This window comes from Carcharodon carcharias, chromosome 1 (genome assembly GCF_017639515.1).
Source record: "Carcharodon carcharias isolate sCarCar2 chromosome 1, sCarCar2.pri, whole genome shotgun sequence".
Lineage (NCBI taxonomy): Eukaryota > Metazoa > Chordata > Chondrichthyes > Lamniformes > Lamnidae > Carcharodon > Carcharodon carcharias.
The window spans coordinates 44,122,029-44,266,207 of record NC_054467.1 but is presented as its reverse complement, the minus strand read 5'-3'; the positions used below and the strand labels follow the sequence as shown (position 1 = coordinate 44,266,207).

Here is a 144,179-nt window from a genome sequence, read left to right as displayed (position 1 = left end):
GGCACCTCATGTTTAGGTATACCTGGTGCTACAGGCAGGTTAGTGAGGATGAGGTCAAGTATGTTTTTCCCTCTTTTTGATCCCCTCACCACCTGCCACAGACCCAGTAAAGCAGCTGTGTCCTTTAGGATTTGGTCAGCTCAATCTGTAGTGGTGTTACTGAGCCACTCTTGGTGATGGACATTGAAGTCCCCCACCCAGAGTACATTCTGCGTCCTTGCCGCCCTCAGTGCTTCCTCTAAGTGATGTTCAACATGGAGGAGTGCTGATTCATCACCTGAAATGGGGGAGCTACATGGTAATCAGCAGGAGATTTCCTTGCTGATCTTCAACCTGACACCACAAGACTTCATGGGGTCCAGAGTCGATGTTGAGGACTCCCAGGGCAACTCCCTCCCAACGGTATACAATGGTGCCACCACCTCTGCTGGGTCTGTCTTATTGGTGAGACAGGGCATACCCAGGAATGGTGATGGTGATGCCTGGGACATTATCTGTAAGGCATGTGAGAATGTGAGACAGAAACTGAACTGGGCTAGCCTCACAAATACTGCGGCTACAAGAGCAGGTCAGAGGCTAGAAATCCTGCAGCGAATAACTCACCTCCTGACACCCCAAAGCCTGTCCACCATCTACAAGACACAAGACAGGAGTGTGATGGAATACTCCCCACTTGCCTGGGTGAGTGCAGCTCCCACAACACTCAAGAAGCTTGACACCATCCAGGAAAAAACAGCCTGCTTGATTGGTACCCCTTCCACAAACATTCAAGCTCTCCACCATCGACACACAGTGGCAGCAGTGTGTACCATCCACAAGATGCACTGCAGAAACTCACCGAGGCTCCTTTGGCAGCCCCTTCCAAACCCACGACTGCTACCATCTAGAAGGACAAGAGCTACAGATACATGGGAACACCACCACCTGCAAGTTCCCCTCCAAGCCACTCACCATCCTGACTTGAAAATATATTGCCGTTCATTCACTGTTGCTGGGTCAAAATCCTGGAACTCCTTCCCTAAAAGCACTGCAGGTGTACCTAAACCACATGGACTGCAGCGGTTCAAGAGGGCAGCTCACCACCGCCTTCTTAAGGGTAATAAGGGGCTGACAATGAATAGCCTTCTGGTAAATGAATGAAAAAACAAGCCCAGTTGTTGGTAAGGAGGACTTAGCGGGACGACAGGACTGAGTTTGCCTATGTTGTTCCCAATGCCTAGGTCGATGCCAGTTGGTCTGCCAGTTTCATTGCTTTTAGACTTTTTAGCAGTTTGATACAACTGAATGCTTTGCTAGGCCATTTAAGAGTGAACCACATTGCTGAGTCACGTGGAGGCCAGCCGATTTCCTTCCCTAAAGCACTTTAGATGGTTTTTTTTATGACAATCAACAACGGTTTCGTGTTCATTCTAATTCAAATTTCACTATCAGCTGTTTCAAACCTGGGTCCCCCAGGGCATTACCCTGGGTCTGTGGATTACTAGTCCAGTGACAATACCACTACACCACTGCCTCCCAATAAACCTACCTCCTAGGTTTGACTATATCATGGACTGTCCTCTTGAATTCACTACAAATGGATGTTAGTTACATGCAAAAGAGTTTCTAGTCATTTTGAACATGCTAACTGAATTGGAAAATTAATTATAAAGATATTCACCTTATTCTCTGAACATCTAATGACTTTCAGAAAGCAGTGCTATGTATTCAATGACAATTATATCTTTGTTAATATATCTTGTAGCTGCAAGAATTGCGCCCGAAAAGCATCTCCACAAGAACCTCAGTGCAACCCCAAACCTCCACCCATAGATGAATGTTACGCCCATGACAACAAGACATGCCTGGACTATCAAAGCCGCTTACGAGCTGCCATTCTGAAACCTGAACACCACCAACATAAAGAAAATCTCTGGGTTCAGAAACCTACACAGGCACCTGTTGAAACTACAAGAGATTTGTCATCGATATCTGATGCTCCGTAGATTGTTCTAAAAATCATACAAACAATTGCTCCTGTTTCTTTACAGCTTTTTAGCTTTGCCATTTAGCCATTCTGGCCTTTTGCCTTCATTGAGAAGAGAATAAAATGCTTCATAGCTTGTTTCATAATAAACACTGATTTCTATACTATGTATCATTTATAAATGTGTCATGTTTTGCATCACTTCACAGTGACAAAGAAAACCGAGACAATGGGAAAACATGGCATGCTAACATTCAATACTCATTTTCCACTAATGCACACTGGAACAAATATATAGATATAAAATAGCATGAAAAAGAATGAAACAGTATATAACACTTTTTGGCCCATCAAACCAGGTTCCTCCATGACCATATGCGATCCTTCCTTATCCAAACTGTCTAAAACTGCCTGTTGATGGGCGCTACATATTTTCTCTTATCTCTCTACCAATGTAATTCAATAATATAGTGGTCAGCACTATTATTTTCCTCACAGTATTAAATTTACACTAATTGCACTTATCCTTTGAAGTCTTAATCCTATTCCTGGATAAGATGAAGGTGGAGACAGATGTAATAAGATGGAAGGGTTTAAAATAAGAGAATTCAGGAATGTAGAGCCATGGTACCTGAAGATGATACAGAGAAGGGGAAGGTCAGAGTGAGAGAGAAAGGGATCACAAGCTGAGACATAGGACTAGAGGAGGTTGAAAAGATAGGTAAGGTAGGACACAAGATGGAGGAATTTATAAAGGATTTAGAAATGCATTGAGGGCAGGGAGCCATCAGTGATCAGCACAAACAGAAGTGATAGATGAATAGGAGTCGGTACAATTGGATGTGAGCGGCCAAATTTTTGACGAGTTAAGGTGAAGCACAGAGGAGTGAGAGGAGTGCTGAGGTAGCAGGCATGGTTGAGAATTTCAGTGCTGGTGGAAGTGTGATAGGAATCAAGGCTGGTAATGTTTAAGAGGTCAGAGATAGGTGACCTTGAAGACTGAGAGGATATCAGAATTGCAGTTCAGCTCATGATCAAACGGGTCTCTGCAGGTCAAAACAAGATAGTTGTTCTGATGTTGTATTGGAGAAAGCAATGGCTCATTTACAATTTGATATTAGGTAAGCATTCAAACAACACAGCAACAATTAAGGTTCATGACAGAGATAATATTGGGTCTTGTCAACATGCAAAGTTGGGGGAAAGATCTTAAGAGTTTTGAAAACAAGGGTTAGACTTTTAAAATAGAGACATTGTTGGAGCAAGAGCCAATGTAGGTCAGCAAGCAGGTGAGTAATGGATGAACCCTCCACTTCCTTGGGCCAATTCTCGTCCTCTCTGCCCTGTGGGTACTGTGGATCCAAGATTGGCCAGCTGAACCACCTGAGGACACACAAATCATGGAGTCTGGCAGACATCAGCCTCATTTCGAGGTGATGATGAGGATGCAAATCGTTAAAATATCATGAACAGGAATGGAAAATAATCAAAAAGGCTAGTGGATTGCTGGTCTTCATATCTAGAGGACTGAAATACTAGGGGGTAGAAGTTGTGCCACAGCAATGCCACAAACCACACCTGGATTCCTGTGAGCAGTTCTGAGCACCACATCTTAGGAAGGATTAGTTAACTTTGGAGGGAATGCAAAATAGGTGTACCATAAAATACCTGGACTCCACGGATTAAATTATTGGCTGAGATTACACAAACTAGTGTTATATTTCCAGAAATTTAGAACATTGAGGTGCAATTTGATCAAAGTTTACAAGATATTAAGGGGAGCAGATGGGGTAGATAGAGCGAAACTACGGCCTGAATTTTCCACCCTGGTTGGTGTCGGACATCATGGCGGGCATGAGTGGACGATAATGGTGAGAAGGTCAAAAATCGGTTTCACACCATCGTGAAACCAGTTTGTGATCGTCCACTCCACCCATCAATGGCTGGTCGCCTTTCCCGCCTTCCAAAGTTAGGAACCTAATTTCAAATCATTTGCATCTCATCATTTTGCCTGCCCACTGGAATCATCCCCCCCCATGCTGGAACATTCAGGCACTTGGGCATGATTGCACGCTGACATGTTTCACAACTGAACATAAGCAACATGCACCTGCAGAGATGCATTTCACTCAGGACATCGAGGTTTGTTTGCCTACCTTGGCTCAGCAGCATTTGTGGTCATCAGCGACTGGCTTCGCAGGCAGCACCACATCACCTTTAGGGAGGGCTCATGAGCGGGTCTCTGTCTACCAGACCATAAGGCAGGGGTGGCTTTTCAATGGCTGCAGTGAGAGAGTGCGTGGTGATGTCCCTTGAGGTGGCAGCGAGTCAGATGTCAATGAATGCGTGATAGCCTTCTGAGTTTGTGAGTTTAGAGTGATGAAATGGTTGCCTTACCCTGGTGGCACGGATGACATCATTCATCCTCTTTCTGCATTGAGTGGCGAACGTCTTTTGTGCAGCATTGGCACTGACCAACATTGGCACAATTAGAAGTAAATGAATATGATTTGATGGCTATTGCAGTTGCAGGGTGACCAAGACTGGAAACTCAAAATTCAAGGGTATTCAACGTTCCAGAAAAGTAAGCTAAAAGGAAAAGGAGGTGGGTTAACTTTGTTAATATAGGAAGATATCAGTGCAGTGAGGAGTAATGATATAGGTGTAATAGATCTTGATGGGGAATCACTTTGGGTGGAAATAAGGAATAGCAAGGGGAAGAAGTCACAGGTGGGAGTCGACTATTGGTCCCCAAAGATTTGCCTCATTGTAGGACAAAAATTCTAAATCAGGAAATAATGGAGGCATGTAAGAAGGGTGCTACAATTGTCAAGGGTGATTTTAATCTGTATATTGACTGGACAAATCAGACTGGCAGCGGTATGGTAACATGGAAGACTAATTTGTAGAGTGTATCAGGGATTGTTTCTTAGAGCAATACATTGTAGAACCTACCCAGGAACAGGCTATTTTAGGTTTAGTGATGTGTAATGAGGTGGGATTAATAAGTGATATCGTAGCTAAGAACTAATGGGTCTTTTTGGTGGAGTGCCAAAAGGATCAGTCCTGGGGCCTCAATTATTTATTATCTGTATTAGTGACTTGGAGGAGGGGCAGAGTGTAATGTATCCAAATTTGCTGATGATACAAAAATAGGTGAAAGGGCATGTTGTGATGAGGACATAAGGAATCTGCAAGGGGATATAGACAAATTGAGTGAGTGGGCAAAAACTTGGCAGATGGAGTTTATTGTAGGAAAGTGTGAGGCCATGCACTTTGATAGGAAAAATCAAAAGGCAGATTATTTTTTAAATGGAGAGAGACTCCAAAAAAAATGCAGCACAGAGGGATCTGGGTGTTCTTGTGCATAAAACACAATGTTAGCGTGCAGGTGCAGCAAGTATTTAAGAAAGCAAATGGAATTTTGGCCTGTATTGTTAGAGGGTTGGAATTTAAAAATAGGGAAGTCTTGTTACAACTGTACAGGGTGTTGGTGAGGTCACACCTGGAGTACTGTGTATAGTTTTGGTCCTCGTATTTAGGAAAGGATATACTGGTATTGGAGGCAGTTCAAAAGAGATTCACTAGGCTGGGATGAAGGAGTTGATTTATCAAAAATGGCTAAACAGGTTAGGCCTTTATTCATTAGAGTTTAGAAGAATGAGGGGTGATCTTATTGAAATGTACAAGATTCTGAGGGGGCTTGACAGGGTAGATGTTGAGAAGATGTTTCCATTAGTGGGGAAATCTCAAACTAGGGGACATAGTTACAGAATAAGGGGACACTCATTTAAATCTGAGATGCAAAGGAATTTCTTCTCTCAGAGGGTAGTGAACATCTGGAATTCTCTACCCCAGAGAGTTGTGGAGGCTAGATCACTGAAAGTATTTAAAAAGGAGGTAGACATATTTTTGAAATATCAGGGAGTTAAGAATTATGAGGAGCTGGCAATGAAAGAGGAGTTGAGGCCTGGGGCAGATCAGCCATGATCTTATTGAAATGGCCGGGCAGGCTTGAGAGGCAAAATGGCCCACTCCTGCTCCTATTCAAGCATTGAGAGCAATGCACGTGGCTGCAGTTCAAATATGGTGTCAGGCTTGAGGAAGCGGCGAGGTGACAGCATTGGGGGAGAATTTGGGGAAGCCCGCCAGCAAAATGGCGTGTTTCCCATGACTGCATAAATAATGAGGTGGTAAGGGGACGATATGGTATAAAAACCCGCCATTGCGGCCGGTGAGTAAAACATTGTTTTACATGCCAGCTACAACACTTAGTGCAATTCTGGGATGATTCTGCCCTACATCTGCTAGTTGAGTTGCCTAGTACAAGGGGCACATTCTAAAACTTAGAGCCAAGTCTTTCAGGAAGGAAGTTGGGAAACATTTCTACACACAAAGGGTAGTAGAAGTTTGGAACTCTCTTCTGCAAATGGTAATTTATGTTAAATCAATTCTAAATTTTATTTCTGAGATTGATAGATTTTTGTTAACTAAAGGTATTAAGGGATATGGGGCAGAGTTGGGTATCTGCAGTTAGGTTGCAGAGCAGCACAGTAATGAAATAGGCTCGAGAGGTTGAATGGCCTATTCTATCCGATCTTCCTAAAGTGCTGAGAAAATAAACTCAGGGCCAGAATCTTCAGCTCGGCGAGCGGGGGTGGGGGTGGGGGCAGGGGCGGGGGCAGGGGCGGGGGCAGGGGCGGGGGTGGGGCCCGCTTGCCGACACACAAAATGACGCACGGTGACATCGGGCGTGCACCCCGACATCACCACGTGTCATTCCAATTTTCAGTTCAGCTGCTGCACAGTCAGCTGCTCGCCTGGCGAACTGTCAAAGGCCCATTAAGGTCATTTAAAAATAATTAAACCATTTAACAGAGCTGCCCGTCCAATCTTCAGGTTGGTGGGCAGGCGAAGAGCCCAGGCGGCCTTTGCATTTTTCATGAGACCGGGTTTCATGAATGATTTACAAGTGAAATAAAGGTTTTCATCAAAATTCATAGACATGTCCTAGCTCATGACACTTTCACATGAGGGCACATGTCCTAATTTTTTTTTCTTCATTCAAATTTTTGAAACTCCATCTGATCTCCCTGAGGCAGCTCTGTGCCTCAAGGAGATTTCTGCACTTTTTTGCACACATGCGCGAAAAATCACAGGCCCCGGCTCAGCCTACTCCCCCTGCCAGCACAGGGAGCGCTCGGCACTTCCAGGTGCACGTCACACTGGGCAGACTTTAATTGGCCCGCCCACATAAAATGGCACCCACCCGCGCCCACTCCCGCCCAAACCCCCCTGATGGGCTCCCCCCGGGATACTTGACAAGGGCAACAACAACTTGCATTTATATAGTGTCTTTAATGTAGTAAAACATCCCAAGGCATTTCACAGGATATCAAATATTCATCTTAACTTAATTTTAACTTCTTAAATAGACAAATGTCACATATATGGTGGGTAATGATTCAATAGTATCCAAAAGGGGAATTGGATAAATCATTGAAAGAGAGTAACATGCAGGATTGTGGGTAAAGAGTGGGGAAATGGGATTAACTGGATTGTTCTTCGAAAGAGCCAGCACATCCTGATGGGCTGAATGCCCTCTCACTGTGCTGTGCTGTTCTATGATTCTATTCTATGATTCTAAAACAAAATTTGACAGTCCTGTGATAACATATTAGGGCAAATGACCAAAAGTTGGTCAAAGAGGAAGATGTTAAGGAGAGTCTTAAAGGAGGAAAGAGATTTAGGACAAGAATTCCAGAGTTTAGGGCCTTTGCAGCTGAAGGCAAGGCTGTTAATGCTGAAGTGATTAAAATAGGGGAACTCCAAAGGCCAGAATTGGAGGAGTGTAGATTTCTCGGAGGGTTGTTGGACTGAGGGAGATTACAAACATAAGGAGGGACAAAGCCATGGAGGGATTTCAAAATAAAAATGAGAACTTTAAGATCTAGACATTGCTTAACCGGAAATAAGTCAGCCAACATTGCAGGCAGACAGGAACACCCGCCCCCCCCAACCTTACCAGGAAGGGACTGAGGCTTTACCAGTGCAGCCCACCAATACTATTTTTTCCCACTTCTCCTGCTGCCTCGTGCAGATGAAAAATTGCAATTGGAGAAATGCTAAATAATTATAGCTCAAAAGCAAACTTAATTTTCAACAGATTTATCCATTTGGATAAAGAAAAAGAACTAGCAGGAAAGTGTCAAATTTCTCCATAAACAAAGCCGCAGTGGACCTTTCAGCTTTGCAGCACAGTATAGCTCGAGTAGTATTTACAGAACCCAAATCTGGGAATGATTTTCCAACAATAGCTCCATCTAGTGTTGTGTTAGTCCTTCATTTAATAGAGCACACATTTTACAGATTTTTGAGACTGAAACTGACCCTCACCTAATTAATTATTTTTGCCCTGGATTGCTCCTTTTCCTTTTCCATAGCTAACGTAAGCCTTATGATACTATGATCACTGTCCCCTAAATGTTCCCCTGTTAACACTTGATCCACTTAACCCACGTCACTCCCCAGAATCAAATCCAGCGATGCCTCCTCCCTGACTGGGTCAGAACTATACTGATCCACAAAATTCTCCTGGGACAGAACTTTTCATCCCACATGCCCGACCCAAATGGGAGTGAAATGGTACTCGATGGCATCAGGCGGGCGTCATTGACATCACGCACTCTCGCGATCTTTCAGTCGGCAGGTGTGCCCGAGCGGCAGCGTGCCCGCTGACAGTTAAGAGGCCAATAAGGCCCTTAAACAAGTAATTAATTTGTATTTTTCGCTGCCCGCTGAACCGCTCAGTTGGCAGGTGGGCAACTAGGCCAGGAGGCCTTTGCATTTTTTACGAAATCTCATCCACGGGTGGGGTGAGGTTTCCAACGGCTATTAAAAAGAGAATAAAAAATGTTCACAAGATTTTTAACATGCCCCTCTTCATGTGACTGAGTCACATCTGGGGACATGTTTATATCATTTGTTAAATGTTTATTTTTCATTTTAAAGTTCTTCAGCTCACTGAGGCAGCTCTGTGCCTTCAGGAAGCTGTCAGTGCGCGCTGCCCTGTGCATGCACAGATTTCAGCACTCACGCTCCTCCCGCCCCCCCATCCCGGCAGCACTGAGGCTCTTAGCGTGCGTTTCATGCTGGCTGGCGTTAATTGGTCAGCCAGCGTGAAATCACAGTTGGAGCCCAATCACGGCTGGCGGGTCGTCTCACAGCAGTCTTCGGGCCTGCCCGCTGTGCTTGCCTGACAAGGGGAAAATTCTGCCCCTGAACACAATTCAGAAACTGCTCCCTCTTACACTATTACTATTCCAGCCTATATTAAAATAATTAAAGTCTCCATATACTCTATAATTTTTGCACCATCTGTAATTCCCTTGCAAATTTGTTCACCATTATCTTTCCCACTAGTTGGGTGACCTATAGGATGCAGTGATGGAACGATAACTCTATTGTTTCTTAGCTCTAAACAAATAGATTCTGTGCTTGACTCCTCTAGGACATCCTTTCTCTGCATCATTGTAATATTCCCCCTAATTACGCATCTTCATTTCTTGCCTTACGTATCTTCTCTGAACACCTTGTATCCATCAATATTTAGCGTCCAGTCCTGTTGGCCAATATTGCCTAGATGTTCTGTGATGAAAGTATAAAATTTTCATAATATTTTTCTGGTTTATTGTAAAGTAGATTTATGGGGGGTTGTGTTTTTTCTGTCTGTGTGTGATTTAATTACATTTTGTGAGCTGAAGTTATCAAAAGAAGCAAGGTGTAGAAGTGTCTTTGAAATGCTAAGTAGATAAACATGGTTGGGGTCTTAGCATGTAAGGTGTGACAGGAATTTGCATTTTTAGTTAGACCAAGAGAGGTTTGAATTTCAAACAGGTTAATGAGAATATTGGCAACATGATAAGATTTATAGTCTGAGAAAGGTAAAGCTCCAAAGACATACGGAAACAATGGAATTTACATATTAAAAAGGGAGAAACATATATAAAGGAGAATGAGGCTATCTGTCAGGAGTAGGCATTGTGAGGTCTAACAGAAATGTGTGAAGTAGCCTTAATGAAGCCTCCAGCATTTGTGCATAAGCCTGCTGTCTACAGAAACTGAAGCTGGAGAAAGCCATTTTGAATTCCACTGTCCAGGGTATTGTGTTAATTTTCTGGATCTGTTTAAGTTTAAAAAATCTATTTTTGGCCGTTGCCTTAAAGGGGGTATAACTGGGAGTCAGATTAATCAGGATCTTAGGAGTTATTATAGTAGCAATTTGTAGTTCCATGTATGTGCATGAAATCTGCTCTTTTGTTAATAAATATTTTAATTTAGTTCTTTTAATAATCTCTAAAAGTATTGGTGGACTTATTACTTCTGAATTCAGTGCACGCATCTCAAAATAAATACAAATTGCAAAAATGTTGTGATAACACAATTAGGTTTCTCTCATGGATTTGATCCACCTGACACATGTCATCTGCCACGTCATAACAGTTCCCTTACATTTACTTCTCTTATCCACTTCCCGTCACTAGGTCAAATAGCGGATCTTCCCTTGTTGGTTTCATCCATATTGGGTTAGAATGTAGTCCTGTACATACTGTAGGAACTCCATTCTCCTTTTGCCCTTTATCTACCTCTTCTGTCCATGAAGAGAGTTGAAATCCCCCATGATTATTATTCTATGTATTTTACTCATTTCCCTAATTGGTCTGGTCTGCATTTTTCTTCCTCCAATGCCTCCCACCCCCTCCCCCACTCCCTCCCCCCCCCCCCCCCCCCCCACCCCCACCAAACCCCCCCCCCCCCCCCTCCCCCCACCACCACTACCACCCTTCCACTATTAGGTGGTCTATAGACTTCACCTAGTAGAGTAAGTGATCCTTTATTATCTTTTATCTCTATTTGTATGGATTCTAATCTTACCTTGCTGATAGCTGTGTGCCTTTTTTCTGCTGCAATTATCTTATCCCAAATAAATACAGCTACTCCATCTCCCCATTTTACCTCTCTAGTATTCCTAAATATGTTACATCTTGTAACACTTAATTCCCAGTCCTGATTTTCCTGTAGCCATGCTTCAGTAATCCCTAATATGTCTGGTTCCTCCCAATTCATGACTGGCTCCAGCTCCCGTTTTATTGTGGATACCGTGTTCATTGCCGTACAAACATCTTAACTCATGTTTAATCATATTTATGTTTAACCATCTTTTTAAAGTCCTGTTCCATAACTCTATTTATTCCCTTGCAAACCAATGTCCTCCTTTACTTTATTCTTCACTATGCTATCCTGCCTTATTTCATTTATAATTAAGCTGCTTACATTTCTTTATATCCCTCCCCATCACCTTACTAGTTTTTGGCTTATGTTACTTTCCTATTTACCTTTTCCTTTAGGACACGGGTCTTGTCCCTTTACAGTCAGGGCTCATCCCATCAACACAGTTTCTTCCTGCCCTTGAACTGGAGTAAGTGTTGTCAGGCTCATGCAACATGAATGTATGGACTATAAAAAATGAACTTATGAAGTATAAACCCAAAATGACACATTCCTGTAAAACAAAATGGAGCTGAGAGATCAGGTGATTTTTTTCCCCTGCTAATACTCAAGGAACTGCAAGAGCCCTGAGTTGTTTCCCATGTCTGGACAAGTAACTAAAATGCAAATAATGTTTCTAGATGTATGTTTGAGAAGTCATTAAAATGAAAATAACCTTCCTGTGGTTAATGGATACATTTCTCCAACTAATTAAAAGGACTGGTTTCACAATATTGTTGCAGACTCTTTGACTCCAAACTTGAAATCCAGAAATGGGTGTGAAGGACTCTATTTTATCAACATGTCATGAGGGTGAGCAATGGCCACACTCCTATGTCTGACAATGGCCTAGCCATCAGAAACTATTTATCACAACAATGGAAAGATATGTTCTGGTAACATGGCAGAAACTAGGGGTTTTAATTAGACATTTTTGGTTCAGACAGAAGCATCTATTCCAATGAAGAGAAAAAATCCCTGCCTAACACCATCAGCTTTAATCTACACATAGGGCAGAATTTTCCCCCATCAGGGAGGAAATTGAAGAGTGGGCGCGCGGAGGCGCACCTCCGATTGGCGCCCCCGATACGGGGCATACCACCATTTTACGTGGGCGGGCCAATTAAGGCCCATCAAACGTGACATCCGTACGGAAGCGCTATGCAATCCCTGTGTTGGGGGGGGGAGTCCCTAAAGCCGGGAGTACGCTCTTTCACACATGCGCGCGAAAGAGCGAATTCATCTATATCGGCTCTACTGTAAAAAAATATTAAAAATAGAAAATTTTAAAATCCCTGATATGTCCCCTCATGTGACACTGTCATATTAGTTAGGACATGTCCATAACTTTTAAAAACACTTTTTTAAAAACATCCGCCCGTGGATGAGGTTTCATGTTTTCTCTCGTTCCCGCCGGGGCTCCTGGCCTGCTCGCCAACCTTAAGGTTGGACGGGCAGGTCCATTAATTAGTTAAATGTCTCTGTCAATGGCCTCAATTGGCCATTGACAAGTCGGTGGGTGCACAGCTGATTTTGCTGAGCCCCCGCCTACCTGAAAATTTAAATGGGGCGCAATGATGTTGGGAGTTCCCCCCGACGTCGCCGTGTGTCATTTTATGCATCGGCGAGTGGGCCCCACCATCCACCCCCCTCCACCCCCCCGCTCGCCAACAGGGAAATCCTGGCCATAGGCAGAGACCCAAGTTTGCCTTGAACTCTCTACCTGAGGAACCAGACCAGGGCTTCACTACCATAACTTTATTCTTCAGTGGACGAGAAAGGGTAACAGGCCTGCATCATGTCAAGTCTTCACCCCGGGGAAAAGCAAGTGTAACAGAAACCTCTTGAAATTATAAGATCCAAATGCATGCTACTTTCATAATCGCAATCTTCTCTTGAATGTGTGTGTATCTGTATGAGTGTGAGAGTGGGTGTAGCTGCATATATATGAGTGTTGAACAATAAACATTTATCATTTTGTTAAAACTCACAAGGAAACCTGTCACTTGTCTTTTCCTGGCAGTTACACCACTCCAGAGGTTAAAACACATTTTTTAAAACTAGCTGTCATCGCTCAAGTGTTATGATCCCCAGCTGATCAGGCCAAGCCTGATCCCAGCTTGATAGATCCTAACTTTTATTTCTTTCTTTAGATACATGGAGAGGGACAACTGAACAGTCACCGGAGTAGGCAAATGAACTGTTAACAAAATAATAAAACATTTATTTATGAAGATAAGATTAACTATATTATAAAATTCCTTCACCCACAAGTATACCTTGACAGAGATATACAGATTTGTAAGGATAACACAAGTTACAAAAGCTATCTTATACTCACTCTAACGTTCATAGTAAGTACAATCCATGTAAATCAATTGACGGCCTGTGGCCAGACACACCGCACCCTGAAACCAAGGGACAGATGTCACCTCAATCAGATGTTATGGATTTCTCATCAACTCCCCCTCCACCCCACCCAGATGCTTGTCACGCCATGAGCCAACCAGTTTCACACGAGGATTTCCAAACACCACTTTCCAAGAACTGGCTTTGTAATCTTCTCCCAAACCGACACTTGGTCTCAGCTGCTTTCTACAAAGATTCACCTCCAGGGTTTCAAACTCTCCTTCTGATGTTCCTCTCTCCTGAGTCACCACATGCATTCCAGCTTTCTTCCTCACACTCTCTCTCACTGACTCAGCTGTCAACAGTACACCCCTGCGTCACATGCCCACAGCAAAAAGTAACAGACCTTCTGGCCTCTTGCAAGCTGTACTCGCTTTAAATCTTCTTTCTGTAGCTTTTGTCTCTTTAAATCTGAAGCTTGGACCCTTTCTCTCTGCCTCTCACTCTTAATTTCACTTAACAGGACATTTTCCAGGTTCCTGACCTTCCCTTTGACTAGAAGGTCTGCTTAGAACTTTCTCTTGTTCCTCTCCCTGGGATTTTGGGGGCTTTTCTTTGGATTGGAACTGGCTATCTATCTGTCCCCTTTACTCCAGTCTCTCCTGGCAGCTGTCTTCAAAACCAACTGAATTCAAGCAGCTTCCAAATCAAACTCAAAAACAGAATTACCTGGAAAAACTCAGCAGGTCTGGCAGCAGGTAATTCTGTTTTTGTTTTGGATTTCCAGCGTCCGCAGTTTTTTTCGTTTTTATCCAAATCAAACTGCTGTTTCTAGTTTCTCCTGTGTTTGCGTGGGAGGGACTTGCCTCTCTGGACCCCTGTTGCTAAGCAACAGCCAGTTTCTCTACTCTTGCTTGTTTAACTTACTGCATTAGTCATAAAACTCTCATTAGAAATACAGGCACATTTTAAAGTGAAACTAAAACTCAATTTGACCTTTTCTTAACACACAGATACAGAAATACTTCAAGCTTGAACATTAAAGCTAAAACACATTCCTAACAACCACAAATACAAATATAACTTACTTAAACTATCTCTACTTCCTAACACAGGTAGATAAAAAGGGTAACATCCCTATCATTTCTCCCCATGAAAAGGGACTCCTCCTTCCCATGCCAGCCCTTTAACCACATGTTAAATCTTCTGATCTGTCTGTTCCTATGCCAATTTGAATATGGCTTGGGCAATAACCCTCAATGTCCTGCTTTTCAATTAAGATCCTAAATCCTGACACACTTTCAGCAGATCCATTTCCCTGTTTCAACATGGACCACAACAATTGGATTTGGCCCCTCTCTTTTCAAGTTCCTCTCCACCTGCTGTGAGATATCGCTTACCCAGGCATTTGGTCGGCAACACACCCTTTGAGATTTTCAGTCTTCACTTTTATCTATGCTGCTATAATAGCTTCCTCTATTACTATCACATTTCTATTCTACTATTTCCCCACACCACCTCACCCGCCCCCCTTAGAAAGCCTCCTGAGCCACAGTGGGTTAGTCTGTATTGTAGGTGCCCTCGCTGCAATCTTCCTCCTCGTCCTCACAAGTAGCAGGTCAATCATGCTTGTTGGACAGGACTAGTGTCTGTGGGACCTCCTTCTTAACCTCTCCTAAATTCACTACACCCGGCATCCTACCCTGAGCCCCTATTTTCTCCTGGGGTGTGACTTATATTGTGTATAAAACTGTCCAGGAACTCCTTCCTCTCCTTTATCTGTTGGACTGTCTCCAATGCGCACTCTAGTTCAGTGACTCTGAGCTGGAGAGATTCGACATAGAGACATCTCCTGCAGATGTGTTTGTTCCAGGCAGTATAGCTGTCTGTAAACTCCCCCATTCTGCAGTCCAGACCCAGAAGCTGCTCTACCACATCTTAGATTAGCCTTATTCTATTAACTTAATGAATTAAAGTCTTCTAGTTAGCCACAGTTTTATCACATTTTCTGTGGCATTTTTGTGCCTTAAAGGAACTCATATTTCCTAGAAAATTTTGTTGCAAATTATATATTAATTCTTTAAAAATGCTGGCCATTGCCTGTCTACCATCATACCTCTTAATGTAGTTTCCCAATCTACCTTAGCTAATTTCCCCTTCATAACTGCATAATTTGCTTTGCTTAGATTTAAGACCCTAGTTTTGAACGTAACTAAATCACTTTCAAACTCAATATAAAATTCTATTGTATTATGGTCACTCTTCCCCAGAGGCCTCTTTGCTACAAGATTATTAATGAACTTTCTCATTGCACAATCCTAGATCAAAAATAGCCTGTATCCTAAAGTAAAAGAAAAATACTGTGGATGCTGGAAATCTAAAATAAAAACAGGAAATGATAGAAAAAGTCAGCAGGTCCGGCAGCATCTGTGGAGAGAGAAACAGAGTAAATGGACAGAATCTCCCCATCCTGCCCGTGGTGGGTTTTGTAGCCAGCGGGAGCGGAGAATCCAGTGACAGGTAAAAAGTTGGAAACCTGCTGGCGTAAAAGCAACTTGCAATTCTCCCGAGGGTGGGTTTATGGTGGGTAAGTTATCCCACCAACTAGTGGCATGAATTCCATTTGCATTCATTAACATCTCATGAATGCTCATTAATACAGCTGCTCGCCGGAATCTTGTCAGGCCTTCCAATCTTGCATCACGCCAGCAGGAAATCACATCGGCCTCAAACCCATTTGTAAAGGGGTGGTGTGCACAAGTCGGGCCTCAGTTCGCTGGTAACTTCGAGTGAGTGCAACATACATAGCCTACCCGCCATAGCGCTGTGCCGGTCTTGTTGCGATGAACGCCAAACTGCTGGGGCTGTAGGGTTGGGCTGCCTCTGCTCTTTGCCTACATTGTCCTGAAGAACATCACTGTGCTCATGCAGGCCTTCACTTTCAGAAACTAGCACTTCAACTGGGCTGTGAGGTGAGGGCGGGGTTGATGAACACAAGGTGGGCAATGGGGAAGGAAGGCTGATGAATGGCAGTGAAGGGGAAGGGCGAACGTGAGGGGGTCTTTCTGGGGTCGCCCTCTAACCTCTTGTTGCCACAGGAGTGAACAGGAGTCTGCTCAGAAAGAAAGGAGGAAGACCTTGCAATGAAAGCCACTAAAAGTCAATAGCTTCATTAGCATTGTTAAAGGGCTACTCAGAACTCAGTGGCTTCACATCACAGTCACTGCATCTCAAGAGTAACACATAGGAATGTAGAATTTGGGAATGCAGGCAATAGTGAAGGATGCTTAACTGCATCATATATGGCATTCCACCAATGAAGGCCTGTCACACATTCACCAGATTTGACACTCCTAACGGGCCAAAGGGCATCCACTGGTTGATCATGTTGTGATGGTTGGACATCAATCTTCTCAGCTCCAGGCCATCACTGCAGGAGTTCCTCAGGGTAGTGTCCTAGGCCCAACGATCTTCAGCTGCTTCGTCAATGATCTTCCTTCCATCACACGGTCAGAAGAGCTGATGAATGCACAATGTTCAGTACCATCTGTGACTCCTCAGATACTGAAGCAGTCCATGTCCAAATGCAGCAAGACCTGGACAATATCCAGGCTTGGGCTGACAAGTGGAAAATAACGTTCACGCTACACAAGTGCCAGGCAATGGCCACCTCCAACAAGAGAGAATCTAACCATTGCTCCTTGACATTCAATGGCATTACCATTGCTCAATCCCCCACTATCAACATTCTTGGGTTACCATTGACCAGAAACTGAACTGGACTAGCCATATAAATACTATATTTATTTGGACGAGCCAAATAAAGAGGTCAGAGGCTAGGAATCCTGTGGTGATTAACTCGCCTCCCAAAGCCTGTCCAGCATCTACAAGGTGCACATCAGGAGTGTGATGGTGTAGGAACATGGTCTGGGAGGCTTCTCAGTCAAACAAAGCAAACTTTATTTACACAAGAGCTTCCATGGTTGCCTGTGCCTAGCCAGGCCTTTATACAACCATTTCCTAGGAAACTTCTCCCCTAGGATTTATTTCCCTGCGCTAGCTAGACATTGGTTGAACAAATCATGTGACCCCTACTCAGTCAAACAGATCTTAAAGTGACAGTCATCACATTCCTTCCTCCTTAACTCTTTTGTACATCTTTTCAGTTAATGTTTGCATTATACAATTGAACAAAGAATTTTCTGAATTCTAGAAATAATTACATACGTCTTTAGCCCAGATTTCAACTGCACAATACATACAATAGACCATGTAGGTCTAATGAAGTCTTTGGGATGGTTTTCGAATATGCGTTGAGCGACATAGTTTGTCAGGTTGCAAGGCTTCTACTGGATCGACATTTTCCAGAACCGTACTAACGGGTACCTCCTTTGGTACAGACAATTCATTATCATTAACTTCCACAGGGATGTCCTTGACATTTGTTACAGGTTGACCAGAATCTTTGGTGCACAGGGATTCGCCAACACTCAGTGATAACACTACCTGTGGGAGTGCCTCTCTATCCTTCAAATGGTCAACGTGCTTTTGAACGATCCATCCCTCTATCCTTACTTGATACAAAAGAGGTCCGGTCTCAGAGACTACCCTTCTGGGAATCCACGTGCGATGACTACCAAAGTTTTTCACGTAACATTTTCATCAGTCAAGGACTTCCTAGCCGTACTGTGAGAAGCATGACTGGTCTTCTGGTTGCCCTGACTTGACTCTACCCTCCCCTGCAAATTTGGAAACACAGGACCTCATCCTGAGACAATGTTTTACTAACAGTTCAGCAGGAGGAAGACCTGTTGTTGGGTGTGGGGTGGTGCAATAACTCAGCAGCAAACATGAGACTCTTGTTGCTAAAGATCCACCTGATAGATTTTTCATGCCAGATTTAAAAGTTTGGACGGCTCTCTCGGCTAAGCTATGATCCAATGTTCTCAATGTGGGAGTAACCACACTCCTGAATCTTGTTGATTTAAGGAGGCTGAGAGGGGTCTGTGAGCAGCTGCACACCCTTGGGGTGTCCTGACAGGAGGCCTCCAAGATATCTATCTGAGGGTGCCCAAGGGCCCCACCCTGGCTCCTACAGGAGATGGTACACCTGGATGGGGGTTAAGGTGCCTCGTCCCCATGTCGCCTACATCCTGATGGTGCCCACCAGGGTGTGTGGCCTTGCAGTGCAGGGCCGAGCACAAATCCAGCAAGACCTGCTGGACCAAAGTCTCCATGGTGATTGCCAGCATTCCCATGATTACCTCGAGGCACTCGCATGTCAGAGTCATGACATCAGATGGAAAGTGGACTGACTCCTCCATCGTTCGCTCTAGTCTGCTGAGTGACTGCCAAATCTCTGCCAGATGTTCCACCACCTGTTGTTGCATCTCCAGCATAGATTTTGTGGCCACTTCCAGTGGTTCATCATCCGACTTGGACCGAGCAGGTGGCTGGTCTTCAGCTGTCCCCTCCTCCGTCTGCTGCAGGGACGTGTCAGTGAGGTGTTCCCCACAAAGTGAGCTCGAGCCTCATCTACGTCTGTGCCCCACCGACGTGTGTGTCTCTGAGCTGGTGGAGGCTGCGTGTGAGTGCAGGGACGGTTCTGCCTGAGCTTCCTCCTCAGATGAAATCTGGGAGCTCACATTGGTGGTGCTGGACTGGCTTGGGGACCTCAATCTGCTGGTGCCTAGAAAATAGAAAATAGAGTTTCAATTAATGAGCATGAGCTATATAAGGTGCACGTGACTCTGAGAATCTCAGGATTTGACGAGGTGATGGAGCTGTGATCCATACTGGGTTGGTGGGAGAAGCCGATCTCCCCTTCCCCACAGGAGAGATCCCTGTGCTCCCCGGCCAGCTCAGCTGCAGCTTCCTCAAACTCAGTGAGGGCGATGATGTCGGCCATCCCTCCCCGGTCTGTGATCTCTCGTGCCTGTTGTGTGCCAGCTTGGCCTGTATGAAGAAGAAAGAAAGGCATGTGGTGAGAAGGGATGGAGCAGGGGCTGGGTGAGCTGCATGTCCCCTGTGTGTGGTGAGCCCTCCCCAGAAGGGCCAGAGGATGGGGTGTGAGCAACATGATAGATGGGATGGTGGTGATGTGAAAGTCTCATTGAGAGAATGAGTATTGATATGTGTCCCCCGCTAATGGTTGTGTGAGTTGCCTGAAGAAAGTAGCTGTTTCAGTGCATGATGCCATGATGAGAGTTTGATATTGGAGGGAGTTGAAGGATGACTTACCCTAGTGGAGTTGATGAGGACATACATCTTCTCCCTGCACTGGATGGCTTCTTGCATCCATCGCTGGGATACAGGACTTGCCTGTGCAGCTGCACCCCTCTGATCAAGGCCTGAAGGGCCCAGTGGGTAAACTGGGGTGCTGCCTTGTTCTTGGGACTCTCGGCCTTTTTATTCGGGCTGCAAGACGTCTCTGCACGTGTCCAAGAGACAGGTGGGCTGGAGAGAGCAATGTTATGTATCGGGCTGCCTTTCAAATACGGCACCCGGACCTTCAACCCCACTAGATGATGCGGGCAGACAAATCAACTCCCAACCCGCCAGGCCATTCAGCCCGTTACTCGCCTGTGCATAATTTATGACCCTCCAAGTGTGAAATCAGGTGCGAGGTCCCACCATTCCTGCCAGTGGAGTGGGTTCCAGCAAAACCAACTGCACTTAGTCTCATAAATGGAAAATTCTGCCCAATGTTTTGAGCCCATATGACCTTTCTTCAGAAGAAGAGTCATGCGGACTCGAAATATTAACTCTGTTTCTCTATACACAGATGCTGTCAGAAAAGCTGTGTTTTTCCAGCATGTTCTATTATTACAGCCTGTATCCTAGCTAGTTCCTCAGCATACTAATCTGGAAAACTATCTACTGATACTTGTCGATTTTCTGAGCTAAGGAACTTTCTCTCTGTAGTAAGTCCCAGTTGACACACTTAACATCACGAATAAAGTTGCGTCATAATATCTGTTTAACATTGTCAGTTTCAATTTAAAGTTGTTTGCCACAAGCTTCCTTTCCTGTGGCCCTGCCTGCGCACAAAACCCTCCCCCCAGCGCTTCCGCTCCAGCCCTCAGTCCCTCTTCCCCCCACCCACTGCCGCCCTTGCCTCCCAGTGTTGCTCTCCGACCTGCCTCTACACCCCTGTTGTTACTCCCCAGCCTGTCTCCACCTCCCTTCGCCCACCCCCCACGGCATTACTCCCTGACCTGCCTCCCACCCTGACCGCGACCTGCCTCCCACCCTGACTTTGCCATTTTGAGCTGCTTTGCTCCAGACTTCAGTTCTGAACTGAAGCTCCTGGGCGCCACTTGGTGGCAGAGGCTAGTCACTGCAGGCATTCTCAGGATTCCAGCCACTTCCTGCACTGACTGACCTCTGCCACTAGATGGAGCCTGATCAGTCTAAAATTACTGTATTGAGGCGAGTGTAATTATTTAAAATTAAGTCATGTATTGCATGTATTTAATGAATTATTTTATTTTGCAAGTTAGTTCAGCTAGGAATTCACAGTGCCGCACATGTAAGGTACAGTATTTCAACTTTTACATTGGATTTTCCAGGTGACAGATGTCTGAAGGAGCCTAACTCTGGCTTTAACATTGATACCTATGGAAACCCATGATTCACTTAAAGTCGTTTCAGTTAAAGTTTCGATTTTCAGGAACACAACCACAACTTTAGGTGAGAACTCCCTGTACTGTCTTTATTCCATCCTGTATCACTACTACACCTCCGTTTCCATTTGTCTATCTCTTCTAAAGTTAAATATCCTAGAATATTTAGTTCCTAACCTTGGTCACTTTGTAACCATGTCTCTGTAATTATTAGATCAAACCTATGAATTTAAATCTGTGCTATTAATTCACCAAATCTGTTGTGAATGCTTCATGCATTCAGGTGTTGTGCCTTTAGCTTAGACTTTTTTTTTTCAATTTTCCCTGGTGTCACCTTAGTCCCTAATACTCAGTTACCTTTGGTACTCTCTGTGTCCCGTTCTGACCTACTCCATTTATTTTTACCCAAAACACTGCTCTCCTCTAGAACCTCAACATTTCCCTTGGTGTTTTTGAATTTACCCTTCACTGAGCCCCCTGACAACATCCTCACCCCCATTTTATTAGTTTAAAGGCCGGTCTATTACCCTAGTTATTCCATTTGCCAGAACACTGATCCCAGCTAGTTTAAGTCAAACCCGTCCAAACAGGACAACTTCCTCTTTCCCCAGTATCACTGCCTGCGATTCATAAAGCAAACCCCCTGTTTCCAATACCACTCCTTCAGTCATACAGTTAGCCTTCAAATCTGTTTATCTCTATGCCAATTAGCAAATGGATCAGGTAACAGTCCAGAGTTTATTACTTCTGAGTTTCTGCTTTTTTAATTTGGAGTATTAGTCCTCAGTTCAAGAACCTTCCTTCCCCCTTTCCCCAGTCCTTCCAAAGACAATCCTCAGTCTCCATTCCCATGTTCCCCATTCACCCATTCATGGAACCAATAATGTTCCCAGGTTTCACGCACCCTTTTACTGGCTGCTCCTCTCTCCCAACACTGCTCCTACTCACCACATTGCTGTACATACTATTCCCAGGCTGTTCCTTTACACCCACACCCACCCCATTCTCCCTTTATCCCACCCCCAGCTCATGCCCCAATCCCTGAAGCCACAGGCTCCATTCTCCTTCTCCCCTGAGGCCTGATCACCATGACCCTCAGCCTCCTTCACTTGCCCAATTCCCCCATTGCTGGCCTCAATCCCAGACTTCCTGAATCTCACAATCTCCCCTGCACAAGCCCATATCGCCCAAATCTATTCTTGACTCCTTGATCCTGCGGTCTCTACTTCCCAGTTTACTTCTCATCCACGATCCCCATTCCCTCTGTCTCCACCCCATAAAGCCAATCCCAGTCTCCCTTTCTCTCCCTAAGCAAGTCCAATTCACCCAACCTGAATATCCCCTTGTCTGCCTGTTCCAATTTCACAGCCACTCTCTCATCCCAAATCCCCCAATCCTCATGCTATCTCTCCACATTCACTGATTCCCAATCTCCCTCTCTATCCTATGCAACTTCTGTGACAGCAACCCTCTCCACACCACACAGTAACTATAACTCTTACACCCCCACCGCAACGCTCTCCCTCCACCCCCCACCCCAGACTACCAGACTACCTCTTCCCCAGCTCCTCCCTTCCAGATCCTCACACTGGGCTGTCTACAGAGCTGTGAAAGAAAGGCAGGCAATAGCTGCTGGGCTCCGATGGGCGATAATCCCAACTGTCAAAACCAACTCCAATTTTATACCATGGGTATTTAGCAGTGGCAGATGAAAGTTTAAAGGCATTTGCAAACAAATGTAACTAGTCAAATGCCTTTTGAGAAATTGGGCATCAGGCAAAGACAGCAAAATACTGAAGCTGCCAGCTGTATAACTGGAACTATCATGTTGAAGCAAGACAGAATTACTACCAAGGCTAAGCTCAAAACCACATCTTATAACCGTGATGGTCAACATCCAATCATCAAAGGTATAGTCAGTTGGACTGTCTGAACAGGTAATCATTTGTCAAGAGTTTGCAGATTCAAAGGAATCCAACCAAGGAAACATGCAAGACAAAGACAAAGATACATAGTCCAGCATCATGTAAACTCTGTCCAACCTAATGATGATGGTTTTCCAATTTAGCCTGCTTTTAGAATGGCAAATGTTAATTGTAAGAATAAACATTTGGGGCAGAATTTTACATTCAGTGTGCGGTGGTGGGCCCGACACGCTGGAACATAAAATGTCGCGCGATGATGTCAGGCGTGCGTATCAACATCACCGCCCTGTCTCACAATATTTCGTCCAGCGGGCAAGCGTCGGAGTCAGCTGCTCGCCCACCGATAATTGAAAAGCCTATTAAGGCCATTAACTAGGTAAGTAACCTGAATTTTACGCTGCCCGTCCAACCTTCTGGTTGGCAAAAAGGCCAAGCGGCCTTTATGATTTTTAGGAAACCTCATCCACGAGCGGAACGAGGCTTCCTAAAGCTTTTACAAATTAAATAAAACGTTTCTTTGAAAAATAAGAACATGTCCCACCTCATGTGACACAGTCGCCTGAGGGGACATGCGTCATTAAATTCTTAATGCTTTCATTTATTTTTTTGAAAAGTGCTTCAATCCCCCTGAGGTGGCTCTGTGCCTCAGAGAGATTGAAGTGCTCTTTCGTGCGCATGTGTGAAAGAGCACAGGCCCCTCTGACTCCCTCTCCTCTCCCCGCCCGCACAGGTAGCGCCTTAATTGGCCCGCCCATGTGAAATCGCAGTGTGGAGCTGATCGCAGGTAGCAGGCAGATCCGTGACTGTCCCCTCCCACTCCCACCGAGCCTGCCCGGCCAATGTAAAACCCTGACCTTTTCAGTAAACAACCTTTTCAGTCAGCTTTTGGCTCCACTTGTCTGGTCCTTTCTAAATTAAATGGGGAAGAATTCCTCAAGAATTGAGCTGCACTCTTAAAAATTCCTAAACCACTAATCTAGGGGTATATAAGAATTTTTTATGACCTTCATTTGACTAAGTTGAAATCAAGATATCACTCAAATTATTGGTTTGACTGCATCAAGGCATCAAATGTTCCTTAGCACTGATGCATGAACATTAGCCAACCAAAAAATGGAAAGGCTGAACGTTCAAAATATCAAAGAACATGACAAAAAAGGCCATGTGGTTCACTCAGGTTTCCTGGCTATTTCTCACCAACTCATGTAGCTGTGCTTTTGAGATCCCCTCTGCTGCCGAAATCTTACTCCCAACTGGGGTTTTCAAAATCACCACTAGATGGCAACAAGCATTTAGTAAACATTAAACAAAACCTCCTATAAAAATAGCAGTTGATAAACTTGGTCATATTTTAATGCCAGCTCAAGTATTACAATGAGTAATGGTTTGAAATACCTGAGTAATTCACTCTGTACTGGTTAAGGCATAAAGTCAAGCAAAGTAACACCCAATTTCCCCTCTCAATCCCCATGTTAGCTTAACATTTCTCTTTTTTCAGGTATTATCCCTCTCTCCTTTAAATTTGCCATCTTCACCAACTCCTCAAAAAAAAACAACTCTCATCCACTACCGTCCTTGCACCCCATCTCCAAAATTCTTTTCCTTTCCAAAGTCCTTAAACGTGTTATCGCCTTCCAAATCCATTCCCATCTTTCCCAAAAATCCATGTTTGAATCCCTCAAATCAGATTTTGACCCTTGGCTGAAATGGCTCTTATCAAACAGAAAATGGCATTCTATGCAACTGTGATAAAGGTAAACTATCCCTCCTCCTTCTTCCACAGCCTCTGACATGGTTGACCACACCATCCTCCTCCAGTGTCTTTCCATTGTCATCCACAATGGGTGGGACTGCAATCGGGGGATTTCATTCTTATCTATCGAACTGTATCCAGAGTATCATTTACAATGACTTCTCTTCCTGGTCCCATAAGCATTACCTCTGGTGTTCTCCAAGAATTTATCCTACTTCTCATACTGCACCTCAGAGACATCTGAAAACACAGTGTTAGCTGTGTTACACTGGCGACAACCAGCTCTACCTCACCCCTCCCCATAACTCGACCCCTCCGCTGCTGTTATATTATCAGACTGCTTCTCTAACATCCACTGCTGGATGAGCAGAAATTTCCTCTCATTAAGTTTTGGGAAAAATGAAGCCACTGTTTTCGGTCATTGTTCCAAACTCCATTCCCTAGCAACTGATTCCTCCTTCTCCTTGTCAACTGTTTGAGACTAAACCAGGCTGTTCGCAATATTGGCGACATATCTGATGATCTTCTGACCACATAGTCACACCATCACTAAGGCTGTCTATTTCTACCTCCTTCACATTGTTCAACTTCACCCCTACCTCAGCTCACCTGTGCTGGAATCCTCATTCATGTCTTCTTTACCTCTAGACTTGACTCTTCCAACTTCATCTATTACTCAATGCCAGAGAAGCAGCCTGATCCCAGGCTGGACTCCCACATTCTACCTTCCGTAAATGTAAGGTCATCCAAAACTCAGCTCTTGGTGTCCTAGCTCACACCAAGTCTGGTTCACCTGACGTCCTGACTTGGAAATATATTGCCATTCCCTCACTGTCGCTGGGTCAAAATCCTGGAACTCCCTCCCTAACAGCACTGTGGGAGTACCTACACCACAGGGGCTGCAGTGGTTCAAGAAGGCAGCTCACCACCGCCGTCTCGAGGGTAATTAGAGATGGGCAATAAATGCTGGCCTAGCCAGTGATGCCTACACCCCATAAATGAATTAAAAAAACATCCCTGTGCTCACTGAGCTACATTGGCTCCCGGTCAGACAATGTCTAAAAATTAAAACTTTCATTCCTGTTTTCAAATCTCTCCTGCCGCATTCTTATGTGTGTAATCTCCTTCAGTCCCGCAGCTCTCCAAAAGATCTGTGCTCATCTAATTCTGGCCTCTTGAGCATCCATAATTTTAATCACTCCACCGTTGGTGGTTGAGCTTACAGTTGTCTAGGCCCTAAGTTCTGGATTACCCTCCCAACACCTCTCCGCCTCTTTACCTTGCTTTCTTCCTTTAAGACATTCCTTAAAACCGAGCTCGCTAACCGAGTTTTTGGTCATCTGACCTAATATATCTAGGTGTTATAATTTGTTTCATAATGCTCCTGTGAAGTACTTTATGCTAAAAGTGCTACATAAATATAAGTTGTTGTTGGTGTAGTAACATATATATAATTCCTTCTTGAGTTCTTAAATAGTAGGTGACTCCTAAGGGCAATTTGATGCAGTTTTATAATAATCAATCAAATGTTAAATTGTCAGTTGTGTGGCACGGTATGATCACTCTTATGTAGACACTTCAGAAACAAGTATTTGACATAAATCATTTCAATGCCTGTTCAGCATGAATGTTATTGGATCATTTGATGAAATCAATAGTACCTTTATTGTTATCATAATTTGGTCTTGGACTGAGCTGACATTTTAGCCAAACGTTGGCATTTAACTATGAAGAATCGGCAGCACAGAATCTGAACCGGGGATGTCCAAATATTAAATTCAGTGCCAATACAGGATCATGAAGCAAAATTAAGATTAGATTGAGAATGATCAAATATATCGAAAGAAAAAATTTCAAGGACATTTAATTTTTCTCAAATCTCCAATAATCAAAATCTGAAGGAATGTGGTTCCACACTTGCTAATGTTAATTTTAAATGGCAGGGAGAGTGTTTGGTAGTAGTCAAGATTATCATGCTGTCAAAAGGGGACTTACACAGGAAACATTGAGAAGTTAAGGCATGGAAAGTGGTCATTCATCCCATTGTGTCTAGGCCGATAAAAAAGAGCATTCCAGCCTAAACCCACTTTCCAGCTCTTGGTATGTAGACCTGTAGGTTAACCCTTCCCCTCTAGGCTCTTCAAGTGCATATCCAAGCACTTATTTTTAAAAATGATGATCTGCCTCCTCCAACCTTTCAGACAACAAGTTCCAGACCCCACCACTGTGTGGATGAAAAAAATCTCTTCTGAACTCCCCTCTAATTCTTCTGCCAATAACTTTAAATCTATACCCTCAGGTTATTGACTTCTCTGTCAACAGAAGTAGCCCCTTCCTATCCACTGTTCTCAGCCCCCTCATAATTTTGGACATTTAACTAAATTTTCCTTCAGCACCCTCTATTCCAAAGAAAACAACCCGAGCCTATCAAATCTTTCCACATAGCTAAAATTCTCCATTCCTGGCAATATCCTTGTAAATCTTCCCTGTACCATGGCCAGCAAGAGAAATCATGGAGCCACTTGTTTCTCCTGTGTCCGGGCCCCTTACTACCCACCACCCTTCCCACCACCACCACCCCCCCCCCCACCGCCGCCCCCCCCCGCTCTCCCCCCTCCAAACCCCTCCCCATTAGCTTGCCTCCTCATATCCTTCAGATGCCCAGAATTGGGAACAATAGCCACAATGAGATTGAATTGTTTTATACAGGCTTAACAAATCTGTTTATAAATCCATTGAAAGCTTTACAACCACAAATTTGTCAAACAATTGCACAGATCGTCTCATTCATATTAAGCAACCAGCTCCAACTCTTTGAACCTGACCCAATGTAATATCCTGACAGCACCATCCAAAAGACTTGAACCCCCACAAGCACCACAAACAACAATCCCATGTACAAATTAGGATACCTTGAACTAACAGTGACATGTTCTATTGATGCTTGACTCCTGGTTGCACTTCCAAGTTTAAAGATGGGAAAATCTTCCAGTAAATTAGCACCAACTAATTTACCTGTAATAATAAAAACAAAAAACTGTGGATGCTGGAAATACAAAACAAAAACAGAATTACCTGGAAAAACTCAGCAGGTCTGGCAGCATCGGCGGAGAAGAAAAGAGTTAACGTTTCGAGTCCTCATGACCCTTCGACAGAACTAGGCAAATCGGGATTCGCCTAGTTCTGTCGAAGGGTCATGAGGACTAGAAACGTTAACTCTTTTCTTCTCCGCCGATGCTGCCAGACCTGCTGAGTTTTTCCAGGTAATTCTGTTTTTGTTTCACCTGTAATAATGTTTTATTTCCATCCACACAAGTAGGTTTTGTTAGCCGAAAAATTAAACTTTGCATTGAGTGATAAATATTTTCTCATTTTAAATTAAAACTAACCACACTTACAATTGCCCAGCATGGAGCATTTAAAAGGATAGCAAATAAATGAAGATGCTGGAAATCTGAAATCTAAACAGAAACTGGTGGAAATACTCAGCAGCCCAGGCAGCATCTGTAGAGAGAGAAACAGAATCAATGCTTCAGGTCCACGATCGGTACTAGTTCTGATGAAGGGTCACTGACCTCTGTTTCTCTCTGTACAGATGCCACCAGATGTGCTGAGCATTTCCAACACTTCCCATTTCTATTGGAGCAAAAATAACCCCTTTTGCCAGCCTCACAAAAAACAACCAGACTTCTTGTGAGCCTCTCCTCCCCCTTTAGCAAGACACCCAGCAGCAGCTGCCTGAGATCTGGTTTGGCACAACATTAACGCTGAATTTCAAAAAAATTAAAGGTATGAAGAAAACGTAAAACAACGTCAAATCAATAACTTGATAATATTTTAAAATGCGTAATTCATAAAAATGATCATTAAAAAGTACCAAGCAGCAGAGGTAACTAATAAAACTTTTTTTGTCTTTTCACTTAAGGAGCAGAGCTAGAGAGAGAGACAGATTAGGCCCCAAGACTTGGTCACCAGGGAAAGGGGAGGGGACCTGGGTGAGCTAAGGAGTTGGGTTTAGCTAACATCGAACTTGCAGTTGCCTTTGGTGCCACAGAGTTGGATCGCCTCGGCTAACTTCATATGAAAGTGGGAGCTGGAAGCAGGTTGCCTTTCAACCTTGGTTTGCCTCCTCCCAAGGCTTAGAAAATGATTGCGAGCTGGGCCTATTTCCAGATCCTAACTCCACTCAAGTCACTGGTGACTTGGAAACTATTCTATCTGAACTGTAACATTGAGCTAAAAGCTTTCAGAAGAATGTGGCTGATCTTTCTACCTTTTTATTGTTTTACAGCCTTGAAATATAATAATATTACAATGCAATAATAAAAAAGCTTCTACTTTGAGAATTAAGCTAAATCTTGTTAAATGGCTTTCAAATGACGATGCAATTCCTTTGTTTTAATCCCTTCCCATCATCGAGGTCGAGGCCATGCAATTTTTATGGGCAAAATTTTCTGCTTGTCGGGCGGAGCAGGAGAGGGCACAGGTTGGCGCAGACCCGATCACCGGAATCACAGCTCCTGAGGACAGTGGGAGTGGGCAGCTGTTGGGTCTGCAATGACTGCTGGGTCCAATGGCGACCCAGCAGCTTGTTTTAAAAAGTTGCTGCAGCCTTTCCTAGGCTGTGAATTATGGCCAGTGGAAGGGCTCCCCAGAGCGCTGCTGCTGAGCAGGCCAGGCAGGAGGGTAGAGCAGGGGGGGGCACTGTGCCCTCATGATTCTCCCATGATTGCCTTGCTGCCCTCCTTGAGGAGGTGGCAACACGGCGGGAGGTCCTGGCACCCCAGGACGGGAGAAGGAGGCTCCTCCCCATGGTCAAACCGTGCCTGGGAGGAGGTGGCGGAGGTGGTGAGCCCCTGTGACTTGGTGTAAGGCACCTGGGTCCAGTGTTATAAGCACTTCAACAACATGTTGCACTCAGGAAAGGTGAGAACCATGTTGTCATTGGTCACTTAACCCAGCAGGTAGGCTTTCCCCCCCTGATGCCCCCCTCCCCCCTGAAGTCTGAGTGTAGTGACTGCATTGAATCATTGACGGCATGCGTCCTTCACTGGGTGGGCCAGCAGATATTGCCCATGCTGAGGTCAGCCTGAGAGGGTAAAGTGATGGGTTCTGCCCCGCAGCAAGTGGTACACTGAGACCCACATTACTGTTTTGGGGGCAACCTGGAGGAGCTGCACCCAGGCTCAGTGCTGGAACTCCAGGACATGTCAAAGTCAGGGTGATGACATGCTGGGAGGGGAGCTTCAAGGTGGCGTGGCACCGATTGATCTGCTGCCCTCAGTGCTTCACGTGCTTGCGCCTCCTTGCTATGGAAGGTTAGACCGTGTGATGCCTAATGTGATGTAGGCAGCATTTGGCTAAGGGAGGGTTGGTCAGGGGGACAGGCCCAGCATCTTTGTGTGAGTGTTCAGCAGCAGTGGGATGAGAAGACACTGGAGCCCTGCAATGTCCCACTCTGGTTGGGGTGGGCCGTCCGCAAAGAGAGTCCAGGTACAATTAGCACTAATCAATGCTCTTCTCTCCTTTTCAGGAGAAGCATGCACATAATGCAGCCGAGTGTGTGATGGCTGGTGGCAGACCGGCACAGCTAGCAATTCTCAGCTGATTCAAGCAGGAGGCCCTGGGTTTGGAGAGGTGACATGTGCCCAGGTCCATCGGTGTCAGTGAGGCTGGGGTGCCACAGGCAGGTATGTTTGCCCAGCAGTGAGGTCACCATTGCTCTCCAAGCAGCCATGGCAGTGCTGAATGTTCAGTGATTGAAGTTTGACCATTGCTTATGGAAGGATGAGCGCATAATTATCCAGGGGACAGGGAAACACATTGTCATTGTCTTCACGTTAACTGATCCAATGTCCTTGTTCTTCCTTTCAGCATCACCGGAGCAGTGCCAGGAGGAGGAGCTGCAGAGGCCCCGTCTCACACTGAGGGCCCTGAAGTCATGGACTCACCAGTGTCACACTATCTCTGCCAGGCAGGCACCAGCACAGATACTAGCACCTCAGTGGGAATTAAATCACCGGCTAGTGTTTTGGGGCACAGTGGTGAGGGCACTTCACAGTCCCTGGAGGAGCTGGCAGAGACAGAGAGTACCCATGGCGCCAGCAGTTGGAGGATTGCAGGGGACCAGGCACATGCTCAGTCGGTGGCTGATGATGTGCCTCTGGAGTCGTCAGCGACACAGCAAGCGCAGGAAATGTGGCCGGGTGTGTGGGAGCATCTGGTGGGGATAAATGAGGCTATGCTTGGCTTGGTATCCATGATGAAGGAGTCTATGTGGACCATCACCGATGCAATGAGCATCATGTCCGAGCACCATGCATCCTCCATGGAGAGAGTGGTGACTCTCATGGAGAGGTTCCTCCAGGAGACCCATCAGGGCTTCCTGGGGATGCGGTCGGACCAGCAAGCCCTCACATTGGCATTGACCTCAGCTGGTCAGTGCCACTGTGGGAGATGGCCAGGGCACAAGTTTCCCAGCTCAGTGCCCATCCATCCACGGTGAGCAGGGAGGTCCGAAGCGACCTCACATCAGCGCAGCAGCTGCCTATCGTCTCTGTGGGCTCCTTTCAGGGCGCTTTGGCTGAAGGCGGCAGCTCCTCCGCCTCTGTGCCAGTGACCATTGCATCCGGTGAGGCTGCGATGACTGGGGAGATGCCAGCTGTGGAATTGGCAGCTCCCTCCCAGGCGGGGGCAGCACCAGCTCCACGGGCCAGAGGACGACTGCCAAGGTAATTGAGGCCAACAGGACAGCAGAGTCAGCAAGCTGTCTCAGATGCCAGTCCCAGAGAGGGGGGCAGCACCAAGACGTAGCACCCGGAAATATAAATACAAGGCACCTTAGGTACACCACGGGTTTATCATAGAAGCATAGAAACATAGAAAATAGGAGCAGGAGTAGGCCATTCAGCCCTTCGAGTCTGCTCCACCATTCATTATGATCATGGCTAATCATCCAACTCAATAGCCTGCTCCCGCTTTTTCCCCATATCCTTTGATCGTCCCAAAAGCTATATCTGATCCTTCTTGAAAACATACAATGTTTTGGCCTCAGCTACTTTCTGTGGTAGTGAATTCCGCAGGCTCGCCACTCTCTGGGTGAAGAAATTTCTCCTCATCTCAATCCTAAACGGTCTACCCCATATCCTCAGACTGTGACCCCTGGTTCTGGACTCCCCCACCATCGGGAACATCCTTCCTGCATCTACCCTGTCTAGTCCTGTTAGAATTTTATAGGTTTCTATGAGATCCCTACTCATTCTTCTGAACTCCAGCGAATATAATCCTAACCGACTCAATCTCTCTTCATATGTCAGTCTCGCCATCCCAAGAACCAGTCGGGTAAACCTTTGCTGCACTCCCTCTACAGCAAGAACATCCTTCCTCAGATAAGGGGACCAAAACTGCGCACAATATTCCAAGTGTGGTCTCACCAAGGCTTTGTATAATTGCAGCAAGACATCACTGCTCGTGTACTCAAATCCTCTCGCTATGGAGGCCAACATACCATTTACCTTCTTTACCACCTGCTGCACCTGCATGCTTACCTTCAGTGACTGGTGTTGAGGACACCCAGGTCTCATTGCACATTCCCCACTCTCAATTTATAGCCATTCAGATAATAATCTGCCTTCCTGTTTTTGCTACCAAAGTGGATAACCTCACATTTATCCACATTATACTGCATCTGCCATGCATTTGCCCACTCACTCAGCTTGTCCAAATCACCCTGAAGCATCACTGCATCCTCCTTACAGCTCACCCTCCCACCCAGCTTTGTGTCATCTGCAAATATGGAGATATTACATTTAGTTCCCTCATCTAAATCATTAATATATATTGTGAATAGCTGGGGTCCCAGCACCGATCTCTGCAGTACCTCACTAGTTACTGCCTGCCTTTTGGAAAAAGACCCGTTTGTTCCTACTCTTTGTTTCCTGTCTGCCAACCAGTTTTCTATCCATCTCAATAAACTACCCCCAATCCCATGTGCTTTAATTTTATATGCTAATCTCTTATGTGGGACTTTGTTGAAAGCCTTCTGAAAGTCCAAATAAATCACATCCACTGGCTCCCCCTCATCAACTCTACTAGTTACATTCTCGAAAAATTCCAGTAGATTTGTCAAACATGATTTCCCTTTCATAATCCATGCTGATTCTGTCCGATTCTGCCATTGTTTTCCAAGTGCTCAGCTACTGGTGCTTTTACCTTCAGCGACTGGTGTACGAAGACACCCAGGTCTCGTTCGAGTCATACGGACTCGAAACGTTAACTCTGTCTTCCTTTCCACCGATGCCATCAGACCTGCTGAGTTTTTCCAGCAATTTTTGTTTTTGTTTCAGATTTCCAGCATCCGCAGTATTTTGCTTGTATTATACGGTGTTTTTGTTTTGGCCTGAAATGAGGTCTTTATGAGTTGGTGTGATGTTGAACACCTTTGTCATTTTGTTCTCTTAAGTTCCTTTTGTTATACCATTAAATTCAGACATGTCACCATGGCTGAGAGTGCCTCTTCTTCTGCAGACAGATGGTTACCAATAATGTTATGAGTAATTTGTGGGACATTCAGTTTTATTGACAAGGCCCTTAGTTAATGTTCCTATCCAGGCAGATTTTGAACTCAGGAATCGAGTATGGAGCCTACTACCCAGGCTTCTGCTGGAGGTCCATATGTGTTGTGCTAGCTGAAGGTGCATTGGATTAAAACCTCCCGGGTGTCCCTGCCTCCCTGCAGCATGCCCGGGTCAGCGTCTACTCCCTCAGCATTTCCCTGTGTGTGCTCATCCTCGGAATCACTGCTGAACTCATTGTGTGGAGCTGCAGCCACTGCATCTACATCTTCTTCGTCCACAGTGTCACCCCTTTCCAGCGCAAGATTGTGAGGAGCGCAGTATGCAACCACTATCAGCGACACACGATCTGGGGGGTACTGGAGTGCGCCCCCTGAGCAGTCCAGGCTTCGGAAGCGCATCTTGAGAAGACCGATGGCTCTCTTCACCACAGCCCTTGTGGAGATGTGGCTCCTACTGTGCAGCTGCTCAGCTTCTGTTCTTGGATGGTGGAGAGGCGTCATGAGCCACCTTCTGAGGGGATAGCCCTTGTCACCCAGCAGCCATCCATCCAGCCGGGCTGGAGCACTGAAGAGTCCCAGCACCTGGGAGTGGGCTGGTTCTAGAGAAGTCAGAAAGGTAAGGTTGTATCAGCTACAGAGTTGCATTGTTTTGTAAATATAGTGATTTTTTTTTGTAGCCACTTTCCTAACATCAGCTGGTTGCTCTGTGATTAATTATCCTTGCAGAATCAGCATTGGACCTCCAATTTCATCATTGCTAGAGTCGCTCTGTCTACTGCATGCAGGTGTAATGAAAGAAAGACAAAACCAACATTTATATAGCACCTTCCATGATGTTCCAAATCACTTTACAGTCAATTAAATACTTTTGAGTTGGAGCCACACAATAATATAGATAATGTTATCAAATGACAGGCTCGAGGGGCCAAATGGCTTACTCCTGTTCCTAATGCATATGTTCATATGTCATTCTGGGTGGATGAGATGGACTGTGCTACATGGCCTTTATCATGCATAATTATCTTGCGAACAAAGGATGGAATCATGGCTGGAGCTCTGTTTATTTTGTTGCAAATGGAAGTTTACTGTGAGCAGGCCTTGTGGGGCAAAATTGCCAGAACAGGAGTATGTAATGGGCTCTTAGTGTTGTTTTATACTGCACATGGTTCTCAAGGGTCTTTTTCATTAATTTCGATCTTGTCCTCTTGTCTACATACTTATTATCCTACTCTATCTTGGTGCTATTATAAGTTTTTTGGTTAATGAAATATCATAATAAAGTTGTGTTGCATAGTAGATATTGAAAATATATATTGTAGTGAGAAGCAGCAATAGCAGGATCTTCTGAACTGCTGTTCAAGAAAACTCAGATACAGTTATGAATAATTCAGTCTTTGCCCTCCGGTCTTTTAAAAGTGTGTCGCACAAAGACACCTGAGGGTTTTAATGTTTCTCACTGACAGTGAAGACTTATGTTGTTCAGTCGTTCCATTTTGTTGCTCAGGAGTCATTTGATATTTCTACCCTATGAGATTACTGATAAAATAAAATCCAATTACACCGTTTTCATGAAATAATTATTTTGAATAATGTCATGCATGCAGGCAGGAGAAAGTATTTTACTTCTTCTACAGAATGGAAAAGATCTTGTGCAGTTTATCTGGGTTGCAAATATTAAATCTTTTCTCCAAATATGAATTTACTGTCACCGTGTCCATATGGTGTAATGTGCAGAACATGTTAATGAGGGTTGAGGCAGTCACCATAATCAGTGCTATCATCTGCACAGTGTTATATATAACTAACAGGATATTTTCCTATGAGGTTAACAACATTGCATGACATTGCATTACAGTGGGTAACCTATAGAGTGCACACAAACTAACACTGTATTAAATCATTGATGCTCTTGATATTAATGGCCCAAGCTGCATATATATCAGACAATATTTGTAACCAGTGCCAACAATGGGAGTTGTCATTGTACTAGGAACTTACTATGATTGTTTGGTGCATTGATTGGTGAATCTTGAAAGGGGAAAAAAATATGCATGATTGAGGCAGAGGGTTGGGGGGTGAGGGGGGGGCTGGTGGTGGTGGTGGGGGGAGGCGCGTGGAACAAGGGACTAGGAAATAGGAGAGACACCAGGACCCACGATTTTCCTTCCTGGCCCTGCTGCCGTCTCCACTCAAGCTCAAGCTGTCCTGGGTTTCCTCTCCCACATGCTTAGCTTACAGGTTGCAGTATTTTCATTTATTATTTTGATCTAGTTTAATTTACAGGTAGGTTATGGAATCATAAAATGGTTGCAGCACTGAAGGATGCCATTCAGACTGTCATGTTCATGCCAACTTTCTGCAAGAGCAACTCACCTAGTTTCACTCCTCAGCCTTTGACCATTTGACACTGTAATTCTTTTCTTTCCAGATCCTTTTTTGAAAGCCACAATTTGAATCTGCCTCCACCACACCCTCCAGCAGTGCATTCCAGATCTCAACCACTTGTTGCATTAAAAAAATTTTCATGTTGCCATTTTTTCTTTTGAAAATCACCTTCAATCAATGTCCCCTGGTTGTCAATGTTTCCACCAATGGGAACATTTTCTCCCCATCCACTATGTTCAGGCCCCTCATGATTTGAGCACCTCTATGAAATTTCCTCTTAATCTCTTCTCCAAGGAGAATAGCCCTTGCTTTTCCAATCTATCCATGTAACTGAAGTTCTTCCTCCCTATGAATATTTTCTGTCCCCTCTCTGGTGCTTTTGCACCCTTAAGTAAAATGTTAACCTGTTAAAAAAATAACATTTTTTTTTCTCATTCATGAGATGCGAGCATTGCTGGCCAACATTTATTGCCCATCCCTAATTGCCCTTGAGAAGGTGGTAGAGAGTCACCTTCATGAACTGCTGCAGTCCATGTGATGTAGGTACATCACGGACATATTAGGGAAGCAGTCCTAGGGTTTTGACCCAGCAACAGTTAAGGAATGACAATATATCTCCACGACAGGAAGGTGTGTGACTTGGAGGGGAACATACAACTGGTGATGTTTCCATGCTGCCCTTGTTCTTCTAGGTAGTAGAGTTTGGGGGGTTGGAAAGTGCTGTTGAAGCAGTCTTGGTGAGTTGCTGCAGTGCATCTTGTAGATGTTACATACTGCTGACACTGTGCACTGGTGGTGGAGGGAGTTAATATTTGGTGGTGGATTTGGTGCCGATCAAGTGTTCTGCAATGTTTTGAATGGTGTCAAATTTCTTGAGCATTGTTGGAGCTGCACTCCAAGTGGTTCATCATACTTCTGACTTGTGCCTTGTTGATGGTGGATAGGCTTTGGGGAGTCAGGAGGTGAGATACTAGCTGCAGTATTCACAGATTCTGACCTGCTCTTGTAACCACAGTACAGGTATTTATATAGCTGGCCCAGTTAAGTTTCTGACTAATGGTAACCCCAGAATGTTGATGCTGAAGGATTCAGTGATGGTAATACCATTAAATGCCAAGGGGGGATGGTTCAATTTTCTCTTGTTGGAGATGGCCATTGCCTGGCACTTGGGTAGCATGAATTTCACTCCTCACTTATCAGCCCAAGCCTGAATTCTGATGCGATCTTGCTGTATATGTTAAAGGAAAAAAACTTAGCAGCTCATTCCCCCTCAAGACCACATTCCCATTTGCACCCACTTTATGAGTTCTGTGCCAACCACTGGAATGGACAAGTCCTAACATTTTCAAGAGAGGTTGGTGCATATATATCAAGTAGGTACAGGAACTACATATTGCTCCAGGTATTTGAATAGTTAATTATTCAGTGAGATCCCCTTATCACTCAGACTTTGAAGAATAGGGGGAATTCTGATCTATACATTTAATTGTGCATGTACAATCACTGGAAGCTGTTGTACAATTGCCACGTAAATAATGCTGAATGCTGTTACCATCACCATTCTTTCTCCAATAAAATCCTGCCTCCTAATAATATTGTCTAACAGTAAATCATTGTGTGTGTGGGGTTTGTGTCATTCGATATGGAAATGATGAAGGTGTGGAGTTGAGTTCTGCAAATTTTGCACAATGTTTGCTAATGGCCTACTGACCACTTCTACAAGTTCTGAAACATCTTGCAAGTGACCTCTATGTCTGATAAGACCAGCAATAGCAGCTGAATAGCCAAGGCTTCGTGATTGGCTGATTCAATTTGCACATACATATATCTATATGGCTGCTGGTAGGATCATTGGCAAAGACATTTTTTTGATTGGTTCCTTGGAGATGCTATGTTAAGGCTTGTGTAGCACAGAGTAAGCAAAACATGCAGTATTCCTACATTAAATATCAAGATATCAAATTAAGTAAATTATCTTTCCTCACTCATAGTGGGCAAGTTGATTTCGCAAAATGGTTGCGCGATAAATTAATCTGCATGTAAAATTCTGGACTTGCATAAAGAAACCCACTTGTGTGCATGGAGAAACATTTTTGTGGTCAATATTGTCAGAGCTAAAGTTCAAAATTTTACATTTTTATAAGCAGAAACCAAAATCACCAAAGGCATTGTTATTCGTAACATGGAAGAAAAGTGCTTTGCAAAACTAGTTTGTACCTGTACACTTCCACTTTTTGCAGGTCGGTGATAGGTCCAATCTATAACTTGGGAACTCTCAGGAATAATTAATTTAATTTCCCAAATTCCTGCTCTCAAAGTGAGTCTTCATGACCCTGATTATAGTAGAATCCATTCTGTAATTCTTCTGCTTGATTCTGGCACTCAATAGCAATAGACCTTCCAGAATACAGTTTTTTTTAAGAGGAAACCAGCATACAACTGCAGAAGGGGTTCTTTATATGCCAAGAAACATGCGCTTCAGGACAGAAAGTAGGTATTCATTTATTGATTATAGTGACAACTTTACAAAATATGCTGACACAGGGTCAGCAGGCAGCCACAATCGGCAGGCCTGGGAACGGATCGTCGACCGCAATTGGCCCCCAACTGCGATTTCACATTGGCTGGCCAATTAACAGCCAGCCAGTGTGAAACGCACACTGAGAGGCTCAGTGCTGCCAGAGTGGGGGCAGGAGGAGGGCGAGCACTGAATTCAGCACAGGCACAGGGGAACACGAAAGGAAAGCTGCCTCAGGGAGCTGACGAATTTAAAACCAATAAAAACAGAACGTAAAATCGATTAAAAAAATGTCCAAGCGACAGATTGAGATGCCTCAACATATGGGTGATGAAAATTTTTTCAAAACATTTTAATTTTTTTTTAATCAATAACAGAAACCTCATCCCGCCCTTGGATGAGGTTTCCTCAAAAATGCAAAGGCCGCTTGACCGATTTGGCCGCCTGCCAAACCTAACATTGGATGGGCAGTGAAAAATCACCGTCAACTGCTAATGGTCTTAATAGTCAGCAGGCCTGCTGCTGACTCTCGCACGTGCCTGCTGACCGGACTATCACACGACACTCGCCCGACATCATTGTGCACTGTTTCACGTTCGAACATGTCGTTGTATGCCTGCACACCAAGTGGAAAATTCTACCCTATGAATCCATGGACCAGCATCAACTAAAATTAAACATGACATTAGTAATCTGTTATAATTGGGGTGGTAAAGCGCATTTAATAATTATCGCAGATTTCAGACTAGATGAGGACTGGCAGCTCTCCCAGGTTTTCTGACAGTCTGTCCAAATGGAACAAGAACTAACACTGATACTAACGATCAGGGAATAAGTAGGCCTTTGCTTCAGTTCTGTGGGGCTTGCGCTTCAGACTCCATAACCTCTTCAACACAAAAACCACCTACTTTCACCTCTGTAATTCACCAGTCTCTGCCATTGCCACAACTTATCTGCTGCTGGACCCCTCATCTATGCTTTTATTACCTCTAGATTTGACTATTCCAATATTCTCCTGGTGGCCCTCCCATTTGCCATTCTCCATAAACTTGAGCTCATTCAACACTGCTACCCAAACGCTGACTGTACCGAGTCCCACTCACTTATTACCCCTGTGCTCACTGGTTTATATTAACTACGGCACATCTTTGGAAGAATGCATTTGTCTTGTTGGAAGTGTAGCGTGGATTTACTAGAATGATATCTGTGCCCTAAGGGTTAACGTATGTGAAAAGAATAAACAAACCAGACTTTATTCCCTAGAATTTAGGATAAGGGGTGATTTGAGCTTTCCATTCCTCCAACTTTGGCCTTACACACCTCCTACTCTCCCTGTCCTACCAGGGGCAGATGTGACTTCAACCATCAAGACCCCAAGTTCTAGGGATTCCTTTCTAAATCTTGCCACCCCTGTATGCCTCTCTCCTTCTTTAATACGCTCCTTGAAACCTACCTCTTTAGCCAAACTTTTAGTCATCCCTCCCACTATCTCCTTCACTAGTTCCATGTTGCTTTCTGTCATCTCTGATTTCATTCCTGTGAAGAGTATGGGACATTTTCCTGCATTAAAGGCACTGTATGAATGCAGGTCTTTGTTGTTCTTGCATACGTCCTTCCCCGTTGAGTACATGAGAAAAGAGACTGCCGATTCCAACCCCCTCATTCTTTAGGTGAAGTCTTGCCTTTCCAAACTGAGATTGGTTGGATGATGATAGTCACTCATGTTATCCTTTTCACACACTCTGTTGGTTATTAACTCAATCAACGCTCACTGTAGGATGCTGATCAGCCAGGTGCCAGGAACAGTTCCACTTGCACACTTGGCTTACAACTGCACCTGCCGTGTACACGTTTTCTCCCACACAGAGGTCTTTGGCATGTGCCCTGATCCCTTGTCAGCCCTCTATCTGACAGCGATGACCTCACCAGCTCCAACCCAAACCATCACTGCACAGTGATCCTGTGTCTGGCCATTGAGAGCTGCGGTCGATCTGGGAGTGGTGAAGATCAGTCATTTCAAGGTGCCAAAATAACACTGCATCTCACTAAATGCATGGCAATCTCAATATCTTTCATACCACAATCAGTTTTTGCAAAATTCTAATGCAGGATTTATATTGTGTTTGCACATGTAAACAACCAGGTTTCTATGTTTGAGATGACAATCGGGACTCAGGAAATTCCCCAATGTTGTAATCCCACCTCTTACCCGGAAGTGTGGGAGGCAGGGCTTTCATCCATCAGAAGCAGGGACTGCCTAGGGATGGGCATGCTGCCTAAGGCAGAGATGGAGATAAAGCATTGTTGAGCTGGTCAAGTTAAAAGGCCTGGCTCCACTCGCAGAGACTTCAGCTCAGTTCTGCAGATCTGGTAGAGGCCCCCCTCACCCACAAGCTCTGCCCTTGCCTCTCCCCACACTGTCCTCCCAACCCCCTCCCCTTAACCCCCAAGCCAATCACCCAGTGTCCATTATAAACAGAACTCAAGCCCTATAATTTTGGAGTCTTTGAAAAACACAATCTGTGAAATAAACAAATATTATTTGAATAACCACTTAAAAACAATTATCCTTTGCAGAAGCTCATAACTTTGTCAAAATAAACAGGCATTATTTAAATAGGCCCCAGAAATCATTATTCTCTTCAGAAGATAATAGATCTGTCAAACTAAACAGGCTCACAGTCCCCTGGACAGTTGCATAAACAATCCTAGCTCAGCATGATCCATTAGTGGTTGGAAGGCAGTTGAGCATTCAAATTGACATTCCCTGAACAACTGTGTAAATAAACCATCCTGAGTAGAATCCAATACAGCCTTTTGAAGGCAGCCAGAAGCTCAGACATCTGTCAAAGTTTTCAAACAGGCAAACAGATGGCTGATCTAGACTTAAAGGAAAAAGTGAAAGCAATGAAGACATCTCACACAGTCAGCTCTGGATTTCAAACTGGGATAGCCTTTCAAAATTGTACAGTGCAGAATAACACTTTATCCGGTGGATAATCTACTCTAATGTAACTGAAGACTTTTCCACTTTCACGATGCTATTCTTTCCCTTGACAGCTTGCTGGGTGTCAGAAATAATAACCTGGCAAGCACATTATTTATTGGTTACTTGCTTTTCAAATCACAGCACTGTCGTCAATCATTGTAGTAAAAACAGATACAGTTCAGGCTATAGCATCTCATAATTACACTGAAGGAGGCAACACCTTTTGTATTGACCTTTCATATGAATTCCTGCCTCCAAACCGTGGTTCCTGCCACCTCTCTGCTGGAGTACTTTACAGTACTTACAAAACCTGTCACCCCTATCAAAATTGCCAAAGCTTCGAATACCCACATCTGCAATAGTGCTAGCAACATGAGACAGCAGCCTGCCAGTTTCCAACCTGCCACCTTTCCTGCGCTGATGAAAATTGCCGGTGCTAGAAACGGGGCAAGGGTCCCAGATTCAGGCCCCAGCCCTGTCAGGGCAGGAAAATCCCGCCTCATGTCTGCAGTCTGGGGAATAAGATACATCAACATGATAATCTTGTAAGCAGAGTTTACTGACTGTCATCTGGGTTGCTTCTGATGGGCTAACATAGCACTCTAATCCAGAGGGAAATCCATAAATCTGCTTCAGCTTTTCTACAGATCCACTGTATTTTAATAATCAAGGCTCTTCAGTTGCTGGTTTTGAGGTCACAGTAGAAGTGGAGGAAGTATGCCTTCACAGTTGCGGCATCACTAAACCTAGCTGCCAATCAATACTATTCTCCATTCAGGTCTCAGCACATGCACACACACACGCAAACACAAATACAAAAATAGGGGTCTGATCAATTTTGCCATATGTTTCAGTGCATTGTAAATCCATATTATCAGTTGCAATTTTTAAAAAGAACTATTTCAATGTTAACAGCAATCATTATCTGAGCAGTGGCTGAGATCCTAGGCTTTCAAAATGCTTATATATAATAAAGTTGCATTTCCCAGGCTCTTTCCTCCAACAGTGCTTCACACCATTCCTTCTTTGGGGCCCAATCGCAAAAAGAGTTCAGAGATCAGGCATAACTGAGGTCCATTACCCAATGCAAGAGAGGGGGGGGGGTTTGTTTACATTTATTCCTGAACATTTATCACATCTGTGATTTTTTATGAGTCAAGTTTCAGTGAACAGCAAAATTTCAGCGTAATCATAAAGAACTTGAATTTCTAGAATCTCTTCCAGGTCTCGGAACATTTTGAAGTTTTCAACAGTCAATGAAATACTTTTGAAATGTAGTCACCGTTGTAATGTAGGAAACTCAGCAGTAAATTTTCACACTGTAAAGCTACACAAACAATAATGTGATACTAACCCAATAATTTGTTTTCACGTTATTGGCTGAGGGAATAAATATTAACCTGGACATTGGAGAGAACACACCTGTTTGTCTTTGGAATAATACCATGGAGTCTTCTTCATTCGTCTAATATAGTGTCTCAGTTTAACATCTTGGTTAATCATCAGCAATAAGGCTGCAGATTGCAAGCACCTTGCGCCAGGTGGACAGACATTTTACAGGGAAATGAGGAGAAGGGTGGTGACTGAAGATCCTCTGGCAAGGTCTGAGGAGGCAATGATTGAACTTGTGAACTGAGATAGAAGGGAGGTTACAGAGGATAGCACCTAGAGATCATATCAGGCAGAAATATCAGTGAGAAAGAAGCGTGAGCCAGTCTGATGATCGCCTCAAGGAATGTCAAGAGACACAGCTGTGGGCTTGTTCAAGGAATAATGAAACTTGGAACAGCGAGTGGGAAAGGAAAGGAGCTAATCTGGATCGGGATAAGGATTGGTAAGGAGAAAGTACCCAAGTGGTGAGAAATGAAAGGTTGCACGACCCAGTGAGAGGAAGTCGAGGAGACAAGAGATGAAGAGGAGAAGAAAGAGAGATAAAATTAATGAACTCAGGTCCAGAGTGACATCCAGAATGTACACATGATGGAGCTAGAGGGAATTCAGAATACATAACATGGTGGAGATTCAGAGAAAGGTTGTAAACAGTTAATCCCAGTTAACCATTGAATACAGATCTAAGAAACTGCATTAATCTATGAAAATAAGATAATTCTAACAGTACTGTCAGAAAAGTACCCTATACAATTTACATGTATGCCTGAAATGTCAATGATTTATTTCCCATCCAGACACTTTTAATGTTAAACTCATTTTAAAAAGAACTTGTGTGGGGAATTACAAGTGGTGATTTGCAATTAGATTTTCTCTTTATGATGCAACCCCTCAGAATCACGGAATGGTTACAGCACAGAAGATGGTAATTCAACCCATCATGTCCGCACCAGCTCTTTGCAAAGCTGCTGGTTCCACAGCCCCACCCTTTTCCTGTGGCCCTGCAATTCTTTCTTCTTCAGGTGTTTATCTAATTCCCTTCCAAAAGTCCCAAATGTATCTGCCTCCATCACGCATACAGGTGGTTTCAGATCCTAACCTTCTGCTCTTCAGAAGAAAGATGCAAAAAACCGCTAATTCATTTTGTCTGTAAATGACACTTTCTTACCTCCCTGTTCTAACCTGTAACCATCAATTCCAAAACCTGATTTTACGCTGAATAATGCAGTTTCCAGTAATTTGAGAAGCTTGAGCTTGTGTGGCCAATAACAATATTTCTCCAGAACATCCACTTCTGCTTGTTTTATAAGGTTCCCAATTCCCTAACACACTTATGCTTCCTATGTTTCCAGTGTTTCAGAATAGGGAAGATTAAATGCGGTTGGGGGGCTGATCGTGGACGGCAGACTGTCTCCCGGCTGCTCCCGGGCCCAACTGCCATGCCCACCCAATGACCCGACGATCCTGCCCTTGGTGAATATTGCCATAAGTTGATGGGTAGTCATTTATTCTGTTATTTTTTTATTGACACATAGCTCAGACATTTTGAAAACGACTCTGAGTCGCTGGGACTTGTTTTCCCTTGCTCGGTCTGAAACACCCTTGGCAAATGTTCTAAACACAAAACTGTGACTTAACATGGAACACCAGAGAGGCTCAAGACAATCTTTGTTGCAAATGGTGTCTGAGTAGAAGTGGGCATTTTGTCATTATTTTAGTGACAGCTATTTCATCTGCAGGAGTTCTTTGTGGCAAGAATTCATGTTAATTGAAGTTGGGTGGAGTAGTGCATGGTCTACAGGATAAAGAGCTTTTAAACATAGCTTGCAGAGAAACTGTGATGCCAAAACTTTGCTCTTATACTTCCAAATATGGTTAAGATTGGTATCGCTACTGATCATTTTACACATACAGAACAACTTCCCACAGCCATCCAAACACTCAGTGATTCTGTGATCTTCAAACCATCCCCTAATAGAAACATTCTCTACACTTTCTATACAAATTCATACTGAAGGTCAGGGCAGCAAAACAATGAAAGTCATCCCGAAGGTCAATCAGGACAAAAAAAATTACTCTGTCAAGAACATGTTTAATACTGATTACTTAGTCTCCTTCATTTGATAGATGCATCAAAATACTTGACTCCCTCAGGAGTAAAACAAAGGCAAAAGTTTGGTCCTTAGTTGTCTTTCATTGGCCCAATTTTTATCCCATAACATTTTTATTAAATTTATAGTTACCCATTAAGTTTCACAGACATACTATTATGACCATAAGAAAGCTTTTATGTCGGCAGCTGCATTAACTACTGGATTATGGGAAATAGCAAGCTTATTTAAATTGCAAAGCTAATAAGCTCTACAGAATGAATGCATACGAGATCAGAAAGGAATCATTAATTTCTGATGGTTTGTGCCACGGTGGTCAATTGTTATTTACATACAGAGAATGAGGAGTTATCACAGTCCTCCTTTAAAAGTGTTAAAAATCAATTCTTTCACATGCTTTACAAGCTTCAATTCATAAAAAAAATCTGCAGTACAATAATATCTGGTTAAGTAATCATACAGGACAAAGCCTCAAAACTGTACGTGGGATTGATTCCTTCACAAGGAGCATTATTTATCTTCACCGCCACACATGCTCATAAGGGCATTTCTGTAATCGCCTGAAGTATCATTCTGAAGAAGAAAAGGAATTTGTTAATACAATCCTGCTGAGTAAACATATGGTTATCTATGTGAATTAAGCTGAATTGTTCCGGAAATATCATTTTAGACCCTGGGCATTAGATTTAAATCCCGTACTGATGGAGGATAAGCTCTCCTCTTGGCAATATTAGAGATCTCGTAATTATAGCACCAACTCATAACAGTTTTTAAGTAGGAATGAGACCACAGCCAAGTTTAATGACAGCTTATATAAAGAAAGCTAACAGGGAACTATACAGGATATATTTCCATTGAAATCTTGTAGAAATTTTCCATACAACCCTTTTGCTGGGAAAATCCATCTCAAGAGCTCAAAACAGTTTCTTCTATAACATTTTAATGGAAAAACGTGAGCGAAGTCACAAATAGCTAAATCTGGTGATGCATAAATATAAACCGAAACGTATTACACCCTTAATCTTTTATAAGTGCAGTGCAGGCAGATAGTCTTCTCCAAAGTTTTGGGAAATGTACAGAAACTCAGGAGGGTGAATCAGTGTCTGGGGAAAGTTATTGGCACCTATGTTAATCCCAATATTCCCACTGTAACATGAAAGTGGATTTTGAGTATCCTCAAGGTTTATGCCAATGATCCGATTTAAGAAATGATTGTACACATTTTACTGGAGGATGCTTTCTAGTAGTGCTTACTTTTATTCAAATTCTGGTGGCCTTTTTGCATTTTAGTACCTCAGCTTTATTTTTAAATACTCTTCCTAAAGTTCACCATCCCTTCGCTCTTCCCTAAGGCTTTGAATATTTTTTTAATAATTCCCATTTTAACTGTCCTGTTCAGCCATTCTGAGCATTGTTTGACTTCATTCCACATACAGTATTCAGCATTATAGTTTAAACTTGTTCCATTTCTCCTCAACTGAGATGGCAGTAAAACCTGTCAATCACTTTCTCTCAATCCCTCTCATTCCTTTGCAGTTTGCCTTTTCAAAGTCAAGGTTTGGCCTTGTGCCTTTGTTGTGGCAATCGTTGGATTATCTGAAATTGAATCACGTGATTCATGGCATTTAAAGGTTGTAATGCTACTTAAAATATTAATGCTCTCCCGATTCCATGCAAGGAGGTGGTCACGGTGTTATCCCTAGCGATGTCTGTAACACTGGGTCAAAGAAAGCAAATTCAGAGGCCTTTTTCAATTATAATACCCATTTTATATGGAGTCAATTAAAGTTATGTCTATCACATTATTGTTCCTACAAACCCTTCACAGATTATATTATCTTTATCCCGTTCTGGGAATCCGGTTGTCCATTGTTACCCCTATCAATGTTTATGAACCAACTCAAGCCTGACTATTTCATTATGTGCTCCAAGACATCAGGAACAAACTTAACATTATTCAGCACCTTCCATATTCTCAGGATGTCCTAAAGTACTTCATGGCCAACCACATACTTCTAAGGAGTAGCCAATGTAGTAACGTAGCTCTTATCATTTCAAAGTTATCCTGTATATAAAACACTGTCCCCTCCTGTCCTGCCACGTGTCTTTCTTGAATATCCCAAACATCCTAAAAGCTTTGATATTGAATGCATTCCTATCTTCTAGAGTGAGCCATAATTCAGTAATTGGTAAATGATAATTTTACAGACATCAGTTATATCTTTACTCAAGTATCTTATTCTAAATACTTAAATATTCAGACAAGGACACTTAATTGCATTATTTATTTTAAGATTGCACTTAGTTACTTATCTATCTTTCATATCTGCAGCTGCAACTCCTGAGGTGCAAACCACTGACTAGTTTTCATTTTTATCTTTATCACCAACTGGCACCTTCTGTTTCATTGTCATACCTTGATCATATTGCAAAGAGATTTTCCATAGTTAGCGCAGAACCTCTCACGGATATCAAGCAAGTCGACTTCACTCCTTGAAATCATAACCCTGATCAGCGTGTCATCATCTGTACCAGCTCCCTAGTTACAAATGAGAAAGTATGAATCTAATAAACTACTTTTAACAGTCTCCGATCAATTTGCCATATCTGACAATATAATGCTGCTACATGCTTTCATGCAGTATTCTCAATAAAGAATGTCTTCTCTATCAAGATCAAAGTAAATCTAGTTTACATACTGCTTGGACACTGAAAAATAATGAAAAAGTTATAGCTTGATGAACTGATTTCTTTAAATATTGGACAGTAAAGCAAGATACAGAACCAGAACTCTCAAGCAAGTACGAACCAGTTAGAATAATTTTCCTTACCATTTTAAAAAATGCACACTGATGAATTACTATTTATTCTATTGGAACATGCCTGCCAACTGAAATGACGAGTAACTTGACAAAAACAAAAAGCTACATTGCAAATGAGCTTCCCCATCAACAATATTCCCAATATGATGCTTGCTTGATAAACAGCTGTTAAGAATTGCATTCTACTGAAATGTTTTTGTTTATATTAACTTTTGAGTAATATTGAGGCAAATCTTGCCGGAAAAAGTAATTGCGTATTAACAACACATGCCTTCAGTAATGCATAAATCAGCCAAGAGGGGATAAAGGGGATACATTGAGTCACAGATCTCCAGAACATGTTGGTTGATTTATGCCGCCTCCACTGCTTGCCTCCAACAGATGGCATCTTGCCCTTAGCATCTCTGTTACTTTTAAGAGCTTGCTGGACTTGCAGATTAATTGCTCATTAAAGTTGGCTGAAAGTTAGAGCTGGTAATTAAATGCATGAGTACCCTTTTAACATGATAATTGGCAATGCAATGCCAATCAATATCTCTGGCTGGAAAGGGAATAACTTAAGGTACCAATAGAGATGTTCAAAATCATGAGGGGGCTGGACAGAGTAGATAGAGAGAAGCTGTTCCCACTTGTGTAAGGACCAAGAACGAGGGGGCACAGGTTTAAAGTGATTTGCAAAATAAGCAAGTGTGATGTGAGAAAAAACTTTCTCACACAGTGAATGGTTTGGGTCTGGAACGCACTGCCTGGAAGCGTGGTGGAGGCAGGTTCAATCGAAGAATTCAAGAGGACATTAGATGATTATTTGAATAGAAACAATGTGCAAGGGTACGGGCAAAAGGCAGGGCAATAGCACTAGGTCATAATGCTCATTTGGAGAGCCGGTGCAGACATGATGGGCCAAACGGCCTCCTTCAGTGCCATTAAGATTCTGTGATTCTGTGTTTCATTCACAAATGTAGTAAATTCTCCTTCAAGGGATTTTTAAAATCTCAAGTTGTTTTCTTACATTTCCTTTGACTTTCTTCTCCTCTCTTTATTTCTTCTTTTGGGCCTGATTTAGCCAATTCAACCATTATAATTCACTGTGCTCCATCTTTCTTGTTTCTTCACAATCTTCAAATCTCATTGGTTAAGGAAATAGATTGTTGGCCCTGCCATCCACGAAGGCCTCAAGATGCCCCTTTGCCAAGTCATTATCAGCATTTTCAGCAAGTTAAGGAACAAAATGGTTTTGAGCTGAAGGATGCAGGAAAAATGTAACTAATGGTATAAGCCCCATCATGTTCCACATCTTGGTCCATTAAATCAGTTAACCTGTATGAAGCATTGGAAGGTGTCTTTACACATAATGACTGAATTTGGAGACAGAAAAATCAAACTGCTCTAATATTTCAAAATCTCATTCTATTTTAGCTGCAGAAGTTTCAGTAACAGCCATTTTGTCAACTTCGTGACAAACTCAGCAACAGAAATAAGGGACAAAATGCAAAATTTCCAATAGTCAAAACTGCTTTTGACCATTAAGTCACGAAAAGAGAAAAGTTGACCTATTTCTTCCTTCTTTCCTTCTTTAGATGCTAGTCCTTTTCTCTCTACAACCATGGTTCAAATGTCCTGGTACAGGAGCAGACAATGAACCAGCTCCCAAAACTGTCATATTAACACGACCAACAATTCCTGATTCAAGTCCACAGATCATTGCTGACCAAAGACTTCTGATGAAAAGGGCATCAGCCTGAAACAATAACGCTATTTCTTCCTCTCTCTGTAGATGCTGCCAGACCTGCGGAGGATTTCCAGCATTTTCTGTTTTTATTAAAAACTCCTTAGACTTGCTTCCCTTCCTGAAAGTTCCCACTTTACTTTGGCTCAGATCAGAAACCAGTAACTCAGTGGAGGAGTAAAAACAGAGGAACAATTTCAGGGCAAGCTGTAACACATCATGACAGTGAACTTCTAAACTTGTACCTATAGGAAAGGTGTGTCTAAGGCGTAGATCATCAATTTATTTCTTATATATACATGCTTCTTTCAGACTGATTCTCAATGGCCATTGCTCTTTGAACTGTTCCAAAGGTCACAACCTGAAACATTAACTGTTTCTCTCTCCAGAAGTGCTGCCTGACCTGCTGAGTATTCCCAGCATTTTTGTCTTTATTTCAGGGAAAAAGGATTGTTCTGTTTGACAGCTCCAAGGATGGAAAGATAGCTGACACATTTTCTGCTAAATAGGGCTCAATGAGGAACTTGGTGGGGCAGCATACAAACATGCTGATGAGCATGCTCACCAAAATGCTGGCTGCTCTGCCAATAGCGCCCTGTCACTGTCAAGGGGCATGAGTTCAGCCCCAAGCTGGCACAGGGAAAGGCACAGAATTTTCCTCCTCCTCAGCCTCTGCACAGTCCCCTCAGTTGTGTTGCAAGTGCAGAGGCACCGCCACTGCAACCTCACGTGGACAGTTCTTCAAATCCTCTGCCCATTCTCTCATAATGCAGAACACTCCCTGGAAAATCCAGGAACTTACCACGGTACCTTCAAAAACAAACCCAGAGTAGGCCCAAATACTTTGCCACTAGTAGAAGTTCACTAAAGTGACCTTTATGTGCAATTTAGGTGCCTGGCCCCTTAAGCAACAACCCATCTTGCAGCTCTGTGCCTGTTGTTTGCAGAGTGATGCAAGCATTCGCTGCCAGACCAGTGTGGCCCAATTTAGGTATCCTGGCATCACATCAGCTGGTTGGACTGTGCAATATCAGGATAGCACTGCTTCGCAGGCTTCCAGCACACACTAGGGGTACCCACACAGATGACATTTTGAACAGGTTGTGCCAGAAGTGGTTGGTGAAACTGCACATCCCAGCAAAGAGGCACCAGGCCTCGGTGGCAATACTGAATTTCACAACTGCGGCTTCATGTATCACCATCTTAAAACTGCTATTCCTAGTAAGGTGGACACTACATTTAGTTCAAGAACATGAGTGTAAGAGGTTGATCATTTTATCTTAACAGTTCTACCAAAAATAATTAATTTCAGCTTCTCGAATAAGTGAAATTAACTGGATAGTTCCAACATACCTGCATGGCATTGTAAAGAGTTTCAGCAAAATACTCAGGAACACTTCTTATACACTTCACTGAAATAGAACACAAACATCATTTATCTGCGCATCTCACCTTCGGCTGTTAGCGTTTACACAAAGGAATCAGTAAGCCATTTGTCTCAATTAATGCAGTGGGATAGTTAGAGATGATTTTTAAATCAATAAGCCACAAGTTGAAGTGACAAGCACAGATGCAATTAAGGGAAAGTTCAATAAACAAATGAGGGATTAGGAATGAAAGGATAGGCTGTGTTAGAATAGAGGCAGGAGGAGGCCCGTGTGGATCATAAACACCAGCATGCTCCTGTTGGGCTGAATGACCTACTTCTATACTGTAAATAGCAAATAATAAACACTGGTTCTTGTTTCTTACCAACTGCTAGTAATGCAGTCCTCAGGTTTCCAGATGTCTCAGAGGAAATGCTTTCTTCAATCTGATAGCCTGAGATTTTCATGTACTCAGTAAAAACTGAAAAAGAGTGCATATTATTACAACAAAGTCATTCCCAAAAATTACTGAATCTTGTGTTGTTTCCTATGTACAAAAATATGCACAGGTATTTAGGACTTGAAATTTGAAGCAGATATTTTTACACAACAGGTGAAAAGTCTTACATTGCTGAGTAGACTCTGCCTCTGAAGGTGATGGAGGCGGGGTCATTGAATATTTTTAAGGCAGAGGTAGATTGATTCCCTTGCCTAACAAGAATCTAAGGTTATCGGAGTTAGATGGGTATGTGGAAATCGAAACACAAGACCATCAGCCATGATCTTAATGAATGGCGGAGCAGGCTCGAGGGGCCAAATGGTCTACTTCTGCTCCTATTTCTTTTATTACCAGAAATGCTCGTAATGTTTATTAATCCTAGTTTCACAGCAAGTAATGCCACTGTTTGTTTTACGTATCTTCACTGTTTTCTCCTTGGAGGATAAGTGGGGAGTATTGCAAGGATATACAGACTGATTAACCACCCAATTGGCCGGGTCGCGAATGCTCTTTCTGTGGCCATCTTCAATTGCTGGAGCAGGATTTTGCCAATGGTGGGGTCTCCTGCCCCACTACCAAAAGAGTCAGTGAGGAACATATCCCTGCCAATCATGGCATCCCTGCAGCTATTTAACACTTGAGTGTTAATTGGCTGGAGACAGAGCTTTCACCCTTCACTCAGGCAGAAGTCCTACCTCAGAGAGCTGACAGTTCAGTGGTCTCAGCAGCTCCAGCAGCAACACTGCCCAGGACTGGGATTACAAGCAGTCCCCAGATTCTAAGTCCCCTGGTGTTCAAGAATCAACATACAAACATATGAATTAGGAGCAGACCAGTTAAATACGGGGTTGTCTCTCACAGCAGGGAGGGGAAGTGAGGCTCAGGGAAGGGTGCGGGGGGGGGTTTGGAGGGGGTCTTGATGAGATGGAGAGGCTGAAAGAGAAGGGAGCACACCCAGGGAACTAACCTTAAGGGTGGTGGGAAGCAAGTGTGCCCAATGTGGAAAGGGGGCTCTCAAGGTTGGTTCCCCACTTTCTGCCCGAGGCCTGAGACCTGCTGGGCTTCCCTCAGCCCCTGAATTCCTCCCGTCAGCCTTAAAAATTGAGGCCCGGTGGGAAGTGGCTAAGTGCCTCGATTGAGGCGTGGGCGGGGAGGCTGCCCTAGGCCACACCCACCACCTCTACCCACACCTGTAAAATAGCAGACAGGTCGGGGGCGGGCGTGAGGGCGGCTGAAAGCACACTAGGGGAACTTTACGGGCCACCCTGCCTGAAAACTGGCTGGAGGCAGGCTGAAAGAAATTGCCTCTGGAGTGGGACTTGAACCTGTGACTTCTGGCTCAGAAGCAGGAGGGCGACCAACTGGGCCACAGGGTCTCCTGGTCTCCTTGTAATGTTACTAAACAACCTTAATAGAAATAACTCAATATAGCTTCCTCAGGTCCTTTGAAGCTTCCGTTATTTAGTGAAGGAGCTCATAGGAATTCAAACCTGGACAGGAACGCAAGGACCAGAATATCTGCCTCGCCAATTTCCTTCGATAGGATACCCCACCCCAACCCTTCTAATCTTCCCCCTTCGCCTGATTCCTCCAGCCTCTGACCACATTCTCCCTCCCTGGGGAGGGAGACCAATATTATCACAATTAAAATGGCCAGTGTTTATACCCAGTAATGAACGCTAAGCCAGGAAAGCTCACCCTGCCGAAGGTAAGGAGCGCTCTTGGTCCCAATGATGGTGAGGAATGTCGATTCATCAGTGCCACATTTCAATTCTCCAGCTTGAAACAGCTCCTGTCGCATAAAGTTGTTATTCATTTAAGATCTTACAGCACAGGACTTGGCCACTCAGCTTATCAGACCCGTGCCAGCTCATTGAAACTATAATATAGTCCCATGCCCTGATTTTTCCTGTAAATTAGTCCTCTTCATGTCCAGCTGCTTTTTGGAAGTTCCTGTGGAATCTGCTTCCACCTGCCTTTCAGGGAGCGCTTTCCCAATCTGAATAGGCGTGAAGAAATTCTTTTTCACTTTTCTTCAGTTCTTTGGCCAATTATTTTATGTTCTCTGGTTACCGACCTACTTGCCTGGGGAAATAATTTCTCCCTATTTGTTCTATCAAACCTCTCAGCATTTTCAATATTTCCAAATAGGACTCTCCTTAACCTCCTCTGTTTTGAGGTGAACAATCCCAGCTTCTCCAACCTCTCCACATAGATTCACTCCCTCATCCCTAGTATCATCCTGGCAAACCCCACTGGGCAGGATTTTCGGGTCATTGGGCGGGCACAGTGGGCGGGTCCAGGAGCACCTGGGAAATGGGCCGCCACCCTCTATTGGCCCCCGACCACGATTTCACGCTGACTGGCCAATTAATGGCCTGCACCCACTGAAAGCTCCCTGAAGACAGAGAGTTGCCCTCAGGGAACTGGAGAATTTTAAAGCCAAGAACAGAAATTATGAAATTCTGAAAAAAATTCCCCCCCATAAGAATCACTCACCTGAATATATTGGTGATAAAAAAAAATGTTTGGGCAGAATTTTTAATTAATATCGGAAACTTCATCCTGCCCTTGGATAAGGTTTCCTCAAAAATCCAAAGGCTGCTGGCCAATTCGCCCACCCACCAACCATAACATTGGACAGGCAGTGAAAAATCCAGGTTAATTACTACATTAATGGCCTTAATAGGCCTCTTAATTGTCAGCAGGTGCGCTGCCGACTCTAGCGTGTGCCCGCCAACCGAAATATCACGCAAGTATGCAATGATGTTAGGACGCTCACCCGACATCATCGCACGCTATTTTACACCCGATTGGGTGAGGCATGTGCCCACCCGTGGGACATAACTTCCTGCCCTCCGTATTCTCAACAGTCATTCGACGGGATTTTCCAATTCCACTGGTGTCATGGCGGGCGTGAGTGGACAATATGGCGGGAAGGCCAAAAATCGGTTTCATGATGTGAAACCAGCTTGCAGTCGTCTGCTCCGCCTGTCAAAGCTGGACCACCTTTCCCTCTGCTGCACATCAGGAATTCCATTGTGATACATCTGCATATCATTATAAACCCTGCCCGCCGGAATCATCTCCCCCCCGCCCCCACACAGGATCATCCGAGCACGTTGGCACGATTGCACACGTTTCACAACACCATTTATAAGATGCACATCTGGCGAGCTGCACTCTAAGGGGAGCTTGGAGATGAGTTCACAGCACTCATGAGGGGCGCATGTTGAACCTCGTGATGTGGCACTGCACATACAGGCGAAGGCACAGGCAACTCGAAATTTTCTGGCTGTCCAACAGCGTGGTACTGGGGAAAGGGCTGTACTGCAGGCGAGTTGGGGGGGCGGGGGGTGGAGGGGGCGGGGTAACAAGTTCTGCACAGTGGCTGAAGGTGGTGCACAAGCACATGTGGGAGGTGGAAGTGGGGGAGGTGAAAAACAGCCAAACATTAGGGAAACCTATATAAAGTGTCCATTCCTCTGCTGCTGAGATAGTTCAGACATAGCCACATTGATATGATTGGAGTCGGACTTCTAGCTTCTCTGCCCATTCAAGCAATGCAGAGGCATGAAAGTGTCACCAAGTGCTTCAAAACTTTTCGCCCCTCAGGCTCAGACTGAAAACTAATGAGGGTTTTAGTGGACATTAGAACAATTGGACGACTGGACATGTTGTACAATCTCCTTGCGAAAACTGGCCATGGAGCAGTCACTGCTGGAGGTGCTCACAGCCCCTCGCAATGTCAGCATCCTGGTTTGGGACAGTCTCTCCCATGGTTCAAGCTAACAGTGCAGCCTTGCAGTGTGGGTTAGGAGAATGCCTGTGCCTGAGCTGAGAGCACAGCATGCAGTCCAGTGGGCAAAGCTGCTGCCAATCGGTCAGGTGGAGTGGGGCGGAGGTGGGTGGGGTTTCGGGCAGCCATGCAGCGCACTAAACTTTGGCCATCCAAGTGGCGGCCAGCACACTCTGGGAAGCGTTAAGGGGCCTTCAGACTTAACCAAGAGAGGTTCTTCGTATGTCCAAGCTAACCCATGCATCTCTCTATTTCATCCTGTAGAAGGAGTACATCGGGAGCATGGAGCCTGGTGACCTAGCTATATGCCTTATGGCTTAGAGAGTGGAGACGAAGGAGAAGAGAGTGACAGAGGTGCCTGGAAGAAGGGGCGGCTGGAGCACCTGCACACACTGCTAAAGATCTACAGCAAGCCATCGCAGGTCAGCGCCTAGCTAGACCCAGGGACATAGATGACGCTTGTCATTCCTGCATTTGACCGGGAACCAGTGTTGCCAAAGGCTGCACATGTCCAGGGAACTGGTCGGTCACATCTGCCAGTTACTGCAGGATTTTGGTGCCATGAGGACATAGAGGGTATCCACTACCAGTGGCTGTGAAAGTGACAGTGGCGCTTAATCTTTATGCCAGTGGCTCCTTTCAGAGCTCCATAGGTGACCTCTGTGGATATCACAAGGCTCCACCCACAAATGCATCCATGAGGTCTTAGATGCCATCTTAGCAAGGGCACACAACTTTTGTGTATTTCACCTGGGACCAGGAAAGCCAGGATGTGAGAGCGATTGGATTTGCCCAGATCTCAGGTTTCCCAGACGTGACGCTCAGATCGCTGTCGTAACATGCAGTCAACCGCAAGGGATTCAACTCGTGGAATGTTAACATATCCTGCAGGTCTGCACAAGGAGCATCCACAGCTCCTACATTCTCAGTCAGTCACAGATCCCTGACATCTTCCAGGGGCCACAGAGGCTGCAGGATTGGCTCCTTGGGGACAAGGGCTAGCCGCAGAGCCCATGGCTGATGACACCCTTGCGGTGGCCTCAGACTGCAGCAGAGCGACGGTATTACCAGGCTCATGCTGCAACTCTCACCTTGGTGGAGCAAACCATCAGGATGCTGAAGATGAGATTCTGGTGCCTGGACTGGTCTGGTGGAGCCCTGCAAGACAGTCCACAGAGGGTGTCACGCATCATTGTCACCTGCTGTGCCTTTCACTACCTGGCACTGCAACAGGGAGAGGAGCTGGCTGGGGATGATATGGAAGAGCTGAACGTCTCCTCCGATGAGGAGGACATTGACAGGGTTGAGAATGAGGAGGTCCTCGAAGGCAAGGATGAAGGGGATAAGGCCATCGCACTGGCCAGACATGGTCAGGAGGCCCTCATAGCTGCTAGATTCATGGAGGATGATGACGACATGCAATGTGGAGACACCATAGATCCTCACCTTGCAGCTGTGAATGTCTGACTCCTCCCAGTCTGATTGCAGCGCACATACCCTTGTGATAAGGTTCCTGTCATGGAGAAGCAGCAGATCATGTGTAATGAGGCAGATTTGATAAGGGAACTTAAGGTGAAGGAACCCTTAGGAGGAAGTGACCATAATATGATAGAATTTACCCTGCAAGTTGAGAGGAAAAAGCTGGAATTGGATGTAACGGTATTATAGTTGAATAAAGGCAACTACAGAGGCATGAGGGAGGTGCTGGCCAGAATTGCCTGGGATATGAGCCTAGCAGGAAAGACAATGGAACAGCAATAGCAGGAGTTTCTGGGAGTAATTTAGGAGACACAGCAAAAATTCATCCCTAGGAAGAAGAGGCATACTAAAGGGAGGATGAGACAACCATGGCTCACAAGGGAAGTCAGGGACAGCATAAAAGCTAAAGATAAAGTATACAATGTGGCGAAGAGCAGTGGGAAACCAGGGGATTGGGAAGTCTACAAAGACCAACAGAGGACAACTAAAAAAGAAATAAGGAGGGAGAAGATTAAATATGAGGGTAAACTAGCCAGTAATATAAAAGAAGATTGCAAGAGATTTTTTAAATATATAAAGGGTAAGAGAGAGGCAAAAGTGGACATTGGGCCACTGGAAAATAACGCTGGAGAAGTAGTAGTGGGGAACAAAGAAATGGCAGAGGAACTGAATAGGTACTTTGCGACAGTCTTCACTGTGGAAGACAGGAGTAACATCCCCAAAGTTCAAGAGAGTCGGGTGACAGAGGTGAGTATGGTGGCCATTATCAAGGAGAAGGTACTAGGTAAACTGAAAGGTCTGAAGGTGGATAAATCACCTGGACCAGATGGATTACACCCCAGAGTTCTGAAGGAGATAGCTGAAGAGATAGTGGAGGCATTAGTGGTGATCTTTCAGGAATCACTGGAGTCAGGGAGGGTCCCAGAGGACTGGAAAATCACTAATGTAACCCCCCTGTATAAGAAGGGAGTGAGGCAAAAGACGGGACATTACAGGCCGATTAGCCTGACCTCGGTCGTTGGTAAGATTTTAGAGTCCATTATTAAGGATGAGATTTCAGAATACTTGGAAGCACATGATAAAAGAGGGCAAAGTCAGCATGGTTTCATTAAGGGGAGGTCATGCCTGACAAATCTGTTAGAATTCTTTGAGGAGGTAATTAGTAGGTTAGACAAAGGAGAGCCAATGGATGTTATCTACTTGGACTTCCAGAAGGCCTTTGACAAGGTGCTGCACAGGAGGCTGCTCAGTAAGATAAGAGCCCATGGTGTTAGAGGCAAGGTACTAGCATGGATAGAAGATTGGCTGTCTAGCAGGAGGCAGAGAGTGGGGATAAGGAGGTCCTTCTCAGGATGGCGGCCGGTGACTAGTGGAGTTCCGCAGGGGTCAGTGTTGGGACCACAATTTTTCACTTTATACATTAATGATCTAGATGAAGGAACTGAGGGCATCCTGGCTAAGTTTGCAGATGATACAAAGATAGGTGGAGGGACAGGTAGTATTGAGGAGGCGGGGAGGCTGCAGAAGGATTTAGACAGGTTAGGAGAATGGACAAAGAAGTGGCAGATGGAATACAACGTGGGGAACTGTGAGGTCATGCACTTTGGTAGGAAGAATAGAGGCATTGACTACTTTCCAAATGGGGAGAGAATTCAGAAATCTGGAGTGCAAAGGGACTTAGAAGTCCTAGTCCAGGATTCTCTTAAGGTTAATTTGCAGGTTGAGTCGGTAGTTAGGAAGGCAAATGCAATTTTGGCAATTATTTCGAGAGGACTAGAATATAAAAGCAGGGATGTGCTGCTGAGGCTTTATAAGGCTCTGTCAGACCACACTTAGAATATTGTGAGCAATTTTGAGCCCTGTATCTCAGAAAGGATATGCTGGTCCTGGAGAGGGTCCAGAGGAGGTTCACGAGAACGAACCCAGGAATGAAAGGCTTAACATATGAGGAACGTTTGAGGACTCTGGGTCTATACTCGATGGAGTTTAGAAGGATGAGGGGGGATCTGATTGAAACTTACAGAATACTGAAAGGCCTGGATAAAGTGGACGTGAGGAAGATGTTTCCATTAATAGGAGAGACTAGGACCCAAGGGCACAGCCTCAGAGTAAAGGAAAGACCTTTTAGAACAGAGATGAGGAGAAACTTCTTTAGCCAGAGAGTGGTGAATCTATGGAATTCACTGGCACAGAAGACTGTGGAGGCCAGGTCACTGAGTGTATTTAAGACCGAGATAGATAGGTTCTTGATTGGTAAGGGGATCAAAGGTTACGGGCAGAAGGCGGGAGAATGGGGTTGAGAAACTTATCAGCCATGATTGAATGGCAGAGCAGACTCGATGGGCCAAAGGGCCTAATTTCTGCTCCTATGTCTTATGGTCTATCATAGCCCCTACATTCCAGGAGGATGATGATGACATGCAGTGGGGACACTCCATAATTCCTCACATAGCTTATGTGAATGTCTGACTCATGTCTGGTCGATGGCAGCTCACTTGCGCTCTGTGAACAGGGCCAAATCATGGAGATGCTGTGGGGAAACTTTAACTTCTCCTGAACCTATGGCATCCTTTGTGAGCTGAACCCTTCAGGACCACACTGTCATTGGACAGAGATGCTGATGAGATGGGGGGGCCAGCCACACCTCAAAGATGATGGGGGCACAGAGAGAATGACAGAACTCCTCTGTCCTGGGCCGGCAGCACATTCTGGCAGCAGTGATAAGCCCCATCGAGGCATCACTGATGTGACCAATGTCATTGAAGGCACAGCATCAGTGCTGAGAAGGTTGCATAAAGCACAGGGAAGAGGTCCTGGACTGAGACATCTGCCTTTATCTTGTGCAGGGACCAAAGGTTTCACATCTGAGCGACACAAACACTGCTCATCAGAACAAGGATCCAGAGGCAAGGAGACATTCTTGGGAGTTTATTAACAAAGTGAACATCAAGTGCAAGTGATTAACACCCATACCCAGGCTGTGCAACTACATTTTCTTAACCTTCCCACTATGTCTTAGTGCTCCCCCAACATCCACAATGGAGGTGGAGGCAGCCTGCTGACTGTGACGCTCTGTCTGTGATGACCTTGGCGGGCGTCCTCTGAAGGGCTGAGAGCTGGAGGGCCTTGGCCTGCTTTTGGGGTCCTGCTGTGTGGCAGTGGCACCCTCCTCGGCCTGTGGGGCTGGAGCTGTTGGGGTCACAGGAAGAGGAGATTCAGATGGGCCAGGCATTCCTGGAGTCACCTGGATGGATAGCCCTGGTGGGTGCACCTGCTGATCCTCCTCTCTATGGGTGCCCAAGGGACCCTGGCTGAATCCTTGAGGAGAAGAGGAAGCTGGAGTGAGATCGAGCTGTCCTGTACCCCTCTTGCGTTGACGCTGCTGGAGGCCAACTATGGCGTCAGCGATGGAGTTGAGCCCACGCAGCAGTGCAGGAGCAATGCCCTGGACCACCTCCATGGACTACTGCCATACCATCAGTGCTGACCTCAGTGCTTTGGCATGCCGGCACCATCACCTCAGACTGAAGGCGAACAGATCCATCCATTGTGCCTTGCAATCTGAGGAGTACAGCAGACATCCCTTCCTTATGTTCCTGAGCTTGTCTTTGCAGCTCCAGCAACTGTGACATGACCGAATCCCGAGGCTCCTCATCTGACTCGGACTCAGCAGATTTCTGGCCTCCAGCAGTCCTCCAAGTGCTGAACACCTAGGAAGTCCCTGCTGCCACCTGCTGTGGATAGAAAGTGTGATGTGCTCACCAGATTGTGATCCTGAGGCTATTCTAAAGCTTGGTCCCACCGAGGCATGTGACTCTGCACTGGTGGAGGGTGTGGCTGTGCACTGTGACGGGACTTCAATGAGGATTTCAGCAGATTCCTCTTCCGAGGTGTCTTCAGGGCTTGATCGAGGACTTGGGTCATGTAATCCGTTGGCTGTTTCCCAGATGTGGCTACAGAAGGAAGTGGAGATAATTAGTGCATGGCAGTGGCCTGTGAAACAGGGCACATCACTCACTGCATGGTTGTCCGATGGATGGTGCACTACTGGATCCTCACTTGGTCGAGCACTGCCAACCTCACTGTCAGCACAGGACCAGTCCAGATCATTGCCGAACAGCTAGATGGCTCTATTTTCAAAGTCCACGAGGATCTTGATTTCAGGCATTCCTCCACCAGTCCTGAGGCCTCTCCCTTTTGTTGTTTGCCAGCTTACCCTACATGAATATAGATGGAGAGAGTACAGATGGAGAGAGTGTAATGTGTGGGTGGCAGGTAGTGCCATGGAGCAGATGAGAACAAAGAAGGTGCGTGTGAGAAAGAGCATGGCGATGTCTCTTGAACTGGCAGTGAGTGAGATCCTTGTGGATGTGTGATGGGTTTGAGAGTGAGTGGGTTGAGAGTGATGAGCAGAGTGACTTACCCTGGTGGGACGGAGATCATCATTCATCCTCTTGTAGCACTGGGTGGCTGTCCTCTCTTGCAGGACATTGTCGCTGACCACCACTGCCTCCCAAGCTAGATTGGTGATGTTGCTGCCCATCCTGCAGGCAGGCCTCCACTGCGTCCAAAAGGCACTCGGGGGATGCGTGAATTGGGGGGGGGGGGTGGGTGGGGGCAGCAGTCTTCTTGCCTTTCGGGACAATGTCTTCTGTGCAGCAGTCCAGGCCTTAAAGCACTGAGAGGTGTGTGTGTGGCTGCACTTTAAATATGGAGACCGGCGTGAGGAATGTGCAAGGTGACAGCGTGGTGGGCAAATCGGAGGCTGCCCTCCAGCAAAACAACGTGCTTCCCGGGAATTCATGATTTATGAGGCAAGACTGGGACGACATGGCATGAAAAACTGTCATTGTGGTCGGCAGGTAGATGTTCTATTTCCCATCTGCTACCGCACTTAATGCAAATCTGGGACGATCCTGCCCATTGAAAGTATAGCGTCATTACGACAGGAGAAGCAGCAATTCAGCCCATCAAGTCCATGCCTGTTCTCTGTAGAGCAACCCAGTCAGTCCCATTCCCCTTCTTTATCTTGTAGCCCTGCAAGTCCATCCAACACCCTTTTGAAATCATCAGTTGTTTCCACTTACACTATTCCTCAGGCTGCGAGTTCCAGGTTATCACTCAATGTGTAAAAATATTCTTCATATATCCCAGAATCTCCTGCCCAAAACCTTAAATCTGTGTCCACTTGGCCTTGTACCATCAGCTAATGGAACAGTTTTTTCTTTGTCTGCCTTATCTAAATCTATCATAATCTTGTACATCTCTATCAAATCTCCCCTGAATCTCCTTTGCTCCAAGGAGCTTCTCCAAACTAGCTAGCTAAAATCTCTCATCCTTGGAACTATTCTGGTAAAACTCCTCTGCACCCTTTGAAGGACCTTCACATCATTCCTAAAGTGTGGTGACCAAAACTGGATGCAATACTCTAGTTGTGACTTAACAAAAGCTTTATAAAGGCTCAGCAATAACTTCCCAAGTTTGTATTCAACACATCTATTTATGAAGCCCAAGATCCCATATGTTGTGCTAACTGCTCTCTCAATATGAACAGCCTTCAAAGATCAATGCACATGAACACCACCACCACCACCACCACCACCACCACCACCACCACCCCCCCACCTCGCCCCCCCAGGTCCCTCTGTCCCTACACACTCTTTAGAACTGTGCCATCTAGTCTATATCACCTCTCCCTATCCCTTCTGCCAAAATGCATCACCTCACACTTCTCTGTATTAAATTCCATCTGCCCACTTGCCTTCCCATTCTGCTGGCCTATCTATGTCCTTTTACAGTCAATTGGTATCATTCTCACTGTTTGTCATGTCTCCAAGTTTAGTGTAAAAACACAAAATGTTGGAAAAACTCAGCAGGCCCATCAGCATCTGTGCAAAGAGAAACAGAGTTAACATTTCAGGTCCAATGTGACTCTTCTACTGAGGATTCCGAAGAAAAGTCATTTTGGACTCAAAACATTAGCTTTCTTTCTCTCTCCACAAATGCTGCCAGACCTGCTGAGTTTTCCAGCACTTTCTATTTGTATTTCAGATCTCCCGCATCCGCAGGATTTTGCTTTTATCCAAGTTTGGTATCATATGTACATTTTGGAATTTTACTCTGCACTCCAATACCAAATCATTTATATATATTGTGTAATATATATATATATATATATATAAAAATATACTATATATATATATATATTTATATATTAGCACTGAACCTTGGGGCACACTGCCTACCATCATTCAGTCCAATATAAAACAACCATTTACCGCAATTCATTGTTTTCTGCCCTTAAGCAAATTTTTTACCTATGTTGAGAATGGCCTTCCAGTTCCTTGGGCCTCAATTTTGTTAACTAGCCTTTCATCTGGTACTTAAACAATGGGAAATATTCAAAACATTATATTTTTGTCACAGAAAATATTGAACAAAGCGCAGGAAAAATATATTCCACTAAAAGGAGAGAACAAACTAAACTCCAGTGGGACTCCACGGATGTATAAAGACATAAGGGAACAACTAAGCATTAGGGACAGGCAGTGGGAGAGTGCATGGTATGAGATAAGGGTTAGGGGACAGGCAGTGGGAGAGTGCATGGTATGAGATAAGGGTTAGGGGACAGGCAGTGGGAGAGTGCCTGGTATGAGATAAGGGTTAGAGGACAGGCAGTGGGAGAGGGAATTGTATGAGATAAGGGTTAGGGGACAGGCAGTGGGAGAGTGCATGGTATGAGATAAGGGTTAGGGGACAGGCAGTGGTAGAGTGCATGGTATGAGATAAGGGTTAGGGGACAGGCAGTGGGAGAATGCCTGGTATGAGATAAGGGTTAGGGGACAGGCAGTGGGAGAGTGCCTGGTATGAGATAAGGGTTAGGGGACAGGCAGTGGGAGAGGGAATGGTATGAGATAAGGGTTAGGGGACAGGCAGTGGGAGAGGGAATGGTATGAGATAAGGGTTAGGGGACAGGCAGTGGGAGAGTGCATGGTATGAGATAAGGGTTAGGGGACAGGCAGTGGGAGAGGGAATGGTATGAGATAAGGGTTAGGGGACAGGCAGTGGGAGAGGGAATGGTATGAGATAAGGTTTAGGGGACAGGCAGTGGGAGAGGGAATGGTATGAGATAAGGGTTAGAGGACAGGCAGTGGGAGAGGGAATGGTATGAGATAAGGGTTAGGGGATAGGCAGTGGGAGAGTGCCTGGTATGAGAGAAGGGTTAGGGGACAGGCAGTGGGAGAGTGCCTGGTATGAGATAAGGGTTAGGGGACAGGCAGTGGGAGAGTGCCTGGTATGAGATAAGGGTTAGGGGACAGGCAGTGGGAGAGTGCCTGGTATGAGATAAGGGTTAGGGGACAGGCAGTGGGAGAGGGAATGGTATGAGATAAGGGTTAGGGACAGGCAGTGGGAGAGTGCCTGGTATGAGATAAGGGTTAGGGGACAGGCAGTAGGAGAGTGCATGGTATGAGATAAGGGTTAGGGGACAGGCAGTAGGAGAGTGCATGGTATGAGATAAGGGTTAGGGGACAGGCAGTAGGAGAGTGCATGGTATGAGATAAGGGTTAGGGGACAGGCAGTGGGAGAGTGCCTGGTATGAGATAAGGGTTAGGGGACAGGCAGTGGGAGAGTGCCTGGTATGAGATAAGGGTTAGGGACAGGCAGTGGGAGAGTGCCTGGTATGAGATAAGGGTTAGGGGACAGGCAGTAGGAGAGTGCATGGTATGAGATAAGGGTTAGGGGACAGGCAGTGGGAGAGTGCATGGTATGAGATAAGGATTAGGGACAGGCAGTGGGAGAGTGCATGGTATGAGATAAGGGTTAGGGACAGGCAGTGGGAGAGTGCATGGTATGAGATAAGGGTTAGGGGACAGGCAGTGGGAGAGGGAATGGTATGAGATAAGGGTTAGAGGACAGGCAGTAGGAGAGTGCATGGTATGAGATAAGGGTTAGGGGACAGGCAGTGGGAGAGGGAATGGTATGAGATAAGGGTTAGAGGACAGGCAGTAGGAGAGTGCCTGGTATGAGATAAGGGTTAGGGGATAGGCAGTGGGAGAGTGCCTGGTATGAGATAAGGGTTAGGGGACAGGCAGTGGGAGAGTGCATGGTATGAGATAAGGGTTGGGGACAGGCAGTGGGAGAGGGAATGGTATGAGATAAGGGTTAGGGGACAGGCAGTGGGAGAGTGCATGGTATGAGATAAGGGTTAGGGGACAGGCAGTGGGAGAGGGAATGGTATGAGATAAGGGTTAGGGGACAGGTAGTGGGAGAGTGCCTGGTATGAGATAAGGGTTAGGGGACAGGCAGTGGGAGAGGGAATGGTATGAGATAAGGGTTAGGGGACAGGCAGTGGGAGAGTGCCTGGTATGAGATAAGGGTTAGGGACAGGCAGTGGGAGAGGGAATGGTATGAGATAAGGGTTAGGGGGCAGGCAGTGGGAGAGTGCATGGTATGAGATAAGGGTTAGGGGACAGGCAGTGGGAGAGTGCATGGTATGAGATAAGGGTTAGGGGACAGGCAGTGGGAGAGGGAATGGTATGAGATAAGGGTTAGGGGACAGGCAGTGGGAGAGGGAATGGTATGAGATAAGGGTTAGGGGGCAGGCAGTGGGAGAGTGCATGGTATGAGATAAGGGTTAGGGGACAGGCAGTGGGAGAGGGAATGGTATGAGATAAGGGTTAGAGGACAGGCAGTAGGAGAGTGCATGGTATGAGATAAGGGTTAGGGGACAGGCAGTGGGAGAGGGAATGGTATGAGATAAGGGTTAGGGGACAGGCAGTGGGAGAGGGATTGGTATGAGATAAGGGTTAGGGGACAGGCAGTGGGAGAGTGCATGGTATGAGATAAGGGTTAGGGGACAGGCAGTGGGAGAGTGCATGGTATGAGATAAGGGTTAGAGGACAGGCAGTAGGAGAGTGCATGGTATGAGATAAGGGTTAGGGGACAGGCAGTGGGAGAGGGAATGGTATGAGATAAGGGTTGGGGGACAGGCAGTGGAAGAGTGCATGGTATGAGATAAGGGTTAGGGGACAGGCAGTGGGAGAGGGAATGGTATGAGATAAGGGTTAGGGGACAGGCAGTGGGAGAGGGAATGGTATGAGATAAGGGTTAGAGGACAGGCAGTAGGAGAGTGCATGGTATGAGATAAGGGTTAGGGGACAGGCAGTGGGAGAGTGCATGGTATGAGATAAGGGTTAGGGGACAGGCAGTGGGAGAGGGAATGGTATGAGATAAGGGTTAGGGGACAGGCAGTGGGAGAGGGAATGGTATGAGATAAGGGTTAGGGGACAGGCAGTGGGAGAGTGCCTGGTATGAGATAAGGGTTAGGGGACAGGCAGTGGGAGAGTGCATAGTATGAGATAAGGGTTACAGGACAGGCAATGGGAGAGTGCATGGTATGAGATAAGATAAAGGGAATAGAAGCAAAGTCAAAAAAACAATTAGGTTAGCAAGAAAAAGAGAAACTATGACATTAAATTATCAAGGAACATAAAATATTTTACAGCTACATCAATAAACAAAAAGGAAGGTTGTGATAGCAATAGGATTGGTTAGGGATAGGCAGGATAACACCACATACAACGATAGAGGGATGGTAGAAATCTTAAAGAATTATTTCACTTTGGCATTTACCAGGGAGTTAGAACTGGTGGATGTGATATTGATTGATGAGGAGAGCAACAAGATAAATGCATTTAAAATAAAAAAGGGATATGTTGAATAAACTAAACAAATTCAAAGAGAATAAATGCCTAGCTTGGATAGATCACATCGCATATTTTAAAAGAATCCAGGAAAGTGATAGCAGAGGCACTGCTGCTCATATTTAATAATTTGTTCAAAAAAGGTGTTGTGCCAGAGGACTGGCTAATGTAATTCCTGTATTTATGAAGGGGGACAAAACATTTCCAGGGGATTATAGACCAGTCAGCTTAATGTTAATGTTTGGAAAAAGAATGGAATCCTTACTAAGGAGAGAATAGAAGAACATTTCAAAATGAAACATATAATAGCATAGATTTCAAAAGGGAAATTTTGCTTCAACAACCTTATGAGTTTTTTGGGAAGGTTAAATTATTGATCCCAGAAGCACAGAATCCCAGTAACACTTTTAGGATTTTAATATTTAAAAGATTTATTAACAAGAAAAAAAAACTTAAGCACATAATGCTAAAATTACACAAAAGAAACAGTCTTACAAAACATTCCCCTAAAAAACCCACTTGGTCAAAACACACAAGTAAGCTACTTGGCAAAAGCTCTTATAAATTTTTAACCATAAAAATCCAATAATATTACCCAAGGCAAAAACTATTGTTACTTCAGTAAAGTATACCACACAACTTCTCACTCTCTTTCACTCTACTGTGGAAATCCAAGAAAGTTCAGAGGCAGACTGCTTTCTAAGAACAAGGACTTTTCTGGCTTGAAAACTCAATGGCTGTTTCAAATTCACAACTTTTCTCAGCACAGAGCTGGTCTCAGAACATCTCCCCCACATAGTCACCTATCACTCATCTCAACATCTTTCCTTAAATATCCTTTTTCATCTTAGATTCCATTGTCCTAAGCGCCTCTTTGAACTCGAATTTTCTAAAATATAAAATTCTTTCATGTCTTCCAATTGCCTCCACTTTCGGGTCAAATAAAATTTAATAACCTTCCACTGTTTACCTGTGAAACCATTGTAAGTTGTAAAAGTCCCTTCAACTCCTTTTGCAATTTAACAGCTGAAAAATCAAATCCCTATGTATCATCTAATGCAAATTTTAAAACCCAACCCATTTTTTCATGCATTCCACTTCACCATAGCCTCTCATTACAAATGCATGCATCTAACGCCTTTACGTTTCATCTCTCTGTTCCCACAGACAAGCTGCCTTTACTAACCTTCCCCCAGTTTAATTAATCATGGATACATTAGCCTTCTTTCCAGAATACCATTATATTCCCAAAAATATTTTAAAAATAACATCCATCTTCACACTGACCTGTGCATCTTTTTTAACAGCAGCTTCATCATAGGTTGTGTTCTCATCTCTATTGGCCTAACCAAAAGGAGAAAAAAATGTTAATTTTTATTCATTAGGATTTTAATACTTGATCAGCAAGTGTGAAATGCATCCCTATAACTCACTAATTATTTTATTACCACTCCTGCTAACTGACATTAGCCCAGAAATTGCTGGAATGGCACATCCCATGGTGAGTGCCATGAAGTGTACTTTTAACCTTATCTTTTATATTGCACTATATTTGCATAACAAATTGCTGAAAATGTAAATTGACAATCACACAGCGATGTCAGTCTTAAATCTGGGACCTCATTAACATTGGCTAAGGAGATCAACCATAGGGCACAATGAAACAAATGGATAGAGAAATAAACACAGCAAATGACAGAAAAGGAAATACGGTAAATTAGAGCCAAATTAGAGACAGAAAGAAAAACAAAGGGAGGGAAAGAAAGAGAGTGGACTAAAGAAAGAGAGAAAGGAAAAGCAAGAAAACCATTAAAAAGAACAACGAAGAAAAGGAGGACATTGCAACCCAGGTGTGCTTAGGAACTGTTATACTGGCTCTTGGGAAGAAGTTAATAAATGAACGGTAGGGTAAGTGGTGGCAGAGTGGTAATTTCACTGGACTAGTAACCCAGAGGCCAGGAAGATGTTCTGGACATACAGGATCAAATCCCACCATGGCAGCTGGTGGAATTTAAATTCGATTAATAAATCTGGAATATAAATCTAGTCTCCGTAATGGTGACCATGACAACTATCATTGATTGTTGTAAAAACCCATCTGGTTCACTCATGTCTCCTAGAGAAGGAAATCTGCTGCCTACAGTTATCTGCTCAAAACATAATGGGTTTTAACAATGTGCCTCGATGAATAGCTCAGCGCAAAACCAGCCTGACTCTTAACAGCCCTCTGAAATGGCCTAACAAGCCACTCCATTCAAGGCCAATTAGGATGGGCAACAGACGCTGGCCCAGGCAGTGATATCCATATCTCATGAAAGAACAAAGGGTGAAAAATGGCAAAAAATTCTTCCTCAAATACCATATGCCAAAATTATTTTTTTAAAAGGAAATCTTTGTAATATGCTCTTTTGAGTGTCATAATGGGTTTTAACAAGGTGCCTCGATGAATAGATCAGCCCGAAGCCACCCTGTCACATCCTTTAAATTGATGTCTTCTATTACTAACATGGGTATGGATGGCAAGACCAGCTCAAAAGTAATGGCAAGATTTTTTTTTAAAAGCGCTAGAACAATCCGCTCCAGTGAGATTCCACAGATTCATCTGCTCCCTTTTTGGCCTCAACTTTGGGTTTAATGTAACCGTCCATAAATTATGTTATTAATAGTATGCTAATGGCATGAATGGCAGCCTAAATGGCAGCAATGAAACTGATTCTCAGCTATGGTGCAAATCCAGCAATTTTTGACATGCGATTTATTTGCTGCATCCTGCCGAGAAAATAAATTTGCATCTCTTCCACATTCTCCTGTTTAAATTCTGTATTGTTTTTCAGAAAAGGATAAATGGCTGGACTGATAAAGGCCACAGCAGGTCACATGATGATAGTTCTGGAAGTTTCTTGCATTGTATAAACATTCCAGCCAAGCCACAATAAATTAGCAGACAGGCTATCTGCACCAGCCAGCTATGGACAAAGGCAGGGCTATTGGGATGCCTCATGTCCAACGTTGTGCTAATGGTTCTACAGTTACCTACTCAAAACATAATGGGTTTTAATAAGGTGCCTCGATGAATAGCTCGTCCCGAAGCCACCCTGTCACATGACTGAGACTTGAGATGTTTGAATTGCTTTAACTATACAGCTTTTGGGTTCTATTTTCAGTCATTGTTTAGCCTCAGAAGAGAAGTCAGACTCCAAGCTAGCAGCCTGCCTCTGTCTACCATTTACCACCTAACAGCAACAGAAAGAGCTCAGCCCAGGTTTAAATTGCCTGGCCCTCATCTACATTGTGCTCTACTGGAACATCTGAACTTCTGTTTCTATGCCTACAAGACTATTTCATCTTTACATACCTGCTTCCATCATGGAAGTCATCATTTCTGGAAAAGCAGATCACCCTGCAACAGTTTCAGCCCCCACTAACCTCTGAAGGAATTTTTGATTCTGGACTCGGGACTCACATGAAAGCATAATTCTTATTTTTATCACGGTCTTTGCCCTGAACTCTTTTGTTTCCCTTATCCTCCTTTTATTGTATGAATGTAAAAAGGGGCGGATGTTGCAAACCCCCTTCCTGCGTTTTGAGTGTGTGCAAAATAAACTAACCCTCTGATTTTACCCTATCTTGAGTTTGCTGTGGGGTTATTAATAGAGGATTGGACCACTCCAAAAACTGAAGGGTCAGGGAAAATAATAAAATAATATTAAAGGGGGAAATCAAAAATCAAAAACATCTTTCTGTTTACGGCTGGGTGACGAGAGGAGAAGTCAGGGCTGTTTAAATTAAACCCGCTCTTGTCTGTAACAGCTGACTTTAAGGCTCTCTCTATAGGCAGGCAGGGGCTGGCACTGTTCGATGTCCAATTGCAGAATCAGGGCAGGAGACACAGAAGAGGCCCAGGCAAGTTTTTAAAAATTTTTCAGTCAGAACTCATTGGTTAGGTTCAGGAGTGCTCCTCGCGGTGCTGCACAAGGAATCCTTGTGCCTTCCCCACCCCACTCTGCAGCCTTGAGCTCCTTCCCCCTCCCCACCACCCCCCTTCTGCCAACTGCTGCGGAACGTTCCCAGGCTGCGATCTCCTACCACAAAAATCCCACTCATTCACCAGCATGGTACCGGATCTGGACAAGTACATGTGGGACTGGGGGAAAATTTATGTAGATGGGGCCCTGCCATTAAGATCAACAGGGCTTCCATATTCCTGGACTCTTCACATGCATTGTCCTTTGGGACTCACATGCACCTTTCCTGACCCCTTTCAAAATCAGGCCCATAATAACTGAGGACATTCAGAAAATTATTACTGTGGCATTTTACATTTTGAAGAGGTCACATTTCCCAAAGTACCAAGGTAATCAAAGTTGTTTTTTTAAAAATAATCTGCACAGACACAATTACAGGTACACTATGGCCTGAATCTTCTGGTTGGCATGTGGGGGTGGGCCCTGCTCGCCGACACATAAAATGATGCGCGGTGACATTGGGCGTGCGTCATTCAGATCTTCAGTTCGGCGGGTGCGCACCAGAGTCGGCTGCACCCCCACCGAACTGTCAAAGGCCTATTAAGGCCATTTAAATAGCGATTAAAACAATTAAAGGGTTGCCTGTCCAACCTTAAAGTTGGCGGGCAGGTGAAGAGCCCAGACGGCATTCACATTTTTCAAGGAACCTCATCCAAAGGCGGGATGAGGTTTCATGAAGGTTTTTAAACTTTAATAAAAAATTTTCATAAAATTCATTGACAAGTCCAGCTCATGTGACACTGTCACATGAGGGGACATGTCCGAGTAATTTTTAAAAATCTTTTATTCACTTTTTCACAATGACATTAAACTCCGTGAGGCAGCTCTTAATTGGCCCACCCACGCAAAATGGTGGTGCGCAGCTGATCGTGGGGGGCGATTGGCTGCGCGCCCACTCCCGCTCAGCCCCCCGACGGGGAGAAAATTTCCCCCCATAAAACACCACTGTACGTTTATGAAGCAGTGCATTCATGACAAGAAAAGTTCTGCTCAAATATGATCCCTGTCTTAGTGACCTACATTGGTTTCCAGACCCCCAACACATCAAATTCAAAATTCTCAAGCTCATACACTTAATCTCACCACCTCTCTGCAAACCCCTTTAGCCTTATAACCATGTCCCTGAATTTTGTTCTTCAGACACTGGCCCCTTGTGCAGCCTCTTCCCTTCACCCCACTGTTGGTGTCTGTGACTGCACACACTGGAATATTCTCCTCAAACTTCTGCACCGCATTCTCCGCCAATATTATTCTTAATCTTCTTCTTCTTTGACTAAGATTTTGGTCAGCCCTCCTATATATGCATTTATTCATTACATGTAGATGGTACATGAATGACACTTGTTGCTCAGTGCATTACTAAGACAGTGCTGAATTGTTAAGGGTTCTGGCTTTCTCATGAGATGTTAAACTGAGACCACATATGCCCTTTCAGTTTGATGCAGAACAAACTGGTGTTTTGGTCAATATTTATACCTCAACCACAATTCCTAACAGGGATCATCTGATCATTTATCTCACTGCTGTTTGTGGGGCCTTGTCATAAGCAAACTGGCAATGTATTTGCCTTAAAGGGAAGTTCTTCCATTGGCTGGAGCACTTTTAAACATTCAGAGGATGTGAAAATTGCAGCTTAAAAACAAATTCTCTAATTTGCAGCAGTTAAGAACAATCTTGAATTTATTTGGGTACCTTTCATGTCCCCCAGGTGCTCAAAGTGATCCAGAAACAATGAAGAACTTTGAATCAATATAGTTGTTGCCGTCATGTTGACTCCTCTTCACTCAGTGTTCTTTGGGATTCTCTATCTCAGGAGGTTGTGGATGCTAAGTCATGGAGTATATTCAAGACTGAGATAGATTGATTTTTGGGCTCTAACGGATACGAGGATCAGGAGGAAAAACGAGGTTGAGGTCAAAGATCAGCCATGATCACACTGAAAGGCTGAATAGAATCAAGGGGGTTCGAAGGCCTACTGCTGCTCCTCTTCCTTAGGTTCTTTCTTAATTCTTCTGTTCTTAAGTAGCTCAGCAGGATCTTCTGCATCTACCAGAGGAACAGATGTTCCTCAATTTAACATCTTTTTCAAAACATGGCATATCCAGCAATGCAGCATTTCCTCAGTACTGTGCTGAAATGTCAGACTAGACAATGTGTTCAAGTCTCTGGAGTGAGTTTTGAACCACAACCTTCTGATCCATTGGAGAGAATGCTACCATTGAACCAAGACTAAAGCCATTCCAGAAAAGGCAGCCTATCCCTCGCCATGCCTCTCTCCCCTCAGTAATCACCAGGCTGTTGAAACTTGGTGCAGGTGATAAAAGTTTCATAATACTAAATTATTCAAAAGCAATTCAGGAATGCAGTTTTATATATCACATTTCTGCCTGCCTGAGTCCTGAAACAGCCCTCAAAGCCACAAGCAGAATCCTATCTGACTATGACGAAGGTAAATTATCCCTCCTCATCCTTCTTGATTAGTCTGTAGCCTTTATTGACCACACCACTCTCCTCCAATGTATCCCCTCCATTGTCCAGCAGGGAACCTGGTTCCATTTAAATCTACCCAGTCGTAGCCAAAGAATCACCTGCAATGGTTTATTTTCCAACTGCATTGTTAATTCTGCAGTTCCAGTGTCTATCCTTGCCACTTTCCAAATTCTTAATCACATGACATCATCATCCAAACTCCCATCCTCAGTTTCCAAATGTGCGCCAAAAGCAGCAGTATGTCAACCCACCTCTCTCAGCCCCTTTACTCTCTTGAATTAGTCAAGCAACTTGCCCAACACCCATTATTGGATGAGGGGAGAATTGCGGAGCTTCCAATGGCATATTCTCTCCATCACCAACATAGCCAACATCCACCTCCACAATATTGACTGTTTCCAACCCTGCCTCAGCTCACCTCCTGCTAAACCCTCACTATTCATGGGCATGTCTTTAGCTGCCTAGGCACTAATCTTTGCAAATCCCTCCCTAGACTAGCTCATCTCTCTATCTTTCAGATGCCCCTTGGACCTACTTCTTTGACAAAGCTTTTTGTCTTACCTTGATGGCTCCTGTTGATTTTGTTTGAAAATACTCCTATGAAGCATCTTGGGGTGCTCTACTACGTTAAAAGCACTATTACATGCAAGTTGCTGTTGTTTGCAGAATAAAACAATGTGGAAATTACTTGCATAGACATATCTCTAAACACTCAACAACAAGCATGGTGGTTTAACAACTTGGACTTTGGCAGGGAAACTAAATTTTTACCTGGAGAAGAATCACCAAAATCCTTTGGAAATGACCAGAAGTGTCACTAACAACATTTTCTTCCAAATCTTTGCCATATTCTGAAAAAGGTATTAAGTGAGTTCATTAGCTGACGATTGCACAGTTCCATTTATGGCTTCTCAGATAATGAAGCTGTCTGTGCTTGCATGCAACAAGACCTGGAGAACATTCAGATCTGGGCTGATAAACGGCAAGTAACATCTATGCCACACAAAAACCAGGCCATGACCACCTCTTATAAGGGAGAATTTAACCGTCTCGCATTTCCATTGCCAAAACCCTGACCATCAAAACCCTGGGGTCACCACGAACCAAAACCTTAAGTGGAACAGCCACATACTGTGGTTACAAGAACAGGTCAGAGACCTGGAATTGTGCAGTCAGTGATTCACTTCCTGAATTTCCAAAGCTCTTCCACCATATCCATTTTATGCATGGGATGGGGGTCCTGACAAGAGGACTGAGAGCCAGGGATGACTATGCATCAGCAGGTCGCAGGTCCCAGCCGCTTTTTTCTAGAGGTCAGGCAACGAACTGGTTGTCGTCAGGGCTGCCGTCCCTTTAAAACATGGTCACTGATCCCAAGTAGCTGCCAGCGAATCGGAGGACCAACATCTCAGAAGTCTGAGCAGCACTACCGGGAGAGAGTTGGGACTGCACCTGGAAGAGGAGGACGGTGCAGGAGGATGCCATATAGGGTGCCAGAGGCCAGATAGGCAGGCTTGGGTGAGGGGATTGGGGGGAGTTGTTGAGGGTGAACGTTTAGGTTTGGTGAAGGCGGGAGTGGGGGTTGCCACAGGGATGCCCACTGCCGTCGGGGCCAGTGAGACAAGCCCCAAGCAAATGGGTTGGGGCTGCTGAAGATGGGGGTAAGGGGGGGTATTACCGTGGTGGGGCAGCCAGTTCTGTCTAGGGAGGGGTGGGGTTGCCTCTGGGTCAAAGAGTGCCCGATTAAGAGAGTCCAGCCAAGCCCACAGGGAGGACATGATGGTTTGAAGCACTTTGTTTTCAAGCAAATAAAATGTTTCTCTGGTAGCAAGAGTGTGCAGAAGAAAAATCATTCGCTAGCTCTCCCTTAGGTAACCAATGAAAATCAGTGCAGAGCTAAGATCAGGAACTGGTGACGGGAGAGCTAGGAGCTAGAGCCGTCACTTTACAATGGCAAGTTTCTTATAAAAGTGATACAGTCAGTTGCCACTGGCACAGAGACTCGGATGGAGTCGGGACTGTGATTTTTATAGCTCCAGTTCACACACTCCCAACAAGACTAATCTGCAAACATTTCTGGAATTAACTAGATCATTAAGTTGCCACAAAACTATTAGTTTATGAACTATGCTGTTTAATTATGAAATGACAACTAGAGCATTTCTCAGTTCCTCCGCTGCATTTGGAAGTTGTGCATGCAAGCACCTCCCAACAAGGCAACCAATAGTAACCTGCTTTTAAGGCCTCAGTGAATCATGTTTCCCACTAAGCTGCATAAGCATCTAAAATGAGTTCGCTGAAGAGTATTTTTAGAGCAAATTTAACCAAGGCGATGAGGGCTCGCCTGCTGGAGAGCTGTCAAGAGCCTCTTGTAACCTCCTTTGGGGAAGGCCCACCATGCTAAGGCAAGTCAGGTACTTAAGTGGCCAGAAGCAGGCCTTCCCCAGCATCAAGGGCCCAGAGGGACAGAAATCCTGGCCCCTGAGAGCTGTCAGCCAATCAGTAGCATCAGCAGTGCATTGCTGTCAGCGCCACTGGGACAGCAGTGGTAGATGCTGGCAATGCACTCCCCACAGGGGGTCAGGATCAAGGTGGGGCCCAGGCCACAGGTGAGTGAGGGCAGGGTGGGAGGTTCCTGGGAAGTGGGGGAGAGGGGGATCGGAGGCAAGGGCAGGGAGGTAGCTCTCAGCAGGTACCTGCCCCTTCCCGATGCCGGGTCCCTTGATCAGGCACAGTTTGTTTATTGGGCTCTCCACTTGGTGACTGCCCACCCGCAATAATTGCATTCTTAAGGGCCTCAATTGGCAGCAGGGCAGGAAGGCTGTCCACACAGGGTAAAACACAAGATTTAACTGAGGCAGAGGCAAGAAGGCAGCGCGGTCCCCACCCAGCATCCTCCCATCCAATTAAATGCCCCCCACGCCACCAAGCTTGCCTCAGGGAAGAGCATTAAATTCCACCTTTAGTGTGCTTTATCTGGTATTGTAGTACCAGGAAGTGCTTTGGCGATGCCACTGTGGTTGTCGCTTGTGGTTTGACTTATTTCTGGAGATTTAATCAAGTGACATTTGATCTCAGCACAACTTGTGATGCTGAATCCCATAACATTTGATCATGTGGCATTCCCCCACTGTTTGCCATGGTACTTGGACTGCAGCAGTTCAAGAGGTAGCTCACCACCACCTTCTCAAGGGCAATTAGGGATGGGCAATAAATGCTGGCCTGGCCCATCTCCCATAAATGAATGTAAAAAAATTGCATTTAGCAACTGAATGTTTCAAACTCACCAAGCCCCAAATAAAACACTTCCCTTTTATTTTAGTGAAATGAATAATTTAAATTATAAATCATGAAATACAAAATAGAAAGATCTGAGAATTAGTGTTAATTGCATTAACCACAATGAGAAACATCAAATAAATTTCACTGGTAATTTCTAATGGAATTTTTTGTACAATTTTATGATTTTTTTTACAAATAATAATAATAAATTAATAAATAATGCAAAACCAGATTGAATGCACCAATTTGCACCACTCCCAGTGAAGCCCAACTTCAGGATGGGTCAAGGAGGAGGTGTGGCTCAGTTTGTGGGGCAAAGCACTAAATCTACCTAATCCCTGTACAACAGCACATATCACAAAGCAACACACACTCTCTCCCCCTCCTAGTTGTATTCCTCTCCATTTATATAGCACCTTTTATATAAAATATCCCAAAGCGTTTCATCGTTATCAAAGTAAATTTTGACACTGAGCCACATAAGGGGCAGGGTGTGTTCGACACGCGCGAGCATGAAATAGCGCACGATGATGTCGGGCGAGCGTCCCAATGTCATCGCGCGATGTTTCGGTTGGCGGGTGTGAGAGAGAGTCGGCAGCGCGCTCACCAACAATTAAGAGGGCTATTAAGCCATTAGTCACTTAATTAAATTGAATGTTTCACTGCCCGTCCAACTTTACAGTTGGCAAGTGGGCAAATAGGCCAGGCGGGTGAATGGGCCAGGTGGCCTTTGCGTTTTTTGTGAAATCTCATCCACGGGTGGGGTGAAATTTCCAGCACAGGCTGAAAAAAAAATGAAAACTTTTTAAACTCATTTCTCTCACATGTGGGGACACGTTTTCATTATTTTTAAAGTATTTATTTTTAATGTTAAAAATCTTCAGTTCCATGAGGCAGCTCTGCACCCTCAGGGAGCTTCCACTGAGCGCACCTGCCACACGTGCACAAACTTCAGGGTTCGCGTTCCTCCCACCCCCACCCCAGCAGCGTTGAAGTTATCAGCGACATTTCGTGCTAGCTGGCCAGCCGGTAATTGGTCAGCCAGCGTGAAATCGCGGTCCAGTCCCAATTGCGGGCAACAGACCATTACACAGCCATTCCTGGGCCTGCCTGCCACACCCACCTGACGAGGGGAAAATTCTGGCCAAGGAGCTGATAAGCCAGATGGCCAAAAGCTTGGTCGAAGAAACAGGTTCCAAGGAGTGTCTTATGTGCAGAAAGAGAGACAGAGGGGTGTCGGGAGGGAATTCCAGAGCTTAGGGCCTTGGTCGCCAATGGTGGACCAACTAAAATCGTGAATGCTTAAGAGGCCAGATTTGGAGAAACACAGGGATCTCCATGGAGGTTGTAAACCTGAAACAGAGAGCAGAAGTAGGAAGGGGGAAAAGGCCAGGGAAAGTTTTGAAAACAATGACAAGGGTTTTAAAATCAAGGCACTGCTTAACTGAGAGCCAATGTAGGTCAGTGAGCACTGAGGAAATGGGTGAGTATGGCTTGGTGCGAGTTAGGACACTGGCAGCAGAGTTTGAAATGACCTCAGGTTTGTGCAGGGTAGAATGAGAAAGGCCATCCAGGAATGGGTTGGAATCGTCAAGACTAGAAATAACATAGACATGAATGATGACGTTAGCAATGGATAAGCTGAGGCAAGGGCAGAGCTGATAAAGTTATGAAGGTGGAAAGAGGCAGTTATGGTGATTGTGCGTATATGTGATCGGAAACTTATCACGGGATCAAATATAACACCAAGGTTGCGACTGTCTGGTTTAGCCCCAGAGAGTTACCAGGGAAAGGGATGGAGTCGGCAGCTAGGGAACAGAATTTGTGACAAGGACCGAAAACAATCATTTCAACCTTCCCAATATTTAGTTGGAGGAAATTTCTACTCATCTAGTTTCGAATGTCGGTCAAGCAATTTAGAAACTTTGGAGAGATCAAGAGAGGTGGTGGCGAGGTAGAGCTCAGCATCGTCAGCATACATGTGCAAATTAACACTGTGCTTTTGGATGCTGTCACTGAGAGGCAGCCTACAAATGAGAAATAGGAGGAGGCTAAGATTAGATCTTTGGGGAACACCAGAAGTAACTGTGTGGGAGCAGGCGATTCTCTGGCTGGGTATGGATAGGTAAGAATGGAGTCAGGTGAGTGTAGTCCCATCTAGCTGGATAATGGAAGTGAAGCGTTGGAGCAGAATTTCATGGTCAGTTTGTCAATGGAATGAGACAGGTCAAACAGGAAGAAGAGGCATAGATTGTCTCTGTCATAGTCAAGTGGGATGTAATTTTTGAATTTGGTGAGAGTTGGTTCAGTGGAATGAAAACCTCTCCCCCTCACCCAGTTTGTGTTCTTTCCCCTTCAGTCCTCCAGCTTCTCTTCCTCTTGCTCTCCTTCCAAAGTTGTTCATCTCCTTTTCAGTTTCTCTCCAAATTGCTCCCTCGAGACTCGCAGTTTCCAGCTAATTTCATTGGCCCCAATGCTCTTATCTCCTCATAACCTGCAATGAAGCAGGACATCCCAAATACCAGAGAGAGCAGGACTCAGACAATTCCATTTGGTTGCAAGACACAACAGCCAGGCTACAGCCAGTATGTAAACCACACATACAAGAACTGTTCCTCCACAGTTGTCAGCAGCAGTGCTCAGGAGGCCACTGCCCATTTCGGTCAACCCCTGCCAAATACAGGATAGTTGGGAAACTTAGAGGCCAGATACAACTCCCAGAAACTTCAAAAATCATTCCTTTCTATTGAATGGGTGACCTCTGCAACAATGGAACAATTATGTCACTACTTATGAATCATTTTTAAGTCACAGTTCAGAATTTTGTTCTGCAGATCATATCTAATGGTCAAGGTGGATGGGGTGTAGGCCAGTGAACACAGAACTGTTTCAACAGGCAAAAGCAACCACAACTAAAAACGTGGTTAGCTGCAGCTTGGTGAACATGATGCTGCCAGAGCCAAAGGCACCAGACTGTACATGATTTCCAATCAAGTGATACCTCACCTACTTTACCAACCACTGCTGTCAAACAGTACAAATTGCATTGCAGCCATACCTTGCTTATAAGCCTGAATGATTGCTCTTAATTCCTGGTTGGTTCTTGAGGCAAGAATTTCGACCAAGCACTTTTCATCAGTTCCAGCACCCTGCAGAAAATACAAAATAAAGACACAAGTCTGATCATTCAAATTTAGGAAAGAACATGCCGATTCCATGAAAACTCCAGACTGTTTTGGCAAATTTTTGCCAGGCACATTGAACAAAAATTCAACTTTCACCAAGACTATTCAGGAGTGCTTGCGTATGATCCTTCAGCCACAAGACTACATGTCATTGTCTATAGTGTCACCTTGGTATTCTTCAGCCCACATGCACAGCAGTAACTGACTTTTCAAAGCTACACAGATGCTTTCTCCACCAAGCTGATATTTCCATATCTGATCAGTTCAAAGCTGGTAAACAGTAGATTTTCAAATCGAAATATGAAATGAAGATTGCTTTACATCCTTTTATATTATACATTTCTCAGAAACTCATTCTGTTTCTGTCACAGTGAAAAAGAAGGAAAAAACACATCCGTAAATTGCTTGAAATTGCATTTCAGAAAGGATTAAATATTAGAAAGATGAATATTTTAAATTCAAAACAAGATCCAAGTCATGGTTAACAATACAACCCAGCTCAAGTCAAGAGCTTGCCATTCTTTTTAATCTAGATGTGGATTAAAGCGGAATCACAGTGCTATTCAAAGATTAGAGCTTTGATCAAAGCAATGAAAAGAACTATGCATCCAACTTTGTACCAGTTTGAAAAAGGTTTGCATTTATATCACACATTTCAATGCCCGCCAAACATCTCAAAATGCTTTATAGCCGATGAAGTACTTTGGAGGCGTAGTCACTACTGTAATATAAGAAATATATTTGGATATGATTGACCTTTCAGTATGGTTAAGATACACATGTCGATGAATCTCTCCTTCTGAAATCTCATTCTATATTCATACAGCTTTCTCAACTACAACTTAAGGCTAAAAAGGTTTATGGCACAGAGTTAGGTAATTTAGTCCACAACATCTGGATTTTTGCTGCAGCAGTTGGAACCTAATCATACCACTCCAATTTCCCCCAGCTCATCATTTTCTGCATCAAATATTTAATTTTCCCTTAAAAGATGTAATGTTCTCTGCTAGAAACAGTCCCTATGTTGAAGTATTCCATACTGCAATAAAGACATTTCTCCAACTTTCCTCCTCACTGAGCAATTTAAATCGAATGGTTCCTCACCTCCGTGGAACCAGTTAAATATGATTTAGAGGCTCATTGTATAAAAATACACACTGCTAAATATATGTCTATAAAATGGCTAAATAACTGTTATATAGAAATTACAAAGCAGAAACAGAACTTTCAGCCCAACTCGTCCATGTTGGAGTTTATCCTCCAGATGAACATTAATCCAAATCCACAGTACTGACTCCATTCCCATGTCTTTCTGTTTCCCTTTCTTTAAATATCTCCAATATGTCCAATCTCACCATGGACGTTCAATCCCCACCGGATGGTCTGAGGGCCCTTAGCTTCTTCCTCGAACAGAGGCCCGAACAATCCCCATCCACCACTACTCTCCTCTGTCTGGCTGAACTTGTTCTCTCACTGAACAATTTCTCCTTAAACTCGTCTCATTTCCTCCAAATAAAAGGTGTGGCTATGGGTACCCGCATGGGCCCCAGCTATGCCTGTCTCTTTATGGGGTATGTGGAACATTGCTTGTTCCAGTCCTGCTCAGGCCCCGTCCCACAACTCTTTCTCCGGTACATCGATGACTGCTTCAGTGCCGCTTCATGCTCTTGTCTGGATCTGGAAAAATTTATTAATTTTGCTTCCAATCTCCACCCCTCCATCATTTCCACATGGTCCATCTCTGACACTTCCCTTCCCTTCCTTGACCTCTCTGTCTCAATTTCTGGTGATAGACTGTCCACCAATATCCATTACAAGCCTACCGACTCCCATAGCTACCTCGACTACAGCTCCTCACACCCCTCTTCCTGTAAGGACTCCATCCCATTCTCTCAGTTCCTTTGCCTCCGCCGCATCTGTTCTGATGATGCCATTTTCCAAAACAGTTCATTTGACATGTCTTCCTTCTTCCTTAACTGAGGTTTTCCACCCACAGTGGTTGACAGGGCCCTCAACCGTGTCCGGCCCATCTCCTGCACATCCGCCCTCACGCCTTCTCCTCCCTCCCAGAAACATGATAGGGTCCCCCTTGTCCTCACTTATCACCCACCAGCCTCCGCATTCAAAGGATCATCCTCTGCCATTTCCGCCAACTCCAGCATGATGCCACCACCAAACACATCTTCCCTTCACCCCCCTGGCAGCATTCCGTAGGGATCGTTCCTTCCGGGACACCCTGGTCCACTCCTCCATCACCCCCTACACCTCAACCCTCTCCCACGTCACCTTCCCATGCAACTGCAGAAGGTGCAACTCCTGTCCCTTTACTTCCCCCCGCTCCTTACCGTCCAAGGGCCCAAATGCTCCTTTCAAGTGAAGCAGCATTTCACTTGCAATTCCCTCAATTTAGTCTGCTGCATTTGCTGCTCCCAATGTGGTCTCCTCTACATTGGAGAGGCCAAACGCAGTCTGGGTGACCGCTTTGCGGAACACTTTCGGTCTGTCCGCAAGCATGACCCAGACCTCCCTGTTGCTTGCCATTTCAACACTCCACCCTGCTCTCATGCCCACATGTCCGTCCTTGGCCTGCTGCAATGTTCCAGTGAAGCTCAACGCAAACTGGAGGAACAGCACCTCATCTTCCAACTAGGCACTTTACAGTCTTCTGGACTTAATATCGAGTTCAACAATTTCAGATCATGAACTCTCTCCTCCATCCCCACCCCCTTTCCGATCCCCCTTTTTCCCAATAATTTATCTTTTTTTTACAACTATATTTTTTTCTTTTCCCTCCTGTTTTTAAATTTATTTTGATCTATTGTTTCACCTCCACCTTTTAGCCCGTTTCAATCCCTTCCCCCCACCCCAGCCGCACTAGGGCCATCTGCCACTAGCTTGCTTCCTTTAATGTCACCATTAGCACATCCTTTAGATAATATTACCAGCGTCAACACCCCTTTGTCCTTTTGTCTGTGACATCTTTGGCAGTCTCTTCTTGGCCTCCACCTATCACTGGCCCCCTATCGAGCTCTTCTCTCCTACCCCCATCTACCATCTTATATTTCATCTCGTTTCTATATGTCTTAGTTCTGATGAAGTGTCATATAGACTCGAAACATCGACTGTATTCCTCTCCACAGATGCTGTCAGACCTGAGTTTTTCCAGGTATTTTTGTTTTTGTTCTAGATTTCCAACATCCGTAGTATTTTGCTTTTATCTTTAAATATCTCTTTTGTTTGAATATTGGCATGGTCTCTGCTCAATCATTAACTCCAGTAATGCATTCCCTAGCCTAAACCCTCTGTGCAAAAACTGTTTCTCCAGCTCTCTGTTCTATATCACTTCCTAATTTTATTTGTATACCCTTTGTCTAGATCTCTCAATAACTGGAAACAACCTATTTCCGCCTACTCTGCCCCAACTCTCAGTTTTAAGACTACTCTTATCAAATCACACTTTAATCCCCTCTAATCTAACAGAAACAGCCTTTCTTCACGTTTCTGCTTGCCCATACCTGGAATTATTCAGATGGTGCTGTTTCCAGCCCTGTCACCTTTAGAGTAGGCAGGGAAGGCATTCCTGCCAATACCAGCCGCCCAGCAGCCATTTAACATCAACTGGCCAAGGACAAGGCTTCCATCACCATCTGGGTAGGGAATCCCGCCTAAGAGAACTGCCAGTTGGATGGTTGGCAGTTCTCTAGCCCCAGCAGCGCCAGGTTCGAGCGGTGGCCACTGCTGGGACTACAGACAATTCCTGGAAGAGGAGCTAATGGAGGCCAGGCCAAGTATGGGATATCAGCGGGGCCTCACTGGCAGGCCCCAGTGAGGGGGCGGTTAAGAGGTTTCATGGGGGGGCCAGCTTTGAAGGAGGAAAATGACTTTCAGGGGAGTACCTCCAATCAGCACAAGGGACCCCCAAATGAGGTATTTCCCCACCACCTTGCCCGATACCAGTCTGCGCAGCTAAACCTGCCAGGTTACCAACTTGTTGTTGACATCCCCCTGCTGCGGGTAGAAAAGTCGCAGGCTGGGATGAGGTACTTAAGTGGTCATTAATTGGCAGGCCATGCACTGGATTTTACGAGTGCCCCTTTGCAGCCAAGCCCACCAGTTTGATGAGCCATAAAGCCTAATCCTTCTCCCATCTCTTGTGTTCATACCTGGCTGTGTACTAGAGAAGTTGCATAGCAGGTTCACTATTTCCTCAATATCCTTCCTGTAACATAGCATCACCACTTGGTTTATTTAACAAGTCTGTGCCAGCTCTTTCGAAGAATTCTATTAAAATCAGTCAAATATTATTTTCCTTGCACAAAACCATGTTAAACAAATTCCATCTGTCCACTCAGGTAGATGCAAAAGAATCCTATGGATTCAATTTGAAGAACTGCAGGGGAGTTCTCCTGGTGTCCTGGTCAATGTTAATCTTGCATCCAACATTTCTAAACATACCATCTTGTCATTGATCTCATTATTTTTTAATTCATTTATGGGATGTGGGGTTCTCTGACTAGGCAGCATTTATTACCCATCCCTAATTGCCCTTGAGAAGGTGGTGGTCAGCTGTCTTCTTTAACTACTGCAGACCATGTCATTCAGGTACACCCATAGTGCTGTTAGGGAGCGAGTTCCAGGATTTTGACCCAGAGACATTGAAGGAATGGAATATATTTCCAAGTCAGGATGATGAATGGCTTGGAGGGGAATTTCCAGGTGGTGGTGTTTCCATGTGTCTACTGCCCTTGTCCTTCTAGATGGTAATAGTCATGGGTTTGGAAGGTGCTGCCTAAGGTGCCTTAGTGAGTTTCTGCAGTGCATCTTGTAGACGGTACACAGTGCTGCCACTGTGCGTCGGTGGTGGAGGGAGTGAATGTTTGTGGAAGGAGTGCCAATCAAGTGGGCTGCTTTGTCCTAGATGGTGTCAAGCTTCTTAAGTGTTGTCAGAGCTGCACTCATCCAGGCAAGTGAAGAGAATTCCATCACACTCCTGACTTGTGTCCTGTAGATGGTGGACAGGCATTGGAGAGTCAGGAAGTGGGTTACTCGCCGCAGGATTCTGAGCCTCTGACCAGCTCTTGTAGTCACAGTATTTATATGGCTAGTCCAGTTCAGTTTCTGGTCAATGGTAACCCCCAGGATTTTGACATTGGGGGATTCAGTGATGGTAATACCATTGAATGTCAAGAGGCGATGGTTAGATTCTGTCTTGTTGGAGATGGTCATTGCCTGGAACTTGCAGGGCATGAACGTTACTTGCCAATTGTCAGCCCAAGCCTGAGTATTGTCCAGGTCTTCCTGCATTTGGACGTGGACTGCCTCAGTATCTGAGGAGTCACAAATGGTGCTGAACATTGTGCAATCATCAGCGAACATCCCCACTTCTGACTTTATGATAGAAGGAAGGTCATTGATGAAGCAGCTGAAGATGATTGCGCCAAGAACACTACCCTGAGGAACTCTTGCAATGATGTCCTGGAGCTGAGATGATTGACCTCCAACAACCACAACCATCTTATTTTGTGCTAGGTATGACTCCAACCAGTGGAGAATTTCTCCTGATTCCCATTGACTCCAGTTCTGCTAGGGCTCCTTGATGCCATACAGGGTCAAATGCTGCCTTGATGTCAAGGACAGTCACTCTCACCTCACCTCTGGAGTTCAGTTCTTTTGTCCATGCTTGAACCTAGGCTGTAATGAGGTCAGGAGCTGATTGGCCCCAGCAGAACCCAAACTAGGCATCAGTGAGGTTATTGCTAAGCAAGTGTCGCTTGATCGCACTGTTGGTGACCCCTTCCATTACTTTACTGATGATGGAGAGTAGACTAATTGGGGCGGTAATTGGCTGGGTTGGATTTGTCCTGCTTTTTGTGTGCAGGGTATGCCTGGGCAATCTTCCACCTTGGGCTGGGTAGATGCCAGCGTTGTAGCTGTACTGGAACAGTTTGGCTAGGGGCGCGGCAAGTTCTGGAGCAGAAGTCTTCAGCACTATTGCTGGAATATTGTCAGGGCCCACAGCCTTTGAAGTATCCAGTGCCTTCAGCCATTTCTTGATATCACGTGGAGTGAATCGAATTGGCTGAAGACTGGCATCTGTGATGCTGGGGTCTTCTGGAGGAGGCCGAGATGGATCAACCACTTGGCACTTCTGGCTGAAGATTGTAGCAGATGCTTCAGCCTTATCTTTTGCACTGATGTGCTGGGTTCCTCCAGCATTCAAGATGGGGATATTTGTGCAGCCTCCTCCTCCAATGAGTTGTTTAATTGTCCACCAATATTCACAACTGGATGTGGCAGGACTGCAGAGCTTAGATCTGATCCGTTGGTTGTGAAATTGCTTAGCTCTATCACTTGCTGTTTATGCTGTTTGGCATGCAAGTAGTCCTGTGTTGTAGCTTCACCAGACTGACACCTCATTTTTAGGTATGCCTGGTGCTGCTCCCAGCATGCCCTCCTGCACACTTCATTGAACCAGGGTTGATCTCCTGGCTTGGTAGTAATGGTAGAGTGGGAGATATGCCAGGCCATGAAGTTACAGATTGTGTTCGAGTACAGTTCTGCTGCTGCTGATGGCTCATTGTGCCTCTTGGCTAACCAGTCTTGAGCAACTAGATCTGTTTGAAATCTACCCCATTTAACTCAGTGGTAGAATACACAACATGACAGAAGGTATCCCAATGTGAAGACAGGACTTCTTCCCCACAAGGACTGTGCGGTGGTCATTCCTACCGATATTGTCATGGACAGATGAATCTGCAGCAGGCAGGCTGGTGAGGATGAGGTCAAGTATGTCTTTCCCTCACCACCTGCTGCAGACCCCTAGTCTAGCAGTTATGTCTTTAGGTCTCAGCCAGCTCGCTCTGTGGTGGAACTACCGAACCACACTTGGTGATGGTGATGGACATTGAAGTCCTCCACCCAGCGTAAATTCTGTGCCCTTGCTACCCTCAGTGCTTCCTCCAAGTGGTGTTCAACATGGAGGAACACTGACTCATCAGCTGACGGGGGGAGGGGGTGGTACGTGATAATCAGAAGGATCCTTGCCCATGTTTGATCTGATGCCATGAGACTCACGGGGCCGGAGTCAATGTTGAGGACTCCCAGGACTACTGTCCTGCCACCTCTGCTGGGCCTGTCCTGCCGGTGGGACAGGACATACCCAGGGATGGTGATGCTGGTGTCTGGGACATTATCTGTAATATATGATTCTGTGAGAATGACTATGTCAGGCTCTTGCTTGAGTAGTCTGTGAGAAAACTCTCCCAATTTTGGCTCAAGCCCCCAGATGTTAGTAAGGAGGATTTTGATGGGTCAACAGGGCTGGGCTTACCAGGTGCCTAGGTTGATGCTGGGTGGTCTGTCCGGTTTCATTCCTTTTTGTTGACTTTTTAGCAGTTTGGTACAACTGAGTGGCTTGCTCGGCCATTTCAGAGGGCATTTAAGACTCAGCCACATTACTGCAGATCTGGAGTCACATGTAGGTCAGACCAGGTGAGGACAGAAGATTTCCTTCCCTAAAGGACATTAGTGAACCATACTAGTCTTTTAATTCCTGATTTTTATTGCCAAGATGGGATTCGAACCCAGGCCCCCAGAAATTACCATGAGTCTGTGGATTACCAGTCCAGTGACAATACCACTATACCACCGCATCCCCATTCCTGCTTGTGGGGCCTTGTTGTGTACAAATTGCCTGCAATGTTTCCTACCTTACAAACACTACAAAATATCATCAGCTGTGAGGTACTTTGGAAAGTCCTGTGATTATAAAAGTCACTGTATAAAGGTAAGTTCACATATTAAAATGATATATGACAGACATCCTTATCCCCTGTTTAGCAAAGCTGAAACACTATAACTGCAGCTTTAAAAATTAGTTACACATGCTGAGGACAACCATTCTATTGCATCCCTCAAGTAGCCATTTGCTCTGGATAGCTGTGCATTGATGAAGTTTGAAAATGGTCTGTGGGCTAGGAAGCAAGAGATTTTACGTAGAGGGGCCTGTACATTTTGCCTCAGTGAAACAAGCAAAATAAGCTGGAAATCTGAAATTAAATGGAATATGCTGGAACTATTCAGCAGATCAGGCATCAGTGGAAAGAGAAACAGACTCAACGTTACTGGTCTGTAGCATTCTGCCTCAATCTCTCCTGGGCTGTCCTGTCACCCTTGCTGGAGTGGGCAGCCCAGAACGCATTTAAGTTCAGCTTTGATATCCAGCTCCCCATCCACAGATTCTGTATTGATCACTGACACTCAACATGTAGGGAAGGAGAGACCTGGATCCACTACGCTGTCAAGCATAAATCTACAAAAATAGGAAAAAGGGAAACTGAAGAAACACATTTCGTCCACCATTTTTATGTACTGAAAAATCTTTCTCCAGCACACAGAACCGACAACTGGCTATTCATCATTATTCGCTTAGAGATCCCAACAGGACTGAGGGGGGACCCTGAACTCTAGAATTACCCACCAAACATTGATTTCAGAATTACCTGGAAAATCTCAGCAGGTCTGGCAGCATCGGCGGAGAAGAAAAGAGTTGACGTTTTTCTAGTCTTCATGACCCTTCAACAGAACTGATCGTTCTTTACAAGGCGAGGGAAATATAAGCTGGTTTAAGGTGGGGGGGGAGAAGTGGAGGGGGGGTGTTAGGATAGGAGCAGATCATCAAAAGATTTCACAGACAAAAGAACAAAAGAACACTGAGGTGTTGAAGTTGGTGATATTATCTAAACGAATGTGCTAATTAAGAATGGATGGTAGGGTACTCAAGGTAAAGCTCTAGTGGGGGTGGGGGAGCATAAAAGATTTAAAAATAATGGAAATAGGTAGGAAAAGAAAAATCTATATAAATTATTGGAAAAGAAGAAAAAAAACAAAAAGAAGGGGGAAGAAACAGAAAGGGGGTGAGGATGGAGGAGGGAGCTCAAGACCTAAAGTTGTTGAATTCAATATTCAGTCCGGAAGGTTGTAAAGTGCCTAGTCGGAAGATGAGGTGCTGTTCCTCCAGTTTGCGTTGAGCTTCACTGGAACATTGCAGCAGGCCAAGGACAGACATGTGGGCAAGAGAGCAGGGTGGAGTGTTAAAATGGCAAGCGACAGGGAGGTTTGGGTCATTCTTACGGACAGACCGCAGGTGTTCTGCAAAGCGGTCACCCAGTTTACGTTTGGTCTCTCCAATGTAGAGGATACCGCATTGGGAGCAACGAACACAGTAGACTAAGTTGGGGGAAATGCAAGTGAAATGCTGCTTCACTTGAAAGGAGTGTTTGGGCCCTTGGACGGTGAGGAGAAGGGAAGTGAAGGGGCAGGTGTTACATCTTTTGCGTGGGCAGGGGGAGGTGCCATAGGTGGGGGTTGAGGAGGAGGGGGTGATGGAGGGGTGGACTAGGGTGTCCCGGAGGGAACGATCCCTACAGAATGCCAACGGCTGGGGGGGGGGGGGCAAAGGGAAGATGTGTTTGGTGGTGGCATCATGCTGGAGTTGGCGGAAATGGCGGAGGATGATCCTTTGAATGCGGAGGCTGGTGGGGTGATAAGTGAGGACAAGGGGGACCCTATCATGTTTCTGGGAGGGAGGAGAAGGCGTGAGGGCGGATGCGCGGGAGATGGGCCGGACATGGTTGAGGGCCCTGTCAACGACCGTGGGTGGAAAACCTCAGTTAAGGAAGAAGGAGGACATGTCAGAGGAACTGTTTTTGAAGGTAGCATCATGGAACAGATGCGACGGAGGCGAAGGAACTGAGAGAATGGGATGGAGTCCTTACAGGAAGTGGGGTGTGAGGAGCTGTAGTCGAGGTAGCTGTGGGAGTCGGTAGGCTTGTAATGGATATTGGTGGACAACCTATCACCAGAGATTGAGACAGAGAGGTCAAGGAAGGGAAGGGAAGTGTCAGAGATGGACCACATGAAAATGATGGAGGGAAGGAGATTGGAAGCAAAATTAATAAGTTTTTCCAAGTCCCGACGAGAGCATGAAGCAGCACCGAAGTAATCATCGATGTACCGGAGAAAGAGTTGTGGAAGGGGGCCGGAGTAGGACTGCAACAAGGAATGTTCCACATACCCCATAAAGAGTCAGGCATAGCTGGGGCCCAAATGGGTACCCATAGCCACACCTTTTATTTGGAGGAAGTGAGAGGAGTTGAAGGAGAAATTGTTCAGTGTGAGAACAAGTTCAGCCAGACGGAGGAGAGTAGTGGTGGATGGGGATTGTTTGGGCCTCTGTTCGAGGAAGAACCTAAGTGCTCTCAGACCATCCTGGTGGGGGATGGAGGTGTAGAGGGATTGGACGTCCATGGTGAAGAGGAAGCGGTTGGGGCCAGGGAACTGGAAATTGTTGATGTGACGTAAAGTGTCAGAGGAATCACGGATGTAGGTGGGAAGGGACTGGACAAGGGGAGAGAGAAGGGAGTCAAGATAATGAGAAATGAGTTCTGTGGGGCAGGAGCAAGCTGACACGATTGGTCTACCAGGACAGTTCTGTTAGTGGATTTTGAGTAGGAGGTAGAAGCGGGCCGTCCAAGGTTGGACAACTATCAGGTTGGAAGCTGTGGGAGGGAGATCCCCAGAGGAGATGAGGTCAGTGACAGTCCTGGAAACAATGGCTTGATGTTCAGTGGTGGGGTCATGGTCCAGGGAGGGGTAGGAGGAAGTGTCTGCGAGTTGACGCTCAGCTTCCGCGAGGTAGAGGTCAATGCGCCAGACAAAAACAGCACCACCCTTGTCAGCGGGTTTGATGACAATGTCAGGGTTGGACCTGAGAGAATGGAGTGCAGTAAGTTGAGAGAGAGAGAGAGAGAGAGAGATTAGAATGGGTGAGAGGAGCAGAGAAATTGAGACAACTAATGTCGCGCCGACAGTTCTCAATGAAAAGATCAAGAGAAGGTAAGAATCCAGAGGGAGGGGTCCAGGTGGAGGGATAATATTGGAGGTGGGTAAAAAGATCTGTTGAACAGGGAGAGAACTCCTGCCCAAAGAAGTGAGCCCGGAGACGAAGACGGCGGAAGAAGAGTTCAGCATCATGCCGAGCCCGAAATTCATTGAGATGAGGGCGTAAGTGTATGAAACTAAGTCCTTTGCTAAGCACTGAATATTCAGCGTCGGAGAGGGGAAGGTCAGGGGGTATAGTGAATACACGGCTGGGGCTGGGATTGGAAGACGGGATGGGGACGGAGGGACAGGCAGGGGTGGAGGGTCCTAGATAGATTCTTTGTCTCATCCGATGCCTCAACAAGAAACTTTTTCTCTTTCTCTCAAGTGCTAAGGAATGCAAGCTCCAACAACTCATCGACACCAACACCCATCTAGGACCCTCCACCCCTGCTTGTCCCTCCGTCCCCACCCCATCTTCCAATGCTAGCCCCAGCCGTGTATTCACTATACCCCCTGAACTTCCCCTCTCCAATGCTGAACGTTCAGTGCTCAGCAAAGGACTTAGTTTCATACCCTTATGCCCTCACCTCAATGACTTTCGGGCTCGGCATGATGTTGAACTCTTCTTCCGCCATCTTCGTCTCCGGGCTCACTTCTTTGGGCAGGAATCCTCTCCCAGTTCAACGGATCCTTTCACCCACCTCCAATATTATCCCTCCACCTGGACCCCTCCCTCTGGATTCTAACCTTCTCTTGATCTTTTCATTGAGAACTGTCGGCGTGATATTAGTCGTCTCAATTTCTCTGTTCCTCTCACCCATTCTAATCTCTCTCTCTCTGAACTTACTGCACTCCATTCTCTCAGGTCCAACCCTGACATTGTCATCAAACCCGCTGACAAGGGTGGTGCTGTTGTTGTCTGGCGCACTGACCTCTACCTCGCGGAGGCTGAGCATCAACTCGCAGACACTTCTTCCTACCTCTCCCTGGACCATGGCCCCACCACTGAACATCAAGCCATTGTTTCCAGGACTGTCACTGACCTCATCTCCTCTGGGGATCTTCCTCCCACAGCCTCCAACCTGATAGTCAACCAACCTCGGACGGCCCGCTTCTACCTCCTACCCAAAATCCACAAACAGAACTGTCCTGGTAGACCAATCGTGTCAGCTTGCTCCTGCCCCACAGAACTCATTTCTCGTTATCTTGACTCCCTTCTCTCTCCCCTTGTCCAGTCCCTTCCCACCTACATCCGTGATTCCTCTGACACCTTACGTCACATCAACAATTTCCAGTTCCCTGGCCCCAACTGCTTCCTCTTCACCATGGACGTCCAATCTTCACCATCTACACCTCCATCCCCCACCAGGATGGTCTGAGAGCACTTAGGTTCTTCCTCGAACAGAGGCCCAAACAATCCCCATCCACCACTACTCTCCTCCGTCTGGTTGAACTTGTTCTCACACTGAACAATTTCTCCTTCAACTCCTCTCACTTCCTCCAAATAAAAGGTGTGGCTATGGGTACCCACATGGGCCCCAGCTATGCCTGTCTCTTTATGGGGTATGTGGAACATTCCTTGTTCCAGTCCTACTCCGGCCCCCTTCCACAACTCTTTCTCCGGTACATCGATGATTTCTTCGGTGCTGCTTCATGCTCTCGTCGGGACTTGGAAAAATTTATTAATTTTGCTTCCAATCTCCTTCCCTCAATCATTTTCATGTGGTCCATCTCTGACACTTCCCTTCCCTTCCTTAACCTCTCTGTCTCAATCTCTGGTGATAGATTGTCCACCAATATCCATTACAAGCCTACCGACTCCCACAGCTACCTCAACTACAGCTCCTCACACCTCGCTTCCTGTAAGGACTCCATCCCATCCTCTCAGTTCCTTTGCCTCCGTCGCATCTGTTCCGATGATGCTACCTTCAAAAACAGTTCCTCTGACATGTCCTCCTTCTTCCTTAACTGAGGTTTTCCACCCACGGTCGTTGACAGGGCCCTCAACCGTGTCCGGCCCATCTCCCGTGCATCCGCCCTCACGCCTTCTCCTCCCTCCCAGAAACATGATAGGGTCCCCCTTGTCCTCACTTATCACCCCACCAGCCTCCGCAAAGGATCATCCTCCGCCAATTCCGCCAACTCCAGCATGATGCCACCACCAAACACATCTTCTCTTCACCCCCCCCCACCACCCTATCGGCATTCCAAAGGGAACCTTCCCTCCGGGACACCCTGGTCCACTCCTCCATCACCCCCTACTCCTCAACCCCCACCTTTGGCACCACCCCATGCCCACGCAAAAGATATAACACCTGCCCCTTCACTTCCTCTCTCCTCACCGTCCAAGGGCCCAAACACTCCTTTCAAGCGAAGCAGCATTTCACTTACTTTTCTCCCAACTTAGTTTACTGCATTCGTTGCTCCCAATGTGGTCTCCTCTACATTGGAGAAACCAAATGTAAACTGGGCGACCGCTTTGCAGAACACCTGCGGTCTGTCCGCAAGAATGACCCAAACATCCCTGTCGCTTGCCATTTTAACACTCCACCCTGCTCTCTTGCCAACATGTCTGTCCTTGGCTTGCTGCATTGTTCCAGTGAAGCCCAATGCAAACTGGAGGAACAGCACCTCATCTTCCGACTAGGCACTTTACAGCCGTCCGGACTGAATATTGAATTCAACAACTTTAGGTTTTGAGCTCCCTCCTCCATCCCCACCCCCTTTCTGTTTCTTCCCCCTTCCTTTTGTTTTTTTTTCTTCTTTTCCAATAATTTATATAGATTTTTCTTTTCCTACCTATTTCCATTATTTTTAAATCTTTTATGCTCCCCCACCCCCACTAGAGCTATACCTTGAGTGTCCTACCATCCATTCTTAATTAGCACTTTCGTTTAGATAATATCACCAACTTCAACACCTCAGTGTTCTTTTGTTCTTTTGTCTGTGACATCTTTTGATGATCTGCTCCTATCCTAACACCCCCCCTCTACTGCTCTCCAACCCCCCACCTTAAACCAGCTTATATTTCCCTTTTTTGTTTTTATCTGTGTTTAATTGACTGCCACTGCTCTTCAAGAAATGCCTACCTCCTTGAAGAAGTTCTGTTCCTCTCTGCGACAAGATTTCCGTATCTCTCTGTTGTTTTGCTCACCTTCCTTGCTTTCCATTTCCCTCCTAGTGTTTGACAAGGTGTTTACTAAAACCCGCTTTCACAGCCATTTCTCCTTTCTCAGTGACTGTCTCCGTCTCCGACTTACCCCACGTGGATTTCAACTGAAATTCCACCCCTCATGTTTCAAACCCACCCAGGATTACAGGTATCTCCGGGACATAAAACGTTTCTCGGACTGCTGTTCCCGTCACATTCTGAAATCCACACTTAGTGCCATGCGCAGCCATATGAACACACTCGACCTCTCCCTCCAGCAGCACCGCCGTACCCTTTTTCAAAGCTGCGCGTGCCCCCAGTTTCATTTTATCCTTCGGCTCATCCGACGCCTCAACAAGAAACTTTTTCTCTTTCTCTCAAGTGCTAAGGAACGCAAGCTCCAACAACTCATCGACACCAACACCCATCTAGGACCCTCCACCCCTGCTTGTCCCTCCGTCCCCACCCTTTCTTCCAATCCCAACCCCAGCCGTGTATTCACTATACCCCCTGACCTTCCCCTCTCCGATGCTGAACGTTCAGTGCTCAGCAAAGGACTTAGTTTCATACCCTTACGCCCTCACCTCAATGAATTTCGGGCTCGGCATGATACTGAACTCTTCTTCCGCCGTCTTCGTCTCCGGGCTCACTTCTTTGGGCAGGAATCCTCTCCCGGTTCAACAGATCCTTTTACCCATCTCCAATATTCTCCCTCCACTTGGACCCCTCCCTCTGGATTCTTACCTTCTCTTGATCTTTTCATTGAGAACTGTCGGCGCGACATTAGTTGTCTCAATTTCTCTGCTCCTCTCACCCATTCTAATCTCTCTCTCTCTGAACTTACTGCACTCCATTCTCTCAGGTCCAACCCTGATATTGTCATCAAACCCGCTGACAAGGGTGGTGCTGTTGTTGTCTGGCGCACTGACCTCTACCTTGCGGAAGCTGAGCGTCAACTCGCAGACACTTCCTCCTACCTCTCCCTGGACCATGACCCCACCACTGAACATCAAGCCATTGTTTCCAGGACTGTCACTGACCTCATCTCCTCTGGGGATCTCCCTCCCACAGCTTCCAACCTGATAGTCGCCCAACCTCGGACGGCCCGCTTCTATCTCCTACCCAAAATCCACAAACAGAACTGCCCCGGTAGACCGATCGTCTCAGCTTGCTCCTGCCCCACAGAACTCATTTCTCGTTATCTTGACTCCCTTCTCTCTCCCCTTGTCCAGTCCCTTCCCACCTACATCCGTGATTCCTGTGACACTTTACGTCACATCAACAATTTCCAGTTCCCTGGCCCCAACCGCTTCCTCTTCACCATGGACGTCCAATCCCGCTACACCTCCATCCCCCACCAGGATGGTCTGAGGGCCCTTAGCTTCTTCCTCGAACAGAGGCCCAAACAATCCCCATCCGCCACTACTCTCCTCCGTCTGGCTGAACTTGTTCTCACACTGAACAATTTCTCCTTCAACTCCTCTCACTTCCTCCAAATAAAAGGTGTGGCTATGGGTACCCGCATGGGCCCCAGCTATGCCTGTCTCTTTATGGGGTATGTGGAACATTCCTTGTTCCAGTCCTACTCCGGCCCCCTTCCACAACTCTTTCTCCGGTACATCGATGATTACTTCGGTGCCGCTTCATGCTCTCGTCGGGACTTGGAAAAATTTATTAATTTTGCTTCCAATCTCCACCCCACCATCATTTTCACGTGGTCCATCTCTGACATTTCCCTTCCCTTCCTTGACCTCTCTGTCTCAATCTCTGGTGATAGACTGTCCACCAATATCCATTACAAACCCACCGACTCCCACAGCTATCTCGACTATAGCTCCTCACACCCCGCTTCCTGTAAGGACTCCATCCCATTCTCTCAGTTCCTTCGCCTCCGTCGCATCTGTTCCGATGATGCTACATTCAAAAACAGTTCCCCTGACATGTCCTCCTTCTTCCTTAACTGAGGTTTTCCACCCACGGTCGTTGACAGGGCCCTCAACCGTGTCCGGCCCATCTCCCGCGCATCCGCCCTCACGCCTTCTCCTCCCTCCCAGAAACATGATAGGGTCCCCCTTGTCCTCACTTATCACCCCACCAGCCTCCGCATTCAAAGGATCATCCTCTGCCATTTCCGCCAACTCCAGCATGATGCCACCACCAAACACATTTTCCCTTCACCCCCCTTATCGGCATTCCGTTGGGATCGCTCCCTCCGGGACACCCTGGTCCACTCCTCCATCACCCCCTACTCCTCAACCTCCTCCTATGGCACCACCCCATGCCCACGCAAAAGATGCGACACCTGCCCCTTCACTTCCTCTCTCCTCACCGTCCAAGGACCCAAACACTCCTTTCAAGTGAAGCAGCATTTCACTTGCATTTCCCCCAACTTAGTCTATTGCATTCGTTGCTTCCAATGTGGTCTCCTCTACATTGGAGAGACCAAACGTAAACTGGGTGACCGCTTTGCAGAACACCTGCGGTCTGTCCGCAAGAATGACCCAAACCTCCCTGTCGCTTGCCATTTTAACACTCCACCCTGCTCTCTTGCCCATATGTCTGTCCTTGGCTTGCTGCATTGTTCCAGTGAAGCCCAACGTAAACTGGAGGAACAACACCTCATCTTCCGACTAGGGACTTTACAGCCTTCCGGACTGAATATTGAATTCAACAACTTTAGGTCGTGAGCTCCCTCCCCCATCCCCACCCCCTTTCTGTTTCCCCCTTCCTTTTTTTTCCAATAAATTATAAAGATTTTCCTTTTCCCACCTATTTCCATTATATAAAAAAAACCCCCCACTAGAGCTATACCTTGGGTGCCCTACCATCCATTCTTAATTAGCACATTCGTTTAGATAATATCACCAACTTTAACTTTAACACCTGTGTTCTATTGTACTATTGTCGTTGACATCTTTTGATGATCTGCTTCTATCACTGCTTGTTTGTCCCTACAACCACACCACCCCCCCACCTCTCTCTCTCTCTATCTCTCCGCCCCCCACACACACACCTTAAACCAGCTTATATTTCAACTCTTTCTTGGACTCGAACTCAAGTTCTGTCGAAGGGTCATGAGGACTCGAAACGTCAACTCTTTTCTTCTCCGCCGATGCTGCCAGACCTGCTGAGTTTTTCCAGGTAATTCTGTTTTTGTTTTATATTTCCCTCTCCTTGTAAAGAAAGATCAGTTCTGTTGAAGGGTCATGAGGACTCGAAACGTCAACTCTTTTCTTCTCCGCCGATGCTGCCAGACCTGCTGAGTTTTTCCAGGTAATTCTGTTTTTGTTTTGGATTTCCAGCATCCGCAGTTTTTTGTTTTTATAAACATTGATTTCATATCAACCTTTGAAGCAGATTTACAAATAAAAAGACGGAAAGAAAAAATCCACCTCAAGTTCCATTCATGTTTAACTTGTAGTATATGATTTCACACCAATTAAAATTTCAGGAAAATGTAATTCACATCATCAGTAAACAGGATACAATGATCTAACTGACCACAAATTGGCTTAACATGCCTGATGATCTTTTGTCAAAGGCATTCTGCATTAAAGGATGTAAACTTTTCAATAAGTAACTAATGTAGTAGATAAGCAAGTGTCTGTGAATGTTATTTATACGGTTTGTGCCCAATTTGACTGGATGTAAATAATGATGTCTCACACATGCTACTGGGGTTTTCCATTATACAATATTTCTAAATGACTTGCATGTGAAGGAATAGAAACAGACACAGTAAGCAGTGTAGATGGAGGGAATAGGTTGCAAAGGGACATTGATAGATTAGGCAAGTGGACAAAACTATGGCAGATGGAGTTTAATGTGAGAAAGTGTGACGTTATCCACTTTGAACCTAAGAGAGAATAGATCAGAATATTTTCTCATGGTAGCATGCTAGAAACTGTGGATGAGCAGAGAGATTTAAGGGTTCATGCACAGAAATCAGTAAAAGCTGGTGAACAGGTACAAATAAAAATTTTAAAGGCTAATAAAATGCATTTATCTCAGGATGGCTGAAATGCAAAGGAGTATAAAGCTCTGGTTAGACTCCATCTTGGAGTACTGCATTCAATTCCGAGCATTTCACCTCAGGAGGGTAATTGTGGCCTAGCAGCAGGGAGAGGACAACTTCACTGGAATTATATCAGAGATACAAAGGTTAAGTTATGTGGACAAGAAGTCGATAGGATATTTAGGGACAAAACTATTTCCTCTAGTGCACAGTCTACAACAAGGCGGCAAAACCCTAAAACTAGAGCTAGGCCATTCAGGGTCACTGTCAGAAAACACTTCTTCACACAAAAAAGAGAGTATTGAAAATCTGGACCTCTCCCCCCCAAAAAAGCTGCTGAGGCTAGGTCAACTGAAAATGTCAAAGCGAGATCGATGAACTTGCGTTGGATAAGGGCATCGAGGGTTACAGAATCAAGAAGAGTAAATAGAGTTAAGATAAAAATCAGTTATGATCTAACTGAATGGCAGAAAAGACTCAAGGGACTGTTTGGCCTAATCCTGTTGCCCTGATATAAAGCACAAAGCAAGAAACTATTCCTACAATTATCTACAGTTCTGCAGGCGAGTAGCAGAATTGAAAGGGGCAAATGACCTGTTAATAATGACTGGCCGTCCTGTTGCTGTGGCCATCCTACCCATGGTTTCCTACCTAAAAGTTAAAACTCTCACAGCTGTCTTTTGGATGTGACAGTAAACTGAATCTCTGCCTCCTGGGGTATAAGGGTCATTGTTTTTTTTGGGATCTATCTGAAAGAAAAGCCAGGAGATTGCCAAGCATTCAGGCCCACTAATCCTGCTGCTCCAATACCAAATTCTGTATAAAAGGAAAAAGTCTTTAGTGTATACTTTGATGTCAACAATGAAGACATTCATTCATATCACAGTATTAGGACAATCGCAATGTCGATTTGATTACAAGCCGAAACATCAATAACCTTAACTCAGTCCAGTTACTGTCAAACCATTCATTCACCCTTTTGTTAACCTCTAGTCTCAACAATTCCAATGCTTTCCCGGTGAACCTCCAATTTTCCACCTTCCATTAACTTGAGTTCATCCAAAATTCAGCTGTCCAATACTAAATTTGTGCCAAGCCCAAACACCTCATGCACGGTCCATCATCACTTCAATCCCAAATTTTCATCCTTATATTCCAATCTCCCCCCGGCGTTGCCCGTCCCCATCTCTGTAACATCTTTTGGAACTACTATCGTTCAAATCTAGCATTTTGTCTATCCCCCTTGCCTTTTTTTCTATGATGGCTGTGCCTTCAGCAATCTGGGTCCCAAGCTTTGGAATTTCCTCCATGAACCTTTCTACGTCTCTCATCTTTCCCTGCCTGCCTCGTTTTCTGTCTCTCCTTAAAATTTCTTTGAACAAACTTTTAGTCAGCCATTCTAAATTTCTTTTTTTTGGCTTGGTTTCAGTCTATATTTGGCAATACTCCTGTGAAGCATATTGGGATGTTTTCCAACAATAAAGGTGCTATATAATATGCAAGCTGTGGTTGTAAAAATCAATTTTCTGATGAATGTCTTTTCTGGCAGTGTGTGTCTTAATTCTAGCTTCTACTGAACAGAATGAGCAGCGGGTGAGTAACAGTCATGACTGGTGATTCAGCTCAAATGTTCTGGGCTCAGTCACTTCCTTCCTGCCACATGGACTGCACAGATGTGAAGGCTGAACTATAGCAGCAGTGGGAATTCTTTTAATTCTCCTTCAAACACTGAAGGCATTTTTTCAGGCAACTGCTTCATCACTAAAAGATGAAAGATAAATTTGTGCATGTCCAGTAGGGGCTTCGTTAAATCTCTAATGGGATATCTTTCTTAATCTACACAAAAACATTAATTTTCACATCATGTTAAAAAACTAAGACTTTAGAGCTACATTACCTCTTGCTGCAAGGGGAAATAGCTCAGTAATAAATTTAATCCAACCATAATCCCAGTGAGTCTGAGATGTGCTGTTCAATTAGTCCACTACCTTCCTATTCTTTGGTATAAATTCATGACACACAGCAGTTCTGCTGCCAAAGTGAACTGGATAGAGAATCTGTAAATTGTTGAATACTGTACTAACAATGTCAGAGCTCTCCCGATGACCCAACTTGTTGAAGCAGTGGAGGTATAGTACTGTATCACAGAGCAGGGCAGTGCTGGGTTCAATCCCCAGTCTGTCCCCAGTCAGTCATATCAGATGAGTATTAGCATGCTGCTTAAAGTAACCTCAGCTCCCCTAGATTATTGGGGAGAGGAAAATGAAAATCAGCTAAGATTCCCAACTGGCCAACTAGCCAACTGGCCAACTGGCCCAACTAGGTCAGTATAGAGGTAAATGTTGGGCATCGTTGTCATTTCCTGTGAGCAAATAGCCTCGAGACCGTGGGTGAAAAATTGAGCTCAGCGGCACCCATTGTTTGCATGCTACAGGTGCCCATATTTCTGTCAGGATCTTGCAGACGTCATATTTGAGGGCGTTAGCACAGGCACAAGTATCACCTATTGGAGAGCAGGCAGACCTTGGCATCACTTAATGCAATGCTGATCTGAAGCCAACGATGGCACTTTGAAGCTCCACCCAACAGCTGACGCCCTCTTTTAGTAGATGGCTAATGGGCAACAAGGCCTATCTGCTGATTACATGGCTCATGACTCCAGTTCACAACCCATGCAAATATGCATATCATGCATATAATGAAAGCCATGCTCACAAGAAATGAAAGAGCAGACCACTGGCAGGTTGAAATAATGATTCCACTATGTGGCCCGCACTAGAGGAGTCCTGCAATACTCAACAGAATAGATGTGAAGATCTCTCGCAGTCTGATGTATGCTGTATACTGCATCACCATAGAACCACAGAATCATAGAAAAGTTGCGGCACAGAAAGAGGCTATTCAGCCCATCGTGTCTGCGTCAGTCAAAAAAGGAAAGAAAGAGAAACTAGCCGCTCATTGTTAATCCCACTTTCCAGCACCTGGTTCGCAGCCTTGCAGGTTACAGTAGTTCAGGTGCAAATCCATATACCTTTTAAATAAGCTGAGCATTTTTCAGCCTCAACCACCAATTTAGGCAGTAAATTCCAGAAGCCCACCCATACAGGTCTTTCTTGTCTACCCTATCTAGGCACTTCATAATTTTGTACACCTCAATTAGCACTCAGTCTCTTCTGCTCTAAGGAATACAACCCTAGCCTATCTAATCTTTCTTCATAGCTGCAACTTTCATGCCCTGGCAACTTTCTTTGTAAATTTCCTCTGTACTATCTCCAGAGCAACTATGCCCTTCCTGTATCGTGGTGACCAGAGCCATACACAAAAATCTAGTAGTGACCTAACCAGCATTTTATACAGTTTCAGCATTACATCCCTGCTCTTATATTCAATACCTCATCCAATAAAGGAAAGCATTCCATATGCTTTCCTTACCACCTTATCCACCTGTCCTGCCACCTTCAGGGACCTATGGACATGCACTTCTAGGTCTTGTACTTCCTCAACCCCTCTCAGTATCCTCCCATTTATTGAGTATTTCCTTGCTTTGTTTGCCCTCCCCAAACGCATTACCTCACATTTTTGCAGATTGAATTCCATTTGCGATTTTTCTACCCACTCAACCAAACCATTGATATCATTCTGGAGACAAGTTGTCCTCTTCACTATCAACTACACAGCCAATTTTTGTGTCATCTGCAAATTTCCCAACCATGCCTCCCATATTTACGTCCAAATCATTAATATATATAATAAACAACAGGACCCCTGGGAACTCCTTGCTACCTGCCTAGTTCTCTTGGACAGCCTGGTGGTCACTCATTCTCTTTTTGCCTCCAGGCTCCTAAGCTGTAGTGTGGCCACCTCTCTGAATATGCTATCTACGTAGCTCTCAACTTCGTGGATACACCGCAGTGACTCCAGCCACCGCTCTAGCTCCAAAACCCAGAGTTGAAGGTTACACAACTGATGACACTTCCTGTACATGTGGTCGTATAGGACAGCAATAGCATCCATGACTTCCCACATATTACAGGACATGCATTACACAAAACTGAACTGTCCTGCCATAGCTTCAATTTACTTCCCTTATATTAACTTTATTTTACTTTGGTTTACTCATACTACATTATTTTAGCTGGCCTTGGCTTAACTTTACTTCCCTATTGCTTGTGTTTCTTACTGAAATCTAAATAGCTCCTTCTTTTAAAAAGGATGCGTTTTTCTAATTTTAAGCTACTTGAAGACCCTCCCTAACAGCAGTTTCTCACCAATCAATTAACTTATGCTTCTCCTGTGATGTCACTCTTGGATGTTGTCAAAACTCAGCCCTCTCATGCAGCTTTTCAGCTCCTGGCTAGAAAGATCGAGAGAGACAAAGAAAAGAGCACCTTGCTCCCCTTCTCACCAAACTCGCAATAATGCCACTCTGTCCCTGTAACACTCTATGACAGTGCACTTAACCTTTCTCATCTTTTTTTACATCATCAGGAGACAGCCCTTGCCATCAGCTATCAGGAAGATTTGGTGGGGCGGGGGGAGGGGGGTGGTAAGGTAGTATAGGTAAATCAAAGTAAAATAAAGTTAACATTAGGGAAATAAATTGAAGCCATGGCAGGACAGCTTGGTCGTGTGGAATGCGTGTTGAAGGGCCAAGGTGCAAGAGGGAGGAGAAGTGGCAACTTCTCTTTCTGTCCAGGCTGTCCTTAAAGAACCAATTCAAGTGTGAAAGCAGTAACCGCAGCCCCCGATTACCCATTCACCAGCAATCCCACGTTTACCATCCTTCTGTCACTGACCAACATGTTGTCCTCTTGGCCACAATGAAAAGATAAAAGCCACCACAAAATAAACATTACAAACAAAATTAACATAGAAAAGAATATGTTATTAATCACCCTCAGTGCCCATCTTCCACATGTATTTGCCTGTCGGACTGTTCCTAAGCAAGGCTACCCCAGTAGCTGCAGCATGGCTGCTGCAAGGCTATTGACTTTCAGTGAAGACCAGAGATGACCTTGGAGAACAACCTCAAGCAGCTTTGTGTTAGAAGTCCAAGCTTCAGGTGGCACCATCCTGGCATGCGTGGCATCTGTCTGAGTTGGCTGACAGGCAATACGAAGAGCATGAAAGCTGTCATCCCAAGAGAGGATCCCTGAACCAATTCTCACTCCAGCGGACAGCACCTCAGCAACCCTGATAATCTACCAGAGGACAGATTACTGGGCTGTTGCAACAACTCTAAAGCCCCTTTGAACACCGGTACTTGCAGGCACGATGGCTGCAGTCTGAATATGCATGGTAGCAAACTAAAACTTGCTTAGAGTAGACTGATCTTCCACTGCAGCACTTAGAAGAGTTTTGGTGAAAGCTGCTTGTCCTGCAATGGAAGCTGGGGTATCAGCGGTTAGATACTGCGTCATGACTGGGTCCATAAGTGTACCCAGCTGCTGCCCCAGCAGTGCAGGGATGCTTTATGTAGTGTTAAGCTTTTGGACTCCCGGCTGATACAGTCAATGAACAGCGGGTTTGGTGCTGGCTGCATGCAGAACTCATGCTAATGAGCAGAACAAAGGTGCCGTGCTGCCTATGTTTCAAACTATAGGTTAATCCCGCATCGTAATTCCCATGCCTGCTTTCGGGGCTACCCAATTTAGTTCCCACTGACACAGCACACATTTGAAAAATGTCCATCCGGGTGACTTAGCTCAGGGCACCAAGTAAACTGTATCCCTGCAAGGAGAGTCTGTTCCAGCAGCAGGGAAGAAAATTAGTGGAAAAGTTAAATCAGCCTGGAATATGTAATTTCAACAAAAGCTTTAATCTTGAAATGAAACACTGAAATTTAAGCAGACTTTAGAAGCCCCTGAAGTCTGGTATAATCAAAAAATGATAATTCAGAGATTCGGTACCCTATGCTAACCTCAATTATCTACAATTGGATGAAATGTTCACTGTGGAATGCTGGTGGTTAACCTATTGCTTGCTCGTTTTCAGTTTTCAAATTTAGCCATGTTAGGATGTTCTACAGGCACAGAGAGAAACTGCACTGAAAGTTCAATGCTAAATAAAGAGTTCAGCATAAGGAATAATTAGCAAAAAAGAGGCAAGCAAGAGGAGTGAAGGAAATAAGGGGAACAGCAAGATTATCTTCACTAATGGGAAAATGGGGAACAAGGGGATAAAGACAGAGGACTCTTACTGGCATCACCAAAGTGGAAAATAAAGGTTTTTGAACTGCGGGCTATTGAATAATGAGATGCTTCACCAGATGGTTACAGAAATACAGGCAAGATATAATTTAAAAGGGACCGTGTTAGTCATTTGAAAAGGAGGAATGTAAAAGAATCAGGAGTTACAGGAGTGTGTGCCAGCAGCAACACAAGCAAGAGGGCTGAATGGCCTCCTCTTGTGCTGGAGTTTCTATTAGTCTATGAATACTTTCCTTTGTTAAGTCAGTGCCAGGGAACAGCGTAGGAACTTTGATGCTGAAATAAGTTTAGGATGATGTGCCCTGTGAGAAATGCCCCATACACTAAGCCCGCTGCCCTTTGCACGACTTCTCGGTTTGGATCAAGTGGGTCTGTGCCACCTGGTTTTAACATGCAAAGCCCAAGGGCAGATCAGCCCTGCCTTCGGTCCCCAGTTCAAAGTTATCAACTTCACACAGAACCCAAGGTAAGGTGAAGAGAGTTCAACCTATTAATGGTGACATAGATTGTAGAGCCCAGCAGCACTTTGCACAAGGTAGGGGGATTTTGGCTGTATGTCAGAATAATCATCAGCAGGTTACAGGATATTAATTGTTATAGGTAGGATATTTGGGCATTACATCTATTACATCTACCCGACTACAGGGGACCCAGCCTTTATAAAGTTTACACGTAATAACATTTGCAGATGTCACATGGTTGGAACATCATGCTGGATTTTACATGGTGTCGCGGTCCCCTCCCCTCTGGCTAAAAAGTCAAACAGTGTTGCATATAAAACGGCTCCCAGCATCCCAAAGTACCCCCCCCATCCCCAACCTCCACCCAACAGCTTCCCCGCAGCAATTTAATACTGGGAGCTGGCAACTCTGTAGTCCCAGCAGCGCTAACTGGAGTGGTGGTCACTGCTGGGACTACAGGCAGTCCCCATTGTGGAGGAGCCCAGGTAAGTCTGGCAACGGGAGTCTCGACAGGTGGGGGGTGGGGTGGCGGGGTAAGTGGGGAGGTCAGGGACCAGGTTCAAGAAGCTGGGGTAGGGTTAAAAAGGGGGGGGGTCGCCCCAGTGGTGTGCCTTTGATGGGCCCAGGGGACCCACAACGGTGTTTTTCCCACTCCCTTGTTTAACGCTGGCCCTCACAGTTAAAGCTGTCAGGCTTCCTGCTAGGCATGGGCCTCCTCCCACTGCAGGCAAAACACTGGGAGTGCGATGAGGTCTTTAAGTTACCCTTAATTGGCCTATTAAGGGCCTCAATAGGCCCAATGGTGGGTGGGCCTCCCGATGCCTCCCCCACACCTCGCAAAATTTTAGATAGGTCATGGGTGGGTAGGCAGCAGGAAGGCCACCTGCTGGATTTTACATGTCCCCTGTCTTCAAACCCACCTGCACGATTCACCCACCACCAATTCAGCCCTTCAAGTGGTCAAATTTCCATCTAGAGTTGGTGACCCTACCTTTGCTGAGTTCAGGGCCCAGGTGTTCACAGGGAGGAGCGGAGGGCATGCCAGAGCACGGCAGTGCGGGGAAATCCATTAAGACCAGGGATTCAGAAGTCCTGCCGAGTTTAATGGCAGGACAGCTCATTTTAATTTTTTTCTTCTCTTGCTGCAGCCCTGGATCACCGGGGATCATCCCCAGCATTCGAGACCATGGGGAAGGGTGCAAATCAAGGGGTGAAGGGTGTGGGACCAGGAGACAGGGTGGGGAGTCATTGAGAGTGGGAGGGAGGAGAGAAAAGCCATAATTTACAAAGGGATGGCCAAAGTCCTCCTGCTTCTCCTGGACCACAAGGAGTGCTACGAGAAGCACAAATTTGGGAATGAAATCAAAACTTGAGCAGCTACAGTTTTCCAGAATTAGTAACGAGGATCTTATAACAATGTGTTCTATTAATCATTGCTAGAAACTGGATTGATGAAGTTACGTACTTCTGGCATCTAACAGTCTTCCATGAAGAACAAGATCTTCAAGATATCATAGTAAAAAGCAGAAGAATCCATCTAACAATTTACCTTAAGTGCATTGTGCAATTCAGAGGCATCATATTGTAGAGGAGTCTTCATCAGCCCAACAATCAGCTTTTCAAACTTCCCACCCAATTCAGACTTTAGATCGTCAATAAGATCCTGTTGCATACAAATAAGTTTACTGTTATACAGTGCATTCTTTCAACAAGTCTCTGCCAAGATTCTACAGTGAATACTATTGACACATGTTTTCAATTAGTGAGTGCGCTTCCCACTAAACTTAACTATCAGAGTAGGGACTTGGAACTAATTTTCCAGAATGGATGCTAGTCAGGCCTCAATAAAAATAGCTGATGCAAGAGTGAGTAAGCAGCTCAAAAATAAAATGGATAGTTAATGACTGTAATACTTTTGTCCAAACTATATCCTTCTTCTCAGATTACTCTTTAAAACACAGAATAAAGAAACTTCAGAAAACCTGTAGTTGAAAATTCCAATTATCTCTACTTTTAAAAGAATAACAGCAATTCCTTCCCTTTCTTTTTAAATCTTGCTTGTAATACAAGGCAGCAGCCTACATAATCCAAATGATTAAAGATGTCATTGCTTGAGAAAACCTTACAGGAATTTAAAAGTGGGAATGAGGCCAACAGGACTTTAAAGGCAGGGGCACTGAACAAAATGGAAGTAAAGATGGGTTTGAATTAGGTCATATTATTGCATACAGTTCCAAGTAATCATTGTTAAAGATATAGTAAAGTGGAAAGTTACCAGGAATGAAAGGTTATGAATAAAGGCTTAAAAAAATTATGACTGTTTTTTTTTTTAAATTATGAATTGCAGTGTGAAAGTCAATAGTGAAAATATTGTTCCACCAGTTAAAAGGGAAGAACTTGTATTTATAGAGTGCCTTTCTTGACCTTGAGAATATCCCAAAATGCTTTTCAGACAATTTTTTGGAGGTGTCGTCACTATTGTAATGTAGGGAAACATGGCAAACAATTTGTGCACAGCACAGATAACAATAAAGAAGAGAATCTAGTTGAAGGATATACATCAGCCAGGACACCAGGAGAACTCTCCAACACTTCCTCCAATAAAGCCAAGGAATATTTTATGTTCATTTGAGGGACAAACAGCTAGTGCCTCAATTTAGCCATTTATCAGCAAGGCAGCATATTAGACAGTGCAGCATTCCTTCGGAACTACACTGAAGTGTCAGTCCCAACTAGGTGCTCAAGTTTCTGGAATTGTCAAATCAATAAAAAAAATGGAATAAACAAAGTGTAGAGGGAATTAGAGTTATTTATTTCAAACAGCAAGTTACTACAATATAGTAGACATTTTCACAAGTGGATCTTATTTTATGGTTTTCTACTCCACTCAAAAAGCAGCAATTCGCTCACACGCTGTGCATAATTGTCAGAAAACTATGCAAAGTGGCATCCAAATTTCTATTAAACTGTCCTCAGAGTAAAAAGAGCTGAGCATTTTATTGTACTGCCCTCTCTGTTGGGGAGGTATTAATAAAGCTAGTTTAATAATAGCTGCTTACTATGAATCCACATGCTGAATTTCTCAGTGCAAAACGCAACAGAAAGATGACGACGAGACTGGGATGGAATCCTTTATCACATTTCATTTGAGAAATTAAGAATTGAAGCACATTGGGGCACACTTCTTGAAACTTCTAAAATAGATTCTGAGGAAGTTTGAGTTATTTCAAAGATTGCTTCATTTGTGCACATCTTATTCAGGTACACGGTGAGTCAGTATGATATGTAATTGCAAAATGGTACTGAAGACATATTTGGGGACAATGGGGGTATTCAACCCTAAAAAAAGAGGACTGGTGTAATTACGAACAGAGATTACGCATTTGGCTGAAAGCAAATAAAGTAGGAGCAGAGAATAAGGTATTTTCCTCATAATGATGGGTCCAGGTGCTTTTGACATGGTGTTTAACGAACATTGCCCCCAACCCCCCAACCAAGACCCCAGGCTATTCTGAAACTGTTGAGATTCTGGAATCATATTATGGCACAACTAAGAATAAGATTGCACTGACAGTTACATTCAGTGAAAGGAAGCAGTTGCCAAATGAGACTGTTGCAGATTACATTCTCAACTGAAAGGAATTCTCTCATCGTTGTGGATGTGGCACAGAGTTGGAAATCAGTCTTACAGACGCATTCGTAGGAAGCCTAAAGAGTAATAAAATTCAGGCCAAGCTTCTAAGGAAAGGCAGTAAGCTGTCGTGGAAAGAGGCCCAAGAAGAGACCAGGGCCATGGAAACAGCAGAAACAGACACATGCAGATTGTAAGGGAATTCTTTTCCTGAGCAGGTAGGGGAGGGTCCACTGGCTTTCAGCGAGATCCAGACCACGGCAGCCAAGTTCACAGTCTCTGAGGCAGAAAATTAGATGCTACCATTGCCTATTTAAACATCCCCAAGAAAGTCAAAGTGCTATGCCAGTGGGAAAGTCAGTCACATCCAGATGGCATGCAGGAGTGGAGGAAACAGTAATGTTCCAGGTCAGTCATGCAGCAGGTTGAGGTTGTGGTAGATCCACTCGTTCAGGATTCTGGAAAATCACAAATGCGCACATGATAAGTTTGGAAACAGAAGTTCATATTATCGAGCAGGAAGATCAAGAGTTATACTCAGCCAGAGAGCACATGGAAGATGACAATAATAGGGCTGAAGATAAAATTTTAACACCCTCTGAAGTAGAAGGGAACCAACTCCCTGATGGGGAAGAATTTGGCTTAAGAAAATACAGTTAAACTGGACTGAGTTATTTACAGTCATGATCAGTAAGGGTATATCTGACATTGAGAAACTGCTAAGACAGCACAAAGCAGTCTTTGAACAAGGAGGACTAAATGATAAAATTTGGCATCACAAGGCCAGAGCCAAGTTAAAGGACATTGTACAGCTGACATTTTGCAAGGCCAGGCCAGTATCTTATGCACAGTTAGAAGCAGTGGCTTGAATTTTTCAATCAGCGGGAGTGATCATGGAGCTGCCATTTTAGTTGCTATTTGCCTTATTTAATTGCCATTTTATGCCAATTAAGGCCCGCCCAGCATAAGACGCCAACGGTAGCGCTCAGCAATACCTGTGCAGGCGAGGGGAGGAGGGGGAGTCGGGGCCAGCGCTCTTTCGTGTGTGCATGCGAAAGAGTGCTCCAATCTCCCTGAGGCATGGAGCAGCTTCAGGGAGATGGAAGCGCTTTTGAAATTATTAAATAAATGGATTAAAACTTTAATCAAACATGGCTCTTCGTGACTGTGTCACAAGAGATGGGACATGTTTCGATGTTTCAGAAATGTTTTTTACTTAATTAATAAAAGCTTTAGGAAAAGGTTTTTTAAAAAAACGCGAAGGCCGCTTGGCCTTTTCACTAGCCCAACCTTAACATTGGACAGGCAGCATTAACAATTACATTCTTTAATTACTTCTTTAATAGCCCTAATAGGCTATTTAAATATCAGCAGGTGCGCAGCCAACTCCAGCACATGCCCACCGAATGAAACATCGAGAGACAGCACGCTGATGTCGGGACGCACACATTATGTTACACGCCAGCGTGTCAGGCCCGCCCCCGCACGCCAACTGAAAAATTCAGGCCAGTAAGTAAACAGTTGGAAATATTAGAAAAAACACGGACAATTAAGGTGGTGAAGAGCAGTGAATGGGCTGCACCTGGCACTTTAAAAAGCAGACAGGTCCATTCAGATTTGTTGAGATAAGCAAACAGTAAACAAGGTGATGGAGAATGATATAAAAACAAAAAACTGCGGATGCTGGAAATCCCCCAGCAGGATGGTCTGAGGGCTCTCGGCTTCTTCCTCGAACAGAGGCCCAAACAATCTCCATCCACCACTACTCTCCTCTGTCTGGCTGAACTTGTTCTCACACTGAACAATTTCTCCTTCAACTCATCTCACTTCCTCCAAATAAAAGGTGTGGCGATGGGTACCTGCATGGGCCCCAGCTATGCCTGTCTCTTTATGGGGTATGTCGAACATTCCTTGTTCCAGTCCTACTCCGGCCCCCTTCCACAACTCTTTCTCCAGTACATCGATGATTACTTCGGTGCTGCTTCATGCTCTCGTTGGGACTTGGAAAAATTTATTAATTTTGCTTCCAATCTCCACCCCTCCAACATTTTCACGTGGTCCATCTCTGACACTTCCCTTCCCTTCCTTGACCTCTCTGTCTCAATCTCTGGTGATGGACTGTCCACCAATATCCATTACAAGCCTACCGACTCCCACAGCTACCTCGACTACAGCTCCTCACACCCCACTTCCTGTAAGGACTCCATCCTATTCTCTCAGTTCCTTCGCCTCTGTCGCATCTGTTCTGATGATGCTACCTTCAAAAACAGTTCCTCTGACATGTCCTCCTCCTTCCTTAACTGAGGTTTTCCACCCACGGTCGTTGACAGGGCCCTCAACCGTGTCCGGCCCATCTCCCGCGCATCCGCCCTCACGCCTTCTCCTCCCTCCCAGAAACATGATAGGGTCCCCCTTGTCCTCACTTATCACCCCACCAGCCTCCGTATTCAAAGGATCATCCTCCGCCATTTCTGCCAACTCCAGCATGATGCCACCACCAAACACATCTTCCCTTCACCCCCCTGGCAGCATTCCGTAGGGATCGTTCCCTCCAGGACACCCTAGTCCACTCCTCCATCACCCCCTACTCCTCAACCCCCATCTATGGCACCTCCCCATGCCCACGCAAAAGATGCAACACCTGCCCCTTCACTTCCTCTCTCCTCACCGTCCAAGGGCCCAAACACTCCTTTCAAGTGAAGCAGCATTTCACTTGCATTTCACCCAACTTAGTCTACCGCATTCGTCGCTCCCAATGCGGTATCCTCTACATTGGAGAGACCAAACGTAAACTGGGTGACCGCTTTGCAGAACACCTGCGGTCTGTCCGCAAGAATGACCCAAACATCCCTGTCGCTTGCCATTTTAACACTCCACCCTGCTCTCTTGCCCACATGTCTGTCCTTGGCTTGCTGCATTGTTCCAGTGAAGCCCAACGCAAACTGAAGGAACAGCACCTCATCTTTCGACTAGGCACTTTACAGCCTTCCGGACTGAATATTGAATTCAACTACTTTAGATCTTGAACACTCTCCTCCATCCCCACCCCCTTTCTGTTTCTTCCTCCTTCCTTTTGTTTTTTCCAATAATTTATATAGATTCTTTTCCCACCTATTTCCATTATTTTTAAATCTATATCTTTTATGCCCTGCTAGTATTTCCACCCCACCCCCACTAGAGCTGTACCTTGGGTGCCCTACCATCCATTCTTAATTGGCCCATTCATTTAGATAATATCACCACCTTCAACGCCTCTGTGTTCTTTTGTTATTTTGTCTGTGACATCTTTTGATTATCTGTTCCTATCACTGCTTGCTTGTCCCTACAACCACACCAAACCCCCCACTTCTCTCCCCTCACCCCTCCCCCCACCTACCTTAAACCAGCTTATATTTCACCCCTTTCCTAATATTCACTCAGTTCTGTTGAAGGGTCATAAGGACTTGAAACGTCAACTCTTTTCTTCTCCGCTGATGCTGCCAGACCTGCTGAGTTTTTCCAGGTAATTCTGTGATGGAGAATGATACCTAACCACTGCCCAGCACTGAAGATTTGTTTTCTAACTTAGCCAATGGAAGTAAGATAGATTTGTCAAATGCATATTTGCAATTAGAATGAACTGACAAGAGCAAGAACCCGCTTACCATTCATGCACACAAAGTGTTGTGTCAGTACACAATATTATTTGGGGTGTCAACTACTCGCATACAGTTCCTGAGCATCTTGAATTGGGTACTAAGTGGGATGCAAGGAATGTGCTGCTTCTTAGATGAGATTCTAATTAGCAGTAAGACAGAGGAAGAGCACATTGTAAGGTTGAACAAACTCCTAGTTCGATTTCAAGAATATGGCATCAAAGCTAAAAAGCATGTGTTGTTTCACATGTTAAGTGTAACATAACTAAATCATCAAATAAATGGTGAAGGTAACAAACCAATGCAGGAGAAGGTTGAGAGGGTTTTGAAAGCCAAGAAATCAGAGAACAAAGAAGGGCTTAGAACATTCATAGGGATTATTGTTTATTATTCTAAGTTCATGCCCAATTTAGTAACACATCCACTCCACTGCCTCAACTGTTCAAAGATGGACGAGATTGGGAGTGGTCTGTGGACTGTCAGAAAACATTTGAAGTGGAGAAAGTACTGCCTAATAATGCTGATTGACCCGCTATGAAACCAAGAAAAAAATGGTTTTAGTATGCGATGCCTCTCCACAGGGGTTGTGTCCTCATCACAGGGGTTAACTGTGTTGTTATCTCACACAATGGAGAAAGTGTAGAGAAGCCTCTTGCATATGCTTCACTTACTTTAACGAAGTCAGAGCAAAATTACTCAAGTTGACAAAGAGGCTTTCGCGATCATATATGCTGTTACTAAGTTCCAGAAGTACTTGTATGGTAGGAGTTTCACTTTGTTAATTGACCACCAAGCCCTTACAATCATATTTGGTTCAAAGAAGGGGAGTACCTACATCCCTAGCAGCAGCACAGCTTCAGAGAAGGGCGTTGATTTTGATGGTCCATCAATACGATATTAAGTATCATAAGTCATCAGGTTATGCAAATGCAGATATTCTTTTGAGATTTCCCGTGAAGACCGATTCATCTTTAACCACTGAGTTACCTGTGAATTACTTTTCATACACAAATGACATGCCAGTATCTGCCAGAGAAACTAGCAAATAAACTCACAAGGATGTGGTGCTCAATAGAATGTGATGATGAGAAATTGCAGAAGTGTTTCACACATAGAAAAATTAGTTGAGTGTAGACTGTCTCTTTTGCAGTTTAAGAGTCACTATTCCGCCAAGGTTTAGTGAGAGGTTGTTAGACAAACTTCATTGAGAACACACAGAGAAAGTCCATATGAAAGCAGTAGCAAGAAGGTATCCAAAGTTAAATAGAGATATTAAAGTGTTGGTGAAAAGATGTGATGTGTGTCTGAGAATGAGAAATGATCTAACCAAGCTCCTTGCATTCATGGTTAAACACAAGGAAATCATTTGAACATGTAGGTTGATTTCTTTGAAGTGGAATGAAAAGAGTACATTGTTTTAGTCGATAGCTATGGCAAGTGGCTAAAGTTGAGTCTAGGCCCAATACCACAAATGTCAAAATTATTGAAGTTTTGAGAATTGCAAATTGGTTTGCAATTTATGGTTTGCCAGAGGTGTCAGATAATGGTCCAGAGTTTACATCATAAGAGTCTGAAATTACAAACACATTCTAATTCCACATATCAACCAGTATCCAATGATGCTACAGAAAGAAGTGTACAGACTGTGAAGAGGTCTTTGCAGAAGTATTTGCTAGGTGACAAGCTAGGCAATAAGTTCCAGGTTTCTCTTTGACACAGGTTAGACAATTTTCTGTTCTCCTACCGAATAACTGCACAGTCCGCAGCAGATTGCTCATCTTACAAGTTAAGTGTTGAAGCAAGCTCCTAGGACAAGGTTTAGTTTGCTTAAGCCTGACGTCAACAGCAAGTAATAGAAAAGCAAGACAAAATGGAGATGAGTTCTTCATGATACATGAAGGACGTAATAGCTCTGGAGAGAGTGTGCAGAGGAGGTTTACAAGAATGTTGCCAGGGTTAGAAAAGTGTAGCTACGAGGAGAGATTGGATAGGTTGGGGTTATTTTCCTTAGAACAAAGAAGGCTGAGAGGTGACTTGATTGAGGTGTACAAAATTATGAGGGGAATAGATAGAATGGACGGGATAAAATTGTTTCCCTTGGTGGAGAATTCTAAAACCAGGGTACATAGATTCAAGATAAGTGGCAGAAGGTGTAGGGGGACATGAGGAAGAACTTTTTTATGCGGAGGTTAAAGGGTGTCTGGAATTCACTGCCCATGTTGGTGATAGAGGCAAGAGAAACTCTTTTAAAAAGTACCTTGATCTGCACCTTAAGTGCTGTAAGCTGCAGGGCTATGGGCCGAGTGCAGGAAGGTGGGATTAGAAAGGGCGCCTGGGTGTCCTCAGGCTGGCATGGACATGATGGGCCGAATGGCCTCCTTCTGTGCTGTAACTTTTCTATGGTTCTATGAGGCATGAAACGTAACTGAATTCAGTGTTGGTTAGAAAGTCATGGTGAAAATCCACTGAGCTGATAAGGAGAAATCTGTGATTAGAGTTGTTGTAAAGAGACTGGGTGCATTCACATATCTAGTGAAGATTGAGACATTCTCTCACAGTCATGTAGATCATTTGCTTGAAAGTGGAAATCTGACAAAGGGAGAGCAGGAGAAAGCCCCAAAAGTCCAAATTCCTCCTACAATCTAAAGAGAAAGTCACGAATAAACTGAAAGTTTGCTGGTTTTACTTTGCTCTACAAGTGGATTCTGTAAGTCAGGGTCTTTGAGGGAGAGGGGGAGGCAGTGGCATAGTCACTGGACTAGTATTTTAGAGGTAATGCTCTGGGGTCCTGGGTTCAAATCTCACCATGGCGGATGGTGAAATTTGAATTCAATAATAATCTGGAATTAAAAGTCTGATGATGACCACAAAGCCATTGTCAACTGTCATAAAAACCCATCTGTTTCTGGTCTGGCCCACACGTGACTCCAGACCCACAGCAATGCAACTGGCTCTTAAAATGCCCTCTGAACAAGGGCAATTAGGGATGGGCAATAAATGCTAGCCTAGCCAGTAATGCCCATGTCCCATGAACAATTTTTTTAAAAATACAAATCAATGTCACAGTCCCAGCCATTAAGTGGAGTTGGTAATCAAAGTTCAGGTTTGACACAGCCAGAGATGTTGAGAGAGCAGGGTCCAACTAATGGATATGAAAGATGATATTCAGACAGAATGAGAAATATGTCACTTGGGGAAGGAAGAAGCAAAAGGTTGTTCTTTTCATTACTTCTTGTCAAATGATGATTTTTTTTAAACTCATGCTGGTATTAAAAAAAACTACATTTACATCGGTCATATATGTTTTGGTTGCGATTATAGTAGCAACAAATATGCAACCAAACCTGTTAAATTTCAGGTATTATAGATCTTGGTTTATTCATATTTCTGAAAACTTAAATTGTAAAATAGTACATTTACATAATGTATATCTCTTTTTTAAAGTGGGGAGGGAGTGTCATATTGCAAGAGCTGAGCATTTTTTCTATACTGTCCTCTCTGTTGGGGAGGTGTAAATAATGTTAGTTCAACAATGACTGCTGTGAATCCACATCGCGAGTTTCTCTCAGTACAATAAATACATTACAGCAATGTTTCTCAGTGGGGCATCTGTGACTTGAGGAGTGTGGGGATGGGTTTGCTGGTTGATCCCGAGAGGCTAATCGCAGCTGGCGGTGGGGAACAGTGGATAGCACTCCAACTCCCCCTGGTCCAGAAGCATTGCTGGAAAAGCACTTAAGTGCCAGCTTTGACCATAACACCTTTGCCAGGTTTCTGAGCCCTGAATTGCAGCACACAGCCATAAAAGTCTGTTAAAATCCAAGGCATGCAGCCTCATTAGCATTCTTAAATTATTGACATGCCTCTCAAGACCAGGTTACTCGCCTGTCACCCATGCCCCCTCCACCATATACGCACATATTTCCTGTTCTACTGGAACAGGTTGGAGGGCGAATGAGAAATCGGTTCTCAAGAAACAGGTGAGTAATTTAATCATCTCCCTGTCCCTCTTCTATTCATTCAGAGGGATTAAAATTCCCTCATTGTTTTAGTGATCAAGTGGTCCATCTATGGAATAGGCTCCTGAGGAAGACAGTGGAAACAGATATTGTTGATCCAAATGCCAATTAGACAGCTATGTGATAGAAATTATGATTAATTCAAGGCATGACCTATAATAAGCATAGCACACATGAAAGGAACAAGTGACTTTGGAACTACGTTTCAAAAAGATTTCCCCCACTGGGGTTTTTCCTCGTTTCTTGCCCATGTCTGTTGTAAATGAATTGATAGAGATTGAATGTCATAATTAGTCAACATCTCCATTATCATTATACCATGTGACTACCATGATTGCAGAATAAGAACTAGATGGACCTTAGTCTTTTTTGTCTAATAATTCGTGTGTTTCTATTAAATCTGTTAAAAGCAGTTTGAACATCATGATGAAGCATGCACATAAATGTTTTCCTACCCTGCCAAAAAGAGTTTTGTATTGAAGGCAGATTTTCATACGCTGAGCACTGCTCCTTGTCGTTAGGATGTGAAGGATGGCACTTTCATCAGTACCTACAGGACAAGAGAAAATCTAAAACGTTAGACTCGTAAGGTAGTCAGTAACACTTAAAGGAGACAGAACTGCGTCAGCTTATTGCACATTAAACCTAAAGTTCTGATGAAGATATCTGCACTTGAAACATTAAACCTTTCTTTTTAGATACAGTCAAGAAGGGCATATGCACCGTGTCACAGGAACAGAGGGTGTCATTTGTGACTTTGGTTAGGGCTGGAGAGACTCAATCATGGAATTTTGGGAAATGTGAGAACAGATTTGGAGGTGACATCATTTTCGAGGACTAGAGGAGAGGGAGATTGAATCTGGGGCAGCACATTGCATGGACAGAGCTTTTCATTCATGGTTGTAGGTGATGAGAGCAGTTTTGAAAGGGTCGTGGGTGGTATCTGAGAAGAGGAAACTTAAGTATAAACTAAAACTTGACAGAATTGCAGTAACAGAATTTGTTATTAATCTTCTAAATCATTAAACCAAAATAACCAGCTCTCCAATTTCACTCCAAGGTGGCCAAGCTCCAATTCTAAGATTATGCCCTCTTGTTCTGGATTCTTCCAAAGAAAAGTTTATTTGTATTTATCCTATTAAATTCATTTATCATTTGAAATATCAGTGATTAGGCCACCTCTCAATCTTCTAAATTTAAGGGACTACAAGCCACATTTCTGCAACCCATCAGCTTTAATTAATTTATTAAGCCCTGGTATCATTCAGGTGAATCTGCTCTGTATCCTATGGCAAATACATCTTTCCTGAGGTTCAGTGCTCAAAACTGAATAGAGTGCTACTTGGTTGTAACTGGTACATTTGAAAACATTTTCCCCTGCAACTCATCTTTGTGCTTTAAGACACACATACAGTAGGCATCCATGAAAGAAGGAGTGTTCCATTTTTTGCTAACAGTAGTACAAGTTTAAAACATCTATATAAGATCCTCAATTATCAGGATGCCAAAAATCTATTAAGCAGGTGGAGGTTCAGGTGTGCAATTAAGGTAAAACTACAGAGCAACAGGCATCATATTTGGAAGTACTGCTAAACTTTTTGTGCACCAAGGCCTTATTGGAAGGAGAGATCAGAAGGTTTTAGTTTAAGCCACACTCTAGAATGTGAGCATGTAACCTAGACTGAAAGTCCAGTGCAGCACTGAGGAAGTGCTACATTGTCAGATCTGCCACTATTTGGATGAGATGGTTAACCAAAAGATCCCATAATTCTACTTGAAACAAGGTGGACCTGTTCTCCCATGTCCATGCCTACATTCCTCCCTCAACTACAATCAAAACAGATTAACTGCTTATTCACTCCATTGGCATTTGTGTTATGTATAACATGCCGTCCCACATTAGCCTAAATAAAAGTCAATGAATTTCAAAGGAATTAATTAAATGCAAAATATTTTGTGATCTCGCCAAGACACAAGTAATGAAAGTCTACCTCCTACCCCAACCATCAAGAGCAGAAACAGCAAAAGATGAAAATGGTTTGAGCTCTTTCTCAGATTGAAGTACAAGACCACAAGCAAAAAGATCATAGTTCCTTTGCCAAGTATCTTGAACTCCACGATGCCAGTAGACATTCTGCTGGATATTGTCAACCAAATCAGCTACGCTTCAGTCTCCCAATAGCAAGGCAGCTACACACCGGTTAACATCAATCAAAAGCTCTCAAATGTTTTTATATACATCATGTAGTAAAATTCTCAACATAAGAATGATGACAAGAAACTTACAGAACGAAACTTACAGAAGAAATATTATCTAGTTTGACCACTGTGTATTTTTAACATTGGTGTTAATAAGAGTACTTACCCAACCCTTTCATTGCTTTTCTAAGTACCTCTGCATCATGATTCGCATCAAAGTTTGGGTAATCCTTAATTGTTCCTCTTGGAGCCTAGACAGCAAATACAATTGAAAAGGCATTACTTTTTCTTTTAAAAATATTGACGGCTATAGGATTACAAATGTTTGTAAATTCAAGTTTGCAAACAGAGCATGTTTTGCTTTTTTCATCCTAAATGACAAGCTTTAATGTTACTGTAAAATGTTACGCATTATGGATTATAGGACTGCAACTTAATGACGGAGCTGTGCTCTAGGGGTGATTTTTCAGTGTACGCCTTAGTTGTATTGGGCAGAGCCAAAACTTCATTCAACTGAAATACACCATCAATCTGTAATGTTAATCACTCAATTCTGCTTGGTGAAAATTTACAGAAATATATCTTGTTTTCAGCACAAGGAAAACTACTTTATCTTTGCTGTGGTGGATTTGGGCTAACATTGCACAGTTCCATTTTACTGCTGAACATCCCTACCCAACCCCACAACATCCCAGCATCCCTCCCACCCCACAACCATCCTGCAAACATACCAAATTTAACACCAGCTCATCGGACACTGTACCCATTTTGTCCCTGATGTGCATCCTCAGCATTTCTGACCAGCCTCAGCAAAAGCAGCAACAATGAATCTTTGTACCTATTACTGATTTAATGCGAACAGATTAATCTCCAAAAATCTAACATTTAGGACACAGAAGCAGTTTTGGACATGTATTATTCAAGATTAGGCATGAGCTTCGCTGCAATTAGGTCAGTGAATGCCGAGATGGTCATCACTATCGAGTGTCAGGGATGAATAGGAATTCCGGACGTGCGCACAGGGATAGACTTACACCTGGGCTTGCGGAGAGCAGAAATGCGCCGCTCTGAAGGCAGTGTGGATGATCCTGCTGGTCCCATTGTTGAAGCAGAAAGGACATTGCATTGAAAGCTTGGGCTAAATGCCCAGAAGATGCACCAGGTGCAGTACTTACACAGGAAGGGATTTAAAACAAAAGCTGATTCCAGGACGGCACTGGCAACAGCAGCGGTGAACATTTTTTTAGGTGAGTTCGACAAATTAAATTGTGAATGTTATTTTTTAACTATCTGTAACTTTTAAGCATGGCTTATTAGACCTGTTAAATATACAAGATTTTGTAAACAAGATAGAAGTAACATTTAAAAGATCCTTAAAATCCCTTCAATATAATTTGTATTTTTATCAAGTTTTATGCAACCCCTTTAAAATTGTGTTTGCATGCATATGCCATGTGTAAGATGACTTCAAAATCACTTGGACTATCTTTCTTACAGGTAACATCTGCAACAGATTAAACCTGTAAAAGGTGGAAACACGTCTTTTCTAGCCTAATAGTCTTTATGCTTTCTGTCATGCAAGAGCGAGAGAACGATGCAGGGAGCAGCAATGAGGAGTCAGGCACCATTCGCACATGCTGTTCGGAAGAATCAATCACCCACCCAAGGGAGTGTATAGGGAAAGAACGTCAGTCAATATGTCAGAGGAATTTCGTGTGAGGAAACTGTGCTTCAATGTGGAGGCAATCAACTGACTCGGTGATATCTTACAAGACGACCTGAAGTCAAGCTCCAGATGCCGCAGGACAGAACATGTGAATACTTGACTGAAGAGATGGTACAGTGGGAGAGTGTTAGATTCCTGGGGCTTTGGGACTGTTTCTGGGAGAGGTGGGACCTGCACAGTTCAGATGGGTTGAACCCAAACAGAGCCAGAACCAATATCCTTGCAGGGCAATTTGCTAGTGCTACTGGGGAGGGTTTAAATGAACTTGGCTGGGGTGCAGGAACCTGAAGGAAATATCAGTGAGGCAAATCAAAGGGCACACAGAATTGAGAAAGACAGTTGATACTGCAGTGGGAAATTGTATGGCAGAAAATGGGGTCAGAGTAAGAGGGAATTTGATAAAATCTAAATTAGGTTTACTGCGCTTGAATGTGAATGCACAAAGTCTGGTAAATAAGACTGGTGAGCTGAAGGTGCAGAATGTGAAAATATGATATTGCGGCAACAACAGAGACCTGGCTCAAAATAAGAGGACAAATAATAAATATTCCTGGATACAAGGAGTTCAGGAAAGATTGGGAAGGAAAAAAAGAAGTGGGTAGCAGTATTGGTTAAGGAGAACATTACCATGCTGAGAGAAAGGATGTCTTGGAAGGGCCAAGGGCAGAATCTATTTGCTTACAGCTAAGAAACATTGGACTACAGGGTGCATTCTATAAGCCATCGACTACAGGGAAAGATACAGAGAATCAAATTTGCTAGGAAATTATTGAGATTTGCAAGAACTATAGCATGATTAGGATATTATCCTAATACAGCCTGGAATAATAGCGTAAAGAGCAAATGAAGAGCAAGAGTTTATGAAGTATATTCTGGAGAATTTTCTAGGTCAGCACGTTTCTAGCCCAATGAGAAAGGAGGTACTTCTGGATCTGGTTCTGGGAAATCGGGTGGATCAAGTGTCATTAGGGAAATACTTAGAGACAGTAATCCATAGAATCATAAGGTTTAGATCACTAGGAAAAAGGACAAGGAGCAATCCAGAGTAAAAATAATTAATTGGGGGAGGTCAGCTTCAATGAGGAGAACACAGATCTGGCCCAGGTAAATTGGTATCAAAGATTTGCAGGCAAAACTGTACCTGAACAATGGGCTGCATTTACAGAGGAGATAGTTCATGTACAACTGAGGTACCTGAGATAGGACAAACAGATCTAGAGCTCCCTAGATGACAAAAGTGATAGAGAGCAAGATGAAGCAGAAAAAGGGTGTCACATGGATAACACAACTGAGAACTAGTCGGAGTATAGAAAGCCCCGGTGGGGTGGAAGTGAAAAAAGAAATAAGAGAACCAAAGAGAGAGTACGAAAGACATTGGCAGCCAACATAAGAAGAAATCCAAAAGTCTTTTATAGACATATAAATAGTGAAAAGGATAGTAAAAGGAGAAGAAGGTCCGATTAGAGATCTATGCATGGAGACAGAGTGCATGGCTGAGATATGAAATGAGTACTTTGCATCTGTCTTTATCAAGGAAGAAGATACTGCCCAGCTCATGAAAGATGAAGTAGTTACGACACTTACTTAGACTTCCATCTTTCCCATGCCTGGAACAGGTCACCAGCCTACCGCCAGAGGGGCATCAAGCATGGCTAACCAGGAGACTCTCCCACTCTTATCATTTGCCATAGGTATATCAGAAGGATTTACAGGTTGACAATCACTCTGTTTGGTCACGTTATGAATGCACCTTCTGTGACCATCAAGTCCTGAAGTATGACTCGAGCCTAGAGCTTCTGGCTCAGAATGGGATGCCACCCATTATGCCCCAAGACCTCCTGTTGAGACACTGGGTGGGCCAAAAATTGATAATGAGGAGCATTAGATAGGCCACCTGTACTTAAAAGTTGATAAGTCACCAAGACTGGATGAGATATATCCAAGAATATTGAGGGAAGCAAGGGTGGAAATTGCAGAGGCTATAATCTTCCAAACCTCCTTAGATAGTTTTTTTTTGGGGGGGGCGGGGGGAGAGAGGTGAGGAGGAGTAACCAGGGCAGTGGAGAATTACAAATATTACACCTTCATTCAATGAGGGTAAGCTCAGGCCAATTAATTTTGTTGTGGGAAAGCTTTTAGAAATGATAATTCAAGACAAAATTAAGTCACTTGGATTAATGAAGGAAAGCTAACATGGACTTGTTAAGAGGAAATCATGTTTACTAACCTGCTCGAGTTTTTTGGTATGGTAACAGAGAGGATCGATGAGGATAATGATGTTGATGTGGTGTACATGGCCTTCCAAAAGGCATTTAATCAAGCATCACATAACAAGCCTGTCAGCAAAGTTAGAGCTCATGGAATAAAAGGGACAGAGGCAGCATGGATTCAAATTGGCTGAATAACAAGAATCATAGTAGTATGAACAGTTATTTATTGTACTGGCGGAAGGTTTACGGTGGAGTTCCACAGGGGTCAGCGTTACAGCCCATGAAGTACATCTCTTCGTGGTTTAGGCTTTGTTGTCCAATAGCTCTCCTCTTCTACTCTTTTTAATCTGGATGAAAGTACAGCTAATTCAGTCCAAGGAAGCAAACATGCTTTTTTTTTTAAAAAAAAGAGGCTACTCAATTCAAAATACTTCAAATTCTGAAGGATCTAGAAAGCTAACACAGCGCTTGTCGGAAAAGTGCATAAACAAGCTTCAGTAAGATTATTAACTTATCTTATCTCATGCTCATCTTTGAAATTGAAATTCTCTAATCCTGTCCAGTTTCCAAAAAGCTTCCACAGCATCAACTAATTCCTGTTCAAATTCAGAAACTTTTATTCAACAGAGTAACATGTTGCAATGATCAAAGCTGGGACAAGATGGGACTCAGCAGGCCAGTGTTCAGAGGCTGGCTCTAAGTTGGAAAGCTCAGTTATTCATGAACAAAGTGCAGTCAAATCAGATGTGACAACTCATTATCCACATAATCTCAACACAGAGACTGAGGAGAATAAAAAAGAGTGATGAATAAAAATAAAGAAATCCAAGGAAAGTTGGTTAAAATTGAAGACCATGGACATTTAAACTGATCTGTGTTCAGCTAAATCATTCTTTTTTAAAAATTGAGTTCTGGCAATTGGAACCATTGCATCCCGAAAAGTAAGATTGATTAATCTCTTTCACATTGATTTAGCTAATCAGGAGGATAGGGGGCAGTACAACAGGCCACAGAACAGTCAAATAGATCAAGACATTTGAGGAAAATCCATATACAAGAGAACTTAAGTACACCAGTGTTACTGTTAAATGTTTTGATTTTTATCTCACCAAAGCTTTACTTCAAAGACAACTTCAACTGTTCTACCAGCTGAGGATTTGGGAAATATAAAACTCAGCATAAGATAGAAATCGTAAACATATTAGGCTTGCTTTTAACCCTGCCTGTCTATAGAATATGAAGCAAGCGAGCAGTTAAAATGGAGCCATGCCTCACCCCCTCCGATTCCTCTGTCTTTCCAGATGTTGTCACTTTAACATGCTGCTGCAACAGGCAGACAGGAAGCTTGCTGGAAGGCAATAGGTTCCTACCTGACTTATGGGAAGAAAAGAAAGAAGTATACTCACCAGCAATAACACTCCTCTGTAGAAGTGACGCGTACGACTCATTGATCGAGGACTGGAGTCATTACAAAAAGCACCTAGGTTTCTACTTTGTGGCAAACAAAATAATGGCAGAGGAGAAACAGTCCTAAGTGTTTGCAGGAGTAAAACGTATAACCTAATCCATAGTCTGACAGCTCCAAACGTGCCAAATTCCAGATCTTTCGCCAAGCTAGTAGACCTCGTGAAGGGGCATTTTTAGCCTAAACCATCAGTGATCATGCAAAGATTCAAGTTCAACTCTCGAGTAAGGGCCCCCAGTGAGTCGATCGCAACATACATTGTGAAGTTAAAAGAGTTAACGGAGCATTGTGTCTTCAATGATACTTTAAACAACATGTTGTGAGATTGTTTGGTTTGCGGCGTAGATGACGATGCCACTCAGCGCCATTTATTTGCAGAAGTCGATACAGACCTGAAGAGCACCATGGAGATAGTGCTAGCAATGGAGAGTGCTGAGACGGATTCACAGGCTTTGTAGAGCGTGCAACATGGCGCTGTTCTGCAACTAGGGCGGGAACCTGACACTATGCATGGCATGAAGAACAGGGAGGCTACCGTGAAGCAGGGCATGGTCCCTACCACTAGAAAGACAAAAAGAAATACGGGAAGCAGCTCACCAGTAATTCAGAAATTAAATTGTTACTGATGTGGGGGGAATCATGTACCCAAAACCTGCATATTTAAAGAGGCTGAATGCCACTGCTGTCACAAAAAAGGGCATGTTGTAAAACAATGCAGGACCAGATCAAGACAGCCATTCAGACAGCAGGTCATGTTAAATGAAGTGCACAATATAGATGAACCAGAAGCTGCTGATATAATATCTATTCCCTATACAATCTGAAGGCCAGAAAAACTGAACCAATCACTAATACACTTCAAGTAATTGGAAAGCCTCTAGTCATGGAGGTTGTCACGGCAGCATCGACCACAGTGGTGGGAGAACACACCTTTAAATACCTCAGAGAAGGTACCCAGCCATTGAGGTTGGAGCAAACCACAACTCAGCTAAAAACATACTGGAGAGGCAATACAGGTGAAAGGCTCTAAAAATATCCTACAGGCAGCAGACAGCCCAGCTGCCAGTAATTCTTGTAACAGGTGAAGGGCTGAGCCTTCTGGGCCATGATTGGTTGAAAGAAAATAAATTCAACTGGTCAGAAAATTTTCAAGTCAGAACAGGAGGAATTCCTGAGTTGTTCAAAAAGTATGATAGAGTATTCCGAGATGACTTGGGGAAAATAAAAGGTCTACAGGCTAATATATACATGAACTCTGAAGCAACACCCCGGTTTTTTAAGGCAAGACCGGTACCTTACACTCTAAAGGAGAAATTGATGTGGATTTGTGCCATTTGGAGAAGTTAGGAATAATTCAGCAGTCCAATTTTCAGTATGGGCAACACCCATAGTCCCTGCGATGAAACCAGATCAAACCATTCGCATTTACAGAGATTATAAATTAACTGTGAACAAGGTTGCTAAATTAGACAAATACTGAATCCCAAGGATTGAAGATCTGTACGCTCAACTTGCAGGAGGAAGATCTTACAGTAAACTACACATGAGCCAGGCATACCAACAGCTAGAGCTGGACAACACATCAAGAAGTTATGTCACCATAAGTATGCACAAGGGCCTGTACAATACAAATGCCTACACTTTGGTGTGTCATCTGCCTGTGCGATTTTCCAAAGAACCATGGAAAGCTTACTAAAAGGACTTCCCCGTGTTATAGTCTATCTGGATGACGTCCTGATCAGAGGATCAACGGAAAGAACCAACCTAGAAGAGGTTCTGAAGAAATTTTTAGAGGCTAGCGTTCATTTGAAAAAAGAGAAGTGCACTTTCCAAGCAACTGAAGTAACACATTTGGGTCAAGTGGATACACATCCATTAGAGGGGAAAGTCAAGGCAATCAAGGAAATGCCCTCTCCTATCAACCTCACAGAATTCAAATCTTTTTTGGGCATGGTAAATTATTACAGTCGCTTCTTGCCTAATCTATCCATCTATCTATAGTGTTAGCCCCTTTACACATTATTAAAGAAAAACCACAGATGGTTCTAGAAGGCCCAGCAAGAGGAAGCCTTCATGAAAGTCAAGAAATTTTTACACCCATCATGTCTGCTGGTACACTATGACCCATCTAAGGAATTAATACTCACTTGTGATGCATTTGCCTACAGAGTAGGAGCAGTATTGTCGCACAGAATGGAGGATGGAGCTGAAAAACCAATAGGATATTATCCAGAACCCTTTCTGCAGCTGAGAACAGTTACTCGCAAATTGTAAAAGGCGGCTTATCTACCGTAATTGGAGTGAAGAAGTTCCATCTCTATTTGCACAGTCGACACCACCATAATGTCAGGTCACAAGCCACTGTTGGGTTTGTTTAGTGAAGATAAGGCAATCCCACCAGTAGCCTCCTCTAGAATTTAAAGATGTGCTTTAATTTTGTCAGCATACATGTACACTTTTATGCGCCATCCGAGTGTGCATATAGCAAATGCAGATGCCCTCAGTCATCTTCCTTTGCCAGATAGCATTCCACGTGTTTCAGTACCTCAAGAGGTGGTACTTGTGTTGAATTTCGTGAACTCCTCGCCAGTCTGTGTGAGATCGATAAAGAATTGGACAAACTGGGATCCAATTTTATCACGAGTCCCTGAACAGGTATTGCAAGGATGGTCAAATGCACAAGTTTCTGAAGAATTAAAACCATTCTGTGCCCATAAATCTGAACTGAGTTGTCAAAATGATATCTTATTATGGGCAGCAAGAGTCATCATCCCTGTGCAAGGAAGAGAACCACTTTTGTCAGAGCTTCATAGTGCGTATACTGGTATTATGAAAATGAGATGCTCGCACGAAGTTATATATGGTGGTCAGGTATAGACAGTGATATAGAAAAAATGGCTAATCACCATCTCCAGTGTCAGCAACAGCAGAAGTTGCCCGTTTCACTGCATCTGTGGGAGTGGCCTGGTTGACCCTGGGTCAGACTACATATAGACTATGTATGTCAATTTTTAGGTACCATGTTTGTAATGATCATCGACGCACAAAGTTGATGGATGTGTATGAAGTGAAATCACCCACATTGTGTGCTCCTAAAGATAAGTCCTGCACACTATATTTTTCACCCAAACCTGAGACACGGAAAGCAATTTTTGTTCCGAAGTTATGAAGAGTCATACTGGGTTTGAAATATTGATTCTGTTTCTCTCTCTACAGATGCTGCCAGACCTGCTGAATTTTCCAGCACTTTCAGTTTTTATTTCAGATTTCCAACATCCACAGTATTTTGCTTTAATTAAAGCAATTTTACCTGTGGACAGTAGCAAATGCCTCTCTCACAGACTTTAACATGGCCTAGCCTCTACCTCACCCAGCATCAAGATCCACAGCAGGCTCCAAAATTAAAATCAGGCTGCAGAGTCAAGAAATGGGCTTTTTCTGCACAGAAATCAGCAACCTAGGCTTCAGCTTCTTCCTTACAAAAAAAATAACATTGTTGGTTTGGATATTCTTCATTAAGAACTTTACTTCAGAGGTTTTTGAAAAAAAAAAATCACGGTTCCTTCGTGTGCGAATGCCATGTCCAGTCACACTTGCTTCAAAATGGCGCCAATCAGTCCACAGGACCCAATGTCATATTAACTTAAAATGATGACCCAGAACAGCTCAAAATATCATGCACGACATTAAATCAAAATTAAACATGAAAATCGGGAATACTGGTCCTAAAAATTGGGTGACTTGAAAGCAAAACAACTGAAAGTAGGGCAACTTAAGACAGGAACTTACTGTAAATGAAAATTGGGGCACACTTATTAATGGGTATTGGCAACTTCATGCTTTCCTTTTTAAATTGTAGGTGCATAGGATATTTACTTTACAATGATACAAACTATATTCCGTATCAATGGAATTAGGGGCATACTTATTATTAAACAAAATAGAACTAGAAAGTAGAATAACTGGCCTGAAAAGAAGCTTTTACACCATTAGAGTAACAGTCACTTGAGGAGGTACCAAATTTAAAAATATGGAAATACTTGCACCACAACCCAGCCACTCCTATCCTTCCCATGACAGCTAGTGTGAGCTCTAGAGAGCACCAGTTCCTTTCACTTCCAGATCTTTGCTCAGTTTGATGATTTCAGCCAAGGATGGCAGTATATGCAGTATAACTGCTGTCAATGCTCAAGACAAGGAAAGGTGAACAACATCAATCCCTGCTCCTGACCATTATCAAATGGCATATTTTGGAAAGTGTCATCACATCTACAGGATTAGGTTTGACTTCTATGCTCTCCACTGTTTAAAACAGCTTTTTAGGCTTATTACAAAGGATGGTTCCTTTGGAAAATTACCAGAGGGCTACCACCACTAATTTACATTGATCTAGCGTTGTTAAGCATAGGAAAATGTGCTGGTTGATTCATAGAAAAATCATGATCAAAATCCATAGCCGTTTTTAGGTTCAGCATGGTGGATAGGGCGTGGGGTGAGTGGGAATCCCCACAGAGATTTCAGCATGAGACCCTGGCTATTTTTACTCCAGTGAAGCTGGCAGGAAAGAGGTCAATGGCAGCTGGTGAGTGTGGAATTGGGACAGGAGCCAAATGCCATTCGGATCAATCAAAATAGTCCTCAATAAGTCAGGAAGGAGAAATGCCTGAACTGAGAAGGCACAAGGGGACTCCTGTCCCTACTTTTGCTGGAGGCTTATGACATTGTCAGAATAAGTCAGAGTCCTAGGACAGCATTTTCGGGTTGTCGAGCAGGCATGGTGGGCAGGCCTGAGAGCGGCCGGGAACCGGGCCACCGCTCACAATCGGGCCCCGACCGCGATGCCAGGGTGGAGGCGGAAAGAGGGCGAGCAGTGACATCAGTGTGGGCATAGGGGGGCTCGCAACAAAAGCTCCCTGAAGGCAGAGAGTTGCCTCAAGGAGCTGAGAATTTTAATTACAAAAATAAACAGTATGAAATTCCGAAAAAAAATGTCCATACATCGGACTCGCTCACCTAAACATACAGATAATAAAAATTCTGCCCGAACATTTTTAATTTTTTTTCTATTAATCTCAGAAACCTCATCCCACCCTTGGGATACCACTGCCAACTCTCACGCGCACCCGCCAACCGGAATATCACGCGAGTGCACTATGATGTCAGAACGCTCAACCGAAATCATCGCGCGCTATTTTACGCCCAATCAGGTCAGGCACGTGCCCACCCATGGGATGAAAAATTTTGCCCCTAAAGTTTCAACAATTATGAGAGCCCAACCTGATTATACCTGGTCACCTCTATCTACACTGCTGACAAGAGAGGAGCACAACATCACAAGTGTTGAGAAAGGCCACACCACTCACACAAGGTAGGCACAGTTAAAATTGTGGAACCAATCAGCAGCAATCAAGAGATAAAAACAAAAAAACTGCGGATGCTGGAAATCCAAAACAAAAACAGAATTACCTGGAAAAACTCAGCAGGTCTGGCAGCATCGGCGGAGAAGAAAAGAGTCGACGTTTCGAGTCCTCATGACCCTTCGACAGAACTTGAGTTCGAGTCCAAGAAAGAGTTGAAATATAAGCTGGTTTAAGGTGTGTGTGTGGGGGGGCGGAGAGATAGAGAGAGAGAGAGGTGGAGGGGGGGTGTGGTTGTAGGGACAAACAAGCAGTGATAGAAGCAGATCATCAAAAGATGTCAATGACAATAGTACAATAGAACACATAGGTGTTAAAGTTAAAGTTGGTGATATTATCTAAACGAATGTGCTAATTAAGAATGGATGGTAGGGCACTCAAGGTATAGCTCTAGTGGGGGTGTTTTTTTTATAATGGAAATAGGTGGGAAAAGGAAAATCTTTATAATTTATAGGAAAAAAAAAGGAAAGGGGAAACAGAAAGGGGGTGGGGATGGAGGGGGGAGCTCAAGACCTAAAGTTGTTGAATTCAATATTCAGTCCGGAAGGCTGTAAAGTGCCTAGTCGGAAGATGAGGTGTTGTTCCTCCAGTTTGCGTTGGGCTTCACTGGAACAATGCAGCAAGCCAAGGACAGACATGTGGGCAAGAGAGCAGGGTGGAGTGTTAAAATGGCAAGCGACAGGGAGGTTTGGGTCATTCTTGCGGACAGACCGCAGGTGTTCTGCAAAGCGGTCGCCCAGTTTACGTTTGGTCTCTCCAATGTAGAGGAGACCACATTGGGAGCAGCAATCAAGTCCTTTTCAAGAGATCAAAACCTGGAGAAAAATGCTGAAACAAAGGCATTTCTCTACAGAATGGGCAGCAGATTTACTGCTTGTTTGATTAATGGTAGATTTTGTTCTACTTCAGTCTCTCTTTCACTTTCTTTAAAGTGCTATTTGCTGCGCAGTCTCTGCACTACTGAGTTCGCCTACAAGTGAAAAGTTAATAATTGGCTCAACATGGCAACAGTAAAAAGGTAAGAGAGGACATCTCATTCAAAGAAAATCACTCACTAAAAAAACAATTATCTACATCAATTTCCAAGCAGCACCAGACAGAGCGAAAGAAAAATCCATAGCCAGTTTATCTAAGATGACAGCTACAGGGGTACTCGCTTGAAAGCCAAATGCAAGTTTCAAATAAAGTTTAAAAACTTCGTGAAAAGTAACAGAAGCTGCCAAGTGAGAAATGTTTGGGGGTGGGTGGGGGGCCAGTGAAACAAGATGCATCAGATGTAATAAAAATTGTTTGCAAATTTTGTACTCAAAGACTTGATACTGTACTGAAAATAAGCAAGCCTAATTAAAGGCTTTATTTTAAGCACACATGATGCAAACAAAGATTAAAAAAAACAGAGCAACCAAGTGTGTAGGTCCAATATTTGCCTGATTCACAAACCCCATAAAAGCAGAAACTAAATAGGGCAGCATTGTTGTTCCAACAAAAATAACACTTCACTATTGACTCTTCCCTGACAAATCCCTGCTTTGACAGACTAAATTCAACAGCAGCGAGATTTGGTGCCAATAGTCAGATTGCTGGATGAACTAGTTCACAGCTGCCACACACTTCAATCATGCACTTTTGTCAGCCTGCAATCACAGCAGCACTGACACTGTGCTATGGAGAAATATCGAGCACTAACCACACCGCACTCAGCTGAACAAAAATTGCACCAAGCACCAATAACCATTAAGTGAAATAAGTAATCTCAACAAAAAAGAACCTCAAGGAAATTAGTTCCAGAACAACAAAGAAGCAGATGTTAAGGCTCCCATCTTTGCCTATCACCGCCTCCACACCCACTATCATCAAAGTCTCAGTATATTTATCCAGTATTCGAGCCAACCATATCAAAGAGGTCTCGGGTTAACACATGCGGCTCTGAGCTAGCATATCTCAGCTGGAATTACAATTTGGTGTTTTAATTAGACTTAGTATCGTTGTCTTAGGGAAGGGGAAAATAGAACTGGAATGCACACATGGAATTAGATCACAGCAGGAATGGCCTTAGTGTGCCCCCTCTGCCTGTCAAATAGCCTGCTGACACTCAATGACAAGGGCCACATGATGCCCACATTCCAGAGGTTACTGACACTATGTTTTGGTAAATCATCAATACCACTGAGGTGAGGAAGCAAAATGAAGCATAAAAACCCCATTCAAGCAATCCCAGAGGGCTGCATCCTGTCTGGATTCAGATTTTCTATAACTTTTTCAAATATTTGGAATCAGTTCAACATTTCCACCCTTCTTAAAGAAAGTAATCTGTAGCAATTCAGCCTATAACAGTATTGACTGAAAAATGGTGCTTTGACTCTCTTCTGTCTCACATGACTGAGTATTCAGTCTGATGTTATTTAAATATGGCATCTTTTGCTACATTAAAAGTACACAAAGTTATTTACTCTGCAAAGTAATAATTAGTATATGAACAACGGTTTTTTCATTCAATTTGTATTTGACCTACCTTCCCTTTCGATGCCATTCTTCCAGTCTAGTCAAAACAAATAACAAAAACAACTTAGTGAAGGCAACCACAAGAAGAAAGTTTTATAAACGTTATCTACAAAATTTCACTTCAAAGTTTCTTCTGGGTCACCATTTTGTTTTTAAATCCAAATATACAACCGAATTCTAATCTAGGCAATTTTACATCTATTCTGTTAAACTGAGCAGAAAAGAAAACAATCTACTCTTTGCATTTGCCTTCCCCCGTTTAGTTTTTAAAAATACTAAACACAGTCACAATGAAGGAGTACCTCGTTCTGCAAGGACTTCTCCGGGTTTGTAAAAGCGCAACTCAAATTCACTAGAACTGTGAGCTAATATTTTCCAACTCGTACAGCTGCAACTGACCCCACCCCGCTTAAGGAAGTGGTGAAACATGGCAGGTTTCCCGGCGGTTGGGAATTGTAGTTCCATTCAGTGAAAGATTTTACAACCTTTCCTCTTTTGCTTCTTACGCTCACACCAATCAGTATTGGCCCAGAGGTTCAGTTCAGTGGGTTACAAGGGATTCAGCAAGGTCACAGTAGGTCACAAAGAGCAAGGAATTGTTATATTTATCAACTGCTTTAGAAAGAGATTTTGTTGCATTTGATACAACTGAAGGTATTTACTTTAGCTTATAGGAAGTAACATTTTATCCTTTACAGGTTTCAACTTGCACCGATTGCTTACTTTGTCTCTAACAGATGGCTGAGATTTCTCTATGATCTTCCCTGCTGTCATCTTCCTGTAATTTGTGTTCAGTAACCTCGTTACTCAGAATCAGACACTCTTGATTTGTAATTGTGCAGTTTTGCTGTAAATCTTGAGTTGTAAAACTGTTTGTATTTTCAGTGTTTAACTATCAGTGACTCACATGAGTTCTGCATTTTGAATTGGGTCTGACCTTTCTAGCTTAAAAAGAGCCCAGACAATGTGGTCAATTGGTTTTAATTCCCTGATATGAGAAGTAAGCCAATGTCAGCAGTCTGATGCACTTTGCAAACAAAATGCTCATAAAATCAAGGGAATCACTAATCCTACCCTGGTAGGGTAAAGATTGAGATCATGCAATTCCTGGGAACACTTAGTTATCATTAAGTGTGGAAATAGGTATCTGTTTTGGTTCCTGAGTTCTTCTTACACCTGACACAATGTTAGCATTTGTCCCGAAATGGTTATTCACAAGAGCAATTCTCTGGCATTCAGGTTGAGTCCGGGGAAGTCACTTGGGAATACTGGCTCAGAACTTCTGATCTCTGGATAGTCGTACCCCAGGGGTATCCCCCAAGATGTGCTACAGGACCCCTTGGAAGTCCTGACATACTGACTGTACAGGAATTGCCCAGGAAGTTTGGAACCCTCCAAAAAGGTCTTCAACTCTAAGCTAGAGTTAGAGACTTCGGCTGGTCCAAGTTACTTACCAGAATAGTTACCCAGGAAAAGTTAGAAGGATTAAAACTAGTTCTAACTCTTGGGTAGCTACTACTGACCCCCCAACTCATCACTGGACTATCGAGTTCCCCCCCCACCTGACCCTCTGACTCTCCCCAACACCCCCATTACTTAACTAACTATCCCCAACTATCCCCCTGACCACCTAACTATCCCCTGACCATAATAGCCCCCCACCTAACTACTCTCCTGAGACCCCACTGACTAGCCCCACAATCCAACTGCCTACTACCCCCCGACCCACCAACTACATCCCCAACTTGACTATCCTGATCCACCCTATTCTTCACCCACTTACCTGCCACCTTACCCCCTCACACAACCACCTGCCATCCTACCCACTGACCCACTCCCCTGCCACCCCACCCCTTCACCCACTTATCTGCCACTCCACCCCCTCACCCACTTACCTTACACAATTACCTTCTCTCTGTAGTTTCTCAAAGTGGCTTCGGGACATTTAAACTCCCTGCTTGCCAGAATATGCCAGCTAGTGCCGTAAAAATGGGACTCGCCTTCTACAATGATTCTCTCCACTGTTCCTTGCAAGGATTGCTGCTCTGCCTGAGTTTGGAAGATGGGCCTGGAAAATAGTAGGAAGGTAAGTGGGTAACATTTTGTCTGATCCGGGCCAGACATAGAGATTTCAACCCAAATCGGAAGTTCTGGGACATTATCTTCAAGCTATCCTGATGTTTCAATGGGAAGTACACCCCATGATAACAAAGCTGACCCATACAGAACAGGAAAGTTCTAGATATTCTCGATTCTGTGCCAAGATGATCATGCTGGTAGGGGACTGTAGTGTCCTCAGCATACATGAGCCATGGAGGAGAGAGTCAGCCAGTTTTTTCATTGTTGACTGCTATCTAATGATCCCTGCTGGAAAGTGATGCAACATGTGGTAAATTGTTTGCCTGCACTCACTATCTGCACTTTCTGCTTTTATTCCTTTCTAGTGAGGTGATCCAATCAGCTGCCTCTGCTGCTTCCCTCCTTTCCACTAGCCCACCAGGCCAAAACATTTCTAAAGTTCCCCCTGATCCAACCCTGGACTCATATCTTTCTCTAGTTTCTCTTCGATCTCTCCTCTATGCCCTCTCCAAGGTCATCTTGTTGCATGAGAAGAGAGGAGAGCATGCCTGGTAAAGCTGACATTCCAAAAATGGGTGCCAACCTGGTGAAACTTCAGCACAGAACTACATGCATATTAAACAGTGGAAGCAGCATGTGATATACAGAGCTAAGCAATCCTGCTGCAACGATTCAAGAAGACAGCTCACCACCACCTTTTTAAGGGCAATTAGGGATGGGCAACAAATTCTGGCCTTGTCAGCAACGTTCACATCCCATGGAAGAATATAAAAAAAGACACCCACCTCCTGCTCCCTTGACCCCATTCCCACCAAACCTCTGACCATCTAACTTCCCTTCTAGTCCCCGTTAGCCAGTACTTTAATTGTTCTCTCTCTTCAGGTACTGCCGCTCTCTCCTTTAAATCTTCTGTTACCAGCCCTCTCCTCAAAAACTATGCCTTGACCCAACTGTCCACCTCCCTTTCCTCTCCATTATCCTTGCACATGTTGTCACTTCCCAAATTGGTGCCCAGCTTTCCCAGAGCTCCATGTTTGAATCCCTCCAGTCAGGTTTCTGCCCATGCCACAGTGCCAAAACAGCTCTTATCAACATCACAAATTACTTCCTGTGTGACTGTGACAAAAGTAAATCTTCCCTCCTTGTCTTTATTTATTTGTCTGCAGCCTTGACATGGTTGACCACACAATCCTCCTCCAATGTCTCTCCACTGTCACCCAGCTGGATGGGATTGCTCTCACCTGGTTCCATTCTTATCTTTCTGGCCGTAGGAAGAGAATCACTTGCAGTGGCTTCTCTTCCTGCTCTCATACTGTTATCTCTGGTGTTCCCCCAAGGATCTATCCTTGGCCTCCTCCTGTTTCTTATATACATGCTGCACCTCAGCAACATCATCTGAAAGCATAATGTTAGTTTTTACATGTAGACTGTTAACACCCAGCTCTACATCACCACTACCTATCTTGACTCCTCCACTGTTGCTAAATTATCAGACTTCTTGTCTAACATCCAGTTCTGCATGAGCAGAAATTTCTTCCAATTAAACATTGAGGAGACAGAAGCCTTTTTTAAGGTTCTCACTACAAACCCCATTTCCTAGCTACTGAGTCAGCCCCCATCCCTGGCAAATGTCTGAGGTGATTGTTCACAATTGTGATGTCATATTTCCCCTGAGATGAGCTTCCAATGACATATCTGCACCAACACTAAGACTGCCCATTTCCACCTCCATAACATTAACTGACTCTGCCCTTGCCTCAGCTCAAATGCCAATGTTACCTCAAGACTTGACTATTCTATTGCACTCCTGCCATATCTACCCTCCGTAAACCTGTGGTCATCCAAAACTCTGCTGCCCATGTCAGAACTTGCACCAAGTCTTGTTCCCCTGTCACCGCTCTGCTCACTGACCTGCATCAGCTCCCAAACGATGCCTTGATTTTAAAATTCTCATCCTTCATTTCAAATCCCTCCATGACCTCCCCCTCCTTATCTCTGTAACCTCCTTCAGCCCCACAGCTCTCTGAGATATCAGTGCTCATCTAATTCTGATCTCTTGAGCATCTTTGATTGTAATTGCATCAACATTGGTGGCCGTGACTTCAGCTGCCTAGGCCCTAAGCTCCAGAATTCCCCCCCTACACTCTTCTACCTCTCTTTCCTTCTTTGAGACACCCCTCAAAATCTTTGACCAAGCTTTTAGCCATCTGACCTAATATCACCATATGTGACTTGGTGTCCAATTCTGCTTCACAATACTCATCTGAAGCTCCTTGCGACACTTCATTATTTAAAGGCATCATATAAATACAAGTTGTGGTTGTTCTGCATGACAGGACTACAAGTGACATGGAATTGTACTTCTCCGTGCATGATGCCTATGGGAGTAGGAGGGATGGAATTATGGAATAAAATGTTCACCACGACAGGCTCAGTGAGTAGCTGAGTTCATTCATCGTCAGCATCATAGGGTTAGGGAGGGGAAAATTATCTGTGACTTCAGCCCCTGAACACTACCTATTGACCCCATGTGTAGGTATTATCTGAGGACAATGACCCTTCACCTCTGTACTCAACATGCACCCACTCCTATCCACTGATAAGTACCCTGAACATGACCTATTGACCCCATGTGTGGGTATTATCTGAGGACAATGACCCTTCACCTCTGTACATCGGCGCCCGCAGCAGGGCCAGAAAATCCCGGCCAATATCTTTTTTCTCAAAAAATATACTTTATTCATAAAATTTTGCAAAAGGACATGACAGAAGTTCAACTTTGACATCACTTAATGTGCGAAGCTGTTCTTTCATTACTGTATGTGGCAATCTGAGGTGCCTCACTACACTTACAATTTGAGGTTACATTTACAATATACATTTCATATCAAACTTTCTCTTATGCAAAAAGCCTGAGGGGTTTTTCAAGGGTTCCAGTCCCTTCATATACTATGGCAGGAGGGCTCTGGTCTGTGGCCTTTCCCCTTTGAGGTGGCTGCCCCAAGCTTTAGTGTATGCTTCAGCACATAGTCCCAGACCTTGGAATGTGCCAGCCTGAAACAGCATGAACATGGAAGACCAACAGTTTCAGGCAGATAAAAGAGCGTCTTTCACTAAGTTGATGGTCCTCCAGCAGCAGCAGCAGATGGTTGTCTCAGTGTGTACCTGGGGAAACAGCCCATAGAGCACAGAGTCCTGTGCTGTGGAGTTGCTCGAGATAAATCGCATCAAAAACCTTCAAGACGTTCTTTGCAAATTCTCATTCCAATGGGAGGTGGGTGACCATTTCTTCCCCACAGCAGCTGCCTGGAGGGCAGTGTATGTGGCACTGAGACGCCAGGTGTGCATGAAGAGTTTGACCAGGAGGGCCCTTCTCATCACCAGCCAAGCTATGTCTCGATGCTTGTTTAAAAGTTCTGGTGATGAGGCATTCTGCCAAATGACTTTGACAATCTGCCCAGGGAACAATCCAACAGGATCCACCATCTCCTTTTCCATAAAAGAAATTGGTGCTTGAAATGCCAAAGGAATGCTTCCAAGAATCTCAGCAGCCAAACTGAATCAGATAGGTTTCCATGGTCCTCTGATCAGTCAAGATAGCCTGCAAGATGGAAGAAAGTATACATGCCAAACATCTGCATTTCACAAAATTAACACACTTTAGTGGCCAGTATCTCAATGCCTCCCAGATTCTCCTTCAACACTTCTCCCAGATTTCACTTCAATGATGCTGCCATCTCCCCCATCTCAACCCCACCCCAGGTTCCCCCCTCTCAACCCCACCCCACCCCATGGTCCTCCCTCTCAAACCCACTCCACTCCAGACTACCCCCTCTCAACACCGGGTTGTGGGGGGGGATGCGGGGGTGAGGGGAGGTGGTGGCACAATTGTATTGTCACTGGGCTAGTAATCCAGAGACCCAGGGTAATGCTCTGGTGACACAGGTTTGAATCCCATCATGGCAAATTGAATTTCTAAAAATCTGGAATTAAAAGTCTGATGATGACCACAATACGATTGTCATGAAAACCCATCTTGGTTCACTAATGTCCTTTAGGGAAGGAAATGTGTTGTCCTCACCTGTCTGTCCTACCTGTGACCCCAGACCCAAAGCAATGTGGTTGACTCTGAAATGGCCTAGCGGGCCACTCAGTTGTATCAAACTGCTACAAAGTCAAAAAGGAATAAAACTGGATGGACCATCCAGCATCAACCGAGGCACTGGAAATGACAATGGCAAACTCAGCCTTGTCAACCCTGCAAAATCCTCTTTACTAACATCTGTGGGCTTGTGCCAAAATTGGGAGAGCTGTCCCACAGACTAGTGAAGCAACAGCCTGACATAGTCGTTCTCACAGAATCATATCTTACAGATAATGCCTCAGATGCCACCATCACCATCCCTGGGCATGTCCTGTCCCACAGCAGGACAGACCCAGCAGAGGTGGCAGCACCGCAGTATAATGTCGGGAGGGAGTTTCCCTGGGAGTCCTCAACATCAGCTCCAGACTGCATGAATTCTCATGGCATCAGGTCAAAGGAAACCGCCTATTGATTACCACATATCACCACCCTAACCCCCCACCCCCTCAGCTGTTGAATCAGTGCTCCTCCATGTTGAGCACCCCTTGGAGGAAATGCTGAGGGTGGCAAGGGTGCACAATATACTCTGGGTGGAGTCTTCAATGCCTATCACCAAGAGTGGTTCTGTGGCACCACTACAGACTGAGCTGGCGAAGTCCTAAAGGGCAAAGTTGCTGGACTGGGTGTGCGGCAGGTGGTGAGGGAACCAACAAGAGAGAAATATATACCTGACCTCATCCCCACCAACCTGCCTGCCACAGATGTATCTGTCCATGACAGTATCAGTAGGAGTTAACCACTGAACATGTTTAGCGCCATTCACGATTCCTCATATCCCAAAGCAGTCCATATCCAAATATCCAGGCTTGGACTGACAAGTGGCAAGTAACATTCGTGTCACACAAGTGCCAGGCAATGACCAACTCTAACAGGAGAGAATCTAAACATCGCCCCTTGTCATTCTATGGCATTACCATCACTGAATCCCCCACTATCAACATTCTGGGGGTTACCATTTCCCAGAACTTATGGACATATGAACATACCAGTTAGGAGTAGGAGTAGGCCACTCAGCCCCTTGAGCCTGCTCTGCCATTCAATAAGATCATGGCTGATCTGAATGTAACCCCACATTCCTGCCTAACTCCAATAACCTTTTACCCTCTTGTTAACCAAGAATCTAACTAGCTCTGCCTTAAAAATATTCAAACACTGCTTCCCCTGCCTTTTGAGGAAGAGCGAGTTCCAAAGACTTACAACCTTCTGAGAGAAAAAATTTCTCCTCATCTGTCTTAAATGAGCCACCCATTATTTTTCAACATTGATTCTCCCACAAGAGGAAACATCCTCTCCACATCACCCTACCAAGACCCCTCAGCATCTTAAGGGTTTCAATTAAGTCACCTCCTACTCATCTAAATTCCAGTGGATACAAGCCTAACCTGTGCAACCTTTCCTCACAAGACAACCCACCCATTTCTGGTTTTAATCTAGTAAACCTTCTCTGAACTGTTTCTAACGCATTTATATCTTTCTTTCAATAAGGAGACAAGTACTGTATACAAAGCTACAAATGCGGTCTCACCAATGCCCTGTACAACTGAAGCATAACCTCCCTACTATTTTAACCAATTCTCCTCACAATTAATGATAACATTTGATTAGCTTTCCTAATTACCCCCTGTTTCCCGCCAAGACACTCGCCATCCTGTCTTGGAAATATATAACCGTTCCTTTACTATCGCTGGGTCAAAATCCTGGAACTTCCTTCCTAACAGCACTGTGAGTGTACCTACACCACATGGACTGCAGTGGTTCAAGAAGGCAGCTCACCACCACCTTCTCAAGGGCAACTAAGGATGGGCAATAAATGCTGGCCCAGCCAGCGAAGCCCACAATCCATGACTGAATAATTTTTTTAAAAATAGAAAATACCTGCCTAGTAGCTTTTTGAGATTCATGCACTAGAACACCTTAATTCCTCTGAATCTCAGAGCTCTGCAATCTCTCCCCATTTAGAGAATAAGCTTCTTTTTTACTCTTCCTGCCAAAATGAATGATTTCACATTTTTCCACATTATACTCCATTTGCCAGATCTTTGCCCACTCACTTAACCTATGTTACTTTATAGCCTCCTTACATCCTCTTCCCAATTTATTTTCCTACCTATATTTGAGTCATCAGCAAATTTAGCAACCATTCCTTCAGTCCCTTCATCCAAGTCATTTATATAAATTGTAAAAAGTCGAGGCCCCAGCACTGATCCCTGTGGCACACCACTCGTCACACCTTGCCAACCAGACAAAGACCTATTTATGCTAGCTCTCTGCTTCCTGTTAGCTAGCCAATCTTCCATCCATGCCAATATGTTACCCCCTACCCCATGAGCTTTTATTTTCTGCAATAACTTTTGATGTGGCACTTTGTCAAATGCCTCCTGGATCTCTAAGTACAATACATCCACCAGTTCCCCTTTATCCACAGCACTTGTGACTCCTTCAGAGAACACCATTAAATTGGTTAAACATGATTTCCCTTGTACAAAACTATGTTGATTCTGCCTGATTGTCTTGAATTTTCCTAAGTGCCCTGCTATAACATCTTCAATAAAAGCTTCTAACATTTTCCCTCCGACAGATGTTAGGCTAACTGGCCTGTAGTTTCCTGATTTCTGTCTCCCTCCCTTTTTGAATAAAGGAGTCATATTGGCTATTTTCCAATCTAATGGAATCTCCCCCAAATCTAGAGAATTCTGGAAAATTAAAACTAGTGCATCAACTATCTCATGGGCCATTTTTTTCAAGACCTTAGGGTGAAGTCCATCCAGGCCTGGAAATTTGTCAGCGTGCAGCCCCAACAATTTGTTCAGTACCACCTCCTTGGTGATTTAAATTTTCCCGAGTTTCTCCCTCCCTTCCATTTCCTGATTTACAGCTATTTCCAGGATGTTGCTTGTGTCCTCTATAGTGAAGACCAAAGCAAAATACCCATTTAATTCATCCATCACCTCCCTACTTTCCATTATCAATCCCCAGACGCAGTCTCTATAGGACTAATGCTCAATTTGTTAACGCTTTTCTTAATTAAATAGCTATAGAACTCTTACTATCCATCTTTATATTTCTAGTTGGCTTTCTCTCGTACTCTAATTTTTCCCTCCTCATTAATCTTTTTGTCATTCTTTGCTGTTCGTTACATTATGTCCAAGCTTCTAATCTGCCACCCATCTTTGCATAATTATATGCTTTTTCTTAAAGTTTGATACTGTCTTTAACTTTTTTAGTTAACCATGGAAGGTGGGCCCTCCTCTTGGATTTTTTCTTTCGCATTGGAACGTATATATTCTGTGTATTCTGAAATATCCCTTCAAATGTCTGCCACTGAACTTCGATTGATGTATCCCTTAATTTCATTTGCCAGTTCACTTTAGCTAGCTCTGCTTTCATGCCCTCATAAAATACTAGTCTTGGACACACGCATTTCTCCCTCAAAATGAATGTAAAATTCAATCATATCTCGTTGCTCAATACCAGGTCTAGTATAACCTGCTCTCTGGTTGGCTCCAGAACATGCTGTTCTAAGAAACTATCCCAAAAACATTCCATGAACTCCTCATCTATGCTACCAATACCCATCTGATTTTCCAGGTCTATATATAGATTAAAATTCCCCATGATTATTGCTCTATCTTTCTGGCAAGCTCCTATTATCTCTTCTTCTATACTCTGTCCTACTCTGTCATTACAATTAGAGGGCCTGTACACCACTCTCACAAGTGACTTCTTGCCTTTATCATTCCTCATCTCAGCCCAAACCACTTCTACATCCTGGTTCCTTGAACTTAGGTCATCCCTCTCTAATGTGCTAATACCATCATTAATTAACAAAGCCACCCCTCCACCTTTTCCTAACTTCCTGTCCTTTTTAAATGTCACACACCCTTCAATATTCAGGTCCCAATCTCTGTCATTCTGTAGCCATGTCTCTGTAATGGTTATCAGATTGTACTTATTTATTTCTATTTGCACTATCAGTTCATCTGTTTTGTTTTGAATGCTACATGCATTTAGATACAGAGCCTTTAGTTTTGTCCTTTTATTATTTATTTAGCGTCTAGCTTTATCTGCTGACTTACTCTTAGATTTGTATTCTCTATCCCTTCCTGTCACAGTCTGTTTATCATTTCCCATATTAATACCTTTCTCTCTTGCCCTATCTCTACTCTTTGGTTGACCACATCTTCCCAAATTTGATCCCTTGCCCCCACTATTCAGTTTAAAACCCTCTCTACTTCCCTAGTTGGGCAGATTGTAAGAACCCCAGCCCCAGCACTGTTCAGGTGTAGATTGTCCAAACTTTACAGATCCCACTTTCCCCAATACTGGTGCCAGTGACTCAAACTGGAACCCACTTCTTGCACACCAGTCTTCGAGCCACACATTCATTTCTCTAATCTTATTGGTCCTATACCAATTTGCACATGACTCAGGTAATAATCCTCTTTCAACACCACTCCCCATTCCACTCCCTGTTCCCCTTTCAATGCCACTCCCCATAACCCTTTCAATGCCACTTCCCGTTGCTCTTTCAACACCACTCCCCATTCCACTCCCTGTTCCCCTTTCAATGCCACTCCCCATAACCCTTTCATTGCCACTTCCCGTTGCTCTTTCAACGCCACTCTCCATTCCCCTTTCAACGCCACTCCCCGTTCCCCTTTCAACGCCGCTCTCCATTCCCCTTTCAACGCCACTCCCTGTTCCCCTTTCAACAGCCCTCCCAATTCCTCTTTCAACACCACTCCCCGTTCCCCTTTCAACGCCGCTCTCCATTCCCCTTTCAACGCCACTCCCCGTTCCCCTTTCAACACCACTCCCCGTTCCCCTTTCAACGCCGCTCTCCATTCCCCTTTCAACGCCACTCCCCGTTCCCCTTTCAACGCCGCTCTCCATTCCCCTTTCAATGCCACTCCCTGTTCCCCTTTCAACAGCCCTCCCAATTCCTCTTTCAACACCACTCCCCGTTCCCCTTTCAACGCCTTTCCCGGTTCCCCCTTTCAACACGATTCCCACTTCCCCTTTCAACACCATACATGGATCCCCCATCCAACACAACCTCTGTGTCTCCTGTCAATAACGCTCCTGCTTCCACTCCCCCCACCATTAGCATCAGTCCTAGATTCCTCTTCAGTGCCACTCCTGGCTCCCCCTACAATACCACATCCAGTTCCTCCTTCAACACCATTTCCTTCTCAAGGGCAATTAGGAATGGATAACAAATACTTGGCTAGCCAGTTATGCCCATGTCCTGTGAAAGAATAATGAAAACTCTGTTGGTTCCCATTAATATCTTCAAAACTTCAATCAAATCAACCACTAACCTAAATTCCAGGACTACAACCCTAGTTTATTTATTGCTGGAAACATGGCTTCTACCCCCTCATTCTATACTCTAGTCCATTAAATATGAAGGCTAGCATTCCATTAGCATTTTTTATTATTTTTTGTTCATGATAATAATGATTGGTGTACATGGAACTCTAATTATCTTTGGATCTCCACTGTCTGTAGCTCCTTGTCATTTAGAAAGCAACCTGTTCTATCCCTTTTACACCCAAATTAGATGACCTCACACTTGCCTACATTGAAATCCATTTGCCAGTTTTGCGAATATGTCTTTGTAAACTTATGCTTTCATCTACACTAATTACAATGTCAACCATCTTTGCATCATTGGCAAATCTGGTTATGAGGCTTTCTATTCCATCATCTAAGCTGTTAACAAAAAGGGGTGAATTGTTGAAGCACCAGCATAAATCCTTGCAGCACTGCAGTAGCCTTATCCTGCCAATTAGTGTACCTGCCCATTATAACCACCCTGTCTCCTTCAACTCAACCATGCTAACAAGTTAATAATTTGCCTTCAATTCCATGTGCTTCAACTTTAACTACCAGTTGTTTTATGAGGGAATTTATCATATACCTTCTGGAAGTCCATATAAATGACATTCATAGACATTCCACTATCCACTTCTTGAGTCACTTCTTCAAATATTTCATTCAAGTTCATCAGGCATGATCTACCGCTTTACAAATCAATGCTGGCTCACTCTGATCAGCTGAAAATTTTCAAGGTGTTCAATCACCCTGTCATTTATTATAGACCCTAGTAATTTTTCAACAACAGATGTTAGGCTAACTGGTCTATAGTTCCCAAGTTTTCTTCTTCACCTTTCTTAAATAGTGCAGTGACATGCACAATTTTCCAATCTAAAGTGTTAGGTCAATAAGACATGAAAACAAATCCAAAACTATATTTAACAGAACTTTATTGTTTTTTACTATTTTTAAAATGGACTTTCTTCTGAGCCAAAAAAGATGGCTGCTGTAAGTGACATGGCCACAGGATTGGCCCTTTGTTCTGGAAGCTACCAACAGGAGTTACAAGAACAAAAGAACCCTCCTCTCATCATGGAATCTCACATCCAATTATAAGGATATAATAATCATAAAACCAGGGGACTCACAGATCAAAACTCATGATGCCTGCAGAGCTGTTAACAGACCCATCTCACACCTGGGACTGTCCTAGTCCATTTCTAAAGGGGACCATTGAGGGAACAATGGATGTCATTTGCATCTTGATAAGCTTACCCCTCTTGCGGAGTCAGAGAGTCTGCCTAGACAATGGCTTCCTGACACAAGATGGATGGTAATTCTTTCAAAGCTAATGACTGGGACATTATCGGTCCTGAAATCAAAGCCACCCAGTTCCAGACACTAGGTAAAGATCCCTTTTGAAACCATTGTGGGGAAAGAAGGTCACATGACTCGAGTGACCATTTTGAAATCTCCATTTTCCACTGAGAACTGTGAAATCCGCAGTCTGCTGTTTAATATCCAACCCAGTTAACACCAAGAAGCAGAACTCCAGGCTCAACAATAGCCTACTCCTCGAAGCCTGCTTCTGCTGGAAGATTTCCTACAATTGCCTGCAGGACTGATCCAGTCTCTCTTTACCAACTTCATCTTGTGCATTCAGCACCAACTGCCAAGAGAACCATACAGCTCTGATCTTCAGCCAGCTGAACTCAAGCTCCTATGTGCAAGAACTCCTCATTGGACTCTTTCTCTGGACTCTGATAATCACGTGAACTAATATTCATTTCTGAGGTTTTATACTGTTACTATTCATAGTTGTAAAGCTTTCTTTTTTCCATCTCCCTTGTGTGCGTATGTGTGTGTGTAGTACAGTGGAACATTGCGAACATTCCTTCTCCAGGCTTGAATATGAATAAACTAACCTTCTGAGTGAGTTTGCTGTGAGTTATTAGTAAATTTTATCACACAAACAGATGGTTTGGGAAAAAAGCGCCACAGCCTACTTTAAAAATAATTCTGCTTACGGAGAGTTGATGATAGGAAAGAAGTTCAGTTTGCCTTTCTCTCTTGTACGTAACAAAAGGGGCAGTTCCTGAATC

General features: G+C 44.3%; 2 protein-coding genes across 2 annotated transcripts in view; one reads left to right on the top strand and one right to left on the bottom strand.

The window, feature by feature from the left end:
* LOC121283971 (immunoglobulin J chain-like) overlaps positions 1–2,135 on the top strand; it is a 15,754-nt gene extending 13,619 nt beyond the window's left edge. Inside the window, exon 4 of the mRNA XM_041198824.1 lies at positions 1,745–2,135. Within this exon, the coding sequence (XP_041054758.1) occupies positions 1,745–1,985 (241 nt within the window). The 3' untranslated portion in view covers positions 1,986–2,135. The remainder of the gene's footprint in view (positions 1–1,744) is intronic.
* Positions 2,136–44,597: 42,462 nt separating this feature from the next.
* On the bottom strand, positions 44,598–130,940 carry LOC121283259 (annexin A5-like). Its single transcript, XM_041197646.1, has 13 exons — positions 130,838–130,940; positions 130,546–130,572; positions 117,382–117,466; positions 115,472–115,566; positions 105,281–105,394; positions 78,885–78,975; positions 73,316–73,395; positions 67,317–67,373; positions 52,746–52,839; positions 50,934–51,029; positions 50,535–50,593; positions 47,050–47,172; positions 44,598–45,206 (listed from the first exon to the last, which is right to left on the bottom strand). Exons 2-13 carry the CDS (start codon positions 130,561–130,563, stop codon positions 45,144–45,146), a joined length of 975 nt encoding a protein of 324 aa, XP_041053580.1. The 5' UTR covers positions 130,564–130,572; positions 130,838–130,940; the 3' UTR covers positions 44,598–45,143.
* Positions 130,941–144,179: the final 13,239 nt, after the last annotated feature.

Excerpts from the sequence above, each read along its gene's own strand:
- LOC121283259 (XM_041197646.1), bottom strand. Across the intron at positions 52,840-67,316 it reads CTGTTAAAAAAGATGCACAG|GAGCTGTTTCAAGCTGGAGA; the intron begins GTCAGTGTGAAG and ends TTTATGCGACAG. Across the intron at positions 45,207-47,049 it reads CTCTTTGCAATATGATCAAG|AATGATACTTCAGGCGATTA; the intron begins GTATGACAATGA and ends TTTCTTCTTCAG.